Below are 144,179 nucleotides of genomic sequence, written 5' to 3'. Positions count from 1 at the left end.
CCCCTTACTGCACCCCCAGTCGTACCCCATAGATATAGCTCCTTCTTACTGTACCCCCCAGTCGTACGCCATAGAATCATAGAATGGTAGAGTTGGAAGGGACCTCCTGGGTCATCTGGTCCAACCCCCTGCTCAAAGCAGGATTCACTAAATCATCTCAGACAGATGTCTGTCCAGCCTCTGTTTGAAGACGTCCATTGAAGGGGAACTCACCACCTCTCGTGGCAGCCTGTTCCACTCATTAATCACCCTAACTGTCAAAAAGTTTTTTCTAATATCTAATCTGTGTCTCCTCCCATTTAGTTTCATCCCATTGCTTCTAGTCTTTCCTTGTGCAAATGAGAATAAAGATGATCCTTCTACAATGTGACAGCCCTTGACATATTTGTAGACAGCTATTAAGTCTCCTCTCAGTCTTCTTTTTTGCAAGCTAAACATTCCCAAATCCTGCAACCGTTCCTCATAGGACATGGTTTGCAGACCAGTCACCATTCTGGTCGCTCTTCTCTGAACTTGCTCCAGTTTGTCTATGTCTTTTTTAAAATGTGGTGCCCAAAACTGTACACAGTATTCCAGATGAGGTCTGACCAAAGAGGAGTAAAGACCGATAATGACTTCACGTGATCTAGACTGTATGCTTCTGTTAATACATCCCAGAATTGTATTTGCCTTTTTTGCTGCTGCATCACACTGTTGACTCATGTTCAGTCTATGATCTATTAGTATACCTAAGTCTTTTTCACATGTACTGTTGCTTAGCTCTATTCCTCCCATTCTGTATATGCTTTTTTCATTTTTATTGCCCAGATGTAGTACTTTGCATTTTTCCCTGTTAAAAAGCATTCTGTTGGTTGCTGCCCACTGCTCCAGTTTATTTAGGTCTTTTTGAATCCTCTCTCTCTCTTCTCTAGTATTAGCTATCCCTCCTAGCTTTGTGTCATCAGCAAATTTAATCAGTTTACCCTCAATTCCTTCATCTAAATCATTGATAAAGATGTTGAACAATACAGGTCCCAGGACGGAGCCCTGTGGTACCCCACTTGAGACATTCATCCAGCTGGATGTGAAGCCATTTACAACCACCCTTTGAGTCCGATCACTAAGCCAGTTATGAATCCACCTAACAGATATAGCTCCCCCTTACTGTACCCCCCAGTCGTACGCCATAGATATAGCTCCCCCTTACTGTACCCCCCAGTCGTACGCCATAGATATAGCTCCCCCTTACTGCACCCCCAGTCGTACACCAAAGATATAGCTCCCTCTTACTGTTCCCGCCGGTCCTAGGCCATAGATATAGCTCCCCCTTACCGCACCCCCAGTCGCACGCCATAGATATAGCTCCCCCTTACAGCACCCCCAGTCGTACCCCATAGATATAGCTCCTTCTTACTGTACCTCCCAGTCGTACGCCATAGATATAGCTCCCCCTTACTGTACCCCCCAGTGGTACGCCATAGATATAGCTCCCTCTTACTGTACCCCCCAGTCGTACGCCAAAGATATAGCTCCCCCTTACTGTACCCCCCAGTCGTACGCCATAGATATAGCTCCCCCTTACTGCACCCCCAGTCGTACGCCAAAGATATAGCTCCTTCTTACTGTACACCCCAGTCGTACGCCATAGATATAGCTCCCCCTTACTGTACCCCCCCAGTCGTACGCCATAGATATAGCTCCCCCTTACTGTACCCCCCAGTCGTAAGCCATAGATATAGCTCCCCCTTACCGCAACCCAAGTCGTACGCCATAGATATAGCTCCCTCTTAATGTACCCCGCCGGTCCTAGGCCATAGATAATAGCTCCCCTTACTGTACCCCCCAGTCGTACGCCATAGATATAGCTCCCATACTGTACCCCGCCGGTCCTAGGCCATAGATATAGCTCCCCCTTACTGTACCCCCCAGTCGTACGCCATAGATATAGCTCCCGCTTACTGTACCCCCCAGTCGTAAGCCATAGATATAGCTCCCCCTTACTGTATCCCCCAGTCGTACGCCATAGATATAGCTCCCCCTTACTGTATCCCCCAGTCGTACGCCATAGATATAGCTCCCCTTACTGTACCCCCCAGTCGTAAGCCATAGCTATAGCTCCCCTTACTGTACCCCCCAGTCGTAAGCCATAGCTATAGCTCCCCCTTACTGTACCCCCCCAGTCGTACGCCATAGATATAGCTCCCGCTTACTGTACCCCCCAGTCGTAAGCCATAGATATAGCTCCCCCTTACTGTATCCCCCAGTCGTACGCCATAGATATAGCTCCCCCTTACTGTATCCCCCAGTCGTACGCCATAGATATAGCTCCCCTTACTGTACCCCCCAGTCGTAAGCCATAGCTATAGCTCCCCTTACTGTACCCCCCAGTCGTAAGCCATAGCTATAGCTCCCCCTTACTGTACCCCCCCAGTCGTACGCCATAGATATAGCTCCCGCTTACTGTACCCCCCAGTCGTAAGCCATAGATATAGCTCCCCCTTACTGTATCCCCCAGTCGTACGCCATAGATATAGCTCCCCCTTACTGTATCCCCCAGTCGTACGCCATAGATATAGCTCCCCTTACTGTACCCCCCAGTCGTAAGCCATAGCTATAGCTCCCCTTACTGTACCCCCCAGTCGTAAGCCATAGCTATAGCTCCCCCTTACTGTACCCCCCAGTCGTAAGCCATAGATATAGCTCCCCCTTACTGTACCCCCAGTCGTACGCCATCGATATAGCTCCTGTTTACTGTACCCCCCAGTCGTAAGCCATAGATATAGCTCCCTCTTACTGTACCCCCCAGTCGTACGCCAAAGATATAGCTCCCCCTTACTGTACCCCCCAGTTGTACGCAATAGATATAGCTCCCTCTTACTGTACCCCCCAGTCGTACGCCATAGATATAGTTCCCCCTTACTGTACCCCACAGTTGTACGCAATAGATATAGCTCCCCCTTACTGTACCCCACAGTTGTACGCCATAGATATAGCTCCCTCTTACTGTACCCCCCAGTCGTACGCCATAGATATAGCTCCCTCTTACTGTACCCCCCAGTCGTACGCCATAGATATAGTTCCCCCTTACTGTACCCCACAGTTGTACGCAATAGATATAGCTCCCTCTTACTGTACCCCACAGTTGTACGCAATAGATATAGCTCCCTCTTACTGTACCCCCCAGTCGTACGCCATAGATATAGTTCCCCCTTACTGTACCCCACAGTCGTACGCCATAGATATAGTTCCCCCTTACTGTACCCCACAGTTGTACGCAATAGATATAGCTCCCTCTTACTGTACCCCACAGTTGTACGCAATAGATATAGCTCCCATACTGTACCCCACAGTTGTACGCAATAGATATAGCTCCCTCTTACTGTACCCCACAGTTGTACGCAATAGATATAGCTCCCATACTGTACCCCCCAGTCGTACGCCATAGATATAGTTCCCCCTTACTGTACCCCACAGTTGTACGCAATAGATATAGCTCCCTCTTACTGTACCCCACAGTTGTACGCAATAGATATAGCTCCCTCTTACTGTACCCCACAGTTGTACGCAATAGATATAGCTCCCTCTTACTGTACCCCCCAGTCGTACGCCATAGATATAGCTCCCCCTTACTGTACCCCACAGTTGTACGCAATAGATATAGCTCCCTCTTACTGTACCCCGCCGGTCCTAGGCTGCAGGAACAGCTTCCCCTTACTGCACCCCCAATCATAGCCCTGCATACACAATGGAGGGGATGGCTAACATGGCAGCACATCACTGACTGGAGCCTCTCCAGGACAGACACTACATGCAGCCCCATGTAAGAGGACACATGGTGAGATGGCACAAAGCAGCGGAGGCGTCATGTGCCCTCAGCACCGGCGACACAGACAGCAGCACTGTCCGCTCACAATGGCCACACGTCGGCCCCACAGCTCACAGCACAGCCGGCGGAGCAGCCGCCACATAAGCGGTATTACTCTACGTCAGCCTCTGCCTCCCGTGCGATACTGATCCGGAGCGCAGCCCGCCAGTAACAGGAGGCCCATGGCGCCGAAATACCAGGAGAGACCAGCCGCAAACAACGGGATGGAGGCGGATTAACAACCAAACTCTGCTTCTCACCATTATGGCGTCTGTAGCACCAGCGGCTTCTCGGGGAGGAAAGGAAGGAGGAGCGTAACTCGCGGAGGCTTATGGGAAATCACGGAGGAAGGAAGTTGTCAGACAGCAGAGCGGTCTTTCTCGCCCCTTCTCTCTATGGTCGGAGGACTACAGAAGTACGGAAAACGGAAGTAGTCTCTCTCTCTGTTTCCACTCTATGGTGAGAGTGGCTTACGGAGGCCGGAAGCAGTCAGACAGTAGAGGGGTCTACCGGACTCATACTCACCCTCTTCTCTTTTCCATAGATGAGGGTCATACATGTACGGGGTCCTCAGTGTTCTGCTCCTGCATGTACGGGGTTCTCAGTGTTCTGCTCCTGCATGTACGGGGTTCTCAGTGTTCTGCTCCTGCATGTACGGGGTCCTCAGTGTTCTGCTCCTGCATGTACGGGGTCCTCAGTGTTCTGCTCCTGCATGTACGGGGTCCTCAGTGTTCTGCTCCTGCATGTACGGGGTCCTCAGTATTCTGCTCCTGCATGTACGGGGTCCTCAGTATTCTGCTCCTGCATGTACGGGGTCCTCAGTATTCTGCTCCTGCATGTACGGGGTCCTCGGTGTTCTGCTCCTGCATGTACGGGGTCCTCGGTATTCTGCTCCTGCATGTACGGGGTCCTCAGTGTTCTGCTCCTGCATGTACGGGGTCCTCAGTGTTCTGCTCCTGCATGTGCGGGGTCCTCAGTGTTCTGCTCCTGCATGTACGGGGTCCTCAGTGTTCTGCTCCTGCATGTACGGGGTCCTCAGTGTTCTGCTCCTGCATGTACGGGGTCCTCAGTGTTCTGCTCCTGCATGTACGGGGTCCTCGGTGTTCTGCTCCTGCATGTACGGGGTCCTCAGTATTCTGCTCCTGCATGTACGGGGTCCTCAGTATTCTGCTCCTGCATGTACGGGGTCCTCAGTGTTCTGCTCCTGCATGTACGGGGTCCTCAGTGTTCTGCTCCTGCATGTACGGGGTCCTCAGTATTCTGCTCCTGCATGTACGGGGTCCTCAGTGTTCTGCTCCTGCATGTACGGGGTCCTCAGTGTTCTGCTCCTGCATGTACGGGGTCCTCAGTATTCTGCTCCTACATGTACGGGGTCCTCAGTGTTCTGCTCCTGCATGTACGGGGTCCTCAGTGTTCTGCTCCTGCATGTACGGGGTCCTCGGTGTTCTGCTCCTGCATGTACGGGGTCCTCAGTATTCTGCTCCTGCATGTACGGGGTCCTCAGTATTCTGCTCCTGCATGTACGGGGTCCTCGGTGTTCTGCTCCTGCATGTACGGGGTCCTCGGTATTCTGCTCCTGCATGTACGGGGTCCTCAGTGTTCTGCTCCTGCATGTACGGGGTCCTCAGTGTTCTGCTCCTGCATGTGCGGGGTCCTCAGTGTTCTGCTCCTGCATGTACGGGGTCCTCAGTGTTCTGCTCCTGCATGTACGGGGTCCTCAGTGTTCTGCTCCTGCATGTACGGGGTCCTCAGTGTTCTGCTCCTGCATGTACGGGGTCCTCGGTGTTCTGCTCCTGCATGTACGGGGTCCTCAGTATTCTGCTCCTGCATGTACGGGGTCCTCAGTGTTCTGCTCCTGCATGTACGGGGTCCTCGGTGTTCTGCTCCTGCATGTACGGGGTCCTCAGTATTCTGCTCCTGCATGTACGGGGTTCTCAGTATTCTGCTCCTGCATGTACGGGGTTCTCAGTATTCTGCTCCTGCATGTACTGGGTCCTCAGTGTTCTGCTCGTACATGTACCGGGTCCTCAGTGTTCTTGTCGCCCATAAATGATGTTATGTGTATCCTGCTGGCAGCATGAGGTGACACCAGGATTATGCAGGTTTTATAATATATTATTGCCTTTGTGAAATGTTAAAAAAAAAAAAAAAAACTTTTATTTCTGTGTTTCTATTTTCTTAGAGCTGATTAGAGCAGGGGTCCTCAAACCGGATTTTTATCCGGCCCGCCGGACTGTGGGCGGAGGAGAGCAGTGTCAGCGCCCGCCCCTCTCCCCCGCTTGCTCAGGGACCCGGCAGCCGGATACTTACCTCTCCGCAGATCCGCTGTCTTCCTGCTGTGCGCTCCCTGTGACGTCTCAGGTCAGAGGGTGCGGTGACGTCTTTACACCACGCCCTCCCCTGAGCCGTCACAGCGCAGAGCGGGATGAGGCCAGCGACGCTGGAGTCCGGAATTGAGCAGCGGCAGCAGGTGAGGAGGAGTGAGGTGAGTATTGGATTTTTTTTTTTAATGTATGGAGGCATGGTGCATTATATGGGGGGTGACCTCCTGCATGGGGCATTATATAGGGGAGTGACATGCTGCATGGGACATTATATGGGGGGGGGGGTAACAGCCTGCATGGGGCATTATATGGGGGAGTGACATGCTGCATGGGGCATTATATGGGGGGGTGACATCCTGCATGGGGCATTATATGGGGGGGGGGGTGACATACTGCATGGGGCATTATATGGGGGGGGGGTGACATCCTGAATGGGGCATTATAACGACAGGTAAGTGATATCCTGCATGGGGCATTATATGGGGGGGGTGACATGCTGCATGGGGCATTATATGGGGGGTGACTTCCAGCATGGGGCATTATATGGGGGGGGGGGTGACATCCTGAATGGGGCATTATAAAGACAGGTGTGAAACCTGCATGGGGCATTATATGGGGGGGGTGACATGCTGCATGGGGCATTATATGGGGGGTGACAACATGAATGGGGCATTATAAAGACAGGGGGAGTGATATCCTGCATGGGGCATTATATGGGGGGGTGACATCCTGCATGGGGCATTATAAAGACAGGGGAGTGATATCCTGCATGGGGCATTATATGGTGGGAGAAAGGGACATCCTGCATGGGGCATTATATGGGGGTGACATCCTGCATGGGGCATTATATGGGGGTGACATCCTGCATGGGGCATTACAAGGGGGGGGGACATCCTGCATGGGGCATTACAAGGGGGGGGGGGACAGCCTGCATAGGGCATTATAAGGGGGAAACAGCCTGCCTATTGAGACCTATGCTGCCTATTGGGGACATTTACCTCCCCATTGAGGACCTATGCTGCCTATTGGGGACATTTACCTGCCCATTGAGGACCTATGCTGCCTATTGGGGACATTTACCTGCCCATTGAGGACCTATGCTGTCTATTGGGGACATTTACCTGCCTATTGGGGATATTTACCTGCCTATTGGGGACATTTATCTGCCTATTGAAATACCGGTTGATTTAACTTTACCTGTTCTTCATTTTAAATATTGTATTTGTTCCTGTATTGTTTTTTTACTTCAAAATAAGATATGTGCAGTGTGCATAGGAATTTGTTCATAGTATTTTTTAAAAACTATATTCCGGCCCTCCAATGGTCTGAGGGACAGTGAACTGGCCCCCTGTTTAAAAAGTTTGAGGACCCCTCCCATCTGCTAAGGCCTTCAGGTCACAGTTTCAGCACAATCTGTCCTTCCTGGGGTTGTAGGTCTGTCTGTCCTGGCCGGATTTGTTGGCCAGACTTTGGGCACCATGAAAGCAGTCTGTACTGGCTCAGAATTCAGCAGTCTCTGGAGTTTCTCCGGATATGGGGGTCCAATCCGCAGTCTCTCTGTAAACACTGGTATATAATCAATTTTCATGTGATGATAATATTATTCCTAGTCACTAATATACCTATATTGGCCCTTGTCTATTAACTTGTGATATAAACGACTTGGAAGATTAGCGCCAGTATAATAAAACATGGAGTTTATTGAAATATACTTAAAATACAGCATAAAATACATAAAAAGTGGGAAGGAAACTAGAACTGAAAAAACAGTAGTTTTTTCTGTTCTAGTTTCCTTCCCACTTTTTATGTATTTTATGCTGTATTTTAAGTATATTTCAATAAACTCCATGTTTTATTATACTGGCGCTAATCTTCCAAGTCGTTTATAGGTTTATAATGCTCTATATGGAAGTGCTCTTGAAATTTTTGGGCTAAAACATTTTTTTGGAATTACTATGTAGGTGAGCCCAGAATGACAGCACTCTTCTGGACTGTTAGGTGTAGAGGGAATCTGCCCAACTCAGGCAGGCACTGTTGGTGGCGCTCCTATGTGCCTGGAAAAGGTGCTTGCAGAATTGTAGGTGGAATATTTTTGTTGGGCTGAAATCCCACCTTGACCAGTCTACGCATGTGTGGGGGCTCCAGACTTTACTGCCATATAAGATAAATGGGGTGATGAAAGAATCAAATATTTTTAGCACTGTGTACACAGAAAGCCGCCAGTCAGTGGTGTGGGCAGGGTTATGCATTTGTCACACAAGGTGTGGGAAAGACTAAGTGAAACACGAAGGGAAGAGGGGGAGTGGAGACCTCTAGGCAGACCTAATAACACCCTGCCTACCCTACTGTCCATATATTGGTTCCACGCCAATCGCCGAGCAGGACCCTAAACCCTGTATATCCCTAGAGCTTGGCCTTCGATAGGGAGAAGGAGGGGTGAGCACTGGTCAGGCCTCACTCCAAACTAAAGACAACAAAGTAGACAAACAAAGGGGATTAACTTAGCTTGAACAGACACAAGAGGAGTAAAGCCAACTGTCCTCCAAGGGCAACAGAGAAGAAGTCATCCGACAGCTGGTGCTCCAAGTATGCACAAAGGAACAAAGAAGTATCACTGGCAATTGTCTGGAGAAAACAGAGTTTTTAATTACCATGCAAGGGTGTGTCAATTAGCAGGAGGGAGGTCGATGCTGGGTCTTAAAGGAAGAAGGATTAAGAAGGTGTCTGCAATGCCAAGCGCAGTGACCTTCTACAGCCAGATCCAGAGCGACTGTCTATTACACCTGACACACCCGTAGCAGCATTGCTCATCCACCCTTATTTGGATTTTTTTATTCTGTTTTAGTACTTTTTATGGTAAAAAAAAGAATGTTCTTCAAAACTACTACTTGGCTGACAAAGATAAAGAACTTATATGTCTATGTCGATGGAAAAAAATAAAAGAAAGTTATTGCTTTTGTAAGAAAGTGGGGAAATAATAACAAAAAACAAAAATGCGGTAGTCCATGATGCAGCTGCAGACTTATACCGAGGGTGCTCAGTTCATTGTTACCATTTGTTAACAGGGGACTGGATGGCCTATTTGTTTTTTTTCTGTGTACGTCTCTTCCTGTAATCCCCCTTGTCCTGGTGATTAACCGCTTCCCGACCGCCCACTGTACATAAACGTCGGCGCTGCCTGGGCTCTGTGCAGCGCAGTCGTTTATGAACGGTCGGTGGTCCTGCAAGTGCTGTTTTTGCGGTTCAGAGCGACAGCTCTGACAGGGGTCATCATCGTGACCTGATTGGATCAGGTCCCAATGATGTTAACCCTTTGCTATCTTCTATATGCCGCGATCTATAGTGATCGCGGCATATAGAAGATAGTGAGAGGAGAGGGGGTCGTCCACTTACCTCCCCGACGGCCCCCTGATGTCTTCCAGGACCTGCCGTTGTTATAGCAGCTGGAGGTCACATGACCGCCTCCAGATCTGCCATATATGGTGTCCTGCTAGGCTCAGCCTGCAGCTGAGTCCAGCAGGAGACAAACAGTGTAAAACTGTCAGCAGAGCTCTCATGCAATGCAATACATGTCTATTGCATTGCATAAGAACAGTGATTAGAAAAATAAAAATTAATGTCCCATACAGGACTAAGTAAAAATGTAAAAAAAAGTCTAAAAAATGTTTTCAAATTGTTAAAAAAAACCCCAAAATAAATAAATAAAATATTAAACAAATAAATCCGTATATTTGTTAAAAAAGTACACATATTTGGTATTGCCGCGTCCGAAACAACCCGATCTATAAAACTGTCACACTAACTCCTTCTGTGCACACCGTAATAAAAATAAATAAAAAACGGATCAGAAAACTATGCTTTTTCATCATATCGCCAAACAAAAAGTGGAAAAAAGTGCGATCAAAAAGCAAAATGGAAATAAAAATAGTACCTCTGAAAACGTCATCTTGTTCTGCAAAAAAAAGCCGCCATACAGCTCCATCAGCCGAAAAATAAAAAAGTTATAACTCTCAGAATAAAGCGATGCAAAAAAAAAATTTTTCTATAAAATTGTTTTGTGTAAAAAGCGCCAAAACATAAAAAAAATATACAGTAAGTGTAGTATCGCTGTAAACGTACTGACCCGAAGAATAATGCTGCCTTATCACTTTTACCACAAGCAGAACGGCATAAAAAAAACCTCAAAAAACAATTCCTGAATTGTTGGTTTTTGTTAATTTTACCTCCCAAAAAACGGAATAGAAAGCAATCAAAAAATGTCACGTACCCAAAAATGGTACCAATAAAAATGTCAACTCGTCCCGCAAAAAACAAGCCGTCACATGACTGTCGGCCGAAATATGGAAAAATTATAGCTCTCAAAATATGGTGATGCAAAAACTAGATTTTGAAAAAAAGCGTCTTAGTGTGTGACAGCTGTCAGTCATAAAAACCCGATATAAATCTGGTATCTCTGTAATTGCACCGACCCGAAGAATAAAGTAATCTCATCACTTATACCGCACGAGGAACGGCGTAAAAAATAAATAAAACCAATTCTTCACCTGCTACTGATTTGTTTATTATGACTCCCAAAGATCGCAGTAAGGCTCTGCTCACATTTATACTGCGCTGAGCACTTACACCAGAGTTTCCTTGTAAATCTCTGAAATACGTGATTCAGACTGAACCCATGACGGAAGATTCCCTGTAATGAGGCAGATCTAGGCCACTGTGGATGCCATCTGGCCTGTGATCCCACGGTGTCCGTTTTTTTAGGCGTGCATAAAAGTGCGGTTGGCCACAGTTTTGTGCACTTCTGAAAAAAAGGACACCGCTAAACAGAGGCAAGACGGAGTCCAGAGTAACTCTGCTGCCTCATTATAGTGAATGGATCCTGCACGAGTTTCATCTGAATTACATCACTTGGAAATTTAGATGGAAACCCCGATGTAAGTGCTCAGCCTAGAGCGCCGGGTAAATGTTACGTAAAATGTTCCCAATAAAAGCTTCAACTCAGTCCTCAAAAAAAGCTAGTCCCCACTCAGGTCCGTCATCTGTTAAAAATATAAGAGACTTCCAAGTTACTGGTAGCAGAAAGGCTCTGGAAAAGCGAAATGGCCCTTGCCCCCCAAAAGAAATTCAGAAAGTTTTGTGCTCCCAAATCCAAATACCTATTCTACAATAATTTGTTCTCCAATTGTCAAGTAGCGCTCCGTCCCTCCCAGATCTCGCCGTATGGCTAAGCGGTACGATACAGCCACATATGGGGTATTGCCACTTTTAGAAGAAATTGTGTGACACATTTCGGCACCATTTTTACCCATTGCCCTGTGTGAAAATGTAAAATCTGAGGGTAAAACATTTTTTGTGGTAAAAATACAATTGTTTTTTCTTCACTGCCCAATGGTTTAAATTTAAAAATTAAAAAATACTCACTACTTCCCTAGATGAATTCCTTGAGAGGTGTAGTTTACAAAATGGGGTCACTTGTGGGGGTTTCTGCTGTTTCGGCATGTCAGCGGCTCTTCAAATGTGACATGGTGTCTGCAACCTATCCCAGCCAACATAGCGCTCCTTTCTCTTCCGAACCCTGCTGTACACCAAAGCAGTGGTTTTCCCCCACATAAGGGGTATCGGCGTACTCAGGAGAAATTGCACAACAAATTTCATGGTGCAATTTCTCCTGTTATCCTTATGATAATGCAAAATTAGGGGATGAAAAACATTTTTTGTGGGAAAAATGTGAAAATTTTATTTTTACGGCTCAATATTATAAACTTTTGTGAAGCACCTGGGGGTGCAAGGTGCTCACCACACATCTAGATAAGTTCCCTAAGAGGTCTAGTTTCCAAAATGGTGCCACTTGTGGGGGGGTTTCCACATGCGACATGGCGTCCTCTAATTATTCAAACAAATTTTACATTCAAAAAGTCAAATGGCGCTCCTTCCCTTCCGAACCTTGCAGTGCGCCCTAACAGTGGTTTTCCTCTACATATGGGGTATCGGCGTGTTCAGGACAAATTGCACAACAAATTTCATGGTCCAATTAATCCTATTACCCTTATGATAATGCAAAATTAAGGGATGAAAAAACGTTTTTGTGGGAAAAACGTGAACATTTTATTTTTACAGCTCAATATTATAAACTTCTCTGAAGCACATTGGGGTGCCAGGTGCTCACCACACATCTAGATAAGTTCCCTAAGGGGTCTAGTTTCCAAAATGGTGTCACTTGTGGGGGGTTTCCACTGTTTAGGCACATCAGGAGCTCTCCAAATGCAACATGGCGTCTGCTAATTATTCAAACAAATTTTACATTCAAAAAGTCTAATGGCGCTCCTTCCCTTCTGAACCCTGCAATGCGCCCAAACAGTGGTTTTCCCTCACATATAGGGTATCAGCGCGCTAATGAGAAATTGCACTACAAATTGTGTATTCCCTTTTTTCCTGTTACCCTTGTGAAAATAAAAAAATGTTAAATGCTCATTGTTTTCTTCCACATTCTAAAAATTCCCGTGAAACACCTGAAGGGTTAATAAACTTCTTGAATGTGGTTTTGAGCACCTTGAGGGGTGCAGTTTTTAGAATGGTGTCACTTTTGGGTATTTTCTGTCATAAAGGCCCCTCAAAGTCACTTCAAATAAGATGTGGTCCCTAAAAAAATGTGTTTGTAAATTTTGTTGGAAAAATGAGAAATCGCTGGTCAACTTTTAACCCTTATAGCTTCCTAACTAAAAAAAAAATTGTGCTGATGTAAAGTAGACGTGTGGGAAATGTTATTTATTAACTATTTTGTGTGACATATCTCTGATTTAAGGGCATGAAAATTCAAAGTTTGAAAATTGCAAAATTTTCGCCAAATTTCAGATTTTTTTCACGAATAAACGCAAGTGATATCGAAGAAATTTTACCACTATCATGAAGTACAATATGTCACGAAAAAACAATCTCAGAATCGGGAATCCGTTGAGGCGTTCCAAAGTAATTACTTCATAAAGTGACAGTGGTCAGAATTGAAAAAATTGGCCCGGTCACGAAGGCAAAAACAGGCTCTGGCGCGAAGTGGTTAATAAAATGTTTGCTTCATGTCCCAAGTAAAGTAGTTCATTCTCCCACAATGTCTGAGTGCTGAATAATTCTGCTGAAAGCTGACATCCACAACAGTCCAACTAAGAAGCATTATGAAGTATACTCACCTTAATGATCCTCCCAGGGCTACGAATAAGGGCACTAAGATGCCAGAAACGCGTCAGTGAATTTTCACACCTTGTCATGTGGATTTTATTTTTTTTTTTCTATTTCTTATGGATAATGAATATAAAAAAAATCACAGATTTTAATGAGATTTGCGGTGGTGTCATTTTCCTTCACTCCTCAAAAAGTCCACAACAGGAGTGGCACTCATGGATATGACGTGAAAATACAGACATGTAAGCTCATGACTTACTTTTGTATACATTTATACTATTCGTTATAATATTGCATGTCCCATATACAACCTATGTTAGAGGAAACCTCACCACACGTAGTTAGAGCTTCATCATTTCTCTTTCTCCTATAGGAGGCGGTGTACAGTGCCTACAAGTAGTATTCAACCCCCTGCAGATTTAGCTGGTTGAAACATGCGGAATTAACTTGGCATTGTGACATTTGTACTGTAGATCAGCCTGGAAGTGGGAAATGCACTGCAGCAATTTATTTATTTTTTTTTTTAAAACGTTAAAAGTTAATTCAGAGTGTCATTTATTATTCAACCCCTCAAACCACAAGAATTCTGTTTGGTCCCCCTAAAGTATTAAGAAGTAGTTCAGGCACCAAGAATAATGAGCTTCACATGTGTGGATTAAAGATCTCTTTTGCCAGCCTTTTCTGACTATTTAAGACCCTCCCCAAACTTGTGAACAGCACTCAGACATGGTCAACATGGGAAAGACAAAGGAGCATTCCAAGGCCACCAGAGACAAGATCGTGGAGGGTCACAAGGCTGGCAAGGGGTACAAAACCCTTTCCAAGGAGTTGGGCCTACCTGTCTCCACTGTTGGGAGCATCATCCGTAAGTGGAAGGCTTATGGAACTACTGTTAGCCTTTCACGGCCAGGACAGCCTTTGAAAGTGTCCTCCCGTGCCGAGGCCAGGCTTGTTCGAAGAGTCAAGGCTAACCCAAGGACAACAAGGAAGGAGCTCCGGGAAGATCTCATGGCAGTGGGGACATTGGTTTCAGTCAATACCATAAGTAACGTACTCCACCGCAATGGTCTCTGTTCCAGACAAGCCCGTAAGGTACCTTTACTTTCAAAGCGTCATGTCAAGGCTTGTCTACAGTTTGCTCATGATCACTTGGAGGACTCTGAGACAGACTGGTTCAAGGTTCTATGGTCTGATGAGACCAAGATCGAGATCTTTGGTGCCAACCACACACGTGACGTTTGGAGACTGGATGGCACTGCATACGACCCCAAGAATACCATCCCTACAGTCAAGCATGGTGGTGGCAGCATCATGCTGTGGGGCTGTTTCTCTGCCAAGGGGCCTGGCCATCTGGTCCGCATCCATGGGAAGATGGATAGCACGGCCTACCTGCAGATTTTGGCCAAGAACCTCCGCTCCTCCATCAAGGATCTTAAGATGGGTCGTAATTTCATCTTCCAACAAGACAACGACCCAAAGCACACAGCCAAGAAAACCAAGGCCTGGTTCAATAGGGAAAAAGTCAAGGTGTTGGAGTGGCCTAGTCAGTCTCCTGACCTTAACCCAATTGAAAACTTGTGGAAGGAGCTCAAGAATAAAGTCCACATGAGACACCCAAAGAACCTAGATAACTTGGAGAAGATCTGCATGGAGGAGTGGGCCAAGATAACTCCACAGACCTGTGCCGGCCTGATCAGGTCTTATAAAAGACGATTATTAGCTGTAATTGCAAACAAGGGTTATTCCACAAAATATTAAACATAGGGGTTGTATAATAATTGACCCACACTTTTATGTTTAAAATTTAATAAAATTCAACTGAGCAACATAACTTTTTGGTTTGTAAGATTTATGCTTCTGTTCATAAAACCTACTCTCGTTTGCAGTTTGAAGGCTCTAACTTATTTGCATCTTATCAAACCAGCTAAAGGGGGTTGAATACTACTTGTAGGCACTGTATGTGCATATCATTTCTAGGATGTGCAGCTGTCATATAGGTTTAGTCAATGTGCTGCTCTAGCTATGGACTCAAACTCCTCGTTCAGCCGACAGCGTTTTCCAGACACACTTATGTGACATAAAGTTTTCAGTATACAGTATGGATTTGTCTTTGTTGCAGCACCAGTGAGCCCAGCCAGCGCCTGCTTCCTTCTGGACATGACACATTATCTGTACTGGTGACACCTTACCTTGGACATCAAATGGGGTTGCAGTTCATAGAGAAAGCTGAGTGCAGCACTTTACCTTTCCATCTGCATGGCATTGTGTGAATAGGTTATAAATGTCATTTATGAGAAAACTCCCACAATGGATGTTGCATCTTTAATCTTTACTGGAGGGGTTTTGGGTCTGTGATGTTTTTATCAAAATGCAGCATGTTCTGGCTCTGGCTGTGACATTTTCCCATAGACTTCTCTATAGCAGTTAAAAAACGTAAGGAAATAATCTCTAAATTGAAAAAAGGCATGGAATTATTTAAACACCAAAAGAAAAAAATCTGTGTGTGAAGGAAGCCTACATGTTGTGTTGTCAGACTGTGAGCCCTCGCAGGCAGGGTCCTCTCCTCTCCTGTACCAGTCACTGACTCGTTTTTGCTCAAGATTACTGTAATTGTTTTTGCTATGTATACCCCTTTTCACATGGAAAGCGCCATGGGATAAATGGTGCTATAATAATAAATAGTGGACACATTATCATGACTTAGAAATAAGATGAGTAGAAGTAAAAAGTTATGATCATGTGGTTTTTTCCATTTTGGCGCAATAGATTTTCCTTTCTGTACAGTCTACAGTTTTGTTGGATTCATTTAACAGATGTGTAGTTATATCCACAGACTTCACTTATACTTACTCAAATTAAACTATTTCTAGCCAACCATAATTTGCTGTAAAGCCTCACATTTATGCTCATTTCTTATAAAAGCTGCTTGTTAGAATTATTTTGAAAGCAGAAGTTAAGTGGCCTTAAATGCTCACTGTCATTTCAACACACTTTACATAAGTCATTAGTATAAGTGTACATAAGAAAGCTTCTAACATATCAGAAAAATCTGCCTCTTCCTCCACTTATGGCAGGAGGGTATGCTTCCAGCAAACAGGTCCACTTGGATAAAGACTCATTTTTATTAAAAGTATTTAATATCGTCGATACAAATTAGGAATAAAAGCTACAGATATCTTTCGGACATCTATCCTTAACCCCTTAATAACATCTGACGTACTAATACGCGTCTGTGCCCTGGGACGTAAGAGCCAGACCCGTATTAGCACGTCATGGCGATCGCGCGTGCACACAGGCTGTGCGGGCGCAATCGCCGCCGGGTGTCAGCTGATTGTCACAGCTGACACCCGGTACTATGTGCAGGGAGCGGTCCTGCACCGCTCCCAGCACATTAACCCCCGTGATGCTGCGATCGAAGTCGATCGCGGCATTGCGGGGGCAAGGGGAGGTGATCGGCGATACTCACCTCCTCTTCCGGCTTCCAGCGCAGTCTGCAAAGGCTTCCCGGGTGTTGCTGTGGAACCCCAGGGGTCTGGTTACCACAGTAATAGCAATATTACGTCTGTGAGCAGGTGGGAGGTCTCCTGGTCAGGAATCCTAAGCATGCCACACCTCCTGCCCAGTCCTGGGAGGGGAAGAACTTCCCCTATATAAACTGAGGCTGAGGTGGGGTTAGAAAAGAACACAGACAGAGACAGAGACACAGTCTGGTCTGGTGTGGATCAGTTACAGGGAAAATAAGAACAGGAGCTCTGTGGGAGCAGTGATAAAAGGAGTCCGGGACTGGAAGCTGTAGAGCTCGTCCGGACTGGAGAGATCTCACCGGACACGGAGTCCGAGGCTGTGGGGACTGTTCCATACCCAGCAGCAGAAACCGACCGGCAGGGGATTTCAGGTCCTCTGGCCAAGAAACCCGAAGGCACGGTCACACGCAAGGGACCAGCACCGCCGTCGTGGAGCGGAGGCTACCAGAAGGCCCCGAGTCACCGGCCATACGGGTGAGCACCACACGGTACACTCAGGGACGTGGGCTACTTCTACCCGCTTCTAGCAAGGTAGCCAAGAAGAGTACAGTTAGTTGGGGAGGCCTACAACTCCGCCTGGCCAGGGGAGATCCTGTCTGCTCACGGACTGACCAGACCCCGACCGCTAGCCAGTACTCCCGGGAGGGTCTATCTTTGTCACCAGTAAAGACCCTGAACTACACCGCACCGTCTCTGAGTGGTTCCTGGTGCCTGCGTGCAATTCTACCATCCCCATCATCCACGTCCGCTGCCCTGAGGCCATACCCCTCCCGTTGGGGGTTATACTACCCACGCTGCACAACTGTACCACCGGCCTCAGCGGTCTGCCCTGCAGCGGCGGTTTCGTAACCGCATTCAACGGGTGGCGTAGTCGAACAATATCACATCTGCCACTAAAAACATCGCCACTTAGTTTGACACCCTGGGCACGGACCGGGTCACCGCCACGAGGACTACCACCCCCAACAGATCCGGCTCCGGGTATTCCCCGCGTGCGCAACGCTACAGAACATGGCCCAGGGGGCGCGTCATTGCCATGACGACCCGATGTCGTCATGACAACATCCGGGTCACCAGAGAGCAGGAAGATTGCTTGGGCATGCGCAGTGCATCTCCAAGCAATCTTCACACTGTGCACTTCTGACAGCCTTCATGGCATAGGGATGGTGCTTCATTCCTGTGCCATGCAGGCGATCAGAAAAAAAAAAAGTGAAAGTCCCAGAGTGGGACAAAGTAATAAAGTGTATAACATGTGTGAAAGTGGAAAAAAAAAAAAAAAAAATGTGCAAAAATATTATAAAAAAATAAAAAAAATAATACACCAAAAATAAAAATATAATGTACCCATCAATAAATATTATTAAAAAAAAAATAAATAAATAAAAGTACACATATTTGGTATCGCCGCGTCCGGAACAACCTGACCTATAAAACTGTCTCACTAGTTAACCCCTTCAGTGAACACAGTAAAAAAAAAAAAAAACGAAGCAAAAAACAATGCTTTATCACCATACCGCCAAACAAAAAGTGAAATAACACGCGATCAAAAAGACGCATATAAATAAAAATTATACCGCTGAAAACGTCATCTCGTCCCGCAAAAAACAAGCCACCATACAGCTCCATCAGCCGAAAAATAAAAAAGTTATAGCTCTCAGAATAAAGCGATGCTAAAAAATATTTTTTTCTATAAAATAGCTTTTATTGTGTATAAGCGCCAAAACATAGAAAAATGATACAAATGTGGTACCGCTGTAAACGTACTGACCCGAAGAATAAAGCTACCTCATCAATTTTACCACAAGCGGAACAGAATAAAAAAAAAAAAAAAACAATTCCTGAATTGTTGGTTTTTGTTTATTCTGCCTCCCAAAAATCGGAATAGAAAGCGATCAAAAAATGTCACGTGCCTGAAAATGGCACCAATAATAACGGCAAGTCATCCCGCAAAAAACGAGCCGTCACATGACTGTCTGACAAAATCTGGAAAAATTATAGCTCTCAAAATATGGCGATGCAAAAACTAGATTTTACAAAAAATGCGTCTTTTAGTGTGTGACAGCTGTCAGTCATAAAAACCCCATATGATTCTGGCATTGCTGTAATCACACCGACCCGAAGAATAAAGTCGTCTAATCACTTATACCGCACAAGGAACGGCGTCAAAAATAAACTCTTGGGTTAGGATTGGGCTAGGGTTAGGGCTGGGTTTGAGGCTAGGGTTGTGCTGGGGCTAGGGTTGTGCTGGGGCTAGGGTTGTGCTGGGGCTAGGGTTGTGCTAGGGCTAGGGTTGTGCTAGGGCTAGGGTTGTGCTAGGGCTAAGGTTGTGCTAGGGATAGGGTTGTGCTAGGGTTAGGGCTGGGGTTGGGATTTTTTTCAAAAGTAAGAAAAAAAGATGACGATATGGTGACTAGTGTTGAGAGCAAGTGCTCGCTACTTGAGTTTGCATCGGGTGCTCTGGTATGCATTGAGTATCGTGGGTATTTGAGTGACATGCTCGAGTCTCTGCCCCATATGCTTCGCGGCCAAAAAACTTTACGGGGATTGCCATGCACGAGCGATCCCCGCATGTTTTTTTTTGGGTGTCTAATAACCGTGAAACATGTGGAGCAGGGACTCGAGCATGTCACTCGAGCACACGCTGTACATGGTGCATACCTGAGTACCCGATGCAAACTCAAGTAGCGAGCACTTGCGCTCAAGAATAATGACAACTTATTCAATATGATGACCTAATGTAAACAAATTCTGTGCCGTACCTCTGGGTTCAAAATGTTCACTATACACCTTAATAAAATCCTTGAGGGGTATAGTTTCCAAAATGGGGACACTTGTGGGGGAGCTCCACTGTTTAGGCACATCACGGGCTCTCCAAACGCGACATGGTGTCCGCTAACAAATTGAATGGAAAATCGGCTCAAATTGTTAGCGGATACCATGTTGCGTTTGGAGAGCCCCTGTGTGCCCAAACATTGGAGCTCCCCCACAAGTGACCCCATTTTGGAAACTAGACCCCCCAAGGCACCTATCTAGATGCATAGTGAGCACTTGGAACCCCCAGGTGTTTCACAAATTGATTCATAAAAATGAAAAAGTGTTTTTTTTTTCACTTTTTCATTTTTACGAATCAATTTGTGAAGCACCTGGGGGTTCCAATTGCTCACTATGCATCTAGAAAGGTGCCTTGGGGGGTCTAGTTTCCAAAATGGGGTCACTTCTGGGGGAGCTCCAAAGTTTGGGCACAGAGGGGCTCTCCAAACGCAATGTGGTGTCCGCTAACAATTTGAGCCGATTTTCCATTCAATTTGTTAGCGGATACCATGTTGTATTTAGAGAGTCCCTGTGTGTCCAAACATTGGAGCTCCCCCACAAGTGACCCCAATTTGGAAACTAGACCCCCCAAGGCACCTATCTAGATGCATAGTGAGCACTTGGAACCCTCAGGTGCTTCACAAATTGATTCGTAAAAATGAAAAAGTGTTTTTTTTTTTCACTTTTTCATTTTTATGAATCAATTTGTGAAGCACCTGGGGGTTCCAAGTGCTCACTATGCATCTATAAAGGTGCCTTGGGGGGTCTAGTTTCCAAAATGGGGTCACTTGTGGGGGAGCTCCAAAGTTTGGGCACACAGGGGCTCTCCAAACACAACATGGCGTCCGCTAATTATTCAAGCAAATTTTACAATCAAAAAGTCAAATGGCGCTCCTTCCCTTCCGAGCCCTGCCGTGCGCCCAAACAGTGTTTTTCCCCAAATATTGGGTATCTGCGTGCCCAGGGGAAATTGCACAACAAATTTTGGGGTCCATTTTTTCTTGTTACCCCTGTGAAAATAAAAAAAATTGGGTCTAAAGTAACATTTTTGTGAAAAAAGTTAAATGTTCATTTTTTTCTTCCACATTCAAAAAATTCCTGTGAAGCACCTGAAGGGTTAATAAAGTTCTTGAATGTGGTTTTGAGCACCTTGAGGGGTGCAGTTTTTAGAATGGTGTCACTTTTGGGTATTTTCTGTCAAAAAGACCTCTCCAAGTGACTTCAAATGTGATGTGGTCCCTAAAAAAATGGTTTTGTAAATTTTGTTGGAAAAATGAGAAATCGCTGGTCAACTTTTAACCCTTATAGCTCCCTAACAAAAAAAAATTTTGGTTCCAAAATTGTGCTGATGTAAAGTAGACATGTGGGAAATGTTATTTATTAACTCTTTTGTGTGACATATCGCTCTGATTTCAGGGCTTAAAAATTCAAATTTTGAAAATTGCAAAATTTTCAAAATTTTCGCCAAATTTCCGTTTTTTTCACAAATAAACGCAAGTGATATCGAAGAAATTTTTCCACAATCATGAAGTACAATATGTCACGAAAAAACATTCTCAGAATCAGGGGGATCCGTTGAAGCGTTCCAGAGTAATTACCTCATAAAGTGACAGTGGTCAGAATTGTAAAAATTGGCCCGGTCATTAACGTGCAAACCACCCGCGGGGCTTAAGGGGTTAATCGTTGCATACTTGGAAAAATGATTTACACATTTATGTCATTTCCTTGGTGGTCACACCATTGTGGAATTTAATAATGATATATAATTTCATGTCTAGCATTAAACCTTGTGTTACTCTTTTTTAAGGTTATACAGTTAGGTCCAGAAATATTTGGATAGTGACTGAATCTTGGTGATATAGGCTGCGCGTGCCACAAGTTTGGATTTAAAATGAAACAACTGAGATGCACTTGAAGAGGAGACTTTCAGATTTAAACAAAAATATCCTGTGAAACAGCCTCATTTCATAGGACTCAAAAGCAACTGGAAAAATTAACTTTATCATAAATAAAATGTTCATTTTTAATACTTTGCGGAGAATCCTTTGCAGTCAATGACTGCTGAAGTCTGGAAGCCATGGACATCACCAAATGCTGTTTTCCTCCGTTGTATGCTTTGCCGTCTTTACTGCAGCTGACTTCAGTTGTTGCTTGTTTGTGGCTCTTTCTGCCTTAAGCCTGTGAAATGCTGGTCGATGGGGTTGAGATCTGGTGATGACTCGGCCATTGCAGAATATTCCACTTCTTTGGCTTATACTCCTGAGTTGCTTTCGCAGTATATTTTGGGTCATTGTCCATCTGTCCTGTGAAGCGCTGTCCAATCAACACTGCTGCCTTTGGTTGAATCTGAGCAGAAAGTTTTGCCCTGTACCCTCCAGAATTCATCCGGCTGCTTCTGTCTTCAGTCACATCATCAATAAACACTAGTGACCCAGCGCCATTGGAAGCCATGCATGCCCAAGCCATCACACTGCCTCCAGCATGTGTTACAGAGGATGTGGTGTGCTGTGGATCATGAGCCGTTCTAAGCCTTCTCCATACTTCCTTCTTCCCATCATACTCAATGTTCTTCCAGAACTGGACTGGTTTCTTTGTTTTTTTTGGCAAGGTCTAATCTGGCCTTTCTATTTTTAAGGCTGATTGATGATTTGCACCTTGTGGTGAACCCTCTGTATTTGCTCTCATGAAGTCTTCTCTTTATGGTAGAGTTAGATACTGAAACACCTACTTCCTAGAGAGTGTTGTTCATGGCCACAGTGTGAATGTGCACCTACACATTACACTTATATCAATTAACTTATATCATTATATCGTGTTGCTTTTATTCTTTGTACTTTGTACATACAGGGGCATGGTGCCCCTTTTTGGGGCTGTTCATTTAGTTTATATAGCTTTCAACGGGCACGAGTTTAACCCCTTTATGACGTGGTACGTAATAGTACGCACCACGTCATAACCACCCGGTTCAGCGCGGGCTCCGGCGCTGAGCCCGCCCTAAACCGGGCACATGTCGGCTGATTCTTACAGCTGACATGTGCCCGCAACAGCCTTGGGTAGAATCGTGATCCACCCGCAGCTGTTAACTAGTTAAATGCCGCTGTCAATCTCTGACAGTGGCATTTAACAGTGCCACGCCGGAAGCGCGTCACTTGCCCCGCCCATCTGTGACCCCGTCACATGATCGCGGGTCACCGATGGGTTGGCATGACAACCTGGGGTCTGCAGCAGACCCCTGTGGTTGTTATGGCCAGATTGCTATGAGCGCCGCCCAGTGGTCGGTGCTCATAGCAAGTGAGCAAATCTGCTACATACATACGATCTGATCATTGCTTGTGTGTAGCAGAGCCGATCAGGCACGGGCTGCTTCTAGTCTCCTATGGAGACTATAGAAGCAGCAGAAAGTGGAAAAAAAATGTTTTTAAAAATATTTAAAAATATATATAAAAGTTTAAATCACCCCCTTTTCGTCCCATTTAAAATCAAACAATAAAAAAAAAAAATACACATATTTGGTATCGCCGAGTTCAGAATCGCCCGATCTATCAATATAAAAAAAGAATTAATCCGATCGGTAAACGGCATAACGAGAAAAAAAGTTCTAATCGCCAGAATTACGTTTTTTTGGTTGCCACAACATTGTAATAGAATGCAATAACGGGCGATCAAAACATCGGATCTACCCCAAAATGGTATCAATAAAAATGTCAGCTTGGAGCGCAAAAAATAAGCCCTCACCCGTCCCAGATGACAAAAAATGGAGACGCTACGGGTCTTGGAAAATGACAATATTTTTTTTTTTTAGTAAAGTCTGGATTTTTTTTCACCATTTAAATAAAAAAGAACCTATACATGTTTGGTATCTACGAACTCGTAATGACCTGGAGAATAATAATGAGAGGTCAGTTTTAGCATTAAGTGAACGTGATAAAAAAAAAAAAGAAAACAACTGTGGAATTGCACTTTTTTTGCAATTTTACCAAACTTGGAATTTTTTCCCGTTTTCCAGTACACGATTAATCCAGTGATGTCTTTCAAAAGTACAACTCGTCCTGCAAAAAATAAGCCCTCACACGGCCATATTGACCAAAAAATAAAAAGGCTATAGCTCTGGGAAGAAGGGGAGCAAAAAATTAACACGCAAAAATGGAAAATGCTTCAGTCATGAAGGGGTTAAGCAGTCAGATCTGAGTCCTATTTGTCCCGCAGCTATTGAGGTCAGCCGGCACTTAGAGAGGTTTTACATTAGAGATAGGCCCATACTTAGTGGATTCACCTTTTGCGGTGGGATGGCTTATACGCTTTTTTATGTTCAATCTGATTTTATTAAAGCATTTTACAAACAAACATTGCATCTTGCTTTGACATTTGATATTAATATATATGAGTTAATCAACAGCTTCATTAAAATATATGAAATAACCATGAGGCCGTCTGAAAAATAGAATGATTTCTAAGTAGTGAGGGCTTCATTCGAAGGCTTCTAGACTTAGGCTGTGTGCCCACGTAGCATTTTTCAAGCGTATATGCTGCGGAATTTCCGCAGCGTAAACGCTTGAAAAACGCATGTATATCCGCACCCCATGGTCCCCAATGGGATTCCGCAACTTCTATGCACATGCTGCAGATTTTTCCGCAGCGTTTATGCCGCGTTCAAAAATCCGCAGCATGTCATTTAATTTTGCGTTTCCGCAAGCGGAATTGCCTTAGTCCAATGCATAAAAAATGCAAGGCAATTCCGCATGTGGAAAACGCGTGATAAACGCGCGAAAAATGCGCGATAAACGCGTGCGGAATTCCGCATGCGTTTTTCCGGGAGAGGACTTGCATTTATGCAGCAGAAATTTTCTGCTGCATAAATGCAACGTGGGCACATAGCCTCTAGAGCAAAAAGAAGAGAGAAAAGATAAGAAAGAAAGATCAAGATAAGAGATAGAAGCGAAAGAAAAGAGGGGTAGTAGGGAGGGGTTATGGGAAAGGGGGTCTCTAAAACCGTATGTGTATCGATACACAGTGTCCTATGTCCCGATATAGATTAACAGAATAACCTTTGGAAGTCAGATGAGTCTTGAAATAAAATCCATCCGCTCCAAATTCTACTGAGTTTGTCATTTGTGCCATTGTAGTCTGCTGATAGTTCCTCCATTCTACAAATTTCTTTATACCAGTCAATTATATTGGGGGGGATCAGTTAGCTTCCAAAAGCGCAGCATCACCATCCCTGCAGCAGTTAGACAGAAGCTAAGAATGTCTTTTTTTGAGTTCCTATTGAAGAAGGTAATATTGATAGAAGAGCTATTTGAGGGGATCTCTCTACTCTATCTCCTGTAATCCGTTGATAGTTATCAAACACTTTTTCCCAGAATGGTTTAATCTTGGAACACTAAATATGAATCAAAGAGCCTATCTCACACTCGCATCTCCAACAGATTTCGGAGGTAGCAGGGTATATTGCATGCAGTTTAGAGGGGTAAGGATACCACCTTGCAAAAATCTTATAGTTCTTCTCCTGTGCGATGCAAACACTAGAGAGTTTATGAGTAAAAAGAAAACTTCTTTCCCAATCTACAAGAGATACTTCTGCCCCCAGATCCCTTTCCCACGCCTGTTGAAATTTTAATTTTCCCTCTCCTCCCTCTTTGCTCAAACCCACATAAATCACTCATATAGTGCGTTCAGGTACAACTTTCTGTAAGTATAATTTTTCATAAAAGATGAAATTTGAAATCGAAAATTTATCAAATTTGTGCACTACTAAAAAGAATTGCAGTTGCAAATATTCAAACCACTTGAGTTTCTTGTTTGGAGACTGATCCTGCAAATAACCAGAAGAGGGCAACTTATCGTTCTCTAGAATCTGAAATAATCGAGTGTCCTCCACTGCCCCACGACCGAGAAAAGAGCTGCACATGTATCCATGTAGACAGGATGGAGTGAAGAAAAGTGATGAAAGTGGACTAATTAATCTTTCAGGAAACATCTTTCTCCTCAAGGCGAGCCACGTTCTAGGTGTGCTTTTAGCAAGGTTACAACTGACCAGGGCCGTCAAGTCTCCTGAACACCACAATAAATGTCTCAAGGGTATATCTGAGTCTTCTTGCTCTATACCTACCCATTGTTTATTCCCGAAATGAAAATGCCAGTCTAGGATCCTCGCCAGGGCGGTAGCTTGGAAATACATTTTAAAATTAGTTAGACCGGCGCCACCTAAAGATTTAGGTCAAGAGAGAGTCAGAGTGCTAATATGAGACTTTAATTTACCCCATATGAATCTTATCAGGGCCACTAGTAACTTACGAAAGAAGCTATGGGGAGAAGAAATCGGGAAGAAGCGTGGTAGAATGTCCATTTTGATGGCATTAATTCTTCCAAGCCAGGATAGCTTTAACTTACTATATGTCATTAGGTCTCTGCACATTCTTTGTAATAAAGTTTGGTAGTTAAGCTCAAATAGTTTATTGGGATCTGATGGGATAAGGACCCCCAAGTATTTTAGCATGCTTATACGCTTTTTTAATCAAAAGTGTGTCAACTAAGTACCTTATGTTATTTACATGTACTATTAATATTTACTTACTGCATGCTACTTATTCAATTAGTTTTATTCTAGGTAATCAATGGATTGAGCTTATGACTGCTATAGAGAAGAAGGGGGCTTTATTGGTCATTGGTATTTTTTTTTAAATGTCAGAAATGTATTTTGTATATTTTGATATGTTTGGTTATTATTCTCACTTTATCAGATGAAAATAAACAATTGAGATAGAAAATTTACGTTTTTCATTTAGTTATCTGCACACTAATAGTTGCCCAATAATTCTGCACATACAGTAAGTATATTCTGCTAAGAAAGACCCTCACTTTTACTTTCTTAAATATTTCAGGTTTATTCACCTTTTGGATTGGCCGACAGTACTGGAGTTGTTCAATAATAAAATGAATCATCAATAATACAAATTGCCAAATAAATGTGCTCACAATGTATCTTCAGCCTTCACTGGACAGGTCTCCATCCCCTCCATTATCCCATCAGTCATGCTCCCTATCAGCACATTTTAGGTCTTTACATTGGGAATTAGTCCTGGTGGATTTCTCCTTCTACTCTCATTTACAAAGCTCGTTCCGCAGGATCTTCACCCCTCAATCTGCCCTTCGTTTAGAATCGGCTCTTGTTCTTGGCGTGATTAGTAAACCATATTATAATTGATTCCCTCCTCACTATTTCTGACTCCTTCCGTATACAAGTTGCACTCCAATATTTTGATATAAACTCTTCCTAAGTCTCCTCACCTGTTACTCTCTGGGAGATCCAAAAGGCAAACCTTTCAGGTGAATATGGTCTCCCACTGCAAAAAAAAAACAAGACATGAAAAAATACACCATTTAACTATAAAATTAGCTGCCTTGACCTGGAAAAAAAAAATCGGTCAGATGGCAAAACATTCCAAGTAGTGTTGAGCGAGTATGTCTATTTCTTACACATTCCTCACATGTATTAAACCTGTCAAACAGTTGCAAATCATGCACACAGGAGCGATTCAACCATATCACCAAGCAGCTATAAATACTCGGAGCTCGGCCCGAGCGTACTCGGACAGAACATACTCGCTCAACACTAATTCTAAGTAATGGCAGGGCACACAAAATTAGAAGTACTATTGACAGACCAAGCAGAGAAACGAACACATAGATTTTTTCTTGTCTTTTGAATGCTTTGAAGATGAACCAACAGTGAAAAACAGGGAAAAACTATTCTGATCCTCAGAGATTTTATGCCCTGAACAACAAACCCAATACTCTCCTAGCGCTCATATTGAAAACTTATGCTTCCAACCCCCTTCAAATTAAATTATGACTCCCCAATTGTACAATTACTACAAATTTTCAAGATATCTCACAGCTCTGTACGCTAAACCTAATAATTTATCTCCCAATTTAAGCAACTCTCCCCTTGATAGTCTGCCCATCACAAAAAATGACAAACTCTCTTATCTGTTCAGTCAAGTAAAACGCTCGGTCATTCTATCGATCATCGCTCACCAGGCAGTTCTATTCCGCGTTGCTTCATTAACTTCGCCAATGGTCATTCTCATGTCACCCTTGATGGTGTCGATCCAGCGGGTTCTTGCCCGTCCTCTTCTTCTTCCACTGACCAATCCAAGCATTACATCTTTCTCCAGTGACTGATTCAGCATAATGTAGCCAAAATAGGCTTATTACAAACACAACTCTCTAATACAGAGGTCCCCAACCTTTCTGACCTTGAGCGACACATCCAGCTCCAGCCCCCCTCACAGTAACTCCATTAACTGTTGGTCAAGCCCGTCAACTAGTTTAATGTGTAAGGAGGCTTTGTCATGTTGACCTATTTAGACTAAAACAGTATAGATTTGTGCACTGTTTAGACCAGCAATCCCTTTACAGTGCAAAACTGTAATAAATTATATAATGCCACTATTATTATAATTCTAGGCTTCGTTATTACATCACTCTAGATTTCTATGTAGATTATATATTACAGATATTTAATCACCCAGACCCACCAGAGATGCTTGGTATTATCTGCTAACGGTCAATTTACATGGACTGACTGGCGTCATTAAAGACTGCCGATTGGTGTTTACCGATCAGTGGACTTTTAACAGCGTGTTCACACAGGTAGACCGAAGTAAACTATACGCACTGAGCGATCTGTAATAGATCTGCCATCCATCACTCAGTGCACATAGGCTGCCATTGTGCTCAGCAGCGAGTCCTGTTTATGTAGCATAAATATTTTGCTCGTTTATCAGGTTTTCGAGTATTTTCCTCATTGATCGGTGGCCGGTTCACATTGAGATTATCACAAAGCCTGCGCTCTCATTGTGCATGATAATATGGTAGTGTAACTACTGCAGGGATAAGACAGGAATACTAGTACTGAACTCTGACACCTCTATGCAAAAAAGTACAAAAGTTACCAGTGGTTCTAGGTCAGTTCTGCAGCGCTACATACAGTCCTGCCCATCGTTATTGGCAGCCATGAAGTGTAAGTACATAATGTGGAATATCTCCTGAAAACAATGAATAAAGTGAAAGTGTTTTTGTATAGAGACTCGAGTTAAATACAAAAGAGCAAATGCTAAACAATTTAAAACAAAAAACAATGGGAGGAAAAATAGAAAACCCCAAAGCTTCCTGTGTCACTGGTATTGGCACTCTTTACATTAATTTAGTATGGAAACACATTTTGACTCGCCTATGGTAAATCACAAAAGAGATTCACTTGTGATTAATTGTCGGTGCCCATGTGACATGAATTAGCCAATGAATGATGACTTCAGTGTTTTAAAGACATTAGAACTTCTGTTATTAGCAAACACAAGACTTCCAAAGGGTATAAGGCCATCTCCAAAGATCTTGATATCTTAGTTTCAACAGTGCGCAATGTTATTAAGACGTTTGTCAAGTATGGAACCATCAAGAACCTCCCTGGACATGGGAGAAATTGGAACATTGTCAAAAGGTGTCTTCGAAGGTTGGTGCAAATGGTGGTAAAAAGGTAACCACGTAGGATCCAGGGAACTCCAGGTTGCCCAGAATGATCCGAGGATACCGGCTGGGGACATTGTTTGGCAAGGCGCAGGGCAAGAAGGGTGAGGGCCGGCACAGAAAGACGGCTGAGAAGGTCATATAGAATGGGGTCCTGTCAGGCACTCTTGAAACACCTGGGAGTTTGCTGAACCCCTGCCTGGTGAACGCAGTGCGACGTGGGAGGCTGTAAGCTGGACAGTGCAACCTGTGGAACTTAACAACTGTGAGTAAACTCTGAAGACGGCACCCCACTGTCTCTGTGAAGTTACTGCTGCGCCATCACCCCCTGCACTACACTGCAACATCCATAACAACTCAGCACAGCCCTGGAGCTAAGCTCTACCTGTGGAGAGCTAAACCAACTCTGCTGCATTTACACCAGCTCCAGAGGACCTGCTCCACAGCGGCGGCTCCCTTTAGCCGCATACCACAGGTGGCGTCACGAACTGTATATAAAAACTATAAATCCCTTATAAATATTCCCCTTTTGATTGACCGCCCTGGGTCACGGACCGGGTCACCGCCACTGTGACATCTCCCCTAGCAACGACCGGCCCGGCACCGAGAACCCCGCGGCCCAGGGGGCTCGTCATCTTTGACGTCACGAACAGGATATGAACCCACCCGTTATCACCGGGTATTGTGCGCCTAGAGACTGTGTTCTATACTGAATGTGGTGCCCGCCCCAGAAGAACAGGCGCCATTATGTGTGTTATCAAGGACAACAAAGCGGAGCTCGCCCCAAGCAGCAGTAACCATGTATGTAGATGTGTCCATCAGGGTGGGGGGGACAGCAAGCAGCCATGGGACTGCCCCAGAAAGGGGAGAGGAAAAAAGTAGAAAACTGGGAGACGGGGTGTGGTCTCAGGCAGTCTAGACAGACCACACCCGGCAGGCAAGATGGAGAGAGGTCAGCCTGAAGCTCCGTCTTGTGGTCTGCAGCCCGCGGCAGAACCCCTCACGGTGGAAGGGATGCTAGAAAAGTTGTCCCTAGAGGACACCAGCTTCATCCGGGATGAAATGCAGGAACTGGGCAGGAGGATGGAAGAGGCCCAGCAAGCTGCGACTGCTGCCTGGAGAGCGGAGCTGATGGAGAAGTTGGTGACCTGGCAACAGTCAGCGCTGCAAGTGACCAGCAGTGCCCTAGCCCAGGTGGAGCCTGACCAGAGCCAGGAGGCAGCGTGCAGCACAGGAGCGGCCGTGGGAGCAGGTAAGAGAAGACTCCTTGTCCCGGGTGCTGAAAGCGCTGACCTGCTCCTGGGCCCCCTGGTGGAACTCCCTGTCCCGGGCGCTGAAAGTTGTGATCTGCTCCTGGGCCCCCTGCCAGAACCCCCGTACCCGGGCGCGCATGCGCCCGCCCAGCTCCTGGTTCCGGAGCCTTCTACCCCGGGCGCTAGTGAGGAAGACCTGCTCCTAGGCCCCCTTCAAGAGTCATCAGCCCCCGCACCCGAATGGGTGTACGGGTGTAAGGTCTGGGACTGGTCCGCGGAGGTGGAAGACCAGAGCCTTCCGTTGCTTTCCGCTCCTGAGGCCCCAGTAGCCCACCAGGAAGAAGATCAATTCCTGTGGAATAACCCGGGGTGGGGGACCTCATGGGATACCCCCCGGAGACCCGCAGGGAGGCTGCCCAGAGAGAGGAGTATTGCCGATGGGAGCTCCAGCAGTTGGAGAAAGAGCGGCGCATCCGGCAGGTGCGCTGGGAAAGGATGGAGGCCTGGAATATGGAGAAGGCCCGGGCCCGCAGAAAAAAGGAGGCCACACACGGTCCCGGTGCCGAGGGGACCGTGGTAAAATTTAACCTGGATGAAGGATGGGGTTTCATCCGTGATCCACACACCAAGACGGATCTCTTTGTCAACAGGAGGGACGTGGAGTCCCATCTAAAGGAAGGACATCCGGACCGGAATCTCTACCCTGGTGATCACGTCATCTACACCAGACATAGAGGTGAGAGGGGCTGGTATGCCCTGACCGTCCACAGGGTGGTGGAGGAGAGTGAACCCTCGCCATCTAGAGCTGATGACCTGGCTGGGCCAGCCTATTGTGGACAGGTGCTTCCCCGGAGGGAGCACCACTATTGAACTGTTCTTGGAAAAATACTGTATATAGTTACCCAGAAGGGTACAGCAGAAATGCTGCAAGTTTGACAAGTTAAAAAGTTGTTTATGTATGTGTTTATCCAGTTACCCAGTAAGGGTATATAGACATTTAGCTCGTGGACGGTGAGCAGCTAAAAACTTTCACATGCAAATAGTTACACTTCTTAAAGTGCCCCTGTCACAAATCGATCGGAGCCACGTGCCCCTGATCCTTCCTCACAACTTCCGTGAGTTCCGGGTTTAGGATAATGTGAAGCGACCTTATAAATTTTATATATTTATTTACTCAAAAGAGCGATGCTAGGTACAATATATACAAGCGGTCACAAGATATATATAAACAGTAGTCAGACAAATACAGTAAGGAAGCAGTAATACGATACAGTAAAATTAAAAGGAATAAAAGTGAATATACCACACTTTCATCAAAGGTCTCTGGACACGGCAGGAAGGGTGCTGTCATGGGTCCAGGGCGGTTCCTAGTGTCTTTCTGCCCATCTGTAGCGACAGGTGACCCTCAACAGAAGACCCCTCCTCTCTCACAGAGGGACACATTTATACATAACTTGGGCAGGGCAGAAAATAGGCGATTTACATGTAATCTCCTCTTCCCTTCTATCAGACATTTCATAATCCATTTCCCAGCAATATCCTCATTGTAAGGTGCGCATGGTAATTGATCTAACACAGGAGCTTTCCCCTGACTTCAGAAGTAGTTCAATTAGCTATTCCTCATTGCCATGATTCAATTAGCTCCCCCATACTCTTGTCAGGAATAGGCGTTTGCACTACAAAGGTATATATCCTAGCTGACCTGTATTCAATTCTCTCCTGGGGTCCTTTGAAGTCAGACAGACTAGCATTCCTGCTGAGACCTTCATAACTGGAAATATGAAGTTCCAGTCCCTGGCCTCACCACAGCCTCTTATTGGTTTTATACAACAAAAATGACCTCAGAACAAAAACCCGTTTGGCGTGGCTGAAGACATGGTCCAATGACCGGATCACATATGCCCTGCAGCCACGCCCAGGGCCTACGTTGAGGGTTTTCGGACGGGTCCCTCAAATTGCACTTTCTTCAGTGAGATGGACACCTGGTTAAAGATCTCGCTGAATTTGCTGAAGAATGTTTTATGTGAAAGATGTTTTATATACAGTACAGACCAAAAGTTTGGACACACCTTCTCATTTAAAGAGTTTTCTGTATTTTCATGACTATGAAAATTGTACATTCATACTGAAGGCATCAAAACTATGAATTAACACATGTGGAATTATATACTTAACAAAAAAGTGTGAAACAACTGAAAATGTCTCATATTCTAGGTTCTTCAAAGTAGCCACCTTTTGCTTTTGTAATGCACACGCCCGGGCTGAGCGGCGTGTGCGTGTGATTCCACTGGACCGTGCCGGAGAGTGAATGCCTGGAGGGGCGTAACTAGGTATTCACCCGATCCGACCGGGGTCGCACGACGGCATACGACGCCAGTGCACCAAGGAGGAACCGAGCAGAGGGACCAGGTGCTACTCCAGGACAGACCCCGGACACACCTGTTGACCCACACAGGAGAATACAGGAACAGACTGGTTAGGCTGGCACACAGACTGGTGGGTATAGGCAGGCACGACTGGTATGCAGGCAGGCGGGTATGCAGGCAGGGGGGTACAGGCAAGCACGGCTAGAGTGCAGACAGGGAGGCACTAGCAGGTAGGAACACAGGCGGGATAGGACCCAGTACACACTGGGACTAAGGAACAGAACCACAGATGTGGCGGACAAACACAGCAGAGTAAGGCCGCCCAGAGTGGTGAGCGAGAGCAGGGCAAGACGAGACCGTCTAGAGCGGTGAGCGAGAGTAGAGCAGGACGAGGCCGCCTGGAGCGGTGAGCAAGAGTAGAGCAGCACAAGGCCGCCTAGAGCGGTGAGCAAGAGTAGAGCAGGACGAGGCCGCCTGGAGCAGTGAGCAAGAGTAGTCAGAGCAGAGCGAGACTGCTGGAGCAGTGAGCAAAGGATCAGAGCAGAGCGAGACTGCCGGAGCAGTGAGAAAAGGGTCAGAGCGGAGCGAGACTGCCGGAGCAGGGAGCAAAGGGTCAGAGCGGAGCAAGACTGCCGGAGCAGTGAGCAAAGGGTCAGAGCGGAGCGAGACTGCCGGAGCAGTGAGCAAAGGGTCAGAGCGGAGCGAGACTGCCGGAGCAGTGAGAAAAGGGTCAGAGCGGAGCAAGACTGCCGGAGCAGTGAGCAAAGGATCAGAGCGGAGCAAGACTGCCGGAGCAGTGAGCAAAGGGTCAGAGCGGAGCAAGACTGCCGGAGCAGTGAGCAAAGGGTCAGAGCGGAGCAAGACTGCCGGAGCAGTGAGCAAAGGGTCAGAGCAGGCCAGAACCGCCAGAGCGGTGAGCAAAGGCAGAGCAGGCTAGAACCGCCGGAGCGGTGAGCAAGGCAGAGCAGGCTAGAACCGCCGGAGCGGTGAGCAAGGCAGAGCAGGCTAGAACCGCCGGAGCGGTGAGAAAGGCAGAGCAGGCTATAACCGCCGGAGCGGTGAGCAAGGCAGAGCAGGCTAGAACCGCCGGAGCGGTGAGCAAGGCAGAGCAGGGGGGACAGGGCTCTGTACACACGGAACAGGCAGGAAGGGAAAGGCAGAACCAGATACCCACAGGGTACTTACAGAGAAGTAGCGAGAGGACCACTAACTCACAAACGGAAGTACAGCGACAACGAGCAGGAGTTAGGTACGAGTTCAGACTCTGCAGAAAAAGGAAAGGTACAGACAAAGAGAAACACAGGAAACAGGCTAGAAGAGTATACAGACAAGAACAGACACAGTAGCAAGATACAGGAGCGGGTCTAGGTATGCAGCCCCTAGAAGGCGGGAGGAACAGGCTAGGAGCGTGTTCAGACAGGACAGACAAGATACAGGAGCGGGTCTAGGTATGCGGCCCATAGAAGGCGGAATGAACAGGCAAGGAGCGTATTCAGACAGGCCTGGAAATACAGCCTCCAGGAAGGGCAGGCAAACAAACACAGAAGGGGACCTGGCACATTCAGAGTGAAAGAGCACACTGAATCAAACACAATGCTCAGACCGGGATTCATTGGAGCAGCTGGTTTAAATACCAGGTGACAGACAGCAATAGGCTGAGGACGCACAAGGGGTGTGCCCGCAGCAGGTACAAGAAACAGGAAGTGATCGGGCGCCGCCCTTAAGCAGCAGACACAGAGGCAAGCAGACAGCATGGAGGGAAGCCAGAGAGACATTCTGGATTGGAGATCAAGTGCGCCCTCTTGCACAGTGGGAGATGGACCACTATGCAAGGACGCCGCCAGGTATGTTACAGCTTTGATGACTGCTTTGCACACTCTTGGCATTCTCTTGATGAGCTTCAAGAGGTAGTCACCGGAAATGGTCTTCCAACAATCTTAAAGGAGTTCCCAGAGATGCTTAGCACTTGTTGGCCCCTTTGCCTTCACTCTGCGGTCCAGCTCACCCCAAACCATCTCAATTGGGTTCAGGTCTGGTGACTGTGGAGGCCAGGTCATCTGGCGTAGCACCCCATCACTCTCTTACTTGGTCAAATAGCCCTTACACAGCCTGGAGGTGTGTTTGAGGTCATTGTCCTGTTGAAAAGTAAATGATGGTCCAACTAAATGCAAACCGGATGGAATAGCATGCCGCTGCAAGATGCTGTGGTAGCTATGCTGGTTCAGTATGCCTTTAATTTTGAATAAATCCCCAACAGTGTCACCAGCAAAGCACCCCAACACCATCAAACCTCCTCCTCCATGCTTCACGGTGGGAACCAGGCATGTAGAGTCCATCCGTTCACCTTTTCTGTGTCGCACAAAGACACAGTGGTTGGAACCAAAGATCTCAAATTTGGACTCATCAGACCAAAGCACAGATTTCCACTGGTCTAATGTCCATTCCTTGTGTTCTTTAGCCCAAACAAGTCTCTTCTGCTTGTTGCCTGTCCTTAGCAGTGGTTTCCTTGCAGCTATTTTACCATGAAGGCCTGCTGCACAAAGACTCCTCTTAACAGTTGTTGAAGAGATGTGTCTGCTGCTAGAACTCTGTGGGGCATTGACCTGGTCTCTAATCTGAGCTGCTGTTAACCTGCAATTTCTGAGGCTGGTGACTCGGATAAACTTATCCTCAGAAGCAGAGGTGACTTTTGGTCTTCGTTTTCTGGGGCGGTCCTCATGTGAGACAGTTTCTTTGTAGCGCTTGATGGTTTTTGCTACTGCACTTGGGGACATTTTCAAAGTTTGCCCAATTTTTCACACTGACTGACCTTCATTTCTTAAAGTAATGATGGCCACTCGTTTTTCTTTACTTAGCTGCTTTTTTCTTGCCATAATACAAATTCCTACAGTCTATTCAGTAGGACTATCTGCTGTGTATCCACCAGACTTCTGCACAACACAACTGATGGTCCCAACCCCATTTATAAGGCAAGAAATCCCACTTATTAAACCTGACAGGGCACACCTGTGAAGTGAAAACCATTTCCAGTGACTACCTCTTGAAGCTCATCAAGAGAATGCCAAGAGTGTGCAAAGCAGTCATCAAAGCAAAAGGTGGCTACTTTGAAGAACCTAGAATATAAGACATATTTTCAGTTGTTTCACACTTTTTTGTTAAGTATATAATTCCACATGTGTTAATTCATAGTTTTGATGCCTTCAGTGTGAATGTACAATTTTTATACATGAAAATACAGAAAACTCTTTAAATGAGTAGGTGTGTCCAAACTTTTGGTCTGTACTGTAAATGAAGGCAATGTTATTAAAAGTGCTTTGGTAATGTTTTGATAAAGAAACCAGTAACGTTCAAGTAATGTGCCTCCCATAAAGGGAAGAAAAAAGTTTGTTTAATATCTTCTCTGCGAATGCATTCTAAAAATTGCATGTCTTTAAAATATTTTGTGTTTTACTCTGTTCCAGCCCGCGGACGTGCTGTGTTTTACCAAGGGGGTATGTGGCACCCTTGCGGGTTCAGTCGCCACAGAGGTACTGCATCTCACTCAGAGGTGTGGTATCTCACTCTCAGGTAAGGATAGAGTGCTGCCCGGGACCCTAACACCTGCATCCAACACTACACCACTCCAAACCAGCTGGAGGGGCAAGATGTGTCACGTTTCCTGCTGAGCCCTGACCCTGGTTGGAGTGGGGGGGAACCAAAGTAGGGAGAACCATGTAGTGGGTGTGGGTGGAGGACGTAGATCAGGGGAGCACTTGTTAGAAGTGATAGAAAAGAGGGAACCATATTAGAACTACAAGGCAGTTTGAGAGGAGAAGTAGTGGGAGCAAGAGCTCTGCAGGAGCTCTGCTCAGGAGGAGGAGGGCCTAGCCAGAGAGGCCCAGGATAGACTGAGGAGGAGAGGAGCAGGAGAAAGGCTCCAGGAACGAAGAAGGGATCCCAGGGGTACGGGCAGTGCTGGAGGCCACCTGTACGCCCGAATCTGCCAGGCAGTGGAGGCATCAAGCCGCAGAGGGGACCGGCCCCTAACTAGTGAGAATTACCAAGTTCAACTAGAAACCGGAGGCTCCTGTACTTTCAGGGTGCAGTTGCCACATCCACACTAAAGTCAACAAAAAGATAACCACGTAGGATCCAGGGAACAGCAGGTTGCCCAGAAAGATCCGAGGATACCGGCTTGGGACACTGTTTGGCGAGGCGCAGGGCAAGAAGGGTGAGGGCCAGCGCAGGAAGATGGCTGAGATGGGCATATAGAACGGGGTCCTGTCAGGCACTCTTGAAACACCTGGGAGTTTGCTGAACCCCTGCCTGGTGAACGCAGAGCGACGTGGGAGGCTGTATGCTGGACAGTGCAATCTGAGGAACTGAAGTTATTGCTGTGCCGTCACCCCCTGCACTACACCGCAACAACTTACAAACTATAAATCCCCTGTAAATAGCCCCCTTTGGATTGACCGCCCTGGGTCACGGACCAGGTCACCGCCACTGTGACATCTCCCCTAGCAACGACCGGCCTGGCACCGAGTACCCCACGGCTCAGGGGGCGCGTCAGCAACATGGAGGCAGAAAAACAATGTTTTATTGTTGTATTACTTTGGACCACTAATTAATAATTCCTGAGGATATAACTTTGGTACATTTCCATTTATTTTTGAAGATACTGTACAGTCTATGGAAAAATAAGGGGTGCCAATAATGGTGAGCAGCACTGTGAGGTTTCCTGCGGCCCATGGTCATTATTGGGGGCTGCAGGCCTGTGCTGCGCGCTCCGTATACTCGGTCCTGGGAGGGGATGATCCATTCCACAATGGTTACAGCACAGCATTATCCAGGGGGGATCACCACACACAGGGGGTCACCACCAGGGAGGGGGGATTACTTCCAGGAGTTTTCTCAGATCTCAGTGCTTTTAGGAAAATCTCTTTACTGTACCGGAGGTCAGGAAATAATGATGTAAATGTATTTCCTCCAGAGCCCCCTGTACTAGTCCTCCTGTACTGATCCTCCAGTACTGCCTCATGCTTATCACTTCTACAGCACATTCACACGCTGCGGGTATTATGGACTACAAGCCGCACACGTCCTTGGTGATACAGTCCCATACAGTCAGCAGTGTGCCCCAGCTGCACTATAAGTCCCACAACAACCAGCTGACTGGTACAATACGGCTTATCACCGCAGACCAGCTGCCGGTACCGACCCCCGAACACACACCGCAAACGCATGTAGATACAGAGAGCGCCGCAAACCCTCCGGTCACATGACAGTGACGTCATCACTGGCTCCGCCCTCTCCGAAGAGTTCTGCTCCTCTTACCACTTCCTGTTTTAGTAGCAGCTGAGTCAAAGTAGTGGGAGCCAGAGGAGAAGGAGCCGGACACTGGGGGCATTGTGCTCAATCACACGCGTGTAATTCTCTGCGTGTCACGGACAGTTCTGTCTGTCCTGAAGTCCTGAGCCGTCTACAGTGCTGAGGGTGAGTACATTGTGGACGGGCGGCTGCAGGGGACGGGGACAGTGAGGACGGGCTGCTGCAGGGGACGGGGACAGTGAGGACGGGCTGCTGCAGGGGACGGGGACAGTCGGACGGGCTGCTGCAGGGGACGGGGACAGTGCGGACGGGCTGCTGCAGGGGACGGGGACAGTGAGGACGGGCGGCTGCAGGGGACGGGGACAGTGAGGACGGACGGCTGCAGGGGACGGGGACAGTGAGGACGGGCTGCTGCAGGGGACGGGGACAGTGCGGACGGGCTGCTGCAGGGGACGGGGACAGTGAGGACGGGCGGCTGCAGGGGACGGGGACAGTGCGGACGGGCGGCTGCAGGGGACGGGGACAGTGAGGACGGGCGGCTGCAGGGGACGGGGACAGTGAGGACGGGCAGCTGCAGGGGACGGGGACAGTGAGGACGGGCAGCTGCAGGGGACGGGGACAGTGAGGACGGGCGGCTGCAGGGGACGGGGACAGTGAGGACGGGCGGCTGCAGGGGACGGGGACAGTGAGGACGGGCAGCTGCAGGGGACGGGGACAGTGAGGACGGGCTGCTGCAGGGGACGGGGACAGTGAGGACGGGCTGCTGCAGGGGACGGGCACAGTGCGGAGGGGCTGCTGCAGGGGACGGGGACAGTCGGCTGCAGGGGACGGGGACAGTGCGGACGGGCTGCTGCAGGGGACGGGGACAGTGCGGACGGGCGGCTGCAGGGGACGGGGACAGTGAGGACGGGCTGCTGCAGGGGACGGGGACAGTGCGGACGGGCTGCTGCAGGGGACGGGGACAGTGAGGACGGGCTGCTGCAGGGGACGGGCACAGTGCGGACGGGCTGCTGCAGGGGACGGGGACAGTGCGGACGGGCTGCTGCAGGGGACGGGGACAGTCGGCTGCAGGGGACGGGGACAGTGCGGACGGGCTGCTGCAGGGGACGGGGACAGTGCGGACGGGCGGCTGCAGGGGACGGGGACAGTGAGGACGGGCGGCTGCAGGGGACGGGGACAGTGAGGACGGGCGGCTGCAGGGGACGGGGACAGTAAGGACGGGCGGCTGCAGGGGACGGGGACAGTGAGGACGGGCGGCTGCAGGGGACGGGGACAGTGAGGACGGGCGGCTGCAGGGGACGGGGACAGTGAGGACGGGCTGCTGCAGGGGACGGGGACAGTGAGGACGGGCGGCTGCAGGGGACGGGGACAGTGCGGACGGGCGGCTGCAGGGGACGGGGACAGTGCGGACGGGCGGCTGCAGGGGACGGGGACAGTGCGGACGGGCTGCTGCAGGGGACGGGGACAGTGAGGACGGGCGGCTGCAGGGGACGGGGACAGTCGGACGGGCTGCTGCAGGGGACGGGGACAGTGCGGACGGGCTGCTGCAGGGGACGGGGACAGTGCGGACGGGCGGCTGCAGGGGACGGGGACAGTGCGGACGGGCGGCTGCAGGGGACAGTCGGACGGGCGGCTGCAGGGGACGGGGACAGTGCGGACGGGCGGCTGCAGGGGACGGGGACAGTGCGGACGGGCGGCTGCAGGGGACGGGGACAGTGCGGACGGGCGGCTGCAGGGGACGGGGACAGTCGGCTGCAGGGGACGGGGACAGTCGGCTGCAGGGGACGGGGACAGTGCGGACGGGCTGCTGCAGGGGACGGGGACGGGCGGCTGCAGGGGACGGGGACAGTGCGGACGGGCGGCTGCAGGGGACGGTGCGGACGGGCTGCTGCAGGGGACGGGGACAGTGCGGACGGGGACAGTGCGGACGGGCTGCTGCAGGGGACGGGGACAGTGCGGACGGGCGGCTGCAGGGGACGGGGACAGTCGGACGGGCTGCTGCAGGGGACGGGGACAGTGCGGACGGGCGGCTGCAGGGGACGGGGACAGTGCGGACGGGCGGCTGCAGGGGACGGGGACAGTGCGGACGGGCGGCTGCAGGGGACGGGGACAGTCGGACGGGCGGCTGCAGGGGACAGTGCGGACGGGCGGCTGCAGGGGACGGGGACAGTGCGGACGGGCGGCTGCAGGGGACGGGGACAGTGCGGACGGGCGGCTGCAGGGGACGGGGACAGTCGGCTGCAGGGGACGGGGACAGTGCGGACGGGCTGCTGCAGGGGACGGGGACAGTGCGGACGGGCTGCTGCAGGGGACGGGGACAGTGCGGACGGGCTGCTGCAGGGGACGGGGACAGTGCGGACGGGCGGCTGCAGGGGACGGGGACAGTGCGGACGGGCGGCTGCAGGGGACGGGGACAGTGCGGACGGGCTGCTGCAGGGGACGGGGACAGTGCGGACGGGCTGCTGCAGGGGACGGGGACAGTGAGGACGGGCGGCTGCAGGGGACGGGGACAGTGCGGACGGGCGGCTGCAAGGGACGGGGACAGTGAGGACGGGCGGCTGCAGGGGACGGGGACAGTGAGGACGGGCGGCTGCAGGGGACGGGGACAGTGCGGACGGGCGGCTGCAGGGGACGGGGACAGTGCGGACGGGCTGCTGCAGGGGACGGGGACAGTGCGGACGGGCGGCTGCAGGGGACGGGGACAGTGCGGACGGGCGGCTGCAGGGGACGGGGACAGTGCGGACGGGCGGTTGCAGGGGACGGGGACAGTGAGGACGGGCGGTTGCAGGGGACGGGGACAGTGAGGACGGGCGGCTGCAGGGGACGGGGACAGTGCGGACGGGCGGCTGCAGGGGACGGGGACAGTGCGGACGGGCGGCTGCAGGGGACGGGGACAGTGCGGACGGGCTGCTGCAGGGGACGGGGACAGTGCGGACGGGCGGCTGCAGGGGACGGGGACAGTGCGGACGGGCGGCTGCAGGGGACGGGGACAGTGCGGACGGGCGGCTGCAGGGGACGGGGACAGTGAGGACGGGCGGCTGCAGGGGACGGGGACAGTGAGGACGGGCGGCTGCAGGGGACGGGGACAGTGCGGACGGGCTGCTGCAGGGGACGGGGACAGTGAGGACGGGCGGCTGCAGGGGACGGGGACAGTGCTGACGGACGGCTGCAGGGGACGGGGACAGTGAGGACGGGCGGCTGCAGGGGACGGGGACAGTGTGGACGGGCGGCTGCAGGGGACGGGGACAGTGAGGACGGGCGGCTGCAGGGGACGGGGACAGTGAGGACGGGCTGCTGCAGGGGACGGGGACAGTGAGGACGGGCGGCTGCAGGGGACGGGGACAGCGCGGACGGGCGGCTGCAGGGGACGGGGACAGTGTGGACGGGCGGCTGCAGGGGACGGGGACAGTGAGGACGGGCGGCTGCAGGGGACGGGGACAGTGAGGACGGGCTGCTGCAGGGGACGGGGACAGTGAGGACGGGCGGCTGCAGGGGACGGGGACAGCGCGGACGGGCGGCTGCAGGGGACGGGGACAGTGAGGACGGGCGGCTGCAGGGGACGGGGACAGTGAGGACGGGCGGCTGCAGGGGACGGGGACAGTGCGGACGGGCGGCTGCAGGGGACGGGGACAGTGCGGACGGGCGGCTGCAGGGGACGGGGACAGTGCGGACGGGCGGCTGCAGGGGACGGGGACAGTGCGGACGGGCGGCTGCAGGGGACGGGGACAGTGCGGACGGGCGGCTGCAGGGGACGGGGACAGTGCGGACGGGCGGCTGCAGGGGACGGGGACAGTGCGGACGGGCGGCTGCAGGGGACGGGGACAGTGCGGACGGGCGGCTGCAGGGGACGGGGACAGTGCGGACGGGCGGCTGCAGGGGACGGGGACAGTGCGGACGGGCGGCTGCAGGGGACGGGGACAGTGCGGACGGGCGGCTGCAGGGGACGGGGACAGTGCGGACGGGCGGCTGCAGGGGACGGGGACAGTGCGGACGGGCGGCTGCAGGGGACGGGGACAGTGCGGACGGGCGGCTGCAGGGGACGGGGACAGTGCGGACGGGCGGCTGCAGGGGACGGGGACAGTGCGGACGGGCGGCTGCAGGGGACGGGGACAGTGCGGACGGGCGGCTGCAGGGGACGGGGACAGTGCGGACGGGCGGCTGCAGGGGACGGGGACAGTGCGGACGGGCGGCTGCAGGGGACGGGGACAGTGCGGACGGGCGGCTGCAGGGGACGGGGACAGTGCGGACGGGCTGCTGCAGGGGACGGGGACAGTGAGGACGGGCGGCTGCAGGGGACGGGGACAGTGAGGACGGGCGGCTGCAGGGGACGGGGACAGTGCGGACGGGCGGCTGCAGGGGACGGGGACAGTGCGGACGGGCGGCTGCAGGGGACGGGGACAGTGCGGACGGGCGGCTGCAGGGGACGGGGACAGTGCGGACGGGCGGCTGCAGGGGACGGGGACAGTGCGGACGGGCGGCTGCAGGGGACGGGGACAGTGCGGACGGGCGGCTGCAGGGGACGGGGACAGTGCGGACGGGCGGCTGCAGGGGACGGGGACAGTGCGGACGGGCGGCTGCAGGGGACGGGGACAGTGCGGACGGGCGGCTGCAGGGGACGGGGACAGTGCGGACGGGCTGCTGCAGGGGACGGGGACAGTGAGGACGGGCGGCTGCAGGGGACGGGGACAGTGCGGACGGGCGGCTGCAGGGGACAGTGTGGACGGGCGGCTGCAGGGGACGGGGACAGTGTGGACGGGCGGCTGCAGGGGACGGGGACAGTGTGGACGGGCGGCTGCAGGGGACGGGGACAGTGAGGACGGGCGGCTGCAGGGGACGGGGACAGTGAGGACGGGCGGCTGCAGGGGACTGGGACAGTGGGGACGGGGACAGTGCGGACGGGCGGCTGCAGGGGACGGGGACAGTGCGGACGGGCTGCTGCAGGGGACGGGGACAGTGCGGACGGGCTGCTGCAAGGGACGGGGACAGTGCGGACGGGCTGCTGCAGGGGACGGGGACGGTGCGGACGGGCGGCTGCAGGGGACGGTGCGGACGGGCGGCTGCAGGGGACGGGGACGGTGCGGTACGGGCCGCTGCAGGGGACGGGGACAGTGTGGACTATATCCCATTGACTTTATGATGTGGCCATACAACAGCCATGCATAATCTTATTTATCTCTCTCTCATCTCACTAAATTAGAATATCATCAAACAGTTACGGTAATTTATTTCAGTTCTTCAATACAAATAGTGAAACTCCCATATTATATAGAGTCATTACACACAGTGATCTATTTCAAGTGTTTATTTCTGTTAATGTTGATGATTATGGTTGTTCTTTGTACACAGGTGATGACTTCACTGCTCCAGTACAGGATGGGGGGGGTGGTCCTGCTAATTTTTCAGGATTATTACATTTTGCCCCATGTAAAATCTGCTTGCTGTAACTTGCTCACATCTGGACTTCTCTGCTCTTTGGTCCCGTCTGGAGCGAGACCGCTGTAGTCTGAAGCAGACTGCCATGGACCTGCTGTCTGACCCCTAATCTGAGAGGTGGCAGCGGCTGACTGTAGCCCGGCTCCTCACCTGTCCTTAATGTTGCACTGCCTCTATATTGAGTTAGTGACAATATCTTGGTAGGAATATCTCCGTCTTCAGCAGACGTCACATTGTGGCTGGAGAACCTCTGGTATGTTGAGTGATTGATAAATGTGTTTTTCGAAAATCTGTTCAGGAATAAACTTTTGTGATATTGAGTCCCTGCTCCTAGTGCTGCACAGAGGTCTTGTGACTCGGTGCTTCCCTGTCTGGGTCTTGATGATTTCCGCAGGTTCCTCTTTGTAGTGTATTCGGGTCTACACCTTGTGCAACAATCACGTTCTTTGTTGGCGAATGCCATACGCTGACTATGCTTTTGCCCCGTCTTCATCCTGGTGTGACAGTAGGTTACTGTGATTTCAGCACTGAGTCATCATGAGAACATTAGTCACACGTCTGACCAGCTCCCTCTGTTGTGAGTGGCCTGGTATATACATTTAGGCTTGCAATCAGTTGTGTGAAAAGGCTTTTCTACACTGCACCGTGGTTTTCTATGTGTTTGCTTGATATTTCCTGGAGATGTTCCACTGGCCAGAGTCTCAGAATATAATCACCCTACAAAAGAGCGATGTCATTAGTAGACGTGGCCTGTCATAAGACAGGGAGTACCTATGTGCATTTCTTTCACTTTATGACTTAAAGTGAGAAGGGTGTTCTCACATTTAGAAGTTCTGAGCTGTCAGTGATGGGGGATAATTTCCTGATCGCTGGGACCTCCACCGATCCCGAGTGCTGGAGCTGTGAAGAGCCCCATGTACCCGATCAGGCGCACTGCTGCTTCATTCATCTTTCATAAGACCACTGGAGATGGCCGAGTGTTGCGTTATCTGGTCTTCAGCACCACCATAAGAATAAATTGTCCGGCCGTGCACATGGTCGACCATCGCTCCATTCACATGGAGCTCTTTACAGCCATGGTTCTCAGGATCGGTGGGAGTCCCAGTGGTGGAACCCCCAGTGATCGGGAAGTTGTCCTGTATTTTAGATAGGGGATAACGTCCAACCTTGAGAATACCCCTGTAATAGTCTGATCAGGTAGACATGTTACATTGTGTTTTGCCCTTTACATTCAGGCCTGAGCCACCTTTTCAGTACAGAATGTGCTGTTATTAGACTTTGATCTTAATGATCATTATCAATAATTCCTCTGTTATCTTGCAATTAACAGTTTATTCTGTGTCATGTTACCTGAGCGCCAACGCCATAAAATGAAGGCTGAAGGTTAATTACACAGTACGGACATGGGATTTTCAGGATTATTTCGCTAATAAATTGTCCACATTTGATCTTGGAAGAAATGTCCCCTGGGGCTGGAACCGCCACATCGGTTACTTACTGATTATATTAAAAGGTGTCCATTTACTCATTTTATTTATTTTTTTTAAATAAAAGCTTAGAAAAGGCAAACCAAAAGTGATGTTTTTGCATCGAAAATGCAGCATTTTACTGTCCCCAGAAAGTGAAGGAGATATCTGAAATCACATGCACTTGTTGCTTACTTTTTCCTTGCAGATTTGAAGCCGTTTCACTTCCACAGCATGTCGACTCTCTTAATGACTGAAAAAAAAAATGCATCAAAATCACATGCAAAAACATGTTTTTGATTCAGAAATGTCTGCATCCAATACTTACCTTGTTGCACACACCCATACTCCACCAACGCCGCTACTTTTTGCTAATTCCTTTTGGCACGCAACAAATGCTGCTTAATTGAACGGTGGCCAAAGTGATCACCCGCCTAAGCCAGTGATTGGCTGCAGCCTCACATGTCCCTGCGTCAGGACATCATTTCTGCAGCAGAAAGTATAGAGACTGTGGTTGATGAAGTGAGTATTTCACAGTCCATCCTAATGTAAAGGTGTGTAAGTGTATTAATACTTCCCAATCATGATCTTCTCCATCTTCTTGTGCTGCTCCAGTCCCATTGATCCTTGGGATAGGTCATCAATGTCTGATTGATCGGGGTCCGACACCCGGCACCTACGCCGATCAGCTGTTCTCAGTGTCGACGCCCGCCCGAAATGCTCACTTGCAGAGCTGCTCCGTCTTCAGCACACCCTACCTGCTATTGATTTGAATAGGAAGCGGATGTGTAGCACCCTGCCACAGCCACTATCAGAAGACAATTTTGGAAAGGCGCCAACAATTTTGTCCAGCCCATTTTTGCAGGGCTGTGGAGTCGGTGTCCATTTTGTTGGAGTCGATATAAAATGGACCGACTCCAATTCCTAAAATATATAATAAATTGGGTACAGTAGTTCAATGCCGTTTGTGGGGAATATTTTTTTCAGAAGAATTTGGGAAAGCTATGAAATTTCCTATTCCTGATCTAAGGGTCTAGACTTTTAGCTGAGATGAGTCTGTGCTACAGTAAATTGATCACTTAAGCATCAGCCATGTATGAGGGAGTCGGTGTCATGGTAATGTCGGAGTCGGAGGTTTGGCTTACTGACTCCACAGCCCTGCATTTTTGGTGTTTTCTGTAAAATTCTGTCCAAATTGCCTTTTTTTTCTCTATTTTTCTATTGTTCCAATACACACAAAGGAAATACTCATGTGTATAACACAACCTGTGTAATTGCAGTAATTTTCTGGGAGAAATACTTATTTTTCTGGAACAATTTCAAGGATGACAAAGCTTTTGTGCAAGACTGTATAAAGAGTCGTTTGCATGGAGGGAAGTATGTGAAAGTGGAAATGTAGTTTTAGATATTCAGCCTCCAATAAATATCTGGTGGATTACCTTTTAGTAAAGGCTTTCTCACTGAACCCATTTGTGGTCAGAATCTGATTCCCACCGTTCCCTTATTGCTTCCACTAAGTAAGCCTTATTACAGAGTACGATGTTGGGTATCCCCATTCCTCCGTCTTCCATCTTATGGTATAACTTTTTTTTTTTTAGCTATTCTTGGACTTTTATTGGCCCATATAAATTGTGAAAGCATAGATTGTAAATTACGGTAAGTAGACAAGTTTTGGCTATATATATAGGAGAATGCATCTAAGAACATATAGCATATTAGGTAAGAACAGCATCTTAGAAGTGTGGATTTTGGCTATCCATGATGGTTCTAGTTTGCCCATCCTATCCATCTCTGGTTTAAGTGAGGGGATCCGTTCCGTAATATTATATTTTGCTAACTCATCAGAAGGGGTAGTTGGGTTTGTACCTAGATACTTATTGCTTTTCTCCACCCATGTAAAGAAAAGTTTAGATTTTAACTGTTCTATTAATCGATCTGGACAACCTATTGGGAATATAACACATTTAGTAGCGTTGAGAGAATGGACAGAAGGGCAGGGAGCGATCTCCCCGGATCAGAACATGACATAATTACATCATCAGCATACAGACCTATAGGATGTGAACATTTACCAGCTTGAATACTTTCTATTTTATCACAGCAGCGGATATCACCGGTGATAATGGGCACCCCTGCTGAGTACTGTTAATTTTGAAAGGAGAAGACAAGAATCCAGATGCCAGGACTCTGGCCCTGGGATTAGTATACAAAGCCATAACTACTTGTTTAATAAAACTGGATAGGATAGCTCAAATTTGGAGAAAACTGCATCCAGGTATCCCCAATTCACCCTATCAGAAGCTTTTTCGTCATCCAGGGCAATGAGTACACTGGGGACCCCGGATTTCTCAGCTATGTATAGTAAGTCAGTCATGCTTCTTGTACTTCTCTAGCCTGTCTACCTGCAATGAATTCCACCTCATCTGGAGAGCTAAGTCTTTGAGCCAGTAATTTAGAATATATTTTGAAGTCACAATTGAGTAATGAAATTGGTCTAAAGTTTTCAGGCTTGGTGGGTGTTTTACCTGTTTTTGGTAGTGGTTATTGTGGCTTCTAGATTAGTTGAGGAAAAATGTCCCTTTATTTTGCCAGTAAGAGAAGAGTCTAAGGAGGTAGGGAGATATTTGCAGTAAGAAAGTTTCAGAATACTCATTTGGGAATCCGTCTGGACCTGAGGCTTCTTGGGATTAATGGTTATTAGTGGAGAAGGGACTATTCAACCATTGCAACTGATCCTCCTTGACCTTAGGAAGGTTAATTGTTTCTAGAAGCCTGTATATATCGTTTGGTTGGGGTGTAGTAGAGTCTGTGTTAATGTTACATAGTTTTGAATAATAATCAGCAAATGCATTAGCAATCTCTATGGGATTAGACGCTCCATCCCCCTGTTGATCACCCAGATATACTATTTTAGACTTTGCTTTAATTTTTTTGACTCTACAAGCCAATAAAGCTCCCACTCGGTCTCCTATAGCATGGAACTTTAGCTTTGCATTTTTTCATATTCTTTTCATATGTATAGAGTAAAGCAATAATAAAGAGCGTAATTTATTCAGAGCCAATGAGGAAGCTTGTTCTTAGGAGAAATGGGTTTTATGGATTTTTCCAACTAGAAAATCTGGGCTAGTATGGCTTAAATCTCACCTTCTATTTTCCTTTTAGCTGAAGCAGCCATCTACAGAAATACTCCTCTAATATATGCCTTATGTGCTGACCATAGTTTCATCTGACACCATTTCACTCTCATTAATTTAAAAAAAAAACCTTTAGATCCTCCTCAATGTTGTGTGTGTTTTGTGTGGTGTTCAATAAGTATGCATGCGCCAAGATGTTACTAGGGGAGATGAGTATTTTTCCCATACTTCGAGGAACACAGGCATGATCGGACCATGTGATGGAGCCCATCTCTGAATGCACGCACATTTAAAGCTGCATTGTCTACTAAAAATAAGAGTATGCCATGTGCCTTGTAGAAAAATAAGTATAATCTTTCATTTTCATGATTGTAACACCAAATATGTAAACATTCTTTAGCAATCCTCTCTTAATTCTACATAGAATTAGACATAATAGACATACACATAGACCTAGAATATAAAATAAGAACATAAGCAAATTAGTGCGACAAATCCCTAAGGACTCGCACAGCAGAAGGCTGGTCAACAGGCTAGAATTCTACCAGCAATTCGGTCCAAAAATATCTGGAAAATTTGACCGTGGAGAGTGAACCTCAGACTCCTACATAGAGCATAGCCAACCCGACCAAGAAGTCAAGTAGACCAGTCTGGGGATATTTTCTTTTGGGCGTCAGGACTTGTTTTGTTCAAATTAAGTGACTCCGTTCGCATGTCCCAATTTTTTAGCAGCTCCACTGCTTGAGCCGGAAAGTTGCAGACATGCGGCATGCCATCTTTATTCACCACCAGCTTAACTGGGAAACCCCACTTGTAAGGGATGTTGGCATCCCGAAGCACTATAGTGAGTGTGGCAAATTCATGACACCTGGCCAGAGTGGCCTCGGATCTAGATAAACAATTATCCTTTGATCTAGATCAGGAAACTCCAGCTTGTGCCTCACGTTACGCAAGAAGGATGCTTTTTTTATCTTAAAATATGGCAAGGGTATCTCTTGGGAATGCTGGATTTAGCCCTCTTGGTTTAGGTACTCTGTGACTACTACGATCCACCGTTACATCTAGGTTATCCATCTTAGGCATAATCGTTTGCAAAAGTTTATGAAAAAAGGGACCAAAGTCTTATTAATCTACAGTCTCTGGGATGCCCCTAATCTGGACATTGTTCCAACCAGATCTATGATCAAGTTCCCATAATTTGTTTTTTTAGCTTTTGCACACTAGGTAAAGGAAGGATCAAGTGTATGACCATAGGAAAAGGAGGGAAGCCCAACAACTAGGGAAAGGGAGAGTGGAGACCCCTAGGCAGATCTTACAACACCCTGACTCCCCTACCATCCCTAAATAGGTTCCGCACCTATTGCTGAGCAGGATACCTAATCCCTAACTGACCCTAGAGCTAGGCCCTAGGTAGGGAGGGTAAGGGGTGAGCACTAGTCACCCCCCACTGAAACTAAAGACAAACAAGGAAAACAGACAAGGGGATACACTTAGCTTTGAGAAGATACTAGAGAGAAGACGACAACAATCCACCAAGAAAAAACTAGCAGACTGCTAGCACTCCAGGCCTGAGCATAGGAAAATAGTTCTATCACCGGCAACTCTCTGGAGACACTGAGTGTTTTTAAATATCAAGCAAGGGTGTGTCATTTAGCAGCAGAAGGTGGAGATCACTGCTGAGTCCTAGCGAGACAAGGATACCGCTACACTACAGAGATGAAAGGATCAAGAAGGCATCTTCAAAGCCAAGCGCAGTGACCTTCTACAGCCGGATCCAGAACGGCTGTCTGTCAAACCTGATACACTCGTGACAGCATGTCTTTCTCAACTGCACAGACCACGTACTCAGACATCTTGGACTCTGTGATCCTTGCCATTCCCCCGGAGATTCTGTTCCCTGCCTTAACTCACCAATTGCTGCTTTAATGTCCGACTTCAACAAGGGTCGGAGCAAGTTGAGCATGTCTTACATAATCACTTTAATGACCAGAGCAACAGCTGACTCTGTCTGTGCCTTGTTCCCCACTGGACTGAACAGAGGAGTCGACTGTGAGCGAGCAGGAGAAAATGGTGCGCTTTACTGTGGCGGGGATGTGCGGTTAGTATTCTGAGGGAAAAATTCTGTCAGTTTGGCCAGGGAGCCCCTCTTTCTTGTTCTCCCTCTGGCCATCTTCATATCTGTGATCGTCTGGGTCGCTTGGGTTGGGTAAACACCGCTTCTAGCCAAGGTACAGGAGCTTATACACGGAGCTACTGACTTAAGCAGTCATCGGCGTTCAGGACATGCGCCCAACGGTCCAATTATTCTGATCAGGGTGGCATCACTTATTCATGGAAGTGGAGAGAAACAAAAAAAAAATAGTTTCTCCAGCTTCTCCTTTCTGTCCGTCCTTTAAAATTGGACCGTACTCTGTCATCCGAGTGCGGTCTGATTTCTTTCACGGACCCACAGACTTGCATTGGCGATTTTGATCAGACACTCGAATCAAAATCGGACATGCCTCCGTTTTTTTCAGTAGACCACTCAGTCCAAGGAAAAAATCAGACCAATGCACAGCGCCATAGAATCATAGGTACAAGTGCTCTCTTTAAACACCACGGAAAGCACTCTTACGAGAAAAACGGTCATGTGCCCGGCCCTTACTCTGAGACTCGGCACGAGGCTGCATAGACTTACAATGAGAAAGTGACTTAAACCCATGTGATCCTGCTAGTCTGTCTAGTGGACCGGAGCTGCGCTGTAGACTGGGGAAGACTGCAATTGGTAAGTCTTTTAATACATTTACACATCACTACATGGATAATTAGGACTGGTTATTAAATAACTTTTTTGATGAGACGACTTCTTTATTGAGGTGTTTAATTTTGCTTACTTTCTATGCCCCTTTTTTATTCATGTACTCTGTGGATAAGCTGATATTTTAGTCACTGTGTATTTACATGCTTTTTTTATGTTTTTTTTTTTTTTTTCCACAGAATTTCACCTGAATGGACTCTCCACACTTTAAAGCTCTGGATTACATTGAAGGCCTAGGGTGGTATTTTTCTAAGCTGCCTTAGTCCTTTTTTACATAGGCAGCATCACAGGCAAAATTTATAGTTAAAATATAATGGTTACCAGGATTTGTAGCACACGCTTGTGGCTGTGACGGTCGTCCTCTGCCTTTATGCAGTACCAGTCTGAGTTTTATGTACTTGTTCTGCTTTCCTTACATGACTGTATGATTGAATCCGCACTGTTGGACCACATACCGCCCACGTAAAATGTCGAAGGATTACAAGCAGTCATCTGAGACCCTTCTCCATGGAGAATTTGGGGTCTACCCATCCAAAGGTATTCGCTATGCACTTAGTCTGACACCTACAGGCCTCCACATCCAGAGACTGGTTCCTAAACCTGAGGATGACCAGCGTACAGTACTACCCATTCTTGACATGGTGGGATGTCATACCATGCGCAGTCGTGGCTCCGGTGATATTTATGCCTATTTTTCCATCTATTCATATCCATTGAAGAAGAAGAAAGTTGCAATGGGCTCAGCACGTACCCGCCAAAGGTTGGTGCGTACATTTAGAGTGGACGAGGATTCAAATTATGACGAGAACCAAGTAATTGCTGAAAAGTGGGCAACAGCAGTAAAGTGTCTTATTCAAGGAGTGCCAATCTCAAGTGATACAGGTAATGGCTGAAAATGGGTTCTATCAAGCTGGATCTCCTCTGTGGCTATAAAAGGGGTCTAATGAGCTTTTCACTGCGGTTGGACACCAGAATCTAGTTATTTAACACTTTGTTCATCAGCTGAAGCTCTAGATCTGATTTTCACTTAGATGCAAATGCAGTTTATAGCGGTTGCCTGATTTAGGAAGCCAAGTCTGCAGCCCTTCTGTGATTGAAGACTGCTGATTCGTACACTGTAACGACTCCCCTGTATGCCCCATAGAAGTGGGCGGTCACATGCCTACTAGTCTCATCCAGCTTCTTTCAATTCTTTTCTGTTGTGAGAAGCAGGATGAGACTAGTTGGCACATGACCACTCACTCGCACAGGGAATAGAGGGCCATGTGCACACTGTCATGATTCCAGTAGTCTGCTGTCACATAGAGGGACTGCAGACTCTGCATAGACCGGGCAAACCCTTAAATGCAAAGCATTGTTTTAATACTGGGCACTTGGGCTGCAACTACAGTATATATGGTAACGTGCCAAATAGAGCTCTGCTGTCATATCCACATTCAGTATCAGCAGAATGGCCTGCTTTTTGCTTTTGCCATGTTATAATACAGAACCAGGTAGTGGGTACATAACATATTCTGCTGTGTCATAGCCACATAGTTCTCACAGCTGTTAGAGTAATTAAGAGGTTAATGTCTTCAGACCTGCCAAATCTCATAGGATGTGCTAATTCTCTGAGCACCCTGTAATGAAACTAGTTCAGGGGTGTAACTAAGCAGGGTGGATACATGGAGTCTTTACTCCTTGTGCTGCTGTGTATTCTGCAGTTTGCTGTCATGTAACAATGGACTAAATATAAATACACACACATATATACGCACAGGTGCTTCTCACAAAATTAGAATATCATCAAAATGTTAATTTATTTCAGTTCTTCAATACAAAAAGTGAAACTCCTATATTATATACAGTCTTTACAAACAGAGTGATCTATTTCAAGTGTTTATTAATGTTGATGATTATGGCTTACAGCCAATGAAGACACAAAAGTCATTATCTCAGTAAATTAGAATACTTTATAACAACAGCTGGAAAAATGTTTTTAAAATCCGAAATGTTGGCCTACTGAAATGTATGTTCAGTAAATGCCCTCAATACTTGGTCGGGGCTCCTTTTGCATCAATTACTGCATCAATGTGGCGTGGCATGGAGGCGATCAGCCTGTGGCACTGCTGAGGTGTTATGGAAGCCCAGGTGGCTTTGATAGCAGCCTTCATCTCGTCTGCATTGTTGAGTCTGGTGTCTCTCATCTTCCTCTTGACAATACCCCATAGATTCTCTATAATAGATTCTCTATGGGGTTAAGGTCAGGCGAGTTTGCTGGCCAATCAAGCACAGTGATACTGTTGTTTTTATACCAGGTATTGGTACTTTTGGCAGTGTGGACAGGTGCCAAGTCCTGCTGGAGAATGAAATTTCCATCTCCAAAAAGCTTGTCGTCAGAGGGAAGCATGAAGTGCTCTAAAATTTCCTAGTAGACGGCTGCGCTGACTTTGGTCTTGATAAAACACAGTGGACCTACACCAGCAGATGTCATGGCTCCCCAAACCATCACTGATTGTGGAAACTTCACACTAGACCTCAAGCAGCTTGGATTGTGGCTTCTCCACTCTTTCTCCAGACACTGGGACCTTGATTTCCAAATGAAATGCAAAATTTACTGTCATCTGAAAACAACACCTTGGACCACTGAGCAACAGTCCAGGTCTTTTTGTTTGACCCAGGTAAGACGCTTCTGGCATTGTCTATTGGTCATGAGTGGCTTGGCACAAGGAATGCGACACTTGCAGACCATGTCCTGGATAGGTCTGTGTGGTGGTGGTTCTTGAAGCAATGACTCCAGCAGCAGTCCACTCCTTGTGAATCTCCCACATTTTTGAATGGCCTTTTCTTAACAATTCTTTCAAGGCTGCGGTTATCCCGGTTGCTTGTGCACCTTTTTCTACCACACTTTTTCCTTCCACTCAACTTTCCATTAATATGCTTGGATACAGCACTCTGTGAACAGCCAGCTTCATTAGCAATGACCTTATGTGGCTTACCCTCCTTGTGTAGTGTGTCAATAACTGCCTTCTGGACATCTGTCAAGTCGACAGTCTTCCCCATGATTGTGAATCCTACTGAAACAGAATAACGGACCTTTTTAAACGCTCAGGAAGCCTTTGCAAGTGTGTTTTGTTAATTATTCTAATTTACTGAGATAATGACTTTTGTGATTTCATTGGCTGTAAGCCATAATCATCAACATTAACAGAAATAAACACTTGAAATAGATCACTCTATTTGTAATGACTCTATATAATATGAATTTCACTTTTTGTATTGAAGAACTGAAATAAATGTAACTTTTTGATGATATTCTAATTTAGTGAGATGCACCTGTGTGTATGTGTGTGTATGTATGTATGTATGTATGTATACCATTTAGGGCACCTACAGACAGGCGTATGAAAAATCTCCCAAGTTTCATCCATAAAACTCTCTTTTTTTTTTTCTAATTTTTATTTGATTTGAATCCATGTGCCATCAGTGTGTCTGTTTCTTACGTCCGTGTGCCATCCGTGTGTCTGTTTCTTACGTCCGTGTGCCATCCGTGTGTCTGTTTCTTACGTCCGTGTGCCATCAGTGTGTCTGTTTCTTACGTCCGTGTGCCATCAGTGTGTCTGTTTCTTACGTCCGTGTGCCATCCTTGTGTCTGTTTCTTACGTCCGTGTGCCATCCTTGTGTCTGTTTCTTACGTCCGTGTGCCATCCTTGTGTCTGTTTCTTACGTCCGTGTGCCATCCTTGTGTCATCCGTGTGTCTGTTTCTTACGTCCGTGTGCCATCCTTGTGTCTGTTTCTTACGTCCGTGTGCCATCCGTGTGTCATCCGTGTGTCTGTTTCTTACGTTCGTGTGCCATCCGTGTGTCATCCGTGTGTCTGTTTCTTACGTCCGTGTGCCATCCTTGTGTCTGTTTCTTACGTCCGTGTGCCATCCGTGTGTCATCCGTGTGTCTGTTTCTTACGTCTGTGTGCCGTCCGTCTGTTTCTTACGTCCGTGTGTCATCCGTGTGTCTGTTTCTTACGTCCGTGTGCCATCAGTGTGTCTGTTTCTTACGTCCGTGTGCCATCAGTGTGTCTGTTTCTTACGTCCGTGTGCCATCAGTGTGTCTGTTTATGTCCGTGTGCCATCCGTGTGTCTGTTTCTTACGTCCGTGTGTCATCCGTGTGTCTGTTTCTTACGTTCGTGTGCCATCCGTGTGTCATCCGTGTGTTTCTTACGTCCGTGTGCCATCCTTGTGTCTGTTTCTTACGTCCGTTTGCCATCCGTGTGTCATCCGTGTGTCTGTTTCTTACGTCTGTGTGCCGTCCGTCTGTTTCTTACGTCCGTGTGTCATCCGTGTGTCTGTTTCTTACGTCCGTGTGCCATCCGTGTGTCTGTTTCTTACGTCCGTGTGCCATCAGTGTGTCTGTTTCTTTCGTCCGTGTGCCATCAGTGTGTCTGTTTCTTACGTCCGTGTGCCATCCGTGTGTCTGTTTCTTACGTCTGTGTGCCGTCCGTCTGTTTCTTACGTTCGTGTGCCATCCGTGTGTCTGTTTCTTACGTTCGTGTGCCATCCGTGTGTCTGTTTCTTACGTCCGTGTGCCATCCGTGTGTCTGTTTCTTACGTCCGTGTGCCATCCGTGTGTCTTTCTTACGTCCGTGTGCCATCCGTGTGTCTGTTTCTTACGTCCGTGTGCCATCCGTGTGTCTGTTTCTTACGTCAGTGTGCCATCCGTGTGTCTTTCTTACGTCTGTGTGCCGTCCGTCTGTTTCTTACGTCTGTGTGCCGTCCGTCTGTTTCTTACGTCTGTGTGCCGTCCGTCTGTTTCTTACGTCTGTGTGCTGTCCGTGTGTCTGTTTCTTACGTCTGTGTGCCGTCCGTCTGTTTCTTACGTCCGTGTGCCATCCGTGTGTCTGTTTCTTACGTCCGTGTGCCATCCGTGTGTCTGTTTCTTACGTCCGTGTGCCATCAGTGTGTCTGTTTCTTACGTCCGTGTGCCATCCGTGTGTCTGTTTCTTACGTCCGTGTGCCATCCGTGTGTCTGTTTCTTACGTCTGTGTGCCGTCCGTCTGTTTCTTACGTCTGTGTGCCGTCCGTCTGTTTCTTACGTCTGTGTGCCGTCCGTCTGTTTCTTACGTCTGTGTGCCGTCCGTCTGTTTCTTACGTCCGTGTGCCGTCCGTGTGTCTGTTTCTTACGTCCGTGTGCCGTCCGTGTGTCTGTTTCTTACGTCCATGTGCCGTCCGTGTGTCTGTTTCTTACGTCCTTGTGCCATCCATGTGTCATCCGTGTGTCTGTTTCTTACGTCCGTGTGCCATCATGTTTTACAACTACATTTCATTGCAGCCCCTTCAGACATTTCAAGCTTGATGTTTTGTATGTATGCACTCATGTATGTAGACCGTATTCTAAATCACTAGGCTGTTTAGATAAAGTAGTTATAAAGGATCTATTCAGACTTGATCTGCTGTCGCTCATGCTGACCCAGCTTTCTCCGCAGCAATCTTAGGGCCGTGGGAAGTTTAGAATCGGCCTCTGGGTGGAACATGGCTGCCATTGATTTGCTCTTGCTCCTGGATTGGAGCCCAGGACTCTTATTCTCATATTTGAGAAAAGCAGATTCTTTGAGGACTCAGACATGCAGGACTGATAGAACAGTGTGGTCTGTACAGGTCATCTCGTCTGGTGCCCGGCTATTGTTAGCCAATAATGCATTGCCTGGTGGTACAAAAATACTTCATATGCACGAACCTGTAGTGCCATGTAAAGAGAGCGGCGGTTACATCATTAATATAGAATTATGGCTTGTGATCCACTGTTACTAAAATTGTGGCTTCTACTGACACCTATAATTAATATGTAACGTAGGGTGGTGTAAGTATAAAGGAGTTGTCCACTAAAAAAATAAAATCTGTATATATTACTCAAATGCTTATGAAATTGTAAGTTGTCAGCTTCTTGATATATCAAAGTTTATGTAAGTTGTCCTGGCTCCTCTTAGGCCCACTTCCAGGGCAGTTTCCTTTGTTCTCATGTCATCAGTTCTATATAGGAGGGGGCTGGCTCGCTGCTTATTTCAGTAGTTAAGCCAGCCCCCTTCTGTCAAAACTAATGCCTAGGCAGAGAAAGCGGCTCAGTCAGCCCTCTTCACACAACTGATGACATGCCAACAAACAAGAAGGGGGCCAAGGATCGGAGTCGATATCTTCAGACTTGGGAACCTTGATAATTAAAATATATGCATACATTTGTATTTTCTACATATTAAGAATATGTTCCCCATGGGTAGTCCACATCCACAAATAGCTACTGAAGATTTTTTTTTAAGGAAATGCTGCAACCTTTCAACCTTTTCGTTGCAGGATTCCAAATCCGCAACGTCAGGAAACTTACACTCCGGTCTTCCTCTACAGCATCTGAAAGAGACTTGGGGAAATTTCATACATAATGTTGTTACTGTAATAGTATTTTTTCCTTCTTTAAAAAAATCTGCATCACATAACAGTGGAGAGATACAATGAAGGATAAGAGGTGTACCTTTTTTTTCTGGACAACCCATTAAACTTGCTTACACTTTTTCTCGGTGTCTTTGGCTATTATTCAAATTATGGATCATCATTTTATCTGCCCCTGTACAGGAGCTTTCTAGATCTGCAGTGATCAAAAAAGGGTTATAAAGTGATGGCACAGTGTTGGGATATGCCATCTCTTTCTGATCAGTGGGGTGCTGATGACGCGCCCCCTGGGCCTGTGCTGTGCAGGGGGATACCCGGAGCCGGATCGCTGGGGGTTGTAGTCTCCGTGTGGCGGTGACCCGGTCCGTGTCCAGGGTGGTCAAACCAGTGGCAGTCTATTGGTATTGTAATTGTCCGACTACGCCACCCGTGGATTGCGGTCAGTGGGGACCGCCGCTGCGCTGCCGACCGCTGAGGCTGATGTTGTTTGCGCAGCCGAGTATGGGATAACTCCCCACGGGAGAAGTATTGCCTCAGGGCAGCTAGAGTAGATGATGGGAGTGATGGTGTGAGCGTCCCAGTACTGATGGTGCTGGTGCTGCGATGAAACACAGAGACTTGTAATTGCAGTTTCCAAAGCTTTACTCACGGTTGTGATTCTGGTCCCTTGTGCACATGAGGGACCACCTGAGCCGTGCTGCGTCCACCAGGTGAGGGACTCGGTCAACTCCCAGGCAATTCCAGAGTGTGGTTCAGAGCTCCCCTCTCTTCCTTTCTACTGGCCGTCCCCACTAGTGACCCACCTTTGTCCAGCTTCCTCGGGCCTTCTGTTGGCGAAACCTCTCCCGGTTTCCCTGACCCTATGCGGTATGCCTTTCTGGTGGATGTAGTGAGGGGTCGCACCAAGATGTGGTCACAACCTCCGGTTTTGGCTGAGGATTAGTCGCCTCCACCAATTCGGGTTCCGGTACCCTGCTCTGCCAACCCTTCACCCTGTATCTCCTGGGCATATGGGGTTCCTTCTGCCTTCGTGTCTCTGGGCCTTTCTCTGTGTTCCTTGCTTCCTTTCTCCTCTGTTCCAGTTCCTTTCCTACTTTCCTTTCTCTTCCTTCTCTCTCTCTCTCTCTCAGGCTCCAGCCTCCTGACAAGGCCTGCCTGCAGAGCAGAGCCCATGCAGGGGCTCTGCTTCCCGTCTTCTCCTCAGACTGTCTCCACTGAACTGAACTGGACTGCACTGAACTGTGTTCTAAGATGGTGCCCACCTTATATACCTCCTTCTGACACCCGAGCCCAGGTGACTAGCAACCAATGGGCTCCTACCTATGCCCAGAGACCCACCCCTATCTGCTCCTACACCACTGGGTTTTCCTCCCCCTCCCCACTCCAGCCAGGGACAGATGCTGTCGTGCCTGCACTTCTGTCTAGTGGGAGCACCGTTGAGCTGTCCCTCGGAAATGGGGTGTGTGTGGTGCATGCAGCTTACTGAGCCCTAGTCCACACTCCATCCTTACCCGGGAGTGGAATATCACACCTCTGGACTGAGGTGCAATACCCCTGTAGCAGCCGAGCCCTCGGGGTGCTACACTGACTTGGCGTAAATGAAGCCTTTAGAGCCGTTCTCTGCGCAGCTCCCTGCCCTCTCGCTGGCGTGGAGTGTTGCTCTCTAGTGCATTTTTGAGCTGGCTGAAAGCATTGCTGTGACCTAATTCTCAGGGTCATTGGGGTGATAAATGTGTCCTCATTGAAGTGAGAACTGCTGGGTCCTCAATCGATAAGAAGAATGGGGTCTCAAAGTCTTCTGTGACTTATTCACTTTATGGGGGGATTAACGGAGATAGCCAAGCACTGTCTGCAAGTCCTAAACACTGAATGTAGCGGTGACTACGCATGTGCACTCCTCTGTAGACTCAGGATCATAGCTTGAGGGTGTTTACCTTGTCTGCCGGGTGTGTGTCTGTCAGATGGGTTATCAGGAGACTCTAACAAGCCGTTTTGGTTGTCATAAGGTCAGGGCACTATATTGAACATTTTTGGCCTGTGTGAATGAAAGACTTGCTACAGCTCATCTCATGAGACTGAACTTTCTCAACATGGCTCAATGCAATATTGAGGGTACGTTGTCACCAGAACTGCGGGATTCCCTGAATCTCAGTGGTTCCCTGGGGAAATTGGCGGTTGTATTTGCAATAATCTTTGTCTTATAACCCATAGTAGTCTATCTGCTCTAGAACTAGTGATGAGCGCTCATGTTCATTACTCAAGATTTACAAGCATGTTCGGGTGCTCGCTGAGTACCTTCAGCGTGCTCGGGTGTTATGCTTCAGTCACTCTGTGCGCATGATTTGTGACCATTTGACAGCTTTAATACATGTGAAGAATGCCTGTTTCTTAGGCATTCCTTACATGTATTAAAGCTGTCAAATAGTCACAAATCATGTGCCTGGAGTGACTGAAGCATAACACCCGAGCACGCTGAAGATACTCTGCAAGCACCCGAGCATGCTCGCCGAAAGGGTTAACAAAACATACTCGCTCATCACTATCTCTAACCTGAAAGAAGGCTTTCTCCTTTATGTAAATGTTCAGTATTCAGATAGTTTACTACAGTTTGATGGCTTTTTATCTAATCTAAAAACCAGGGTAAAGTGCAAGGCTGCAGGTCTGTGACTGTCCGTTCCCCAGATATAAATGATATTTGCAAAGATAATGAGCTTTAGGAATTTTTTTCTGCTAAAGTTTATTAATACTTGTATGCAAGTACAGTGTGAGCACAACTATTAGGCAAGTTTGTAGTTTGATGACTAACTTTATTATTTAACAGCTCCAGTTCTGTCGGTCAATCCAAAAGGATAATAAACCTGAATATTAAAGTAAAGTGAGGTTTTGTATGTCTTAGTAGAATATCTGTGTGCAGAATTATTGGGCAACTAAATAAATGTAAATGTTCCATCTCAATTGTTTGTTTTCATCTGTTAAAGTGAGAATAATGAGAACTACTCATAATGTACAAAAATATCTTTTTTAAATGTCAGAAATCTATCAGGGGCTGCACTAAAAAGAATGAAGAAAATGAATGAATAAATAGAAAGAATGAACAAAATAATTTGTTACTCCAAAAATACGGAGAGGTGTAATAGGTTTTTGGGGCATTTTAGACATGGAATTAACATGGAATATATTTGGATTACAGGGAAATCAAAACACATCCCATATAAACATCCACAGGGAATATAATATACACCTGTTCTTATGGAATGTGTTCATTCCCCTATTATCTACATATATTTCATGTTCATTCCATGTTTAAGATGCCCAAAAAACTAGAACACCTCTCCATATTTTTGGACTAATAATGACGCGCCCTGGGCCTATGTGATGTAGCGTTGCGCACGCAGGGACTACCCGGAGCCGGATCTGATAGGGGTAGTAGTCTCGTGGCGGTGACCCGGTCCGTGCCCAGGGAGTCAGACTAAGTGGCGGTATATTAGCAGTAGATGTAGGACGACTACGCCACCCGTTGAATGCAGCTATGGAGCTGCCGCTGCAGGGCAAACCGCTGAGGCCGGTGGGAGGATGGTGCAGCGTGGATGGTATAACCCCCAACGGGAGGGGTATGGCCTCAGGGCAGCCGACGTGGATGATGGGGGTAGCAGGAATCACTCAGAGACGATGCGGTGTAGTTCAGGGTCTTTACTGGTGACAAAGATAGACCCTCCCGGAGTACTGGCTAGCGGTCGGGGCCTGGTCAGTCCTTGAGCAGATGGGATCCCCCTTGGCCAGGCGGAGTTGTAGGCCTCCCCAACTAATTGTACTCTTCTGGCTACCTTGCTAGAGGCGGGTAAAGGTAGCCCACGTCCCTGAGTGTACCGTGTGGTGCTCACCCGTATGGCCGGTGACTCGGGGCCTTCTAGTAGCTTCCGCTCCACGACGGCGGTGCTGGTCCCACACGTGTGACCGAGCCTTCGGGTTTCTGGGCCAGAGGACCTGAAATCCCCTGCCGGTCGGTTTCTGCTGCTGGGTAGGAGTTAGTCCCCACAGCCTCGGACTCCGGGTCCGGTAAGAAATCTTCAATCAGGGCGAGCTCTACAGCTTCCAGCCCTGACCTCCTCTTAGCACGACTTCCACAGAGCTCCTGATCTTTCTTTCCTATTACTGCTTCTCTTCTTCTCTCTACTCTTCTCTCTAACCCTGCCTCAGCCCCAGGTTTATATAGGGGAAGTCCTTCCCCTCCCAGGACTGGGCAGGAGGTGTGGCATGCATAGGATTCCTGACCAAGAGACCTCCCACCTGCTCTCAGACATAACACTGCTGTTACTGTGGAAACCAGACCCCTGGGGTGCCACAATAACATATGTTCATTCTTTTTCTTCATTCTTTTTAGTATGTCCAAAATATCAGTGGCCAATATAGCGGCCCTTATTTTCAGTAACTGTCATAAACTAGTATATGGGTACAGGAGGCGATGTGGGCTCGTCACTACTAGTGGCAGCAAATTTGTGGACAGGGAACCAGGGTTGTCCAAATAAGTGTTGATTATAGCCGAGAAGAAGTAAATTTGCGCTAGTGGTAGTGAACAGAAGGACGGCACGAGAGATTTTGAGTGCAAGGGATAATTTTATTTAATCGAACATGTGCTTAAAAATAGCTAGTTAAAATGATTCAGACTCAGTGAGGTCACTGGGTCGGATATAAGAATAGGTATTAAAAGTTATAAAATCGATAAATAGATCGGTGTCCACTGATACAAGGTGATCAATGATTGATAAAAATAGGCCTTTTTCCCTCGTAGTCTGAGGATGTTCGGTTGCAGTAGATGTATAAGGAGGCAAAGGCTTGTAGACCTGGTGGGATAGAATAGGAATGTATAAATATGGTATACTAATGAGCGATGGGGGAAGGGGTAGGTATCTGTTTGTCTGTGGTTACCTGATACTGGTGCCTCGTATGGGGTATGGAGGTTCACTGGTGGCACGTGTTTGTGCCTGGGAGGGAGGACGAGGGGTACCTAGAGTGGGGTACACAAAAAAATGTATGGATCAGTGGGAGTGGAACTCGACGGAGATGTCTCTGCTGGACTCTGAGTTGGGTCGTGAGTTACCAGTTCTTGGTATGGTACTCAATAGACTGTGGTGGTAGTTGGCTGTTCCACAGTAGCACTGCTACTGGTGTGACAGTCAGCAGGCTGTGTAGATAATATTGGATTCACCGGAGCAGTACTATAGGGAGTGAGAGGAGACAAGTATTAAGAATAGGGTGCAGGGCTCAAGGGTTAAGGTACAGGGTTCGAAGAGGGTAGTATTTGGATTAGTTACCTTCTAGAGGGTAGCGGGGGGTGTCCTGTTTATTTTGGATGACTAGTAGGTATCGGTCCTGGTCCTTCTTGGAGAGAGGTAGAGGATATGTCACACAAGGCTGTGGGTTGATGATCTGAGTTAGATCTGCAGGGGGAAGGAATACGGATAGATCATAAATTAACTGATGTAGCTGTGGTACAAGCCTTGGAGACAAGAGGTTTGGGGTTACCTGTTGGTAGGTACAAGGGGCATCCAGGGACGTCTTAGAATGAGCTGGAGGTAGTAGTCCTGGTCCCTTGTTGAGTGGAGGTAGCACGAGGAGGTCAGAAGTAGGATGCAGCAAGAGGCTTGTACTAGCATGTAATGCCTCTGTTCGCTGTATAGATATCTGTAGGGAGGGGGAGGGGGTGTATCTGTTAGGGTATCACTGGGTTGTGGCTGTAGCCTCCAGTTTTTACCCAGAGATCGTGGTTTACCTGCTTCGTAGGGATTAGGGTGTCAATAGTAGATGCTGGTTCAGGTCTCCGTAATGTAGATACAGCTGGGTGCTGTAGTAGGAGGCTATAGTTATGTCAGAGGTAACCAGAGATAGGATACAGCAGGAGGCTTATGTTTTCCTATGTTAGGTGCACCAGGAGACTCTGGCTGGAAAAAGTGGGTGCCAGATTCAGCAATAGGGAGGGTGGCTGGTGCAGAGCCCAACTGAAGGGGTTGATAGCAAGTACTGAGGGAAACAGGGAAAAAAACGTTAAAGGGTCAGCTGGGTACAGTATGGACTTGGTGGGGCAGGGGCCTGTTGTTACTTACGGTCTGTAGAGGGCTTCACCGTCTGGGGGTGGTCGAGGTCCGGAGCGAGAGCGGAGTCCCGGCCGGTGACTGCCGCGTGCTCGCTACTTCCGGGTAGGAGGAGGAGAGAGAGAGAGTATGTGGAGAGCGCGCGTGAAGGTGCGTGTCTCCAGGAAAGCGCGCGAGAGGGGGGCAGCGTGACGTAGGGTCACGTGGTGTGCAGCGTGCACAAGGTACGGAGGCCTGTGGGCGCCTCTTTAGCTGGGTTAAGGGTCAGTCCGACGCGTTTCAACAGCTGCGGCGGTCTTCCTCAGGGATGGCTTAACCCAGTCAAGTGGTGTCCTTATATATGCAGGGCTGGTGACGTCATAGGTCAATTTGTTAGTCATTAAATGCAAAGTGCTCTATTTCGCTGTTCAATCCTCTTGGTCTTAAGGTGTTCAGTTTAAAAATCCACTCACTTTCTTTCCTGGACATGCTCTTAATAAAATCTTGTCTCCAGTTCTTGTGGACGATTTGTATACCTACTATTTTAATTCCTTTTATTGACCCATTGTGTTTTTTTATAAAGTGTTTTGAGAGCGGGTGGCCCATGTATTTATTTTTGATGTTCCTTAAATGTTCGTTGATCCTGATGTTCATAGGTCTTTTTGTTCTGCCTATATATAATTTGCCACATGGGCAATATAGCCCGTATATGACCCCTGTGGTGTTGCATGTTATAAAATCTGTGATGGGGTATATTTCTTTTTGGTGGCTGACGGTGTGTTTTGGTGTGTTTGGGTTTTGCATGTCTTACATTTTTTGCATGGAAAGAAGCCTTTTAGTTTTTGATGGAATGGGGTTTGAGGTTTTTGAGAACTGGTGTGTATCCTTACTGTGGGGGCTATAATTGATCCTAGGTTACGTGCCTTTTTGAAGATGAATTTGGGTCGGTTTGGGATTTTGTCCCCGATTATTTTGTCATCTTTTAGTGTGTGCCAGTGTTTTTCTACTATTTTCCTGAAGATGTGAGTATTGGCAGAGTAGGGTGTGATAATAGGGACAATAGTATTGAGCCTAGAGTCGTTTTTTGGTTCGATTGTGTTTGTTTCAGTTAGGAGGTGGTGGCGCGGTATTGTAGCTATTTGTTCTTTTGTGTTGGTGAGGAATTGGGAGTTGTATCCCTTCTCTAGGAATTTATTAGTGAGGAGTTCTGCTTCCATATTGAAATCCTGCGGTTTGGAGCAGTTCCTATGTAGTCGTAGATATTGACTCCGGGGGACGTTAAGTAGCCAGGTGGGAAGGTGGCAACTGTCTATTGGGATATAACCGTTAGCATCAGTAGGTTTGTGATATGTACGTGTACGGATGCAGTTATCCTCAATGTAAATATTGAGGTCTAAAAAGTTGACTGTAGTGGTACTGGTAGTTGATGAGAATTCTAGGAAGAATTTGTTTTTATTAATTTCTTCTATGAATGAGTTTAGTGAGGATTGGTAACCTGACCAAATAAATAGAATATCATCTATAAATCTTCGCCATAGGACCAGGTTCTTATGCAGGAGGCCTCCAGTGTATATGGCTATTGTTTCCCAGCAGCCTACATAAAGGTTTGCATAACTGGGTGCGAACCTGGTTCCCATGGCGGTCCCCCACTGCTGGGAGTAGTAGTCCCCCTCGTACATGAAATAGTTATGAGTTAATATAAATAGCATACAGTCTGTGATAAATTGGCTTTGTTCTGGGGGCATTTTTTGGTTGAGAAAATGGGAGGCAGCTTCACAGCCTTTAGTGTGTTGTATATTGGTGTAAAGGGATGTGATATCCATGGTTCCCATGATGTAATGATTTTCCCATGGGGTGTTATTCAGTATCTGGATAGTATGTTTGCTATCCTTCAGGTGGGAAGGAAGGTTAGGGACTAGGTCCTGCAGATGGTGGTCAACTAGTCTGGATAAATTGGCTGTCAGGCATTGTATGCCAGAGATGATTGGTCTCCCCTGTGGGTTTTCATGATCCTTGTGTATTTTGGGCAAATGATAGAAGGCGGCTATCCTGGGGTGTTTAACGTTAACGTAATCCTACTCGTTCTTATTAAGGAAGCCCTCTTGGAGTCCTTTTTTGGTTAATAGTCGTAGTTCTTCTTGATAGGTGTTTGTTGGATCAGAGGGGATGATTAGGTATGTTCTAGGGTCACCCAAGAGTCTTAGTGATTCTTTGTGGTAATAGTCCAGATCTAGGATGACTATGCCCCCCCCTTTATCGGCTGGCCTAATCACTATGTTTTTATTCACTTGTAATTGTTTCATGGCAATCATTTCTGATTTTGTAAGGTTGTTCCTAAATTTTTTGCATGTTTTGTTATTGAGTCTACGGATGTCGTCTGTTACATTTTTCTCAAAGGTGTTTAGGGCTTCTGAGTATTCTTGAAGGGGATTAAAGGTGGATTTGTTTTTGAGGGCAGTGTGGGTACTTTTAGGTGATTCTGCTAGGTCTGTTGTTTCGATTCCGCCTTCTTTTTTGATGTAGTACTTTTTAAGAGCCAATTGGCGCATGAATTTTTTGATGCCGATGTAGGTTTGGAACTTGTCTAGTTGGGTGGAGGGGGCGTATTTAAGTCCTTTATTTAGTAGAATAGTTTCATTGATGGTTAGGGGGTGTCTGCTAAGATTAAAGATGGATTTTTGACTAATTACTTTTTTTGTGTTCTTTTTCTTTTGGGCGAGTTTCCCTCCTCTAGTGCCTCTTTTGCGTTTTTTCTTTTAGCCAATTGAAAAATCAGTGATTACTTTGTACCAGTGGACACCGATTTATTTATCGATTTTATAACTTTTAATACCTATTCTTATATCCGACCCAGTGACCTCACTGAGTCTGAATCATTTTAACTAGCTATTTTTAAGCACATGTTCGATTAAATAAAATTATCCCTTGCACTCAAAATCTCTCGTGCCGTCCTTCTGTTCACTACCACTAGCGCAAATTTACTTCTTCTCAACTGTCATAAACTCCATCCATGGAGTCTAAGAAACTGACAATCTGGCAATCTACTTTTTGGGCCACACAAACCACAGCCTTCCAAACACTGATCAGAGTGGTGGACTTCTTTCCTTCACCTTAAGGGTACGTTCCCACGATCCGTAGCTGCTGTGGTCCCGATGTTGCAGAGCTGCCACACGGCTTTTGCCCTCATTATGCAAATGCGGACCCGCCAGAGACATGGACATATTGCTGGTCTGAAAGACGCGCCGCATGTCAGTTTCCGCGGGTGATCCGCAGGTACACAGAGACGTATAGTGGACATGGGATTTCTAGAAATCCCATCCACTATTCTAGAACATTTGGATGCTGCGGGTTTGACGCTGCACAAACGCAGCATTTCCTGATTGTGGGAGCAGACCCTAAGTGTCCTGTTTAAGAAGGGCCTACAAGTTCTCAATAGGGTTTAGGTCAGGTGTGTCTTGTTCAGTTGCGGTCGGTTTTCAGTCTCCGTTACTTCGGCCGTGTCTTGAGCACTGAACACCTCGTACTCCAGGGAGGTTGCAGATCTGAAATATGACAACACTGGAGGGATAATGGCTTTCTGGTCTCTTGAGGTTTAATTATTCTCAAATCTTCGGCAGTTAATGTGCGTCTTTTTTCTCTCAACATGTTATTTGCAAAAATATACATATACATGATATGGTCAAAATACTCACTTGCCTAATTGTGCACACAGTGTATATCTGTGTCCTGGGATACTTATATTGAGAGAATACAGAAACAGCTGAAGAGGTGGGGATTGTCTGGAGTACATAGATGAGAGGGGGGGGGGGGTCTGCAGCACTGAGGAGAAGCAGGGTGCTGCAGGGAAATATAGTTTTATCCTAAGAATAGAGCTGCCCTTTTCGATTATGTGAATCTGGATACACAGAGCGGCAGAAGCAGATTAAAAAAGTCAGTTGCTTTTTAACTTCAAGTGGATCTTGTCTTTTCACAAACCTATACATTGGAGGATGGGCCCTATATATCTCACTTGGATGCATGCTTTGGAAAGGTTCCTTTTCACCTTTAACTCTCAGGCCTAATTTAATCTTAATGACCAAACCTCATTGGGCCGTTGAGTAAAGAGAAGCGACATACCAACTTTAATGAGTGTCAATTTATTACCATTTCCTGACGAGATGTCAGATGGAAGGGCGTTTATGAGAAGGTGTCCGGTACACCCATACATGCTGAAATAACAGCGTGTGAGTCACCGGGTGTTGGATTCGGTTTTCCCTTCATTACTGTATCTAGGTCTTGCTGAGTGGCAGCGTAACCTGACTGATGCTCTGCTCCATCCCTCAGTTCCTTTTTATTTAATACTTTTTTTTTAGTTCATGTCTTGTCTTATGTCGGATGCACATTGAATGAAAAGCTGTTGGCTTCAAAGAAAGTAAGCAATTAAACCTTCGTTATTGAGATGTGTGCATATGATGTTTCTATTACAGAAGCTTGAGAAAAGTTTCAGAAAGGCTCTAAGGGTGAGAAATTCTCCTTGCACAGTGTTTGGCCAAACCCGTAGAGCAGTGCTCCTAGGCCAGAAGGCTCTGTACACAGGACTTTAGTGAATGTGTGAACCCTAAGACCCCATATTTTCAGTCCGTGTCCTATCCTAAGCAATGAGAACAGATCTGGAGTGCCTGGGAATGGCCACTAAACAGTGTGACGGGACTATGGCGGTCCTTTCTGATTACATCTGGCTCCTGGTGGAGCTGACAACAGCTAATTGGTCGGGGTTCCAGGTGCCAGATTCCCATCGATCTGATATCCATGACCCATCCCAGTATCATTGTAGTAGAAGACATATTTAAAGAGGTTGTCCACCACTTTTACATTGATGACCTATCCTTCGATTCACCTATCCTTCAGATCAGACATTGATGGCCTAAAGATAGGCTATCAATGTAAAAGTAGTGGACAAGCTATTTAACCTGATCCTGCCTTTTGGTAACTGTGCGCTCTGGTTGCATTTCTGCCACTTTTCTCTCTACATTTTTATAATTTTTTTTAATGTTTTCTTCCAGAGATTTCTCTAACTCTACAGCCCAAACCCAGGCGTTTAATGCTTTTACTGAATCCATGTGGAGGACGGGGCAATGCCTTGCAGCAGTGTCACACACACATCCTGCCCATCATTACGGAAGCGGACATCAGCTATAACCTTATCCAAACAGGTTACGATATTTTACGATATTACTAGTGTGCGGTCGTCCTAGTTGCCTCTGTAGCATTTAACTTTTGATGTTTGTTTCTTTTTAGAAAGACAAAATCATGCCCGAGAGCTGGTGCAGAGCATTAATTTGGAAGAGTGGGATGGTATTGTGGTCATATCTGGAGATGGACTTCTCTTTGAGGTGAGCTGCCAGATGGTTTTCATCAACAATAATGATCTTTAATAGATGAGGAGCCTTATTGTCTTATTGGGCTTTGATGTTTGGGATTTTTATATAGATTTTTATAAGAATTCAAAGTGATACGGCTGCAGATGGAGCTGCTATTTTAGGACTCATTCAGAAAGTGAGTTTGTTGTTTTGTTTTTTTGTGCACAATATCTGATCTTCGTAGTTAGGCAGTGTGCCTGTCTGTACCATCAGAGTTGCATGACCTAGTAGATTGTTAAAAAAGGATTGACTTTTTATGACCAGTCGCTATATGGTTTTGCTGGTAAAACTGCAAATCTCAATCAATGTTCATATATATACAGTTACAGACCAAAAGTTTGGACACACCTTCTCATTTTAAGATTTTTCTGTATTTTCATGACTATGAAAATTGTACATTCACACTGAAGGCATCAAAACTATGAATTAACACATGTGGAATTATATACTTAACAAAAAAGTGTGAAACAACTGAAAATATGTCTTATATTCTAGGTTCTTCAAAGTAGCCACCTTTTGCTTTGATGACTGCTTTGCACACTCTTGGCATTCTCTTGATTAGCTTCAAGAGGTAGTCACCGGAAATGGTCTTCCAACAATCTTCAAGGAGTTCCCAGAGATGCTTAGCACTTGTTGGCCCTTTTGCCTTCACTCTGCGGTCCAGCTCACCGCAATCCATCTCGCTTGGGTTCAGGTCTGGTGACTGTGGAGACCAGGTCATCTGGCGTAGCACCCCATCACTCTCCTTCTTGGTCAAATAGCCCTTCCACACCCTTGAGGTGTGTTTGGGGTCATTGTCCTGTTGAAAAATAAATGATGGTCCAACTAAACGCAAACCGGATGGAATAGCATGCCGCTGCAAGATGCTGTGGTAGCCATGCTGATTCAGTATGCCTTCAATTTTGAATAAATCCCCAACAGTGTCACAAGCAAAGCACCCCCACACCATCACACCTCCTCCTCCATGCTTCACGGTGGGAACCAGGCATGTAGAGTCCATCCGTTCACCTTTTCTGCATCGCACAAAGACACAGTGGTTGGAACCAAAGATCTCAAATTTGGACTCATCAGACCAAAGCACAGATTTCCACTGGTCTAATGTCCATTCCTTGTGTTCTTCAGCCCAAACAAGTCTCTTCTGCTTATTGCCTGTCCTTAGCAGTGGTTTCCTAGCAGCTATTTTACCATGAAGGCCTGCTGCACAAAGTCTCCTCTTAACAACAGTTGTTGTAGAGATGTGTCTGCTGCTAGAACTCTGTGTGGCATTGACCTGGTCTCTAATCTGAGCTGCTGTTAACCTGCAATTTCTGAAGCTGGTGACTCGGATAAACTTATCCTCAGAAGCAGAGGTGACTCTTGGTCTTCCTTTCCTGGGGCGGTCCTCATGTGAGCCAGTTTCTTTGTAGCGCTTGATGGGTTTTGCAACTGCACTTGGGGACACTTTCAAAGTTTGCCCAATTTTTCGGACTGACTGACCTTCATTTCTTAAAGTAATGATGGCCACTCGTTTTTTCTTTACTTAGCTGCTTTTTTTCTTGCCATAATACAAATTCTAACAGTCTATTCAATAGGACTATCAGCTGTGTATCCAACTGATGGTCCCAACCCCATTTATAAGGCAAGAAATCCCACTTATTAAACCTGACAGGGCACACCTGTGAAGTGAAAACCATTACCGGTGACTACCTCTTGAAGCTCATCAAGAGAATGCCAAGAGTGTGCAAAGCAGTCATCAAAGCAAAAGGTGGCTACTTTGAAGAACCTAGAATATAAGACATATTTTCAGTTGTTTCACACTTTTTTGTTAAGTATATAATTCCACATGTGTTAATTCATAGTTTTGATGCCTTCATTGTGAATGTACAATTTTCAAAGTCATGAAAATACAGAAAAATCTTTAGATGAGAAGGTGTTTCCAAACTTTGGTCTGTACTGTGTGTACTTTGTCAAACAATTTAATGTGGTTTTCTGGTAACACTACTTACAGTATTGCGAAGCCTATCAGAAATGATGAAATTTCATAATTTACTTGCTGTTAAAATTCTGCCGTTTCCTGAGCTGTTGCATGTGGTGATGTGTCCTCCAGCTCCTTTAAGTCCATGCAAAGCACAGAGGACAGAGATTTCCTTCTGTGCTTCGAGTGGCTCAGCCAACAGCTCTGCAATGTGCTGCAGATGGTAGTAATGTCATGGGGGCATGACTGGGGGGGGGGGGGGGGGCAACTGCCACTCATCAAATTCATGACAATCAGTGGTGTCCGCTACACCACAAATCTTAATCTAGCAGGTAATGGAGTAGGATTTGTGGCAGGGTACACACAGAGCCGCATGCCACTCGTCAGAGACCGGGAGCCTTGCACTCGCCCTGCCCCCTCATTAAGACCGGTCTTGATGAATCAGGGCCATAGTGTATACCTCTGAGTAAGGAGGTCATTTGGGCCTGTTTATGCTCCAGAGCCTAACAGCTGCTCCCTTTATATCCCCTTTATGCCTCTGAGGTGTATTATTTGGTAGCCCAATTTCTGGTGTACATGTACAATGGTGATTAATGTTGTAACGAAGAGTCATGTGTCTAATGCTGAGAATTGCTCCATCGTGTGTGTACATTTTCTCAGTGGGAGTATTGCATAGATCCATTTTTAACTGTTTTTTGTTATCTGATGTGTTCAGCTCTGTAGAATTTAGGTGATTTATCTGATTTTTTTAACTTTCATACTTCCATGATCTTTTCATCACTAACAAACTTTCCTTCCTTGGCATCACAGACACTCAACAGGCAACCAAATATCACACCAAATATCAACAGTCAACCCTGGCACACCAGCCTGACTAAAGAACTGAGGCGGGCTTCAAGGGTTGCTGAGAGGAAATGGAAGACAACCCATTCCAATGAGCAGTTCATCACATACAAACAGTCACTCACCAATTTCAAGTCCACGCTCACTACTGCAAAACAAACCTACATCTCATCTCCCATATCCTCCCTGTCTAACAAACCTAACCAACTATTCAACACTTTCAATACTCTCCTCCGTCCCCCAGCACCTCCTCCCTCTCTTCTCATGTCAGCTGAAGACTTTGCCTCATTCTTCAAGCAGAAGATTTATAACATCAGAGAATGCTTTGTCCTACAGTCCCAACAGCCCATCCTCATAACTACTCAGCCCTCCTCCAAAACCAGCTTATCCACCATTACAGAAGATCAATCTTCCACTCTACTCTCAAGATCACATCTCACCACTTATGCACTTGACTCGATCCTATCTCACCTCATCGCAAGCCTCACCAGTCTCCATCCCAACCCTAATCCATTTCTTCAACCTATCACTAACAATTGGTGTCTTCTGCTCATCCTCAAAAAGCCCTCCCTTGACCCATCCTCAGTGCCAAGCGATCACCCCATATCACTTCTCCCCTATGTCTCAAAACTACTGGAGCAGCACGTCCATCTTGAACTGTCCTCCCACCTCTCCTCCTGCTCCCTTTTTGACCTGTTACAATCTGGCTTTCTACCTAATCATTCAACCGAAACTGCCTTAACTAAAGTGACCAATGACCTACTAACCACCAAAGCCAAGCGACACTACTTTGTCCTCCTCCTCATGGACCTGTCCACTGCCTTTGGCATAGTGGACCATTCCCTCTTACTGAAGATTCTCTCATCTCTTGGCATCACAGACTTGGCCCTCCCACTCACACACCGCCTCCTCATCTCGCCCCCTATCAGTTGGTGTCCCCCAAGGCTCAGTTCTAGGACCCCTGCTGATCTATACCTAGACCTTCGGCCTGGGACAGCTCATAGTCTCACTGCTTTTAGTATCGGCTCTATGCTGATGACACACAGATCTACTTCTCTGGACCTGATATCACCTCCTTACTAACCAGAATCCCACAATGTCCGTAGGCTATTTCATCTTTCTTCTCTGCTAGATTTCTAAAAAGTTAACATGGATAAAACAGAATTCATCATCTTTTCACCACCTCCTCCCTTTCCACCAACAGACCCATCCATCAAACTCAATAGCTTCTCACTCACCCCAGTTCCGGAAGCTCGCTGCCTCGGGGTAATCCTTGACTTTGCTTTCTTTTTCAAACCACATATCCAAGCCAAATTCTACCTCCTGTCGATTACAACACAAATTTTTTTTCCCGGATCCGTACATTCCTATACCAAGAATTTGCAAAAACACCAGTACATGCCCTCTTCATCTCTCAACTACTGCAACCTCCTGATCTGTAGCCTCCCATGTAATTCCACGTTCAGTATTTGTCCAGTATTTTACATCCGTATTTGAGTGGGTGAAAAATGCAGAAGTGGTGCATGTGTCTCTATTATACTTTTCGTCTGAATGTTCAACTCCTGATTTTAACTTACAAATATCGATGTAAAATACTGACCAAATATTGATGTGTGAACATGGCCTAACACTCTCACACTCTTTCAATTCATTTCTCCAGTGCATCTCACATACTCTGGAACTCTCTACCCCAACATATCAGACTCTTGCCTACCATGGAAACCTTCAAAAGGAACCTGAAGACCTACCTCTTCCGACAAGCGTACAACCTGCATTAACCATCGCTCCACTATACCGCTGCACGATCAGCCCTACCCACACCTACTATATCCTCACCCATCATGTAGATTGTGAGGCCTCGCGGGCAGGGTCCTCTCGCCTCCTGTACCAGTCGGTGACTGATATTGTTGTTGTTATTATTTATTATTATAGCGCCATTTATTCCATGGCGCTTTACATGTGATAAAGGGGTATACATAGCAAAAACAATTACAATAATCTTGAACACCATGTGACAGTGACTGGTATAGGAGGAGAGAGGACCCTGCCCGCGAGCGCTCACAATCTACAAGGGATCGGTAAGGATTTAGTAGGTGAGGGTAGAGCTGGTTGTGCAGCAGTATGGTGGAGCGGTGGTTACTGCAGGTTGTAGGCTCGTCAGAAGAGGTGGGTCTTCAGGCTCTTCATGATTATTGTACATGTTTTTAATATGTGTACCCCTTTTCACATGTAAAGCTATAATAATAATTCATCTGTTTTTTATCGTAAGCCTTTATCATACAGTAAATAATTCATCTTCATGGTCTGCAGATGATTTTACTACCACTATGAAATGGAGATGTAACCACAGTGCCATCACTTTCTGTACCATTTTGGAAATAATTGCTTCCTTCTGCGAGGAAAAGGTCAATCCAGGTCTTCTTGGCTCTTTCTGTCACTGTCATAGCAACACTGGAGCATCGGTGCCCATGCATGACTATCGCGCCATTCCAGTTTCTCCATGCTGTGGTTGTACAGAGGACCAGGATCGCTAGTTTTAGCCATCGGTAGGGTTCCAATCAGAGAGATTTTGTGAATCGAACTCCACCCTAAGTCTATGTTCACCCATAGAATTGCAGCGTTTTGTTCCTGCAGCCATGCCTCACTCTTGGTAGTAAAAATGCTGTGTATAGAACACGGTAAATGTCTGCGTTTTTATATGTCAGTTGTTCAACAAAAATGCAGCACAAGTGTTATGCTGTTTTTTTTCAGCGTATTTGTACTTTCTCATTGCTTTTGTATAGGTGGAAAAAATGCTGCAAAAAACACTGAAAGAACTGACATGCTGCAGTTCTTGAAATCAGTCGGGAGAAAAAAGCTGTGTGTGCATGAGATTTCTGAAATCTCATTTTTGCTGGTACTGTAAAACACAGCTTTTTCTGCAGGAAACATAGTCAACATTTTTTTTGCAAATTAAGGCTGTGTGCCCACTATGCTTTTTTTAAGCGTTTCCACAGCGGCAATTCCACTGCAGAAACGCTTAAACGCTTGGTAGAAGGTCTGCAATGTTCCCCAATGATAATCATAATGTGCTGTGCACATGATGCGGAAATTTCCGCTGCGGATAATCATTGCGGAAAAATCCACAGCACTACCAAGTATTCTGCGTAATCGCTGCATTTTTGCCACCATTGACTTGCATTGAATCGCTTAATATCCGCATGAATACATATGCACATTCGGATCTTAAGCGATTCAATGTGCGGATGTACCAGGGTCTGGAGAAGAGGAGACTCTCCTCCTGACCCGAGTACAATAGTACCTGTAAAAAAATAAATACATTATACTCACCTTCTGATGACCCCCTGTCTCCATAGCGATGCGTCCTGGCTCCCCGGCAGCTCGCGGTGGTCTAAAAGGACCTTCCATGACGTCATTTAGTCATGTGACAGGTCACGCGACAGCCAACGTCAGCGGTCGCGTGACCTGTCGCATGACTAAATGACGTCATGGAAGGTCCTTTTAGACCACCGCGAGCCGCCCAACACACCGGAGGAGACCAGGGGCCATCGGAAGGTGAAGACCAGGGGCCATCGGAAGGTGAGTATAATGTTTATTTTTTTTATTTTTTACCATTCTTTTACTATAACTTGGTTACAGTATATAAATCCATGCTGGTTGCATGGATTTATATAGTGTGACCAAGTTGTCAAGCACTTTCCAAGTGATGTTAAAATCGCTTGGAAAAGCGCTTGACAACCCGCATGCGAAATCGCATGTGAAAAACGCTTCACTTACACTTGTCCCTGGCAGGAAAAACGCATGTACAATCCACATGCGTTTTTTTCTGCCAGGGAGATGCAGAAACACTCGGGAAAAATCTGGAGCATTTCTGCATCGTGGGCACATAGCCATAGGCTATGTTCACACTTTGCATATTTGCTGTGTTTTTTTCTAAAGGCAAAACCTGCTCTCTTGGCAGTAAAGAAGCTGCTTACAAAAAACAGGTTTTGCTGTGTTTTTCAGGATCCCAAAGTTCAGCTTTGCTTCCACCACAGAGGCATGAACACAAGTCACCAATGCAAGACCTATGTGAAACCATAAAACCATTTTTGTAAGAAGGGCAATTTGATCAAATTATATAGTGGAAAAAGATTTTTATGTCTGAAAAATAGTGACTATTCTGAACAGAAAAGTTCATATGGGTTCATGAAAAAATACACAATTATAAATGTAACAGCTGGGGAAGTGGAATTGGTTTACCTAAGACATTGGTAGAGCATTTGTAGGACACTGTTTACTTTCTCACTTTGGTCAGCCCTTGAGTTGATCAGGTATTATTCAATCTCATACCTTGGTCGGCCAATGTTTACTTTTTATACATCACTAATTTAATAGAACTTTACTAATCCTAACTGCCATTCTCAGGTGAGGACACCAAGACATTATGGTTTAAACTTGGGAAAATAAAAACAAATGGGTTTCACATACTGCTGTATTTGTTTTTTTTCATTAAAAACGCAGCAAAACCTGATACCTGTGTTTTTTGCTGCATTTTTTTGCTTGCTCATTGCTTTCTATTGGGTGAAAAAATCCTGAAAGAAGTGACATGCCGCAGTTTTCCAATTCAGTCAGAAAAAAAAAACCAATGTGTGTGCACGAGACAGCGTTTTACAATACCAGCAAAAGCTATGAGATTTCAGAAACCTCATGCACACACTTGTTTTGGTTTTTTTTTCTTGACTGAATTGGAAAACTGCAGTGTTTTTAAATCTGCAGCATGTCAATACTTTCAGCGTTTTTCACCCATAAAAAAGCAATGAGAAAGTGAAAAAACGCTGCAAACACAACTGCATTTTTCTCTGCTTTTGATGAATAAAACTTTTTTTAAACATGTACTGTAGACAAATCACACAAGTAATCTGCACCCAAAGAACGCAGCAAAAACTATAAAAAAAAAATGGGCGTTTTGAACTGATCGTTTTTACTGCCAAGAAAGCAAGTTTTGGCTCCAGAAAAACACTGCATGTAACAGTTGTTGAAACGTAAAAATAACTTTGTTTTGTTCAGAGGGGCAGTCCCACAATCACAGCTTGTAACCTATCCACGTGATCAGTGATGGGATACTGATTGGCATCTCACCTCTTGCTCTCGGTTCTTTGGGTGTAACAGCCAATTGTTGTACTCTCCTACCTCCATCAGTCTCCTAGCCTTTGACTCTGACTTATGACGCCCTTTCTTGTGCTCTATGGCTAGCAGTAATACCCCAGAGATCAGCAGCTTATCACCTCTCCTGTGGATATGTGATCAAGTTATTGTGTGCAATCCCTTTAAGCAATATTGATAAATCTTCCTCATTGTAGTGAAATTGCCATTAAAGAGGTTGTCTGACACTGACAAACACAAGCTTTTTCTCCGTCACTGATTGGCTGCAGCGCTGACTTCACTTCAGCGCAGCAGCCAATCAGCCATTGCCAGATACCGGGAATGGCGGTGGAGACTCGGCGGTGGACCCAGGGAAGGTGAGTACAGCTCTGTTTTGTTTTTGTTTTGTTTTTTTCTTTTTTGGGTTTTTGTTTTTTTACAGCAAGCTGGAGCCAGGAGAGAAATGTTGAAACAGAACAACCCTTGTAAGTGCTTTGTTTGGGCCAGAGATCTTAACACCTCATTTGCATATTAATTAAAACGCTAATTTATTGGGAATGCAATAACAGTAGATATAAAGTTGTTGAAGGACTTATATTTCATTCTGATATATGCGGTTTGGGTGGGGGTGATCTTAGGCCGGCCATACACATTAGATGGCTGTGGGCCGATTGTTCAGCTGTCGGCCATCTCGGCTGACTCTCTCATGTACATGAGCGATTGTTTGGCTCTGTGTTCTGGAGAAAGCCGGCGACTGTCTTGTGGGCCAGCTCTCATCTAAAGGAGAACAGTGTGATCGTCAGTCTGAAATGGGTCATGGCTGATGGACATCACTCCTGATTATCAGTCGGCCAAAGCTGTTGATGTTGGCGCATGTGTATGGGGGCCATATTGACAGGTTCCCATTAATGTGCCTCTTGAGGCTGGTGAATGGCCGCGCTGCCTGTGACCGGATACGCCGTATGGCTTACTGTATGCTGTCCTTGTAATCCTGTGCAGGTTGTGAACGGTCTGATGGAGCGCCCAGACTGGGAGGATGCAATAAAGATGCCGATTGGAATTCTTCCCTGTGGCTCAGGAAATGCCTTAGCTGGAGCAATTAACTATAACGCAGGGTAAGGCGCAGGGTCAGTCCCAACAACAAGAGGGATCTGTTGGCACTTTTAGGAAAGTCTTTCTGTGCTTAGAAGCCATTGTGATTTGCATCACTTGTCGTCTGCTGCATTTCTTCTTTCCACTTCTCCGCACGCAGCGTGGAACGTCACCAAGACAACATATCCCTAATGGGAGTCCATTGGTTGCCGTGGTAACGATCCCACCCAGCGAGCAACCAACTCTACCAACACCTGATGCAGGAATGAGCGGCCGAGCAAAACCCTTTATTCTGAACACGGGGTTCAAGGCCTGGAACTTTTATTTCTGTAGTTGTAATATATTTTCTAGCACATTACATCTAATACATGATCTGCTCCTCTACCCACCAAGAGCTTGAAAGCAAGAATAAAAATCCTAGGAAATTCTGATATCTGGAAGGCAGGACCTTGTCAGGTCACATACTGTAGGAGGTAAGGGGGGTGCCAGTCACGAACCTCCCCATGCAGCAGGGGCTTTCTGGTGACTGCACATAAAAATCAAGTTTGTGCTTTTTAATATAGGAAACAAAGACAAAGGACAGCGAGAGCTGATAGAAGGGTGTGGACAAAAACAGCTTTAGTTTCTTTGTGGGATCAATAATAGATTTGGTGGGAATAAGGCGTTGAAATTACTATGGTCCTGCCGACTCTACGTTAGAGCGCTTTTAGACGTCCGTGCAAATGGTTCCGAGATTGTCCCGCAATGCATGGACTGGCAGTGGGTCTCTCGAGCGTGACAACTTTATATATTTCTATGAGGCTGTCACTCTGAGGACGGGATTCCCACGGCCAGTCCATGCATTGCGGGCCAGTCTCTGAACCATTTGCACGGACGTCTGAAAGTACTGTGCAGGGGCCTTTAGTGTTGGGCTGCATTCACACAGTCCAACTGCTTCCGCTGATTAGCGGCATTTCACGGCCCATTTAGACATGCCAAACACACCTCCATGCACACAGAAAGATTTGTAATACGACTGCTCTGTGCACATAGAGCATTTTATTCTCGATAGGACAATGTGCTCCTGAGATCAATGATTTTTAAGCTTAAAAATAATTTCATCAGATGAAAATAGCATTTTGCTTGTTCACTGGGTGATTGACGGCTTGTTTATAAATTATTATTGTGATACTTGCTTACATAGCGCCATTAATTTCTACAGCACTTTACAGACATCACTGTCCCTATTGGGGCTCACAATCTACATTCCTACCAGTCTTTGTAGTGTGGGAGGAACTGGAGAACCCGGAGGAAACCCACACAAACACGGGGAGAACATACAAACTCCTTGCAGATGTTGTCCTTGGTGGGATTTGAACCCAGGAACACAGCGCTGCAAAGCAACAGTGCTAACCACTGAGCCACCGTGCTGCCCATACACATTAGATGGCTGTTGGACAAACAATGCTTTAGCCATCGCAGTCAGATGGCTGAGGAGCTCTTCTTCTGCCGAGCACATATGTCTGCCAGTGACTTCTCACCGGGAGAATAAAGAGATTAGCAGTCTGAAATCATAAATATAGCTGAGCGACATCTACCCCAACTATCAGTTGTCTGGGGCGCCCACACACATTAGACTGTTGGCCAAACCCATTGATATGGGTAGTATTGTCAGACATTAGTCTGTATATGGGGCTTTTAATAGGAACACTCCTTTTTTATTGGTCCCTCTAAATGTCCCTTTAGATCTAACTTCAGAAGTAACTAATCTGTACTCCTACAAACACTTGTTACTGGGTCTGGCCCCTTATAAATTCTATTTATAAATGCTGAAGTGTTGTAGTCATTCTACAATTGGGTGTTTCGGGGGGCTTTTAGTGGGCACGGTTATAGCCCTGGTCATTTGGAATGAGCATCGATCAGATGTGAAAACATTCTGTGCACATTGATATCATTGTTATCGGCAGCACATTGCCCTGTGGGTGACTATTCTTTTCTCACAAAACTATAGTATTAATGGTCATTCTGTGCAGGGTTCTGGTCAGCCTGTGTAAGCCGGCCATCGAATGACTACCGATCTGCTGTTGGCTCTTCCACATGGGTCGTTGGTGCTGATAAGTTCTTTCTGTGCTAACTGTTCAGAAACTGCCATGCTTTCCATCTGCTCTTGCCTCTTATATATGGCATTGTGCTTCTTATATATGAGTGCATAACAAGCTGTAAAGTTCCTTATACTCTTGTACTTTTCTCTTCTACAGGTTTGACCAGGCAATGGGGTCTGAGCTGCTACTTAACTGTATCTTGCTGCTGTGCCGTGGTACTGTTATGCCTATGGACCTCGTGTCTGTGACGACCTGCTCAGGAGCTCGTTTTTTCTCATTTTTGAGTGTTGCCTGGGGTTTTATTTCAGATGTAGACATTGAAAGTGAAAAGTATAGACACATGGGATCTGCACGTTTCACTGTAGGCACAATGGTTAGGGTGGCTTCCCTGCGCACTTACAGAGGCCGGCTCTCTTATCTACCAGTACTTGATGCTCATCGTCCCATCTGCAGAAGTATCACCTTGTCTCCTAATGGGAACCTTTCTCCACTGAAGAGGTCTCAGCTGCACAGAACCATTTCTGACATCGGTCTCTGTGAGGAGCGCAATGTCATGTGTAAGCGAAGCTCTGCTGCATTCGACACGGGTGAGCTACCAAGCTTTGAAACGTCCCCTTCGCCAGGTTCTCCAACTGCACTGAACACTTCTAGGTTCACCTTCGATTCTGTTCTTGATGACCAAATACAACAAGATGTTTTATTGCCAAATGACAAAGAGGAGCCTACACATAATCATGTGAATGGACCCGAGGATGACCTCTTACCGCCCCTTCATCAGCCCGTGCCCATGTCCTGGATCACTGTAGAAGAGGACTTTGTTCTGGTATTGGCTATGTATCAGACTCACCTTGGGGCTGATCTCTTTACAGCACCATTTTCCTGCTTGGACGATGGTTTAATACATTTATTTTTTGTGAAAGCTGGAATCTCTCGGACAGCCCTTGTGCGGCTATTTTTGGCGATGGAAAAGGGAACGCACATTGAGAGTGAGTGTCCTTACCTTGTACACGTCCCTGTTCGAGCTTTTCGCCTAGAGCCTCTTACAAGAAAAGGGATTCTGACTGTGGATGGCGAGCGGGTGGAGTACGGCCCCGTTCAGGCACAAATTCACTGTGGACTTTCTAACGTTATAAGTGGCTCTGACAGAATCCGTATGAGCGCTTTCTAAACTTTGCTTTTTTCCCACATTGTTTTGTGCAATGCAGAAATCATTCCTTCCTTGCTTTTCGTTGATTCTGAGATACAAGTGTAAGTACAGGGCTAGAAACTTTTTAGCATAATGTAATTTGTGGCATGTGCCTACTACTGCTATACCTGGTGCTAGTCACCGGCTGGAGCGTGTCTTTGGATATGTTCCTTATCTGTCTGTTTTATACAAGAATCTGCTAGAATAACACTTAGGCAAGCTATATTTTTAAGCTGCACTTATAGATCTGCTTGCTGAAAGAGTCTTATCAGTCGTAGTATTCCGTTTATGAGCTTCCTAAGAATTAATGGTTCAGCTGATGCATGGTCTATATGATTGATAACAAACATACTCCTGTTTGTGAGTATTTTCTGGCTAGATGGCATTGGCGTGTCTTTAGCAGGTATTTTTATTTCATTCTCTGAGCCTTTCCTTATGTATTTAATAGCAATAGTGGTTAGATTGTAGTCAGGCGGGGTCAGGCTGATCAGTCACAGTAATGGCTAGCTCAGCTAGATTGCCCCTACCACAAATGGCACTCCTCATCTCCTGTGAATGTAATCCTCAGCAATAACCTGCAAGTGAAGCACAGAACCGCAGATCACTACATGAAGATTTGGCAATGAACGAGAAACACAATTGTCATGACATTAATATGTCATCCCCCTGCTTGAGACCCTTCTCGTCACCTCGTAGAACACTCTAGATGAGGGACCTTTTTGCTGCTATGAGGTTTAATCGTCATATCTACAGGCATGATCAGTGAATTCCCTTAAAGAAGAGCTCCATCTAAATGCTAAGAGGAGTTTCTTGATTCGGGGCTTCACTAGTTTTCTGTTATCCATTGCTCCAGATCTGAGTGTGCTCCCAGGTTATTTGGGAGGTTGCAGATGCCAAATGCTGAAGTTTTAGCTCTTGAGGGTAAATCTCTGGGTGGAGATTATTTGGAGAAAGATCTAAACGTTCCACTCCTGCCTGTATGTAGGAGATTTCCCTGGCCTTATGGTCTTTCATGCCTTAGTTAAGGGAAGCCATTGACCATACATTCATGGGTTGAGCATAAAGTAAGGAATCTGGATCCTTTTATTCTTTGGAAATATTGTATTCTGGGCTGCAAGCCACCACAACCCCTGCCTTTACGAACTGCTGCTACAGAGCGCACCAGTCATCAGTCTAAGGTCACTTTTCACAATGACAGAATTAATGTTTGCAGTTCGTTATGACTTTACAAGAACGGCCAACAGTTTAAAGGGAATCTGTCACCTGCACCATTCCATATTTATCTTGCCTTCTCACAGAGAGCGCTGCCCAAGCTCAAATCCCTGGTCCTACGGCTGTGCACTGACACTGGCAGAGCCTATCAGTGCAACCACGGGGTCCGTGGTGGAATGGGCACACTCGCCTCACTTCCGGGTGTAACAAGTGGTGGCCACAGACTGGCAGGAGCCGGAGATCAGTGTGCCTGCATTGACTGTGTCAGTGTGCTGCTGGGCTCGTCCTGTGCCTGTGCAAAGGAACAGGGATTTGTGTTTAGGCAGTGCTCGCTATGAGAAAGCTAGAGATATCAGTCAAGCTCAGGGACAGTGGTAGTTATGCAAAGTGGAGGGCATAATAGTGCACTGAGACATTGCCGGGCCACACCAAGGGTGCATTGAAGCACCCTCATTGGCATGTGGATTAAAGGTGAATTTTTAGGTAACTACACCACTAAATTGTATGTTGTTGATATGCTTTTTATAGGGGCAAAGTCCCCTATATAAATGTTAAAGTAGCTGAATTTTCATTTTGGGACTGACAGACTTACATTAATGTGTATGTAGACAACCTGACTGTCCCTCCACATTGACATTTGACCTTATCCTCCACTATCTCCACTGCGCTAATAATGCAACACATGTTATTCTTCCATTGTTGTTTCACTGATGTACATTTTTTAATGGCAAAGATTGAATAGGTGTTGCATGGGGACCCTGACACTCATTGCAATGAACAGACCGGTAAGTGAAGGTTTGGATGAGACTCCAACCACTGTATTAACAATGTGATGTCCCCTATTTCACATGCAGTTCCATGTTACCTGCTGAACAAGCCCTTTAATAACGAACTGTTTGGAGAAAACCTCTAACATGAAGTTTGGATCTTTACACTTCCTGTTGCAGTTTTGTTTTCCCCCTAGGGTACGGATGGACATCAGATTACTTGTGCGATTACCCTGAAAGACCTGATGTAAAAGCTTAAATAGCCCCAGAATCTTGACTGTCATGAGGTGACTGCTTCTCTTCTGGAGGATGACGTTATTAACCGACATGTTCACTCCTTGTTTATCGTAGCGGCACATGTTGAACGTCCGTCCAGGTTTCCTCCTTGCACATTTGTCTGATGTGGATGGCCAAGTAGAGGGTCTGACAGCATTGTCTAGGCACACGTCTTCTCTTCTGTCATCCAGAGTGGCGCCATAAAATATTGGGCTGTTTGATAATAGCATCAATGAAAGAACGCAGTGGGTTATTCCTCCCCCGTCGGTGGGTTGTCCCCCCCACCCCTCCCCACCCATCAGTGGGTTGTTCCTCCCCCGTCGGTAGAGGTTGACAGGCTGCTGTGTCTCTGCATTCCTAATCACAGCCCGTCAATCACTGCTCGGGGTGTGGAGGGGGCGTTCACCGATGATGAGGAGACTCCCAGCTACACAGAGCAGAGTATAATGCTGAAGATCCACATGAGTGATATCCTTTTAAATTCATGTAGGTTTTTTGACCTGTAATTCTGTTTTAATTTCCTAATATATCTTTTATAACAATATGCTCATTTTCTCTGATTTACAGATCGGGATTCCCTGCATAGACCTATGTTTAGTAGATGACTTGCTGCCACTACAGCTGTCACTATATGGAGCCTGGCAGCTGATTGCATACTGATTTATTGAGTTTAAACCTGTTGTCTGAATGAAGCCTAAATCAGATATCAGTTTTTCTCATATGGGGGGAAAAAAAAGTTCTCCGCATTCTCCTACAGTGGTGGCCAAAAGTATTGGCACCCCTGCAATTCTGTCAGATAATACTCAGTTTCTTCCTGAAAATGATTGCAATCACAAATTCTTTGGTATTATTATCTTCATTTAATTTGTCTTCAATGAAAAAACACAAAAAGAATTGTCCTAAAGCCAAATTGGATATAATTCCACACCAAACCTAAAAAAGGGGGTGGACAAAAGTATTGGCACTGTTTGAAAAATCATGTGATGCTTCTCTAATTTGTGTAATTAACAGCACCTGTAACTTACCTGTGGCACCTAACAGGTGTTGGCAATAACTAAATCACACTTGCAGCCTGTTAACATGGATTAAAGTTGACTCAACCTCTGTCCTGTGTCCTTGTGTGTACCACATTGAGCATGGAGAAAAGAAAGAAGACGAAGGAACTGTCTGAGGACTTGAGAAACCAAATTGTGAGGAAGCATGAGCAATCTCAAGGCTACAATTCCATCTCCAAAGACCTGAATGTTCCTGTGTCTTCCGTGCGCAGTTTCATCAAGAAGTTTAAAGCCCATGGCATTGTGGCTAACCTCCCTAGATGTGGATGGAAAAGAAAAATTGACGAGAGATTTCAACGCAAGATTGTGCGGATGGTGGATAAAGAACCTCGACTAACATCCAAACAAGTTCAAGCTGCCCTGCAGTCTGAGGGTACAACAGTGTCAACCCGTACTATCCGTCGGCGTCTGAATGAAAAGGGACTGTATGGTAGGATACCCAGGAAGACCCCACTTCTTACCCCGAGACATAAAAAAGCCAGGCTGGAGTTTGCCAAAACTTACCTGAGAAAGCCTAAAACATTTTTGAAGAATGTTCTCTGGTCAGATGAGACAAAAGTAGAGCTTTTTGGGAAAAAGCATCAACAATGAGTGTACAGGAAAAAAAAAAAAGGCATTCAAAGAAAAGAACACTGTCCCTACAGTCAAACATGGCGAAGGTTCCCTGATGTTTTGGGGTTGCTTTGCTGCCTCTGGCACTGGACTGCTTGACCGTGTGCATGGCATTATGAAGTCTGAAGACTACCAACAAATTTTGCAGCATAATGTAGGGCCCAGTGTGAGAAAGCTAGGTCTCCCTCAGAGGTCATGGGTCTTCCAGCAGGACAATGACCCAAAACACACTTCCAAAAGCACTATAAAATGGTTTGAGAGAAAGCACTGGAGACTTCTAAGGTGGCCAGCAATGAGTCCAGACCTGAATCCCATAGAACACCTGTGGAGAGATCTCAAAATGGCAATTTGGAGAAGGCACCCTTCAAATATCAGGGACCTGGAGCAGTTTGCCAAAGAAGAATGGTCTACAATTCCAGCAGAGCATTGTAAGAAACTCATTGATGGTTACCGGAAGCTGTTGTTCGCAGTTATTTTGGCTAACGGTTGTGCAACCAAGTATTAGGCTGAGGGTGCCAATACTTTTGTCTTGCCCATTTTTGGAGTTTTGTGTGAAATGATCAATGATTTGATTTTTGCTTCATTCTCTTTTGTGTTTTTTTTTCCTTGCAAGCAAATTAAATGAAGATAATAATACCAAAGAATTTGTGATTGCAATCATTTTCAGGAAGAAACTGAGTATTATCTGACAGAATTGCAGGGGTGCCAATACTTTTGGCCACCACTGTATGTGACATTCCATGAAAATCAGACCACACTTTGGAAGCCATCCAAGTTTTTTATTTTTTTTTCCACTGACCCATAGACTTGTATTGCAGATGCTGATCCATCATTCGGATCAAAATCTGACTTCTCAATGATTGTGCTCTGACCATTCAGTCTGCAGAAATTCATGGACATGTGAATGGCCCAATAGACTATCACGAGTACAAGTGCTATCCATGCGAAACACTGAATAACTCGTATGCGGAACGCAGATGTCCGGATAGGGCCTTATTCTGTCAGAACCACAGGCAGCATTAATCCTGGTCTTGCCGTGTAGTTGCAGCCCTGAAAGTTGAGAAAACCTACTTTGAAAAGTTGTCTAGGGACTTTGCGGCATAGCTGACATATCTGAGGCATGTCCCTGCCCCGATTCCTTTGATTGACAGGCAGACACCTGGCAGTAGTAGGTAAATGGGCGGGGAAAAAGTTGCCGCAGACCTGCTTCGGACTTGTCATCTAAGCCGCATAGTCCCCGGCTATTTTTTTCTCTGAAATATAGCAGTGTTCTTAAGGCATTCAGGGCTGTAAGAGCACAGCGAGACTGATGCTGCCGTGTTTCTGGCAGCATGAATTAGATGACCGCCTCTTTAATTTAACAATGCATTTATTTCCTTACCCCCCCCCCCTCCCTCCTCACTGCCAAAATAAATGGTGCTCTGATCAGTGCCTATTTCCATATAATGGTAATTAAGGGTTCATATTCTCTTCAGGTCCGATGTGAATTGTCCTAATTAGCCTGCTTTTCTACAGACCAACATTATGTTGGGTTTCATGTGTGTTTGCTTTGCCTTCTACGAGGGTGGACCACTAAAAATATAAACAGGACCTTTGTTTCTTGCTGCAAGAAGCATCTTCTATAGGACTGTGTTCACATTTTCATCATATTCAGTCGTCCACTGTAGTAACTCTCCCTCCTTCACCTCTTATATAGCTGCCACCTCGTGTGGCTTCAGTACACGTTGGCATGTTGTTCTTCTGCCGTGCACTTGCTGGGCTCATTTTTTCTTTGGGCTTCTGAGAAGCTTCTGTTATTCTTGTAGATGTTCTATGTGTTTTTTCAAGATAGAACATTTTCTCCTTATAATCTATGGAGCCGTTCACAACCAATTTTATTTTTTGCGGACTGTGTGTCTAGAAAAAAAAAGTCACGGAGACGTGTCCGTTTGAGCCAAGTCATGGCTCAAAATCATCCTTACAAGTCTAGGGGTCTGAAAATCACGAACAGCACATGGTTGACATCAGTGTGCTGTCTTTTTAAAATTACAGTGTTTAGGGGGCTGGAGGGGGTTTCATGTGTGAAAAAAAAATCACTGATGGTAAAAAGCTGAAACATTGACCAAATTCTGATGAAAATGGGACAATTTTTTTGCGTATGTCTGAATGAGGCTTCCTCCTCTCCTGGATGTCTGCACCAACGATGGTGTCTACACATGTGCTTGTTCTTGGCTCTGGATCCTGTGTTATGTCACTGCACCCAGCTATACTGCTTTGTTCTGGAAATTGACAGTTCTGTGTTAGTATGAACACGTCTGAGCGTGCATGGGCCTCCACTATCACCATTCTTTGCTGAACCAAACACAACATTACTGTCCTCCACAGCCAAACATTTACGAGCCTTATTCAATGTTCTTGGAAAATGAAAGCTAAGATCGGGCTGCCGTGGGCAAAAAAGGACGTTTTACTGATGAACAAGATCGACAAGCATTTTCTTGCACAAACCACCCATGGGAAGCGGAGTTTTTTTTGTTGTCCACTATACAACCCTGAATGTATTTTTTCTCATTAACTGCAATTAAGTTTTTGCTAACATGAAATCAAGACTAGCATTTTGCACTACATTTAACAAACTCTAGTGACCAAAAACTCAGGATGCATCTGATTAATTTGAGAATCTGATATGAAGTCTGTCCGGGCGAATTGTTAATTTTGGTAATTTATTGCTGCAATGTTATTAATGCAATGGTAGGCAATTATTGCTATTAAAATATGGTTAATGCAATGTACAAGATATGCAAACTCTTGCTTCCTTGTGTTTGAGTATTTGTAAGATGTCCCCTACCACAGACTTCATTTCTGCACATTCTGTAGATGGTACATTGCAAAACATGACTGAATAAAGAATTAAGATAAAGTGTACTAGATACCTCTGTGTGAAAGCAATGCTAATGTACAGGTTTAGTTTAAGTGTTGCTTAAAACTTTGCAATAAACTCCTAACCACAACTGTAAGGTATAAAGATCTGCACTGTCTTCATGATGTTTTATGGAGCATCGAGTCCTATCAGAAGAGCATTGAAGTGACGCGTTTCAATGGACATGACCACTGTGTTGCAGTTCATATTTTTTTGTGGGTGGTCACTTTGTTATAAAGGAAACACTATGTATATAGACTGCACAAAACAAATGACTGTAAAGCTGAAATTGCACACCGGACCTTGATGACTGAAACATTCAAGTGGAAAATTTTTACTTACAATTGTGTAATTTGTCGAGAACAAAATGATCAGTGGTCAACGGAAAGTAAAATTATCAAACAATTGAGGACTGGAATCAAAATTGCCCTGAATATAAAAGTAAAAAAATTGGCATCGCCATGAATTTCATCATGGCAACTAATGATGTGATGTTGCACAGTGTATATCCCACACCTGTTTGTATCTACACCTGGAAAGGTCAGGCCATACTCCTGATGAGATGGCAGGTGATGTTTTGACAGATCTCCTTTCAGAACTGGACTTTGTTGTCAGTTTCCGTACAGTCTTGTTGTGCTACTTTGCGGTGTCGGATGCACTGATATATAAAGTCCAAGAGGTTTTCACTTAGATTTAGGCCTAGGGAATGTGAGGACCAGACAATTGCATCAAAGCCTTCATCATTCAGGAACTGCCTGCACATTCTATTTGACAGTTTGGTCAAAAACATGCACACCAGTCGCCCACTGCAGGTAATTTTTTAAGACCCTCACCATGTTCCTCCTCCCACAGAAGAACAGATGCCAGTCTTGTTATTGGGTTGTGATGCCCTTCTTTGGCCTTAGCTGGCTCACCTCCTGTAATAGCCCATATCCTGATATCTGCTCCATGCTCTTGAGACTTCTTCCACTGTCACATATGGATGTTGTTATGGAGACCCTCTTTGTTATTAGGGAGAACTTTGGAATAGACAGCAAAGGGTCTTAACATTGCCAGTGAGATTCAAATTAAAATACTTCATCGGTGAAGGGAGAGAGATAAAATACATGCAACATGCATTGTCAGCAGGTAGAGTCTTCTGTGTGGCAACTAAGACTCACCACATTTATTAGCTAGACAAAAACGGAACTACAATTCTTACGTACAACTGAACAATAAGCCGAAATAGACAATCAGTGATAACACACTTCCCTTGGCCCAATGTAAAACCTTCTTGTCAGGGAATTCACAGGAAACCAGTATCTTAGACATTCCATAATACAACCCTGCCATGAATAAAGAATGGTATCTACTCATCTTCCAAGATCAACTTCTTCCAACTATCCAGGAACAATTTGGCTATGATCAATGCTTTTCCAACATAAGGGAGACCATGTTACAAGGCAAAATTGATAATCAAGTGGATTGATGAACGAAACCTGGAAATTTTGGGTCCAAAGGTAGTGGTAGGCTGGTCACCAGGTAACTGTTTAGGACCGCCAGGGGTTATACCAGAATTGTACCTTTAAATCACTGGTGGCCATATCAGAATGTACGACAGGCGCTGTGCATCTTACAGATTGTGATGCTTCTATAGATGATTTTAAGCTAATTACAGTGCCGCTACACTACCTGTTATCCTGCAGCCCTAAACATTTATTAGATTGCAATTGTTTGGAGTCGCCTGGGTGCTATACCGGTGTTGTATTTTTAAGACTACAGCCACATCAGATGCTGTAATACGCACAACGTGCTGACGCAAATGAAGACATACCTTCTGCTACTTGCCAGAGAGACACATGGGATAGAAAAGAACAATGGAGTTGTATCTACAGGGACTAAGGAGCAATGCACTGCAGGGTTGGGTTGGGAAAGCAATGTACTACAGGAGGGGGGCTGTATACAGAGTGCTGAGAGGAGATATTTACTTCAAGAGGAGTCTGATTAGAGGGGCTGATGAAGTGATATTCTGCAGCATTGGGCTATGTAGACAGGGACTAAGAGAAGTGATGTACTGCAGGATGGATCTAAGGGGTGTGGCGTGCTGCAGGATAGGGCCCTATATACAGGTGTTTCTCACTAAATTAGAATATCATCAAAAAGTTAATTTATTTCAGTTCTTCAATACAAAAAGGGAAACTCATATAGAGTCCTTACAAACTGATCTATTTCAAGTGTTTATTTCTGTTAATGTTGATGATTATGGCTTACAGCCAATGAAAACACAAAAGTCATTATCTCAGTAAATTGGAATAATTAACAATAAACATCTGCAAAGGCTTCCTAAGCGTTTAAAAAGGTCCCTTAGTCTATTTCAGTAGGCTCCAAAATCATAAGACTGCTGACTTTACAGATGTCCAGAAGGCAGTCATTGACATACTCCACAAGGAGGGTAAGCCAAAAAAGGTCATTGCTAATGAAGCTGGCTGTTCACAGAGTGCTGTATCCAAGCATATTAATGGAAAGTTGAGTGGAAGGAAAAAGTGTGGTAGAAAAAGGTGCACAAGCAACCGGGATAACCGCAGCCTTGAAAGGATTAAGAAAAGGTCATTCAAAAATTTGGGGGAGATTCACAAGGAGTGGACTACTGCTGGAGTCAATTGCTTCAACAGCCATCACACACGGACATATCCAGGACATGGGCTACAAGTATCGCATGCCTTGTGTCAAGCCACTCATGACCAATAGACAACGCCAGAAGCATCTTACCTGGGCCAAGGAGAAAAAGACCTGGACTATTGCTCCGTGGTCCAAGGTGTTGTTTTCAGATGAATGTAAATTTTGCATTTCATTTGGAAATCAAGGTCCCAGAGTCTGGAGGAAGAGTGGAGAAGCCACAATCCAAGCTGCTTGAGGTCTAGTGTGAAGTTTCCACAATCAGTGATGGTTTGGGGAGCCATGTCATCTGCTGGTGTTGGTCCACTGTGTTTTATCAAGACCAAAGTCAGCGCAGCCGTCTACCAGGAAATTTTGGAGTACTTCATGTTTCCTTCTGCCGACAAGCTTTCTGGAGATGGAAATTTCATTCTCCTGCAGGACTTGACACCTGTCCACACTGTCAAAAGTACCAACACCTGGTTTAAAAACAACAGTATCACTGTGCTTGATTGGCCAGCAAACTTGCCTAACCTTAACCCCATAGAGAATCTATGGGGTATTGTCAAGAGGAAGAAGAGACACCAGACCCAACAATGCAGACGAGATGAAGGCTGCTATGAAAGCAACCTGGGCTCCATAACACCCCAGCAGTGCCACAGGCTGATCGCCTCCATGCCACGCCGCTTTGATGCAGGAATTAATGCAAAAGGAGCCCCGACCAAGTTATTGAGTGCATTTACTGAACATACATTTCAGTAGGCCAACATTTCGGATTTTAAAAAACATTTTTCAAGCTGTTGCTATAAAATATTCTAATTTACTGAGATAATGACTTTTGTGTTTTCATTGGCTGTAAGCCATAAGCATCAACATTAACAGAAATTAACACTTGAAATAGATCACTCTGCTTGTAATGACTATATATAATGAGTTTCACTTTTTGTATTGAAGAACTGAAATAAATTAACTTTTTGATGATATTCTAATTTAGTGAGAAGCACCTTTAGATGGGGTTAAGAGGAGTGATTTATTGCAAAATGGGGCTGCATATAGAGAGCCTAAGAGGAGTGATATACTACTGCAGAATGGGGCTGTGCACAGAGAGCCTAAGAGGCGTAATATACTGCAGAATGGGGCAGCATATAGAGAGCCTAAGAGGAGTGATATACTGCAGAATTGGGCTGCATATAGAGAGGCTAAGAGGAGTGATATACTGCAGAATTGGGCTGCATATAGAGAGGCTAAGAGGAGTGATATACTGCAGAATGGGGCTGCATATAGAGAGCCTAAGAGGAGTTCTATACTGCAGGATAGTATTGTATTTAAAAGGGCTGTGGAGTTATATGCTGCAGGATAGGTTTGTATATAGTGGGTTTGGAGAGGAATAAACCACCTGTGGCACCGTTATAATCTATAACAAGTACACATGCAGCCGTACACCTCATGTTACCCACCAGAGAGAAACCCTTTTGAGCTAGTGGATGTCATTGTCCTTGGCTGGCTGTGACAACAGGTGAGATCCATCATTCATACAGCAGTACTTAGCTGGCTGAGCGCTGCTGTCAGTCGACCACTAGAGTGTGTGTATCTGGTTGTGTCGTACTGGTGGCAGTGCTCAGCTGGTTGTGTATCCAGTGCTCCTGAACCTTTTGGAATAGAGGGGCATGTTAATTGATTTTAGTAATATGTATATATACAACAGGCGAGCACTGTGTGGGGTATGTTGTTATATTTTGGGGCGAGAGTGATTACTGCAGAGAAATATAACCTGGACAGATGAATTATTACATTATGGTGAATCAATAGCATACTTGAATCAGGGAGAAATAATTTATTCGTATACTATCCGGAATTATTGCTGCAAGAGTGTTAGTGATTGTAATCGGGCGGGATGGGTGGGATTCATATTGCCGCATTTTCTTACTGTATAATGAAAAATGAAGCGCATACTGCTCACTAGTGGTTCATTTCTACATTTGTCATTAATTTCTAATGATACAACAGAAAGAGGCTGTAAGTTTTATGAAGTGAGTTAGGAATCGCTCGTGGATAGGCACCAAGTGCTACGTGAGATCCAAGGCTAAGTATGTGCCACTCGTGGGCCAAGGACTCCTGCAATACATAGTAAAAATCACCGTGTCCTATGGATGCCAGCCTTAAGCTGGTCTGTATAGGAGCACTGTCACTTAGTAAGGCAGGGCGCCTTCTGAAATACTGCCATTGTGAAGTGTCATCAGTAAGAAGTAATGCCTGGGCATGGCCAGCAGGACAGCAGCATGGGGGCAGTTAATGGCTGATCGAAGGTGCTCTGTCACTTTTCATTGTTCAGTAACACAGACACAGCCCCATTGCAGGCATATGAAGGGCTGTGCTGCCGCAGCCGCATGTTCTTCATTTCTCCTGTGTTTGCTGACTTCAGTCTGTTATATTGTAATTAACATGTCTTCACTCTGTGCTTCATTTAAGAAAACACCCTCTTCCTGTGGAAATTGGAAAATCTGGAAAGTATTTGATGTAGAACTACAAGTGTGAAGAAATTCAGCATGCAATACACATGACACAGTGCTGGTGTCAGGGCACCTAATTGGCTTCTAGCATTTACACATTCTCCACAAGCCGAAAAATAATGGAACTGATCAATGGGATTCAATAGGTGGATGAAATCGTCAGCTCGGCACTGCTCCGTTCAGAATTTTTGGGTTTTCCACAAAAACAATAGTGCAGCTTGTGGTGATTTTGTTTCTGTTTAATGAAAAGAACAGGGCCGTGTTTTTTTCTCTTTACATTGACATCTAACACAAATCTAAATAGAAACCTTTCCCTTTAAATCGATTTACACCAGTTTTTGCTTCCATTTTTTCTGATAAGTTTTAAATTTTAAATAAACTCGTTACTGAGCCTATCCTAACTTTACGGAACAGAAGAATATAAAGCCCACATATTTTATCATTTAAAGGAGCTGTCCACTACTTAGAAAACCCCTTCTCCATCCATATGGTTTCCCTAAGTAAAATATTAACACATACTTCCCATGTGGGCGCCGTTTCAGTGGTGTCGTCACTGATTTTCACCAGTCTCACTTGACTCCTCAGGATGTCTGATTTGTACAACGGAGGAGACTGTGAATTTGCCGCTAATTGGCTGAACGGGGTTCGTGTGAAATAACAATGACACGTGATCCCCAGAAGAGCTGGTGTCAACATCGCTGGAACGGTGCTAGTACCGGAGGTGAGTATAAGTGTTATTATTTTACTTGGGAGAAGGGAAAGATACTGGATGAAACAGTAAGCTTAAATATTGTAGGTTGGGAGTAAGGTAGAGATTTTGAAGGAGATGATAGGGAATAGGGTCACCAGTGCAGGTTGTAGGGCAAGAAGAAACAAGAAGCTTGGTATGTTCTTCTGTGACCAGTTCAAAGATGGAATGTGAACTTAGTCAAGTGCGGGAGGGAAGAGAATCCATGCTTTTGTAGTACGGGGAGAAAATTTCCTGTCGTATATGGTCATTTTTTTTCTTTGAAACAAGTGGCCAGATTGTTAGTTCTGAGGTTAGTGATCAGGGCGTGAAAAGTGTCAGCCATTTTGGATAGTGAGGTGATAAGGATGGTGAAGTAGACGTGCTGGGCAAAATGAAGGGCAGAATTATATGTTTTGAGCATAAAGTTATTATGGATGAAGTCTTCAGCTGAAAAAGATTTTCTCCACAGACGTTCGATACGCAAAGCACTGCAGGAGAAAACTTGTTTGCAGCGTGTGCCATTGTAGTCATCGTCAATGTGTGGGGTTGGTCTGCGTTTAGAGGGTGCAGCTTCATCCAGGGCCCTTTCTAAAATCTTACTGTAATATTTAAGTCGGGACATGAGATGAAGGAGATTTAGGTTGACGGTGATTGCAAATCAAAAACTGAAGAACATAGAAGCTCATCCACTTGTAAGTATAAAATCACTTCTTTATTCCAGTAACATTAAAAGATTTCTCATACTGTCCAAGCTCTCATATCTGACGCGTTTCCTGCACAAATAGTCATCGAGATCACGTAGCTGTCCTGAACAAACTATATAAAATCATGACCGCCAATCACATACATTGTGCGTTAATAATATGCAAATTTCAAACAGAAGTTAAATTGCAATGTTACTCATACAACACTATTATTAGATAATACCTGGAAACAGTATTTCAATATAAATATATCATTTCGATAATATTATTAATTATGCTGTTTTGTGTTCATTAGTGATGGGCGAGCACTAAAATGCTCGGGTACTCGTTGCTCGGGTCGAGCAAATTGGAATACTCGGGTGCTCGACCCGAGCAACGAGTCCAATGTAAGTCTATGGGAAATGCGAGCATTTTTCAGGCGGCTCCCCCCGGCGGTCTGCAGAGGGCCTAAAAATTGCCCAAATCGATGGGAACAGTGCTCAAATGACATGGAGACAGCATGGGGAAGACCCCTGGAAGCATTTCTGACTCCCAGGTCACTGCTGTCAACAACGTTGTCAGCGGTATTACGCCACTTTTATGGACTCACAATAAAACATACAAAAACTAAGCTAAAATGGATTTTCCTGGGAAATATGTTAAGGAACATCCTTTCCAGGGTAATGACTTGTATATAAAGCAAAATAAATAACCAAAAACAAAAATGCTCCTCCACACCTTGGGCTATGTTCACACGTAGCGTTTTTGATGCGTTTTTTCACTGTTGCATTGCTCTCAACCGTGACAAATGCATTCACCAGGAAATGTCATTTTAACATTTTACAACCTTATCTGGCCATGTGGTGTGTGAGATATCATCAGACACATCGTGTTTCATTTATGAAGGAGGGACTCTGAGCGTCACAAAGCCTATTTTTATAGGGCCATCAGACGGCCTTTACTATTCTTAAAGGGCCAGCAGTCGGCCCTCACTATTCTTAGAGAGCCATCAGCCGGCTATGTTTTATTGTTCCCATTACTAAAGAGTGGGTCTCCTATACTGTTATTGGGTATGCAGTGAGTGCCAGGGCTGCCCAAAATTTGGACGCACCCCATTACCACTTTGAAAATTTGGATGCACCCCAATACCCCTTTGAAGAGACTTAGAGGAGGTCCTCCTGAAAACAATATTCCCATTATTAGGAAGTAGGTCTCCTATTGTGTTTGACTATGCAGTGAATGCAAGGGTTGCCAAAAATTTGGAGGCACTCCAATGCCCCTTGGAAAAGACGTGGAGGTCAGAGGGCCTCCTGAAAACAATGGTCCCATTATTAGGAAGTGGGTCTCCCATTGTGTTTGCCTATGCAGTGAATGCAAGAGTTGCCAAAAATTTGGAGGCACTCCAATGCCCCTTGGAAGAGACGTAAAGGGCCTCATAAAAAAATATTCCCATTATTAGGAAGTGGGTCTCCCATAGTGTTGGCCTATGCAGTTAATGCAAGGGCTGCCAAAAATTGGGAGGCACTCCAATGCCCCTTGGAAGAGACGTGGAGGAGGGCCTCATAAAAAAATGTTCCCATTAGAAAGGAGCGGGCCTCCTATACTTGTAATGCCCATGCACTAAGTGTATGGGCTGACAAACATTTACCCCTGAGGGGTATACATGAACATAATGTATAAAAAAAATTTTAAGGGCATCATAAACACCCTTTAAAAAAATTGTGTGGGTGTTGCATCACGGACCACGGTCACCCTGGTGATATGGTGGTGGAGGATGAGGAGAAGGAGGAGAACAAGAGCAAATAGCCAAAATCAGGAAGCGTATATCCATGCCTGGGTGTGAAAAGGTGCATGGGAATACACCTCCCAAGAAAAGACACTGGATTTGAGTTTATGTTATCATTCGGTGGTGATGAATTGAATTCACACGGCCTTGTTGATGCTGGTACTCAACTGCCCCCTTCTGCTCACAAATCCTTCCCAACATCTGCAGTGTAGAGTGGGGACATCACACACCAGTCTGTGAGCTGGAAGCTGCAAACGCTGCTGAAACACGGCAAGGGCGGTGTAAGCTGTAGGTGACTTTCTAAAATGGTCACACAGGCGGCGTACTTTAACAAGCAGATCCGTCAGCTCTGGGTAGGATTTGAGAAACTGCTGAACCACGAGGTTAAGCACATGGGCCAGGCAAGGTACGTGTGTGAGCTCGCCTCCCCTCAGAGCCGCCACCAGGATCCAGCCATTGTCACACATGACCATGCCTGGCTGTAGGTTCAGCGATGTGAGCCACAGATCAGCCTGCTTTTTCAGAGCTGTCCATAACTCTTCAGCATTATGCGGTTTGTCACCTGAGCATATTATCTTCAGCACAGCCTATTGCCGCTTGGCCAAGGCAGTGCTTCCAGCTTGTGACTGATGTGGTAATTTCGGAGATGGAGGCTGAAGAGGAGGAGGGGGCTGAGGAGGATGAGGTGAAGGAGCTGTAGACTGTGGGGGCTACCCTGATTGACCTAGGGCCCGCAATCCTTGGCGTCGGGAGGACGTGTTCCGTCCCAAGGTCTAACTGGGTCCCGACTTCCACTATGTTAACCCAGTGTGCCGTCAGCGAGATGTACCATCCCTGCCCACAAGCACTTGTCCATGTGTCCGTGGTTAGGTGGACTTTCCCAGTAACTGCGTTGTTGAGGGCACGGCTAATGTTTTGGGACATGTGCTTGTGTAATGCGGGGACGGCACACCAGGAGAAATAGTGGCGGCTGGGGACCGAGTACCAAGGGTCAGCCGCCGCCATCAGGTTGCGGAATGCTTCCGTCTCCACAAGCCTAAAAGGCAACATTTCGAGCGCAAGCAGTCGTGAAATGTGAGAATTTAGTAGTGTAGCCTGTGGGGCGTTGGCTGCATATTTGCGCTTGAGTTCCAAGGACTGGGGTATGGACAACTTAACGCTGTGCTGGGGCAAAGACATGGACGTGCTTCCTGATGCTTCTACTTGAGAGTGTGCAACGACAGGTGCAGGGCAGGAGGCATCTTCGCATGCACCATGGACAGGGAATTGGCTTGCATGCACAACAGCGGAAGAAGCAATGGTGCCACCCGCAGACACTGTTCCTGTACCCTGGGGTTCGGCTCACAAAGTCGGGTGCTTTGCTGCCATGTGCCTGATCATGCTGGTGGTGGTCAGGCTGGTAGTTTTGCCACCCCTGCTTATGCTGGCCTGGCAGGTGGTGCAAATGGCCTTTTTGGGGTTATCAGCAGAGTCCTTAAAAAACAACCAGACTCGGGAAGACCTAACAGTTGTACTGGCAACTTCCTTAGTGTTGGTGTTACGGGTAACGGTTGCCTGCCTTCTGTCTGCGGCCACCACAATGCTTCTTCTTGCCTGTTGGGGTGCTCTGCCTCCCTCCCCTATGTGCTGCTGTCCTCGCTCTGCATGTCCTCCTGCCAGGTAGGGTCAGTTACTATATTGTCCACCATCTCGTCTTCCACTTCCGCACCCTGGTCCTCCTCGTGACTTTCCGGCAATTGTGTCTCATCATCGTCCACCTCTTGTGACACTTTCCCACCGTCGCTTTCATGTGACCGTGGCTGCTCAGATATTTTGGCATCGCTACATGCGATCTCCTCTTGCCCTGCTTCAAGTGGACCGGGCGAGAGGCCCGAATCTATAAATGGAAAAGTCAACAGCTCTTCATTGTGTTCAAGTGTGGGATCCGTTGTCTCCGGGCACTGGGCATGGTGAGAGGAAGGAGGATCAGGGTGAGGAATATGCGGTCCAGACTCACAGCTACTGAGACTTGACCATGTGGAAGACTGGGTGGTGGTGGTGGCTAAGTGACTGGAAGCATTATCCGCTATCCAACCAACAACCTTTTGACACTGCTCTGGGTTCAAGGGTGGTGTGCTTCGGTCCCCTAGGAATTGGGACAGGAAGGTCGGGCGAGAAGATGTGGGTGTTTGTTGTGGCACAATTTCAGCTTGTCCTCGGCCTCTGCATGCACCATTACCATCACGTCCAGTTCCCCGTCCCTTGCCACGTGCCTTGCCCATTTTAAATGGAGGACAGTATCTTCCACGCTCACTACAAATGACTGAGTTTGGAGCGAACTTATATGTGATCCGTGTGACGGAGAAAACACAGTTTTAAATACCTGGCCTGTAGGTAGCTAGTTTGAACAGCAAACTGGTGTGAATTGCTTCACTGGCACACTGAAAGAAATTTTTAATGGAGGCCAGAAATGGCAGTATTTTCTGACAACGTATATGTGATCTGTGTGACGGAGAAAACATAGTATTAAATACCTGGCCTGTAGGTAACTATTTGGAACAGCAAACCGGTGTCAAAAAGTTCGCTGACACAGTGAAAAAAAAATTGGAATGGAGGCCAAAAATGGCAGTATTTTCTGAAAACGTATATGGGATCCGTGTGACGGAGAAAACACAGTTTTCAATAGCTGGATTTCTAGTGCCGTAATATGGAAAGGACCTGGCTGCATTCTGCTGTGCCAACAAGCAAATGGCACAGAAAAACGGTGTTCTCTGGATTGCTTTTTAAGCATATAATGAGGATTAAGATCCAAAAAAAAATATTCCTGGCCCCTGAGACATAGGCCTTTGTCTAGAAATATCTAACAGCAGCAGAAGGCAGAACTGGAATGGAGCCTCTTGTGCTATTTGCACTGCAGTCTGCTATATACACTGCCTGCCTATATACCCTGCCTGCCTGATATCTCTGCAGATGGATTAGTCCTCAGAAGGACTGTTTGTTAAGATGGATATGTGTAATGTACGTTTTTTCTCCCTACACTACCTAATAGACAGCAGCACCTCTCCCTATTGTTAGAACCCTCCTGTTTGGTTTTTCCATCTTGTGTTTTGCGGTCACGTGACCATCTGCCTTTATATTCAAGCTCCGCCCTTTTGGCTGTGCTGGACTTCAGTGTTGTTTGACTGTTTTGCTAGCCAGGTGCTTCGGTGCCTTTCTCTGTCAGTTCGCTTGGTCCTTCTGGGACCTCTAGTACCTTTTTGTCAGTTTATCTTTTTGTGTTCTGCAACAACTTCTCTGTTTAGGAGGTGTCCCATTTTTGTTCCAGTCCTTAGTTCTTTTAGGGACCCCTCCCCTTATGCTATAGGTCTTCGTTCAGACTAGCCGAGGACTGGCGGGTCTGTTCGCTAGGAACTGGCAGCCCGCTACATCATAGGTATTCAGCTTAGTCTTGGATAGGGATAGCTTTCCCCTCTCTTTCCTTAGTACTTGTTGCAGATCATAACAGTAAGTCCAGCCCAACAAAAAACTAAAGGAAAGAAATTCGGGGATCAGTATGGCTTCCGTTCAAGTTTTGGCTCAACGCTTGCAGGGATTGTCTCTGGAGGTGGCCGAGCTCCAGCAACACGTGAGTAGCTGTTCTGGAGCGCATTTTGTGGAACCCAAGGTATGACTGCCTGATGTTTTTTATGGTAAACAGCAAGATTTTTTTTCCTTTAAAAATGCTTGTTTGTTATATTTTCGTTTGAGACTAAGGTCCTCTGGGAATGAATCACAGCACATTGGTTTTATTATGTCACTTTTGCGCAATGAACCACAGGGGTGGGACTTTTCTCTCCAACCTAATGATCTATGCTTAAGGTCTGTAGAAGAATTTTTTTCTGCTATGGGTCTATTATATGACGATCCTGATCAAATCTCATCTGCTGAGGCAGAACTCAGGCGTTTGAATCAGGGGTAAGGTGATGTTGAAAATGATTGCACACACTTTAGAAGATGGGCTTCAGAAGTCAAATGGAATGATCCTGCTCTTAAATGTCTATTTCTTGCTGGTCTGAGTGAAAGGGTTAAGGATTTGCTAATTGCATTCCCTGCACCTGAGACTCTGCAGGATCCCATGCAATTAGCTGTTCATGTGGATAGGAGGCTGAGATTTAGGCAGAATGAGGTAAAGACTCCAGTAATGCCAGGTCCTAGTTCCCAGAAAATCTGCTCAGACGGCGGAGGACGATTGGAGGTTGGGACGAAGTTGCTCCCCTCTCAGGAAAGAGACCGGAGGTTCGCCGAGGGATTGTGTCTTTATTGTGGTAAAGCTGACCATTTGATTAAGTATTGTGAGCTTCTTTTAAGTAAAGAAAAAAAAGAGGTCAGGTACGCCCGTATAGCTTGTTTACGCTCTGCAGGAGTATTTCTTTCTGGGAGTACTACTTTGTAGGAAAATTTGATTGAATTTCAGGTATTTGTGGATTGTGGTTCAACACTTAATGTGATTGATAAAGGGTTTTTGGAAAAACTTAAATTGAAATCCAAACCTTTGTCATCACCTATTTCTGTGATTGCAATTGATAACACTGCCTTGAAATGTATTACTCACAAGGTTGCTGCATTTCCCCTCACTATCAATGGAATTCACTAAGAAATTTTGGACTTGGTTGTATTAGATAATTTACCCTCTCCGGTTGTTCTAGGATTGCCTTGGTTAAAACTGCACAATCCTTTGCTGGACTGGTCTACTAATGTGATTAAGTCTTGGAGTCCGAAGTGCTATGATAAATGTTGTAATGGTCGCATTGCGGCTGTGGAAAAAGGGGAATTACCTGTACCTATTCAAGATTTTTGGAGGTTTTTTTCAGAGGAGGAGTCGCAAGTTTTACCTCCTCATAGGGATTATGATTGCACCATTGAGTTTGTTCCGGGAGCTACTCTTCCCAGAGTCGCTTGTTTAATCTGACTATCCCTGAAAGAAAGGCCTTGGAGGAATACATACAGACTAGCCTGGCTGCTGGTCACATTAGACCCTCTAAGTCGCCTGTGGCAGTTGGATTTTTCTTTTTTTTAAAAAAATGGACGGGGGTTTACGTCCATGTCTGGATTTTCTTGAAATTAATAAGATTACCGTAGGCAATTCCTACCCATTGCCGTTAATTCCTGACTTGTTTAACCAGTTAGTGGGGGCCAAGTGGTTCTCTAAGATTGATCTCCGGGGGTCATACAATTTGTTACGAGTGAAGGAGGGTGATGAATGGAAAACTGCTATTAACACTCCGGTAGGTCATTTTGAGAATCTGGTGATGCCTTTTGGTCTTACCTATGCACCTGCATTTTTTCAGAACCTTATTAATGACATCCTGAGACCTTTGATTGGTAAGAATGTGGTGGTGTATTTGGATGACATTTTGATTTATTCGCCAGATCTGGAGTCCCATTGGCAGAGTGTACGTGAAGTTTTGCAGTTATTGAGTGATAATTCACTCTTTGCTAAGCTGGAGAAATGTGACTTCGCTGTGCAGAAAATTAGTTTTTTGGGCTACATTGTCTCCAGCGAGGGCTTTGAGATGGATCCGGTGAAGGTTCAGGCTGTTCAGGAATGGCCTAGGCCTATTGGTTTGAAATCTATACAGAGATTTTTGGGTTTTGCCAATTATTACAGGAAATTCATTAAGAACTTTCTGTAATTGTTAAGCCTCTAACCGATCTCACCAGGAAAGGTGCGAATATGGTCCGGTGGACTACTGAGACCATTGAAGCGTTTAAGTATCTCCAAGAGAGGTTCAATTCTTCCCCTATCCTTATGCAGCCTGATGAGACCAAGCCTTTTTTGGTCGAGGTTGGTGCTTCATTGGTGGGGGTCGGAGCAGTTTTGTCTCAGGAGAACAGAGATGGAGTACATCCTTGTGCCTTTTTTTCGAAAAAATTTTCGGAAACCGAACTGAATTATGATGTTGGAAATCAGGAGTTGCTGGCTATTAAACTTGCGTTTGAACATTGGCGTCATTTTTTGGAAGGCGCTAGATTTCCTATTCAGGTTTTCACAGATCATAAGAATTTGATCTATCGGGATGCTGCCAAGCGCTTGAATGCCCGTCAAGCTAGGTGGGCACTTTTTTTTCTCGGTTTCATTTTTCTGTTCCCTATATCCCTGGTACTAAGAATGTTAAAGCCAATGCTTTATCTTGCAGCTTCTCTCCTGCGGTCGGTGCCGAGGAGGAGGAGAACATTTTACAGAAAGGAGTTGTGGTGGCGGCATTGGACTCCGTTTTGGAGAATGGGATTCTGAAAGCTCAAGATGATGCTCCATCTAACACTCCCAATGGGAGGTTGTTCATGCCTAGAACCTTTAGGAGAGATTTGTTTGTGGAGTGTCATGAGTCTCGGTTGGCAGGTCATCCTGGAATTTCTGAGACTAAGAGACTTATCAGTCGCAGTTTTTGGTGGCCTAGATGGCAGAAAGAAGTCATCAAGTGGGTGCGTCAATGTACTGTGTGTGCTAGGTCAAAGGCTTCACATACTCCTGTGGGGTTGCTTTGCCCTCTGGAGGTTCCTAGTGCGCCTTGGACGCATCTCTCAATGGATTTTATTACTGATCTGCCTGTGTCCGAGGGTTTTACTGTCATCTGGGTGGTCGTGGACCGTTTTAGTAAGATGTGTCATTTGGTTCCATTCATTAAGTTGCCCTGCGCCAAGACTCTCGCTAAGGCGTTTGTTAAGGAGATTGTCAAGCTTCATGGCAATCCCACCGACATTGTTTCTGATAGGGGGCCTCAGTTTGTGGCTCGCTTTTGGCGTGCTTTTTGTGACAGGTTGGGAGTCCATTTCTCATTTTCGTCTGGGTATCATCCTGAGTCTAATGGACGGACTGAAAGAAAGAACCAGGATGTAGAACAGTTTTTACGTTGTTTTGTGGCTTTCAATCAAGAGGTGTGGTCTGAGTTTCTGCCTCTCGCAGAATTTGCTCTTAACAATCATACATCCTCCTCAGCTGGGTGTTCTCCTTTTTTTTGTTGTACTGTGAGACATCCGTCTTTTGGTTCGTTCTTCAAATTGGGGTCGGCTGTGCCGGAGGAGGAGAATTTTTCCGGTGATTTGGAGAGAGTTTGGACTAATGTACGTTGCAACCTTCAAGAGGCTAACAAGAAGTCCAAGAAGTATTTTGACAGGAAATGTAAGGAGGTTTTGTTTACTGTGGGTGACATGGTTTGGTTGTCCTCAAGGAACTTTCGGTTGAGGATTCCCTCTAAAAAACTGGGTCCTAAGTTTGTGGGTCCATTTAAAGTGCTTCAGGTTATTAACCCGTCTGCTGTTAGGTTGGATGTCCCTACTTCCTGGAAAATTAATCCTGTGTTTCATGTTTCCTTGTTGAAAAAATCTGATGCCACTGTCACAGTTCCTCCTGTGGTGGAAGATGGCGAATATGAAATTTCTCGTATCTTGAATTCTAGTTGGCATAGAGGGAGATTACAGTATCTCATCTCCTGGAAGGGTTTCGGTCCCGAAGAGCACTCCTGGGCTTGTTAGAGCTTTCCACAAGAGGTTTCCGGATATGCCTGGGCCTGGAGGATCCGGAGGATCCTCATAAGAGAGGGGGTACTGTTAGAACCATCCTGTTTGTTTTTTCCATCTTGTGTTTTGCGGTCACGTGACCATCTGCCTTTATATTTCAGCTCCGCCCTTTTGGCTGTGCTGGACTTCAGTGTTGTTTGACTGTTTTGCTAGCTTGGTGCTTCTGTGCCTTTCTCTGTCAGTTCGCTTGGTCCTTCTGGGACCTCTAGTACCTTTCTGTCAGTTTATCTTTTTGTGTTCTGCAACAACTTCTCTGTTTAGGTGTCCCATCTTTGTTCCAGTCCTTAATTCTTTTAGGGACCCCTCCCCTTATGCTATAGGTCTTCGTTCAGACTAGCCGAGGACTAAGGCGGGTCTGTTTGCTAGGAACTGGCAGCCCACTACATCGTAGGGATTCAGCTTAGTCTTACTGTAGGGATAGATTTCCCTTCTCTTTCCTTAGTACTTGTTGCAGATCATAACACCCACACTGTCTGATTACGGAGTAGACTGACGAGCACAGTGGTGCCAGGTCTGATATAGACCTGATGATGCTGTGCGGCCAGCAAATCACTCTAATGCCACAACCAACATGGCTGTGGCATTACAATGAGTGGCAGGCAATCCCTGCATGATGATTGGTGCACTAAAGAGCGCCAAAGATGCAGGAAGGGGACCCGAGCATCCGCCCGAGCATCTCGCAAGTACTCAGTGAGCTCAGAGCATCTCGAGTACTGAGAAGCTCGGGCGAGTACCGAGTACTTGCGAGTATGCTCGCTCATCACTAGTGTTCATCAATAAAATCCAGTACATTCCTCTTTAAAGCTGTTTTTTTCACCAATTGTCTCCATGTTCGGGACAAGTAACCCTTGCAATCCCATAGCATACAAAATTAGCTAAATTATTTTTATGTACCTCTACAAAGTGTTTAGTTGCTCCCGAATATGTGTTGTATCCTATATTAACATTGTAAATATATTCCGATATGCGTTTTTTGAATTTTCTTGTGCATCCAATAGTTTATATTACATGTTGTACATGTTATACAGTACATTACATGATAAGTATTACAGTTTATGAATGTATTAATTTTGCGGTAAAATGATTGTTTTTTTTTTGTATATTGGCATATGTTACATTTATTTTCTCCACAGTTGAAAAAACCTTTCTGTGATAACCACATTGTTTTATCTTTATTTGGTTCAGTATATAAACTAGGTGATAACAGATTTCCTAAAGATAAACCTCTTTTTGCTACCTTTCTATGTCCATTTTTCAAAATGTTATTGTGTCATATTGATACGAAATCGGTAGATCTCTTAAAACTATTTATTTTATTTTATTGAATGGTGAACTATATGAAGTGCTGAATGTAAGCAAATGGGTTTTACCTTTCAACTTATAGTTCACTACTCAATAAAATATAACAAATAAGAAGTTTATCTTTAGGAAATTACCATTAGGGTATTACAAAATTTAGAACCACCAAATTTATTATGTTGGAACAGCTTTTCCGAATGCCGCTTGTGCTTTAGTTTTAATTTGAAAAAGAAGATGTTACTTATGTCATGATCTAACTACTAATTGTGGTGGCAGGATTGTAATTACCAATATGAAGAGTCTATGACAGGAGCACGATTCTGTATCCACCCTGCTGTGTAGGACATATGGCTATGAGTAAGCGCCATATCAGTCTGAAACGTGTGCGCTACATCATGTTTCTACAAAAAAAGAGCATGGACCGCACCTCCAAAAAAATCATACGTTGGTCTAATGCCTCTTTGCAAAAATATATATAACTGAACATGAGGTTCTTAGTTTAACATTCTGATCAGACTGTATGAAGCTCTTTTTTTGCATTACATCATGTTTCTCCATACCTTATGAATGTTCTTTTGCTTCTTAATTCATTTTTGCTGTTCTTAATGAGAATATGGATCTAAGAAAGAAGATTGTATCTGAAAGAATGTCTGGAGGAAAATGGGAATCTTGGGCGCTATTGGTTGAGGAAGTCCGGATGGAATGAAAAGTGGATCCAACCGAATGTACAATAAGTGTGTATTTTATTGTTAAAAAGTTACTCAAAGGTAAAAAAAAAAAACAGTCATGAAATGGGAGGTAAGGAGTCCACGCAATGCGTTTCAATGCTGAACTGGCACCTTCATCAGGCACGACTCATGCAGACTTTATGCCTGATGAAGACGCCGATCCGGCGTTGAAACGGGACACTGTTTGGAGCAGCACCAATGTGTGCATGTCAGAATTGGATATTGCTCTTTACTCAACTACATGACAAGCCAACACTTTGAATTCTGCGAAATTTGTCAAATCAATCTGGAGCTATATTTTAGTGTGGCAGAGGCTGTTAGCATCCTGATAGGCTAGTGCCGTTTGGGTATATCGTTTGCAATGAAGGGAAGTACTTAGATGCCACAATGTTTAAATAGGTATTATGTGTCAAACCATTTACTCTCTACTACCTACTGTAACCTAGATAATACTGCAGATTTCAGTACAGATACATGCATTGGTATAACGGGTGGGCTGACTCTCCATATCTGCACTAATTTCTGGTTTAGCAACATTACTGACTTCTTTTGTGTTTTTTTAACAGGGTCGTGCAACTTTTAGTTGTTTAGTTGTATTTGTTCTAAAATAATAAAAGAAGCTATACTCACCACCCTTTCTTTGGTCACCTTACCGCTGATGCCTATGATTGGCAGCAACAGTCAGGTGCCAATAACAGGGTGCCATAAGAGACATATCCAAGAAAACAGGACATCACTGCTTAAGACCAAAATCAAGGCCATAAACCAGAGCAGCCTAAAAAAAATGTGATTTGAACAACTCTTATGATCTTCGATATCAGGAGAAAAAAAATTTGACACTACTTTTATATTGATTGCCTATGTAGCAGCCGCTGCTGGATACTGCAGATTTACTCCTACTCGTTCCAATATGGTCTGATCGGCAGTATCAGGCAGCAGCCACTACACACTTGATGAAGCTGTGCTGTTCAGCTCTGCAACTGCTAACATGCAGCCACTGCCAGCACCCAAAACAGCTGATCAGTGGGGGTGATGGGTGCCGGGCCCTCACAGATCAGATACTGATGACTTATCCTATGAATAGGTCAACAATATAAAAGTAGTGGAGAAACCCATTAGGGTAAACTTTTGGCATAGGCTACAAACATAGTAAGAATAAGGCATAATTATGGTTTGACTTATGAGGCTCAAGCAGAAAACAGATTTATACAATGCTCCACAACAGTGTAAGATCAGAGGAAGCATTACATAGACACAGTGACTAATAATGAAAATCAACAACTCTTACAATCAAAAGCTGATGTGGTAAGAGGGGGAGAGATGTTGCTTAGCTTTGAAATGTCATAGTTTTTAATGTTTAAAGTACACATAAGTACACAATATTCCCCTCCTGTACATGAATTACCCCCACCTGCCCCTAGATTAAACACTCCTCCATCCTTCTAACCATTTTTCCCCAGCACAGCTGCACCCTACTCATTTAGGTGCAGCCCATCCCTAGCATACATCCAGAAGCCAACAGAGAAATTGGCCCAATTCTCCAGGAACCCAAAACCCTCCTTCCTACACCAATTCCCGAGCCACTTATTCACCACCCTAATCTCCAGCTGCCTCTTTGGCTTGGCACATGGTACAGCCAGTATTTTTTAAAATATAACCTTTGAGGTCCTTGCATTAACCTTTCAGCCTAATTTCCTGAAATCATTTTTAAGGACCTTCCACCTATCTCTAACTTTGTCATTGGTGCCGATGTGCAGCACGACCGCTGGGTCCTCACCAGCCCCTACAAGTAATCTGTCAACCCGACCAGTGATGTGCCAAACTCTCAGGAAGACAACACACCATTCGGCGATCCCTGTCTTTTGACAAGATTGCCCTATCTGTTCCCCTAATAATGGAGTCTCCCACTACCAGCCTGTGTCTGGCCTGCCCTGCACTCCTATCCCCTCCTTACTGGAGCAGACCCTCCATTGGCTTACAGATGACGTGTCTTGCTGCAGCAATGCTACTCTTGTGCTGACACCCCCTAATTTGCTAACTTGTTGGGGTGTGCCAGATCAGGACTAGCCTCCCTGTCACTCTTTCCTCTACCCCACCTGCTGTCACTCAGCTACCTGCCTCATTGTCTTGCAGATCTATGCTACCATCCTCCCCCACCTCTACCCCATTCAGCACTTACTCAGTGAGCAGCAGACTCCTTTCCATATGGTCTATGGATCTCCGTGTTGCCAGCAGTTCACTTAGATCCAGTATCCGTGATCCAAATATACAACGTGCACACATCTTGCACAGCAGTATGCACCCTTAAATGGCTTGTAAAGTGATGCACACATGTCATAAAATGTACACTGGATGGCATCGTCAATCATGGAGCACATATCACTAATGGGGATGACGCAAACACAGCGATATAAACAAATCATTAAAGATACAAAAAAACATCAATGTGAACATACTTTTATAGTAACTGAGACTGCACTGAATATCTATGATACAAAACCACAAATGTGGCGAGGCAGGAGGACCCACAGCCATATATTTGGACTATGCCTAGATACTACTGATGTTTCCACATGAATTATCCATTTGGTTTATAATGTTTAATGTATACATATAGCTAATTGTAACGCCGGCGTCCCTGCATGGTTCCTCTCCCTCCCGCGCAGGTCTCCCAGCTATGCGCTTAGGGCACTCACTCCCCACTTCTTAAAGGGGCATCGCACACTCTGTAAGTGTCCCCAGCCTGTAGCTGGGAAGCACTAGGTATTTAAGGCACCCTCCCCTGCCTGATAAGTTGCCTGAGCAACTTTGATGTCTAGTTAAGTCTTGCACTTGATACCTAGTTGTTAGGTCCCTGTTCCTATGCTCGTCCAGGTTGTACCTGTACCTGAACCCACAGTGTCCGAACCAGAACCTGTAACCGTTCCTGTGCTGTCTGAACCACTACCAGTGCCTTTTCCCGTCCAGTCCGTATCTGACCTTGTCCGGCTATTCTGAACCAGAACCTGTTCAGTATCCCTTCTCCCAGTGATCCTAATTCAGTCCGGTCTGCTACTCTGAGTCCATACCTGCGTCACTGTCAGGGGTGGATTAAGAGTAGCAAGGGCCCTGGGCAGTTTAGAAGGCGTGGGCCCCCCCTACACACACACACCTGATGTATCACGTGACTTGTCACATGATCCCCCTTTGATAGATCATATGATAGTTCATGTGAAATTAATTCTGCACAATATTAATATATTAATATTTTTTTTTATAATTAATTGTATGACTTAATATTGAGCACAATTAAGTATGCTGACATCCCCCTATGTATGTAGGGTCTCATACTGTATAATATGAGCTTCCACATAATCCTCCTATACACAGCCGAAGGCCGCACGACACCCCCCCCAGATACAGCCGGGGGCCGCACGGCGCCCCCCCCCCCCGGGATACAGCCGGATGCTGTACGGCGCCCCACCCCTCCCACAGATACAGCAGGAGGCCACACACACACACACAAACATATACAGACATATACAAAGACAAATACATACATGCATAAACACAATTGAAACACAAAAATACATATAAACAGACATATTACACAATGATATCTGCACACACAGACACGCACTGTGACACACACACACACCACTCACCATCCCCCTGCTCGGCTCCCGTCGTCCAGCTCCTCTCTGGTGGTAAGAAGCAGTGCAGGGCACACACTGCATGACGTCACGCTAGGAGACACTGCCGCGCACAGGGCCGTGTCTTCTAGCTGTGATGCGGCCGGGCCAGCACACGCACGGTATGCAGACATGCGCGCAAGCACGGTACGCAGACACACGCACAAGCACGGTACGCAGACAAGCGCGCAAGCACGGTACGCAGATATGCACACACATGTATATTGCACACAGATATGCACACAGATACATGCATACAGGCATACGTAGATATCTTATAAACACATAAAACTGTCCTGTCCAGCAGCTCCTCAGGCATGTCTCAGTGCAGGGCCGCCGGCTGTCACAGACATGGCCCTGGACCATCAGAGGGGCCCACTCGCCGTTGGGGCCTGGGCTGCTTCTATGGCATCTGTGTAGGACCTCCGGCGCTGCTTGATTGCCGGCACTTCACCGGACATGGCCGTGATCTGTGCGGTTGTGTCATGTAGTAATGATGTGGCAGGGGCAATATACAAGCACAATTATAGGTGCAGTGTCGCCCCTGCCGTGTCATTAATACCAGACACACAGTTCACGGCCATGTCAGGTGAAGTGCTGGCGGTCCTGCACAGGTGCCGGGGAAGCGGCCCAGGCCACGACAGCGAGTGAGCCCCTCTGATGGTTCACAAATACATAGACACACGTATATATATATATATATAAATATAGTATAGACCAAAAGTTTGGACACACCTTCTCAATTAAAGATTTTTCTGTATTTTCTTGACTATGAAAATTGTACATTCACACTGAAGGCATCAAAACTATGAATTAACACATGTGGAATTATATACTTAACAAAAAAGTGTGAAACAACTGAAAATATGTCTTATGTTCTAGGTTCTTCAAAGTAGCCACCTTTTGCTTTGATGACTGATTTGCACACGCTTGGAATCCTCTTGATGAGCCTCAAGAGGTAGTCACCGGAAATGGTCTTCCAACAATCTTGAAGGAGCTCCCAGAGATGCTTAGCACTTGTTGGCCCTTTTGCCTTCACTCTGCGGTCCAGCTCACCCCAAACCATCTCGATTGGGTTCAGGTCTGGTGACTGTGGAGGCCAGGTCATCTGGCGTAGCACCCCATCACTCTCTCCCTTGGTCAAATAGCCCTTACACAGCCTGGAGGTGTGTTTGGGGTCATTGTCCTGTTGAAAAATAAATGTCCAACTAAACGCAAACTGGATGGAACAGCATGCCGCTGCAAGATGCTGTGGTAGCCATGCTGGTTCAGTATGCCTTCAATTTTTAATAAATCCCCAACAGTGTCACCAGCAAAGCACCCCAACACCATCAAACCTCCTCCTCCATACTTCACAGTGGGAACCAGGCATGCAGAGTCCATCCGTTCACCTTTTCTGCGTCGCACAAAGACACGGTGGTTGGAACCAAAGATCTCAAATTTGGACTCATCAGACCAAAGCACAGATTTCCACTGGTCTAATGTCCATTCCTTGTGTTCCTTGGCCCAAACAAGTCTCTTCTGCTTGTTGCCTGTCTTTAGCAGTGGTTTCCTAGCAGCTACAGTATTTTACCATGAAGGCCTGCTGCAAAAAGTCTCCACTTAACAACAGTTGTTGTAGAGATGTGTCTGCTGCTAGAACTCTGTGTGGCATTGACCAGGTCTCTAATCTGAGCTGCTGTTAACCGGCGATTTCTGAGGCTGGTGACTCGGATAAACCTATCCTCAGAAGCAGAGGTGACTCTTGGTCTTCCTTTCTTGGGGCGGTCCTCATGTGAGCCAGTTTCTTTGTAGAGCTTGATGGTTTTTGCAACTGCACTTGGGGACATTTTCAAAGTTTTCCCAATTTTTCGGACTGACTGACCTTCATTTCTTAAAGTAATGATGGCCACTCGTTTTTCTTTACTTAGTTGCTTTTTTCTTGCCATAATACAAATTCTAACAGTCTATTCAGTAGGACTATCAGCTGTGTATCCACCTGACTTCTGCACAACACAACTGATGGTCCCAACCCCATTTATAAGGCAAGAAATCACACTTATTAAACCTGACAAGGCACACCTGTGAAGTGAAAAACATTTCCGATGACTACCTCTTGAAGCTCATCAAGAGAATGCCAAGAGTGTGCAAAGCAGTCATCAAAGCAAAAGGTGGATACTTTGAAGAATCAAGAATATAAGACATATTTTCAGTTGTTTCACACTTTTTGTTAAGTATATAATTCCACATGTGTTAATTCATAGTTTTGATGCCTTCAGTGTGAATGTACAATTTTCAAAGTCATGAAAATACAGAAAAATCTTTAAATGAGAAGGTGTGTCCAAACTTTTGGTCTGTACTGTGTATATGTGTGTATATATATATATAAATATATATATATATATATATATATATATATACACACACACACACACACATATACATACATACACACATATATATACACACATATACACACACCCACACATTGCACATGGACTTACCTTTTCTGTACATGATGCAGGTTCTTCCATCTTCTCTGTGGGGGGGCAACCTCCCCTCCTCTTGGGGCCAGACTACAGAGCTCTCGGAGGGGGAGAGCGGAGCAGTAACATTCAGAGCAGGGGAGGGTGCAGGGAGAGCAGTGGCCATGCTGTAAGGTGGCTCTGTGCTCTGCTGGAGGCCGGAGCAGGTGGGCAGAGCTTTCTCTCCTGCACTTACACAGTCAGCAGCTGGTGAGTCATCCTCGGCAGCGCCGCTGGACGCACCAGTTTTACAGAGCAGATTCCATCTTCCGACCCCCGGCCCTCCTGTCACACATTATAATGAGGGCAATCTGGCCATGGGCCACCTGGGAGGCACGGGCCCCAGGCGGTAGCCCAGATTGACCTCATTATAATCCGCCTATGGTCACTGTACCAGAACCTGACCTGTGACTCAGATCTTGTCCTGCCTGTCACTCTGGGTCCGTACCTGCATTCCTGAGCCTTGGGGTCAGCTGCTGCAGTACAGAGAACTGCCCTGGAGTGGTACCTGGTGGCTACCGGCAGCACCAGCCTCGCCACACCATCAGAGGCTGTAGTGAAGACTAGGCAGCAGCTTAGTTACGTCCCTCCAGGGTAAGTCTGGCCCATGGCGCAGTGGGTTCACACCCGTCAGCGTGACACTAACACACTTTTTGGCCATGGAGTATCCCCATTTTCTATGAGTTACCTTGGCATTTTAATAATTATTTTTATGAATAATAAATATATATGATTTTATGTAGGACATCGCTTTCATTGTAATTATTTGCACAGTTCAGCACATTTGTGGTTTTGGAATAAAAACAAGTAAATGTTACCAGTGAATTCAAGGGAATCTGTCAGTAGGATCAACCCTACTAAGCCGTCTATTTGGACATGTAGATTATAGGAAGCTGAATAAAATCATACCTTGATATCTTCGATCTGATGTCTTATTCCAGAGAAATCCATGTTTTTCTTATATGTAAATGAGCTGTTAAGAACTCTGGGCTGGATGTAGTACCTAGGGGTTAAACACCATTGGGGATTTTTTTTTATAATTTAAATGCATGTATTTGGGGCTAAAAATATTTATGCAAAAAAAATTTCACTAAAAATGTTGCCAATTTGCCTTGTATATCTTCTGTGTTGCACGGTCTATTGCTGGCTGCAGAATAAGTTATCTAAGAATCCGTCAGTGAGCTTGTGCTAACAAAATGACAGGAGAGTTTGTAACTCTTTTATCTGTCTTTTTCTTAGCTCCTCTCAGCTGATTTATGACCACAGATCACATGAACGTTTAATGTATAGGGAAAAAGCCTGCAAAAGCCAAGCAGTGCAAATACTTTTTATGAAACCCAATTGCAAAAATTATTTTTATCCCCAAACTCCTGCACTTAAAGGGAATAACGTAGCAGGTTTTTACTATGTGATCTGAGGTCAACAAGACATAGTGGCTGAGACACAGATTTCAGGAATGTGTCACTTATTAAGCTGTGTGCCGTTGTTTCATACAATGAAGGTTTTATCACCAGCAGATTATCATTGCCCTGACTAACTTCCTACCAATCGTCCTGCCATGCCTCTTTAATAAGCAGCTCACTGTCACTATACAAAGGACATAGAGAGCCTTGTGTGGGGGGAAGCTTTCTCAGCTCTGCTACATTCTACATCTAAAAACTCTGATTGTATCACAACTGTTGCACCCAGTAAATAGTCTATTTTCCTACATTATGCTGCTCTCAGATTAGGTAGCAAAGACATACTTACATATTCCTTTTAAGTAAAAAAAAATTATCTAAAAAAATGCCTGGGGCCCTAGACAATATGAGTACAGAATATAGCTCTGATTTCACAAAATGCATGCACTGAACATTCTGTTGGGAGATACTTTATCTACAGGTGCATCTCACTAAATTAGAATATCATCAAAATGTTAATTTATTTCAGTTCTTCAATACAAAAAGTGAAACTCATATATTATGTAGAGTCATTACAAACAGAGTGATCTATTTCAAGTGTTTATTTCTGTTAATGTTGATGATTATGGCTTATAGCCAATGAAAACACAAAAGTCATTATCTCAGTAAATTAGAATACTTTATAACAACAGCTTGAAAAATGTTTTTAAAATCCGAAATGTTGGCCTACTGAAATGTATGTTCAGTAAATGCACTCAATACTTGGTCGGGCTCCTTTTGCATCAATTACTGCATCAATGCGGCGTGGCATGGAGGCGATCAGCCTGTGGTACTGCTGAGGTGTTATGGAAGCCCAGGTTGCTTTGATAGCAGCCTTCATCTCATCTGCATTGTTGGGTCTGGTGTCTCTCATCTTCCTCTTGACAATGCCCCATAGATTCTCTATAATAGATTCTCTATGGGGTTATGGTCAGGCGAGTTTGCTGGCCAATCAAGCACAGTGATACTGTTGTTTGTAAACCAGGTATTGGTACTTTTGGCAGTGTGGACAGGTGCCAAGTCCTGCTGGAGAATGACATTTCCATCTCCAAAAAGCTTGTCGGCAGAGGGAAGCATGGAGTGCTCTAAAATTTCCTGGTAGACGGCTGCGCTGACTTTGATAAAACACAGTAGACTTACACCAGCAGGTGACATGGCTCCCCAAACCATCACTGATTGTGGAAATTTCACACTAGACCTCAAGCAGCTTGAATTGTGTGCATCTCCACTCTTCTTCCAGACTCTGGGACCTTGATTTCCAAATCTAACGCAAAATTTACTTTGCATTTACTTAGTGTCAATGACTGCCTTCTGGACATCTGTCAAGTCAGCAGTCTTCCCCATGATTGTGGATCCTACTGAAACAGACAAATGGACCTTTTTAAACGCTTAGGAAGCTTTTACAGGTGTTTTTTGTTAATTATTCTAATTCACCGAGATAATGACTTTTGTGTTTTCATTGGCTGTAAGCCATAATCATCAACATTAACAGAAATAAACACTTGAAATAGATCACTCTGTTTGTAATGACTCTACTCTATATAATATATGAGTTTCACTTTTTGTATTGAAGAACTGAAATTAGAATATCATCAAAAAGTAAATTTATTTTAGTGAGATGCACCTGTATGTATCTTGTATAGACAGTAAATCAAGCCCCATATATTTGGGGAAATGTATCTCCAAGAAACCTGGAATGTAATAGTCTGCGTGCTATCCGTCCAGTCTGACTCCATTATTCGTGACTCCGGCTTCATTGTTCAGATGTGACCTCTTTCCTGATCACCCTGGAATAACCCTTTCCTAAACTCATTGTGAGCGATGTTCACCCGAGGTTATTGCCAGCTGCTCTTTATCCAGATTTACTTGGCATTAGGTTTAATACAAACTCACACATGGAAATCTGATTCTCAGGCTAAACACAATAGCAGCCTGACAATATTTCTTCATTTTGCACGGGATTAAAACCCTGATCCATTGCATCTCTTTACACCAAGGGAAACCCCTTCTCAAAGTGGATTTATCTTTCGTCTTTGCTGGAAACACCTGTTTCCTCTGAAAAGAGGGAAATCAAAGAATTCTCTGGATCAAATCTAGAAATATTAAAGGAGTCAGATCAGCTTCTGTCTCATTTTACAGGTCAGAGGAATGTACTGTGCATAATCCTATTCACATGGAGGCAATTAATGACATTGCACCGTGGTGGGGAGATTAGCTGTGTGTTACAAGCTAATTTCTGAAAAAAATAAAAAAATAGAACAAATTAAATCTTACAGATTAGATACCGAGATGTTAATGTTTCAAACCACATTCCTAAAAATGGCTTTAAAATCACATGGCTCATGTCCGCCAGCACGTGCAGCCGATGAGACGGGAATGCATTGTCCGTGTGTCACAATGAACCCAAAGCATGATCCCAAACAATCGGCACTAGATGGCCCGGGGCTCTGAAATTGTTTAAAGGAAATGTTTTTAGCTTTGGCTGCATTCCTCAAGTCTGAATCACTGTAGAAATATGTGCATGAAGGTGCCCTACAAAAGCCAGCCCTGCCATATACAGTATGGCCCTACTGTCTGCAATTACACGGCAGTTGTTTGTGTATTATAACGTATGTGGCCTCCCTATATACACACAGTCATGACCAAAAGTGTTGGCACCCCTGGAATTGTTCCAGAGAATAAAGTATTTATCCCAAAAAAATTATTGCAATTATATATGTTTTGTTATACACGATTATTTCCTTTGTGTGTATTGGAACAGCACAAAAAAAAACAGAGGAACAAAACCCAAATTGGACATCATGTGACACAAAACCCAAAAAATGGGCGGGACAAAATTGTCGGCACCTTTCCAAAAATGTGGGTACACAACTTTGTTTCAAGCATGTGATGCTTGTTCAGACTCACCGGTGGCAAGTAACTGGTGTATATAATATGAAAATCACACCTGAGACCAGAAGAAGTTGACTCAATCGTTGTATCGTGAATCTGTGTGCGCCACACTAAGCATGGAGAACAGAAAGAGGAGAAGAGAACTGTCTGAGGACTGGTGAACCAAAATTGTTCAACAATATCAACAATGTCAAGGTTAAAAGTCAATCTCCAGAGAATTAATGTTCCTTTATCCACTGTGTACAACATAATCAAGAAGTTTAACTCATGGCACCGTAGCTAATCTCCCTGCATGTTGACAGCCGAGAAAAATTGAAAGGTTGCAACGCAGGATAGTTTGAATGGTGGATAAGTAGCCTCAATCCAGAGAAATTCAAGCTGTGCTGCAGGCTTAGGGTGCATCAGCGTCAGTGCGAACTATCCGTCCACATTTGAATGAAAATGGAATGAAGCCTACAAAGAAACCAATACCTACAGTCAAATATGGTGGAGATTGAAAGATGTTTTGGAGTTTTTTGCTGCCTCTGGCAGTTGGTGCCTTGGCTGTGTGCAAGGCATTATAAAATCTGAAGATTACTAAAGGGTTTTGGGTGGCAATGTTCTGCCCAGTGTCAGAAAGCTGGGTTTGCATCCTAGGTCATGGGTCTTCCAGCAGGACAATGACCCCAAACATACTTCAAGGATCACCCAGAAATGGATGGAAACAAAGCGCTGGAGAGTTCTGAAGTGGCAACAATGAGTCCGGATCTAAATCCCATTGAACACCTGTGGAAAGATCTTAAAATTGCTGTTGGGAGAAGGCACCTTCAAATATGAGTGACCTGGAGAAGTTTGCAAAATAAGGGTGGTCCAAAATTCCAGTTGAAAGTTGTAAGAAGCTTGTTGATGGTTATCGGAAGCAAATGATTGCAGTTATTTATTCCAAAGGGTATGCAACCAAATAATAAGTTGAGGGTGCAAACCATTTTGTACGGCCCATTTTTGTGGTTTTGTGTGAAATTATGTCCAATTTGCCTTTTTTTCATCTGTTTTTTTGTGTTGTTCCAATACACACAAAGGAAATAATCATGGGTATAACAAAACGTGTAATTGCAATAATTTTCTGGGAGAAAGACTTAATTTTCTGGAACAATTTCAAGGGTGTCAACACTTTTGAACATGACTGTACATGCCGCCAAAGTTCACTTTTCTAAAGTGAGATTTTAGAGACAGTGGTTATATGAACGTACACCTAAGAGTGCAGTCAGATGGCTGTAGAACTTGGATTACGGTCGCATTGCAATGCTTGGACTGGCCGGAGACTCTCATGACTTGAATGTGACAGCCTGTATTTTTTTTTGCAGCTGTCATGCTCAAGTCAGGAGAGTCTCCGGCCAGTCCGAGCATTGCGATGCGATCGTGATATGTGTTACATGGCAGTCTGACTGCTTCCTTAGGGGTAACATTTTTCCTTGTGGAGAGTGACATGCCTGACATGCCAATTTAAGGAGACTTATAGGCCATGAAATGCTTCTCTGGGAAATTAAATATTGAAATTGCCTCTTCATAGAGGAAGACAACTTAAACTTTAGTGCCACCTATTGAAAGTAGCAATCCTAAAAGTTAATATCGACCCTGTAACGAGCCTTTAAAGGGTCAATATTGACTTTTAGGATTGCTACTTCCAATAGATGACACTAGAGTTCAAGTCGTCTTCGTCTATTAAGATGCAATTTGCATATATGGACTTAGATATTCATACAGTAAGGCCCATGTTTCATCCATTAGTTGGCCTTTCTTAGTAAAACTTCTCACTTATGGCTGAAACATCCCGTCTACTGACTGCATTCATTTGAGTCTGTAATGGAGTAAATTATGGCATTTTTTAATCCTATCATCTTGCAGTGGTATTCTTCATTAAAGAGAACCTGTCATCAGGATTTTATACCTCAAACTAATGGCACGTACTGAATATGGAGGTATGGAGGAGGCACAGGCCTCAGAGATGTGAGTTATGTTCCTGGTCAGTGAGGACTTTAAGGATGTTCATAGGGACTTCTATAATTATGCCATGCTGAGAAATCAACCTTCTGGCTTCATTGTACTGCCACTTGCTGATCCCAGCACTCACCGCACGGCCACTCGTCCATCTGATTCTGGAGCCTTGCCTGGAGAGTGTTTGTTGCCTCCAATTGTCTGCTTCTGTAATGAAGGGCTGATACAACATAACATATGAACAAGACGAAAGAAGTTGATGTACAGTACATTAGGGAGCTCCACAAGTATTGGATAATAAAAAAGGCAATACTCAGGACTGTGTGCACACCTGTATGACGATAAATATTTATTATAACTATACATGGACAAAATACTGGGCAACCATTAAACCCCAGAAACAAAAATCTATCCACCACAGCAAAAGATAACTATCCACATGCTCAGACGCAAAATGTATGAAATACACCTATAGGCCAGATTCAGATAGACACATTGTACAGAAAATATATCTGTGTAGACATTAATAAGATGTCTGAAAAATAAAGTTCATACAATGAGGTCAGGATATAACATAATAGAATAGAAACCATGGGTGAGCTATAATGTACAGAACCAATAACAAGTATAATCAAGTATCATATACAGGGTGAATATAACAAAACATAGTAATGTCATGTTGGTGACCTGAACCTAAAATAGATACTCATAGAAAAAAAATAAATGAACTGTCAAGTATCAATAGAAAAATCTAGATAAAAAATGTAGACAAAACCGATAATGAAATGTCCAGAACATCAGGGAGAAAATAAAATAAGCATCAAGTGAGATTATAATCTCATGGGTGTGGACCCCACGCGTATCACTATTATCAGCAGCTTCATCAGGGGTAGGTAGACCGTGAGGGAGTCCAGGACCATACATATAACACATGCAATCAATACCAGTTTGGTAGCCGTGCATCTAGTAGGCTGGGGTCACACGAGCATAGAAAATATCAGTCCAATTTTCATCAAAAAAAGTCGGATGATTTTTCTCATTAGTCATCCGCGTGTTGTCCGTATACAATCTGTTTTTTACTCAGCAGTTATTAATCAGTTACAGGACCAGTTACAGTTTCCTATGTTACAGGATTGCAATGTATCCATAGAAATCAGTAGCCACTCTGATGGTCCGCATAGCATCTGATTTTTTTCTTGGACCCATCCGATTTTGGAGTGAAACCGCAACAGGCTGTGATTTTTTTTCTCACGCCGAATACATGTGAGAAAACAAACGCTGATCAGCACTGCCTCATTGAATAACATTGGTCCAAGTGCAACACCTATTATTATCAGATTGCACTTGTCCGACTTATCCGGTGGTGTCAGTGAGCCCTCACCTGTTGAATGTGATTTGGCTCCATGTCAGCAGATCATGAGGCAGAGTGCATGATATTGGGCAAACACAGGAAAGACTCATACATGTTAAATTAAAAAAAAACAACTTACCTTTTAATTACATGACCATTATCCTTTGATCACCATTTCTACATAGGATATACCACTTGTTTTGTATTCTCCGCTCATGGATATGCCATACTTGTCTCTATGGATATGCCATACTTGTCTCTGTGGATATGACATACTTGTCTCTATGGATATGCTATACTTGTCTCTATGGATATGCTATACATGTCTCTATGGATATGACTAGTGCTGAGCGAGCACTAAAATGCTAGGGTGCTCGAAGCTCGGGCCGAGCTCGCCGTGATACTCGGGTGCTCGACCGGAGCAACGAGCCCAATGTTAGTCTATGGGAGACCCGAGCATTTTTGCGGCGGCACCCCCAGCAGTCTGTAGAAAGCCTAAAAAGTGCCCAAAACGATAGTGACAGTGCTCAAAAGACATGGGGACAGCATGGGGATCACCCCAGGAAGCATTTCTGACCCCCAGGTCACTGCTATCAACAACGTGGTCAGAGGTATTAAGCCACTTTTAAGGGCTCACAATAAAACGTACAAAAACGAAACTGAAACGGTTTTCCTGTGAAATATGTTAAGGAACTTCCTTTCCAGGGTAAAGACTTGCGTATAAGGTAAAATAAATAACCAAAAACAAAAATACTCCTCCACACCTTGGGCTATGTTCACAAGTAGCATTTTTTTTGCGTTTTTGCACTTTTGTATTGCTTTCAACTGTGACAAATGCATTCACCGGGAAATGTCATTTTAACATTTTACAACCTTATCTGGCCATGTGCTGTGTGACACATGCATACAGTGCTGAAAGACATGGGGACAGCATGGGGAAGATCCCTTGAAGCATCTCTGACACCCAGGTCACTGCTTAAAAGTGTGCTCATCAGAAGTCATCCTTGCCGCATCAGAAGATGCAGACCGTGCAAGTCCTTGTCCCAGGGCAGTGTTCAATTGAACCTCCCCCATTCCTTGCAATGCAAGTGCAAGTATGCAGCCTGCCACCCACCCACCCCCAGGCTGCAATACCATACTGCTTGCTTGCACTTGAAATTGGGCCTCTTAGGCATGTGGAGGCGTAATCTGGTCACCACGTCATGGCTGCGTTGGCGGCCTGGTATCCATACTCAGTCCCCAGCTGCCCGGCGGCCGGGTGTCCACACTCGGTCCCCAGCTGCCCGGGGGCGGCCGGGTGTCCATACTCGGTCCCCAGCCACCCCGCGGCCGGGTGTCCACACACGGTCCCCAGCCGCCTGGGGGCAGCCGGGTGTCCATAAACGGTCCCCAGCCGCCCCTATTTCTCCTTGGAACATCCCCCCACACATTTTTCTTAGCCCGGCCTGCTTTAGGGCAGCATTGGACGAGCCCACCAGAGAACCAGACTCCTCCGGTGGGCCCTGGCTTCTCCATCAGGTGAGTTGAGAGTGCCAAGGTGAGGACCATGATGATGATGATACAAGTTAGCATCTGCTTTGTTTTCTTGGAATGCAAGCGTAAGTGTGCAGCCTGCCACCCACCCACCCCCAGGCTGCAATACCATACTGTTTGCTTGCTTGCACTTGAAATTGGGCCTTTTAGGCATGTGGAGGCGGAATCTGGCCACCACATCATGGCTGCGTTGGCGGCCTGGAATCCATACTCAGTCCCCAGCCGCCCGGCGACCGGGTGTCCACACACGGTCCCCAGCCGCCTGGGGTCAGCCAGGTGTCCATAAACGGTCCCCAGCCGCCACTATTTCTCCTTGGAACATGCCCCCACACACTTTTCTTAGCCCGGCCTGCTTTAGGGCAGCATTGGATGAGCCCACCAGAGAACCAGACTCCTCCGGTGGGCCCTGGCTTCTCCATCAGGGGAGTTGAGAGTGCCAAGGTGAGGACCATGATGATGATGATACAAGTTAGCATCTGCTTTGTTTTCTTGGAATGCAAGCGTAAGTGTGCAGCCTGCCACCCACCCACCCCCAGGCTGCAATACCATACTGTTTGCTTGCTTGCACTTGAAATTGGGCCTTTTAGGCATGTGGAGGCGGAATCTGGCCACCACGTCATGGCTGCGTTGGCGACCTGGAATCCATACTCAGTCCCCAGCCGCCCGGCGGCCGGGTGTCCACACTCGGTCCCCAGCCGCCAGGGGGCAGCCGGGTGTCCACACTCGGTCCCCACCCGCCCCACGGCTGGGTGTCCACACACGGTCCCCAGCCGCCTGGGGTCAGCCAGGTGTCCATAAACGGTCCCCTGCCACCCCTATTTCTCCTTGGAACATGCCCCCTCACACTTTTCTTAGCCCGGCCTGCTTTAGGGCAGCATTGGATGAGCCCACCAGAGAACCAGACTCCTCCGGTGGGCCCTGGATTCTCCATCAGGGGAGTTGAGAGTGCCAAGGTGAGGACCATGATGATGATGATACAAGTTAGCATCTGCTTTGTTTTCTTGGAATGCAAGCGTAAGTGTGCAGCCTGCCAGCCACCCACCCCCAGGCTGCAATACCATACTGCTTGCTTGCTTGCACTTGAAATTGGGCCTTTTAGGCATGTGGAGGCGGAATCTGGCCACCACGTCATGGCTGCGTTGGCGGCCTGGAATCCATACTCAGTCCCCAGCCACCCAGCAGCCGGGTGTCCACACTCGGTCCCCAGCCGCCAGGGGGCGGCCGGGTGTCCATACTCGGTCCCCAGCCACCCCGCGGCCGGGTGTCCACACACGGTCCCCAGCCGCCTGGGGGCAGCCGGGTGTCCATAAACGGTCCCCAGCTGCCCCTATTTCTCCTTGGAACATCCCCCCACACACTTTTCTTAGCCCGGCCTGCTTTAGGGCAGCATTGGACGAGCCCACCAGAGAACCAGACTCCTCCGGTGGGCCCTGGCTTCTCCATCAAGGGAGTTGAGAGTGCCAAGGTGAGGACCATGATGATGATGATACAAGTTAGCATCTGCTTTGTTTTCTTGGAATGCAAGCGTAAGTGTGCAGCCTGCCACCCACCCACCCCCAGGCTGCAATACCATACTGCTTGCTTGCTTGCACTTGAAATTGGGCCTTTTAGGCATGTGGAGGCGGAATCTAGCCACCACGTCATGGCTGCATTGGCGGCCTGGAATCCATACTCAGTCCCCAGCCGTCCGGCGGCCGGGTGTCCACACTCGGTCCCCACCCGCCCCGCGGCTGGGTGTCCACACACGGTCCCCAGCCGCCTGGGGTCAGCCGGGTGTCCATAAACGGTCCCCAGCCGCCCCTATTTCTCCTTGGAACATCCCCCCACACACTTTTCTTAGCCCGGCCTGCTTTAGGGCAGCATTGGACAAGCCCACCAGAGAACCAGACTCCTCCGGGGTGCCCTGGCTTCTCCATCAGGGGAGTTGAGAGTGCGAAGGTGAGGAGCATGATGATGATGATACAAGTTAGCATCTGGTTTGTTTTCTTGGAATGCAAGCGTAAGTGTGCAGCCTGCCACCCACCCACCCCCAGGCTGCAATGCCATACTGCTAGCTTGCACTTGAAATGGGGCCTTTTAGGCATGTGGAGGCGGTATCTGGCCACCACGTCATGGCTGCGTTGGCGGCCTGGAATCCATACTCAGTCCCCAGTCGCCCCGCGGCCGGGTGTCCACACACGGTTCCCAGCCGCCTGGGGGCAGCCGGGTGTCCATAAACGGTCCTCAGCCGCCCCTATTTCTCCTTGGAACATCCCCCCACACACTTTTCTTAGCCCGGCCTGCTTTAGGGCAGCATTGGGGCAGACTCCTCCGGTGGGCCCTGGCTTCTCCATCAGGTGAGTTGAGAGTGCCAAGGTGAGGACCATGATGATGATGATACAAGTTAGCATCTGCTTTGTTTTCTTGGAATGCAAGCGCATGTATGTAGTAGCGGCTAGGCCTGAGGTGTTCAGCGTTTTGGCGCATATCCTACCTCCTCCGAGGATTGCTGGATGTTTTCCTGCTACTATCCCAGTTCTATGACTCTTTTTAAAACAAAGCTTCAAGTGATAAATGATGGATGAGGCAGTGGCAAAGGAGAAAGAGCAGGAGGAACAGGGACCATTCACATCTATATCTGACCAGTCAACAACATACAGTACAGACCAAAAGTTTGGACACACCTTCTCATTTAAAGGTTTTTCTGTATTTTCATGACTATAAAAATTGTACATTCACACTCAAGGCATCAAAACTATGAATTAACACATGTGGAATTATATACTTAACAAAAAGTGTGAAACAACTGAAAATATGTCTTATATTCTAGGTTCTTCAAAGTATCCACTATTGCTTTGATAACTGCTTTGCACACTCTTGGCATTCTCTTGATGAGCTTCAAGAGGTAGTCACCGGAAATGGTCTTCCAACAATCTTGAAGGAGTTCCCAGAGATGCTTAGCACTTGTTGGCCCTTTTGCCATCACTCTGCGGTCCAGCTCACCCCAAACCATCTCGATTGGGTTCAGGTCTGGTGACTGTGGAGGCCAGGTCATCTGGCGTAGCACCCCATCACTCTCCCTCTTGGTCAAATAGCCCTTACACAGCCTGGAGGTGTGTTTGGGGTCATTGTCCTGTTGAAAAATAAATGATGGTCCAACTAAACGCAAACTGGATGGAATAGCATGCCGCTGCAAGATGCTGTGGTAGCCATGCTGGTTCAGTATGCCTTCAATTTTTAATAAATACCCAACAGTGTCACCAGCAAAGCACCCCCACACCATCACACCTCCTCCTCCATGCTTCACAGTGGGAACCAGGCACGTAGAGTCCATCTGTTCACCTTTTCTGCATCGCACAAAGACACGGTGGTTGGAACCAAAGATCTCAAATTTGGACTCATCAGACCCAAGCACAAATTTCCACTGGTCTAATGTCCATTCCTTGTGTTCTTTAGCCCAAACAAGTCTATTCTGCTTGTTGCCTGTCCTTAGCAGTGGTTTCCTAGCAGCTATTTTACCATGAAGGCCTGCTGCACAAAGTCTCCTCTTAACAGTTGTTGTAGAGATGAGTCTGCTGCTAGAACTCTGTGTGGCATTGACCTGGTCTCTAATCTGAGCTGCTGCGATTTCTGAGGCTGGTGACTCGGATAAACTTATCCTCAGAAGCAGAGGTGACTCTTGGTCTTCCTTTCCTGGGGCGGTCCTCATGTGAGCCAGTTTCTTTGCAGCGCTTGATGGTTTTTGCAACTGCACTTGGGGACACTTTCAAAGTTTTCCCAATTTTTCGGACTGACTGACCTTCATTTCTTAAAGTAATGATGGCCACTCGTTTTTCTTTACTTAGCTGCTTTTTTCTTGCCATAATACAAATTCTAACAGTCTATTCAGTAGGACTATCAGCTGTGTATCCACCTGACTTCTGCACAACACAAATGATGGTCCCAACCCCATTTATAAGGCAAGAAATCCCACTTATTAAACCTAACAGGGCACACCTGTGAAGTGAAAACCATTTCTGGTGACTACCTCTTGAAGCTCATCAAGAGAAAGCCAAGGGTGTGCAAAGCAGTCATCAAAGCAAAAGGTGGCTACTTTGAAGAACTTAGAATATAAGACATATTTTCAGTTGTTTCACACTTTTTTGTTAAGTATATAATTCCACATGTGTTAATTCATAGTTTTGATGCCTTCAGTGTGATGAAAATACAGAAAAATCTTTAAATGAGAAGATGTGTCCAAACTTTTGGTCTGTACTGTATGTCTTGTAGGATATGTTTCTGTAACAAAAGGAGCAGTTCGGCTACACAGTTATAGGGCATACAGTGAGTGCAATGCCTACCAAAAATTTTGAGGCACTCCAATGCCCCTTGGAAATGACATGGAGGTCAGAGGGCCTTAACTAAACCGTTTTTTCCATTTATAGCAACTGGGTCTCCTGTACACTGTAGGCCTAAGCAGTGAATGGAAGGCTTTCCAAAAATTATGAGGAACTGCAATGCCCCTTACAGCGTACTAAAAACCTTCTACCCATTATTGGGGAGTGGGTCTCCCTTAGTTTTCGCCTTTCCATTGAAAAGCAAATGCTGACTAAAATTAGGAGGAAATGCAATGCCCGTTGGAAGAGTCGTGGAGGTTAGAGGTAATTAAAAAGAACATTTCAATTCCCCTTGGAAGAGCTGTGAAGTTCAGAGTGGCTTATGAAGACGCTTTTAATGCCCCTTTGAAGAGACGTGGAGGTCCCAGTAGCTTAACAAGACGGTTTGAATGCCCCTTGGAAGAGACGTGGAGTTCACAGTAGCTTAACAAGACGGTTTGAATGCCCCTCGGAAAAGTCGTGGAGGTCGCAGTAGCTTAGCAAGACGCTTTTAATGCCCCTTCCAAGAGCCATACAGTACAGCATATTACAAACATTATTCCCATTATTGGGGAGTGGATCTCCCATAGTATTTGCTTATGCCTTCCAAGCAAAAGCTGCCAAAAATTAGGACGGAGGAACTTGCAATGCCCCTTACAAGAGCCATGCAGTACAGCATATTACAAATATTATTCCCATTATTGGGGAGTGGTTCTCCTATAGTATTTGCTTATGTCTTCCAAGCAAAAGCTGCCAAAAATTAGGATGGAGGAACTTGCAATGCCCCTTACAAGAGCCATGCAGTACAGCATATTGCAAACATTATTCCCATTATTGGGGAGTGGGTCTCCCATAGTCTTTGCTTATGCCTTCCAAGCAAAAGTTGCCAAAAATTAGGACGGAGGAACTTGCAATGCCCCTTACAAGAGCCATGCAGTACAGCATATTACAAACATTATTCCCATTATTGGAGAGTGGGTCTCCCATAGTATTTGCTTATGCCTTCCAAGCAAAAGCTGCCAAAAATTAGGAGGAAATGCAATGCCCGTTCGAAGAGTCATGGAGGTTAAAGTTAATTAAAAAGAACATTTCAATGCCCCTTGGAAGAGCTGCGGAGTTCAGAGTGGTTTAACAAGACGCTTTTAATGCCCCTCAGAAGAGACATGGAGGTCACAGTAGCTTAACAAGATGGTTTTAATGCCCCTCGGAAAAGTGGTGGAGGTCCCAGTAGCTTAACAAGACGCTTTTAATGCCCCTCGGAAAAGTGGTGGAGGTCACAGTAGCTTAACAAGACGCTTTTAATGCCCCTCGGAAAAGTGGTGGAGGTCGCAGTAGCTTAACAAGACGCTTTTAATGCCCCTTACAAGAGCCATACAGTACAGCATCTTAAAAATATTATTCCCATTATTGGCGAGTGGGTCTCCCACAGTCTTTGCTTATGCCTTCCAGGCAAAAGCTGACAAAAATAAGGACGGAGGAACTTTCAATAATAGCAACACGGACCACGGTCACACTGGTGGTATAGTGGTGGTGAAGGCTGAGGATAAGGAGAAGAACATAAAACAGCCGAAATAGTGCATGTGAATACACCTTCCGAAATAACACAGTTGATTTGACTTTGTTACTCTACTGTCATTTGGTGGTGATGAGAAGTCTGGCCCAATCCAGCCCTTGTTCATTTTGATAAGGGTCAGCTTGTCAGCATTGTCAGTTGACAGGCGAGTGCGCTTATCTGTTATAATTCCCCCAGCGGCACTAAAGGCACGCTCCGATAACACGCTAGCGGCAGGGCAGGCCAGGACCTCCAAGGCGTACAGAGCGAGTTCATTCCAAGTGTCCAGCTTGGATACCCAATAATTAAAAGGCACAGAGGAATCACGAAGGACGCTGGTATGGTCGGCAAGGTACTCCCTCACCATCTTTTGAAACTTTCCACTCCTTGTGATAGTACCCCGCGCCTCAGGGCCTGTAAGCTGGGCGGGTCTCAGAAAACTGTCCCAGAACGTTGACAGTGTTCCCCTGCCTCTGCTGGATTGGAGTTGCCTCTCTCTCACTTGTACGCCTTGGTTTGTCAATGAACTGTGACCTCTGCCGCTAGCGTGTTAAGATGGGATTCTTTTTAACAGTTCTGCAGCAAGGGCCTTCTGGTACTGCCCCATTTTTGTAGACCTCTCCACTTCAGGAATAAGAGAGTGAAAGTTCTCCTTGTAGCGGGGGTCTAAAAGTGTCACCAACCAGTAATGACTGTCACCCAACATTTTGACAACGCGAGGGTCACAGTTAAGGCAGCGTAACATAATGTCAGCCATGCGTGCCAGACTGGTAACGGGCAAGACTTCCGTGTCCTCACCAAGATGACGACTGACCATGCTCTCCTCCTCCTCCTCCTCCCCCCTGTCCTCAGGCCACCCACGCTGAACCGACGGTATGACAGTTGTACAGGTACTACCGTCTACAGTTCATGATACAAGCTCCTGTTCTTCCTCCTCCTCCTCCTCTTCCTCCTCTCCCTCATTGTCCCCCAATGCAGGTTGGGATGAGATGAGGCTGGGCTGTGTGTAATCGACCGCTACGGCATCTTCATCCATCTCATTATACTCTGGCTGCAATGCCTCCTCTTTAATTCTCTGCAGAGATCGTTGCAAAAGACAGACAAGTGGTATGTTGACGCTAATGATGGTGTCATCGCCCCTCACCATCTTGGTGGACTCCTCAAAGTTGGTCAAGATGGTACATATGTCAGACATCCAGGTCCACTCCTGAGGTCTTATGTGTGGAGTCTGACCTGAATATCGACGGCCTTGTTGCAGCTGGTACTCCACAACTGCTCTCTTCTGCTCACAAATCCTTTGCAACATGTGGAGGGTAGAGTTCCAACGTGTGGGGACATCACGCACCAGTCGGTGTGACGGAAGCTGCAAACGCTGCTGCAACACAGCAAGGGCGGCGGAAGCTGTAGCCGACTTGCGAAAATGAGCTGACAGGCGGCGTACTTTGACGAGCAGATCTGGCAACTCGGGGTACGATTTAAGAAACCATTGAACCACGAGGTTAAGCACATGAGCCAGGCATGGTACGTGTGTGATCTCGCCTCGCCTCAGAGCCGCCGCCAGGTTACGGCCATTCTCACACACGACCATGCCTGGATGTAGGTTCAGCGGTCTCAGCCATAGATCTGCCTGCTCTTTCACAGCTGTCCACAACTCACAAGCAGTGTGAGGTTTCTTTCCTAAGCTTATGAGTTTCAGCACAGCCTGTTGCCGCTTGGCGGAGGCAGTACTGCAGTGCTTCCAGCTTGGAACTAATGTGGTGATATCTGAGATGGAGGCTGAACATGAGGAGGAGGAGGAGGATGATGCGCAAGAGCTGTACACTGTGGGGGCAACTCTGACTGACATAGGGCCCGCAATCCTCGGTGTGGGGAGGATGTGTTCCGTCCCAAGGTCCGACTGGGTCCCGGCTTCCACTATGTTTACCCAGTGTGTCGTCAGGGAAATATACCGTTCCTGGCCACAAGCACTTGTCCACGTGTCCGTTGTCAGGTGGACTCTCCCAGTAACTGCATGGTTGAGGGCACGGCAGATGTTTTGGGACACGTGCTTGTGTGGTGCGGGGATGGCACACCGGGCAAAATAGTGTCGGCTGGGGACCGAGTACCGGGGGACGGCCACCGCCATAAGGTTACGGAAGGATTCCTTCTCCACCAGCCTAAAAGGCAGCATTTCCAACGCAAGCAGAGGTGAAATGTGCGAATTTAGGACTGTGGCCTGTGGGGCGTTAGCTGCGAATTTCCACTTTCGTTCAAAGGTCTGGGATATGAACAATTGAACGCTGCGGTGGGACGTGGACGTTGATGCTGTTTCTTGAGAAACTGCCATAACAAATGAAGACTGAGAGGAGGGGGCATCTTTGCATGCAGTATGGACAGGGGATTGCCTTGCACACACAACAGGGGGTTCTATTGCATGCACAACAGCGGAAGAAGCAGTGGTGACACCCGCTGACACTGGTCGTGGACCCTGGGGTTCGCCCCACAAAGTCGGGTGCTTTGCTGCCATGTGCCTGATCATGCTGGTGGTGGTCAGGCTGGTAGTTTTGTCACCCCTGCTGATGCTGGCATGGCAGGTGGTATAAATGGCCTTTTTGGGGTTATCAGAGTCTTTAAAAAAATTCCAGACTCTGGAAGACCTACAGGTTGTACTGGCAAAGTCCCTCGTGTTGGTGTTACGGGGAACTGTTGCCCGCCTTCTGTGTGCGGCCACCACACTGCTTCTTCCTGCCTGTTGGTGTACTCTGCCTCCCTCACCCTGTGTGCTGCTGGCCTCGCTCTGCATGTCCTCCTGCCACGTTGGGTCAGTTACTAGATCAACCACCACCTCCTCCTCTTCCACTTGCGCACCACAATCCTCCTCCTCATTTCCTGGCAATTGTGTCTCGTCATCGTCCACCTCTTGTGACAAATTGCCAGCGTCGACTTCCTGTGGCCGTGGCTGTTCAAATATTTGGGCATCGCTACATGGGATCTCCTCTTCCACCACTTCAAGCGGAGCAGGCATGGGGCACTAATCTGGAAATGGACCAGTGAACAGCTCTTCAGAGTATCCAAGTGTGGGATCAGTTGCTGTCTGACGACACTCGGCATGGTGGGAGGAAGGAGCATCAGGGTGAGGAGGAGTATGCGGTCGAGACTCACGGCTACTAAGAGTTGACCATGTGGAAGACAGACCGGAGGTGGTGGTGCCCAGGTAACTGGAAGTATTATCTGCTATCCAATTAATAACCTGTTCACACTGATCAGTTCGCAAAACTGGTGTTGTTCTGTGCTTCTCTAGTAATTTGGTCAAGAAGTGTGAGCGAGAAGATGTGACTGTTGGTTGTGGCACATTTTCACCTTGGCCACGGCCCCGTCCTCTGCACGCACCATCACCAGAACGTCCAGTTCCACGTCCCTTGCCACGCGCCTTGCCCATTGTAAATGAAGTAAAATAGCTTACACTCGCACTATCAATGGAAAAAGGGTAATAAAAAGGAGATTAGAACCGTGGAAGAGGAAAATCACAGTTCTATTTCTCTGGCCTACACCCGACTCTTTTAAACAATCTGAACAATCAGGGAGAAACTATTACTGTTTTTATTTACGGAAAAAATACCAAAAGCTGAATAATAGAGATTTTTTACCGTGGAATGGCAAAACCACAGTTATTGTTTACTGGGGTATACCAGAAAATTTTAAATAGATATATTTGCGGCTGAACAGTGAGCGACACACTCAAACTGTTTTTTTTTAGGTAAAAATGGCCCAAAAGTGGATAATACAGAGATTTGACCCATGGAACTGCAAAATCACACTTGTATTTCTCGGGCCTACACCAGACTATTTTCAACAGATATATTTGTGTCTGAACAATCAGGAGACACTACTACTGGTTTTCTTTACGGCAAAAAATGGCAAAAGCAGGATAATACAGAGATTTGACCTGTGGAACTGCAAAACTACACTTGTATTTCTCGGGCCTACACCAGACTATTTTCAACAGATATATTTGTGTCTGAACAATCAGGAGACACTATTATTTTTTTTTTACGGCAAAAAATGCCAAAAGCAGGATAATAGAGATTTTTTACCATGAAACAGCAAAACCACAGTTATAATTTACTGGTGTATACCAGACTATTTTCAACAGATATATTTGTGTCTGAACAATCAGGAGACACTACTACTGTTTTTCTTTACGGCAAAAATGCCAAAAGCAGGATAATAGAGATTTTTTACCGTGGAACAGCAAAACCACAGTTATAATTTACTGGTGTATACCAGACTTTTTTAAATATATATATTTGCGGCTGAACAGTGAGCGACACACTCAAACAGTTTTTTTAGATACAAATGGCCCAAAACTGGATAATACAGAGGTTTGAACCGTGGAACTGCAAACCCACACTTCTATTTCTCTAGCCTACACCAGACTATTTTCAACAGATATATTTGTTTCTGAAAAATCAGAGACACACTTTTTTGTTTTTGAGGGGGGGGGACACCAAAAGGTTAATAAGACGGGTATTTGTACAGTGTAAAGGAGGGGAAAAAAAAGAGGATTTAGATGAAAAAAAAAGGATTTTTCCTGGCCCCTGAGACCTGGGGATAAGTCTATCAATTTGACCAGCAGGAGCACACAGGACTGTAATGCAGCGTTTGCTGGTATAACCACTGCATCTCCTATACAGCCTGCCTGCCTGATATCTGGGATGGATATTAGTCCTGAGAAGGACTGTTTGTTTGATCTGGCAGCCTTTAAAGACCCTACACTAACTATTTCGCAGGATATATCTCTCCCGAAATCAGCAGCGCTGTCCCTACACTGTCCGATCCGGAGCGACTGTGTCCAAGATGGCGGCGCTCGGTTTTAAATACTCGAGATGACGCTGTGCGGCCAGCCAATCACTGTAATGCCCACAAACAACATGGCTGCGGCATTACAGTGACTGGCTGGCAATCCCTACATGTTCATTGGCTCTGTAAAGAGCACCAAACATGCAGGGCAGAGACCCGAGCTCCCGCCCGAGTAACCCGGAAATGCTCGGTGCTTGCCGAACATCCCGAGTAGGGTGATGCTCGGGCGAGTACCGAGCAGTGTCGAGCATGCTCGCTCAACACTAGATATGACATACTTGTTTCTATGGATATTAATTGCAAAAATAACTTCGGCACTCCATACATGAATATATAAGAAATATTGTATCTAGACTGATGTCACTTTGAAAAATGAAGGTTTTTTGCGCATAATTTGGCCAATTTATGTGTGCCCATCAACCACGACAAGGTCACCTTCGTATGATGGGTAACTACGCTACGCTACCACTGGATATGCCACTCTTGGGCTGTAAGCCTGTATGGACAATATGTCTCTGCTTGGGCTTTCACCTACAATGTATGGGCTGGTAGAGCTAGTTAAAACCACCTGTGAATGAATAGAAGGAATTAGTGGGAGGGGCGCATGGTCAGAAAAAGGCTGTCAAACTTCTAATAGTGTGAACACGTACCTGCAGCAATGTCCCAGTAGCGGGATCCCAAAAATGATTAATAGAAAAAAGAGAGGGGTCGCTCACTGGTCTATTCGGGTGCTCTGAAGAAAAAAGTAATGTAAATTGCAAAAAGAACTTAGGCACTCCATACATGAATATATAAGAGCACCCGAATAGACCAGTGAGCCTGTGCACTGTTTTTTATTTTCTCATTTCAACATAACCCGGCCTCTCACTCATTACCTGAGCTCCAATGATTCGGTTCCTATCTACTGTATTATCTGTTAGCTTCTCCCTAGCTCCTGTGCCATGCTTCATGCTCCTTTCCTGGCTCATGGCTGCTGCATCCAGCGATAACTGGGGACTATTCTGGGGTCCCTGGTCTGGGAAAGAGGAGAGGAAAAGAGAGATACCAGAAGCCGAAGTTCCATGGGTCCGCTCATCCCTAATGAAGACCAAGGAATCTCTTAGACTCCACAATTCATTCTAGCCATCAACATCAGTTATAGATCAGTTATAGCTTAAAGGGGTTGTCCACTACTTAATATGATCCTGCAATGTATTCCCCAAGGGCCCACAAGTGTTTCTCTAAATACCTTGTGGTGCCTTTTCTGCCTGTGAGTGGCGCTATCCTTGGCCGCTCACAGGCATCACGTGACCCACGGCTGCAGCCGGCTCTGCCATCCACTGATGTCAAGACAAGTCCAGGCTGCAGCCGAGGGTCCCTCTTCTGCGTCCCACGGTGGACGCTGGGTTGTGGGCGGGGTTACTCTGCGCATCATACCCAGCATTCACCACTCTCCTTCTCCTCATTCACTGGGAAAACGTGCGGTGGATGCTGAGTGTGATGCATGGGGTAACCCGCCCACAGCCCAGCGTCCACCGCAGGGACCACGTCACTGATGTCACGCCTCATTTGACGTGACATCAGTGACAGGTCACGTGATGCCTGTGAGCGGCCAGCGATAGCGCCACTCAGAGGCAGAAAAGGCACTGCAAGGTATTTACAAAAACACTTCTGGGCCCCGGGGGGGATACATTGGGGCGGTTCATATAAAGTAGTGGACAACTTCTTTAAGGTTCGATATTATCAAGGATGACTTATTAACACGTGACTTCTGTAATTCATCCATAGTGCAAAAGAGATCAGCTCAGCCAAAGTTGCAGGAATTGGCGAGCATGGATCACTGGGACCACACTTGTTATGATACTGAAGAGAGCTTTGTCGAGTATACTGTTATAACAGTATGAGCCATAGTTAAGACCCAAACAGTAACAGACAGTTGCAGCTCAGTCTTTCCAGTTACCACCATTTGGACAATGGCAGCTAGCCGTATAGATGATACCCATTGATTTATGGTTAATAAAGTCACAATTGTATATAACTGTACTTAAAGCTGTCATCCGAGCAGAAATTATTGATGTACAGTCATCAATATGTGATTGTTGGGGGTACAACATCCAGCAACCCATTGATCAGCTGAAAAACGCTCCAATGGACACCAGGTGTAAACACGTTGGACGGAGCTGTGCAGAATATGAGCTGTTCTGCAGTACCCAGCAGCAGCTGGTACCCATTGAATCAAGCTGCTCTGAGTGGCTCGGTTCAACATGTTTACATCCACCGGCCACTTTGGAAGCCGCTGATGTGGGGATGTGGTTGTATCTTATAGAAAGGTCATCAATACTTTCCTTGGCACCCCATTTACCTGCACTGGTGAAGGTTTTACAAGTGTCAGTGGACTTCTTGTTCCAATCTAGTGACATCTAGTTTTGTATTGTCACAATGTTTTACAGATTAACAATATATGTTTCCAAAAATACTTGTTCACCGTGCATGAAATTGTTTAAGTGAGCGAAAAAAATTCTCATTCATCTTTTGAAAAGTATATAATGTAAAAGGAAATTATTCGCTCATTCAACAATTAGACGGCAAAAAGGAGGAGTGTAGATTCACATCCTATGTAGGTACGGCTGTCAGTGATCGGCTGATCGTGTCCCGGGGGAATTGTTCAGTAGCAGTTGAAGCATTGGACATGTCATATTGTTCTTTGTAATTATTGAAAATACTGCTGTTCATATAAAACTATGATATTGATTATCGAACATTTTATCACTACTTCAATTTAATTATCTTTGTACAGTATCAACGGAAATGTTTAATGAGTTCTTGTTTCACTTATGGGATATGAAAGGTGAACACTTTGACTTCAGATAGTCTTTGTGACCATACTGCGCAGTGTTCGATGTTAGGATGTTGGATCCAATCCCCGTAATCCCATTTCCATAATGCCTTCCATACGGCCTCAATGAAATGACTCAAGCAGTTCTTTTCTTTGACAAGCGACATCTACTGGACAAAAGAAGACGCACAATGGATTGGATGCAAATATTACATAGGGAGAAAACATCGCTACAATGATGAAATCCCCAGAAGAGACTTATAATATATAGAATAGCATTTAATCACACTAATTTTACCTCTTTTTCCCCCCTTTTTATAATGAATTTTTACCTTTTTATTATCTTTGAATATAATATTTTTTTCATATATATATATATATTGGATTAATACAATTTATGTATTTAATTATTTATTTCTTAAATTACTATTTTACTATTTCTTATATACCATTATGAATATGTACTGACTTAAACATAATATAGTATAATATAGTAACATACAAGCACTAACACCAGCACATGGTAAGTGTGACGATCACAAAGTTCCAATTTTGCCATCAAAACAGCAATTTAACCCGCGCTCAATGTTTGTATTGTAGACCCAACTGACGAAGGCTCCAGCCCACAGCCGAAAACCAGTTTGTGTCTTAAAGAATTTGCCAATAAAGGAATTACTTTTTTAAAGTAACCCTTTTGAGTTTTCCTTCAAACAGCCGACAAGTGCACAACAGCATCCAGAATTCCCTATTCTTTAATTGACACTGTATGATGGCCCCCCTAATAGCCCCCACTCTGTATGATGGTCCCTTTAATATCTCTCATTCTGTATGATGGGCCTCTTAGTATCCCAATCTGTATGACGGCCCCCCCTATTATCCCCCACTCAGTATGATGGTCATCTTAGTATCCCACTCTGTATGATTACCCTCTTAGTAAACCCCACTCTGTATGATGGCTCCCTTAGCCTTAGTAGCCCCCACTCTGTGTGATGGCCCATTACTAGACCTCATTCTGTATGGTGGTCTCCTTAGTAGCTCCTACTCTGTATGCTGGCCCCCTTAGTATCCACCACTCTGTATAATGGCCCCCTTAGGAGCCCCTACTCTGTATGATGGCACCCACACGGTATGCTGGCCCCCTTAGTATCCACCACTCTATATAGTGGCCCCCTTAGGTGCCTCTACTCTGTATGATGGCACCCACACTGTATCATGGCCCCCTTAGTATCCACCACTCTGTATAATGACCCCCTTAGGAGCCCCTACTCTGTATGATAGCACCCACACTGTATGATGGCCCCCTTAGTATCCACCACTCTGTATAATGGCCCCCTTAGGAGCCCCTACTCTGTATGATGGCACCCACACTGTGTGATGGCCCCCTTAGTATCCACCAATCTGTATAATGGCCCCCTTAGGAACCCCTACTCTGTATGATGGCACCCACACTGTATGATGGCCCCCTTAGTATCCACCACTCAGTATAATGGCCCCCTTAGGAGCCTCTACTCTGTATGATGGCACCCACACTGTATGATGGCCCCCTTAGTATCCACCACTCTGTATAATGGCCCCCTTAGGAGCCCCTACTCTGTATGATGGCACCCACACTGTATGATGGCCCCCTTAGTATCCACCACTCTGTATAATGGCCCCCTTTGGAACCCCTACTCTGTATGATGGCACCCACACTGTATGATGGCCCCTTTAGTATCCACCACTCAGTATAATGGCCCCCTTAGGAGCCCCTACTCTGTATGATGGCCCCCTTAGTATCCACCACTCTGTATAATGTCCCCATATTCCTCCACCTACACAGTATACTCATCTAATCCAGGCTCCCCATCCATCTCAGCCTCCGTCTCTTCTTCTATCTGATCTCAGAGTGGGCCCGTTTGTACTATGCATGGTGCTCGCCCCCAGCAGAATGCCGGCCAGAAGTAACCTGTGTCCTACTGGAGTAAGTGACAGAGATGGGAGCCATTAGCTCTGTACTACGCCACACCTATTAGCAGTACCGGCATCCTGAAGTTGCCGATACTGTTAACAGTTTTGCAATCAATGTGGCCCACGGCCGAATCGGCCCATCTGGCATTTTCCATATTTGCCCGATGGCCAGTCTGGCCCCGGTCCCAGATTTCAGATCCTTGTACATCAAAGTTGCCAAGTTGAATTTTTATTTTTTCTTGACAGTTTATCAAAAAATCAGGGACAAACAATATTTTTTACGGACACATTGGAAAACCAAAATAACTCATTATGATTATAAGTGATGCATATCTACATCCCATAATTCTGATATGAAGACATCAGCTGCGTTGTCTGTGAACTGTAAAATGATGATAATTACAGTCAGAATTATCTGTATAAGTTTATTCAGCTTCAAAAATAATCACAGACGTCTTAAAAAAATTTTTTACGGACAGGACAAAAAAGTGGCCTATTTTTACGTACTATCCTGGAATTTCTGGACGGTTGGCAACCCGGCTGTATATCAAACATCAAAGATTTATGTCATACACCATGTTAATTCAGTGTATAAATCTTTTATGTGGATAGTAATATGGCGCATATAGATAGACACATTGCCTGTACCCATCTAAAAGGCACCAGCCGACAGCAGCATCACTCTCATATTACCGCTTATGTCCTGGTCCATATCTTGAATCATATCCACTTCACCATAACATAAGTAAGTACGCATAAGACCACTATGACTGTGCAGGGCACACATGATAACACATTTCCTCATGAACTACTTATACTTAATGTGTGGTTCACTATTACCACCTGTTCGGCACAGTTATTTTTAGGGGCGCTATCTATCTGGCACTATCAGTGTAGCTCTCTTTTGGTTGGTAATTATAGTAATGACAATTTTTGCTGCACTGACAGTGCAGTAGTGGGGCAGCAGCAAAGAATTAGGGGTATAAGGAATAAGTGGAGAAGATGGTGGTCATGTGAGAAGTCAAACGTGTCGGTGTTGCAATTTCTACAGGTGAATTGGTGCTAGAAGAAGTCGTTATGGTGGTCTGGGCCAGAGGGAAAAGACAGGAAAAGTGAATGGCTCCAATCAAAAAGGTGAACAGTGAGTTACTAATAACTGCATGAGTATATTTTGATAAATAAGCTGGCACAAAGGGAATGCAGATGGGTACACATCTTGAGGACCATGAAACCTCAGTCTTAATGAACAATAGCAGTTTGTCCGGTAACTTTAACCTTTTCACCCAATACCCCTTGATTCTGATACATTTTCACTTTTATTCTTGGTAATACGGCACTGCACTTTAGGAGGCCACATTATTTAGAAAGTGGACATGGCAGTTAAGTAGTCAGCAACTCTTTAACCCCTTCACGACCTACGAGGTATAGGTATATCATAGGTCACCTCCCTTGTTTTGTTGCGGGTTCCGGCGCTGAGCCCGCATCTTTTCCGGCACATGACAGCTGATTTGATTTGATCAGCTGTCATGTGCCCCTAACAGCCGCGGGTGGAATTGCGATCCATCCACGGCTGTTAACATGCTACATGCCGCTGTCAATCACTGACAGCGGCATTTAACTCGCACTAATCGGAAGGCTAATCGGATCTGCAGAAGACCCCCGTGCTTGTCATTACAGATCTATGTACGCTGGCCCGTGGCCAGCGTTCATAGGAGATGATGATTTCTGCTACACATAGCTGGACTGAAGCCCTGCTGTGTGTAGCACAAGCAATCGGAAGATTGCAGCTTCTATTCTCCTAAGGAACCTATTGAAGCAAGTAAAAAGTAGAAAAAAATGTTTTAAAAAATATTAAAAAAATTAGAATAATATAAAAGTTAAAATCACCCCCCTTTTGCCCCATTCAAAATAAAACAATAATAAAAAATACACATATTTTGTATCATCGCATTCAGAAATGCCCGATCTATCAAAATATAAAAATAATTTATCCGATCGGTAAACAGCATAACAAGAAAAAAAATCTAATTACCAGAATTAAGTTTTTTTGGCCACCGCAACACTGGAATAAAATGTAATAACAGGTGATCAAAACATTGTATCTACCCCATAATGGTATCAATAAAAACGTCAGTTCAGCGCGCAAAACATAAGCTCTCACCAGCCCCAGATCACAAAAAATGGGGATGGGTGATTTATTTTTCAGAACTTAAATAAAAAAGAACCTATACATGTTTGGTACCTGCGAACACATAATGACCTGGATAATCATAATGGCAGGTCAGTTTTAGCATTTATTGAACATGGTAAATAAAAAAAAACAAAAAACAATTGTAGAATTTCCCTTTTTTTTTGCAATTTCATCACACTTGGATTTTTTCCCCTTTTCCACTACACTATATGGTAAAATTAATGGTGTCATTCAAAAGTACTTGTCTTGCCAAAAACAAGCCTCACACGGCCATATTGACTTAAAAATAAAAAAGTTATGGCTTTGGGAAAAAGGGTAGCATAAAACGAAAACACATAAATGGAAAATCGCAAGGTCGTGAGGGGGTTAAACCTCTATAAGAGTTAACTTTTTACATTTGTATATTTGTTCTTAGTAACCAGCATGATATTAATTGTAACTGGGAGAGAAGCATTAATTATTGTGATCTCATCCTTTTCTAGGCGGCCCTTTTACCTTTCCTTGATGCCTATATCTTCGGCTTGTCAATTGATGAACTGTGTTGACGTGGACACTCCAGAGTTATCTTCCTACTATAATGGATCATTTACAAGTGCTTCTCACTAAATTAGAATATCAACAAAAAGTTAATTTATTTCAGTTCTTCAATACAAAAAGTGAAACTCATATATTATATAGAGTAGAGTCATTACAAACAGAGTGATCTATTTCAAGTGTTTATTTCTGTTAATGTTGATGATTATGGCTTGCAGCAAATGAAAACACAAAAGTCATTATCTCAGTAAACTAGAATAATTGACAAAAAACACCTGTAAAGGTTTCCTAAGTGTTTAAAAAGGTCACTTAGTCTGTTTCAGTAGGCTCCACAATTATGGGGAAGACTGCTGACTTGAGAGATGTCCAGAAGGCAGTCATTGACACACTCCACGAGGAGGGTAAGTCACAAAAGGTCATTGCTAAAGAAGTTGGCTGTTCACAGAGTGCTGTATCCAAGCATATTAGAGAGAAAAACTGGCCAAATACCTAATATAAAACGAACCCCGGAGCTGAAAACAATGAATCAGACACCAGGTTCGTATTGCCTACTCATTGGTCAAATACAAAGAAAAAGGAGGACAAAAGAGCAATATGGCAAAAAAGACAGAATCTTTATTCATAATACATTACCAAAGTGTTAAGAATTATGCAGAGATAACAAGGCAAGGAGGTAAAAAGAGGTGCCAGAGACAAGGCATATCCTGGAAGTCGTATAGTGGGCCATCCGACTCTGAAAGGTACATGTAAATGTAGGACGAGGAATCCAGAAATGGGTACATAAATAGGTCAATCAAGGACCATCCATTAGCAGGGGAACAACCCCATTATAGGGCAGGAAATCCAAACAGTCAATGTAAGAGTATATCAAATATAATACAATAATCAATGACCGAGAAGGACTTTAAGCCAGCAAGTAAAAAATGCACCCATATCAGGCACCAACATGTAGTGAGTTGCAGTGTCCAAAATGTACCCAGAGTCTTATATATGGTACTCACCCAAGCAAAAAGAAGGGGAGAAACCTAGGTAAAAGACAGCCGACCAGATCCCAGGAGAGCCGCAGAAGGTGCTAACAGTAAAGGACGCGCCCCGACGCGCGTTTCGCTTCTTCTTTCTCAAGAGGTGCAAGAGCACTTCATTCTTTTCTTCTGCCGACAAGCTTTTTGGAGATGGAAATTTCATTCTCCAGCAGGACTTGGCACCTGTCCACACGGCCAAAAGTACCAATACCTAGTTTAAAAACAACAGTATCACTGTGCTTGATTGGCCAGCAAACTCGCCTGACCTTAGCCCCATAGAGAATCTATGGGGTATTGTCAAGAGGAAAATGAGAGACACCAGACCCAACAATGCCGACAATCTGAAGGCTGCTATCAAAGCAACCTGGGCTTCCATAACACCTCAGCAGTGCCACAGGCTGATCGCCTCAATGCCACGCCGCATTGATGCAGTAATTGATGCAAAAGTAGCCCCGACCAAGTATTGAGTGCATTTACTGAACATACATTTCAGTAGGCCAACATTTCGGATTTAAAAAACATTTTTCAAGCTGTTGTTATAAAATATTCTAATTTACTGAGACAATGACTTTTGTGTTTTCATTGGCTGTAAGCCATAATCATCAACATTAACAGAAATAAACACTTGAAATAGATCATTCTGTTTGTAATGACTATATAATATAGGAGTTTCACTTTTTGTATAGAAGAACTGAAATAAATTAACTTTTTGATATTCTAATTTAGTGAGAAGCACTTGTAGCTTTACGCTTTGGGCACATTTGGGACCACTGCTCTGCTCTCATGGACCACTTGCCTCTCTATTATGTATTTCTTACCATTAATGCTCTATTTGTTGAATTGTGAATCCCCATCATAAATTCTTTTCGGGATTGGGTCTTCACTTTGATGCATATCATCGTACTCCTATGGACAATGGATGGGGGATTATTTGTCTCCATTGGGAGGGCTCCGTTGTAGCAATTTATATATCCATCCATAGGTGACACCTCCAATGTCATCATATAGGCACATTATATAATATACAATGACCATTGGGTCCTCACAGATACAGGGGGGCACATCCTCTCCATGCTTATCATTTCCAGCATTTTCCTCCCATCCAGTGTATTCCACACAGTTTAGTATTTTATTTCACGTCACATTTCAGTTTCACTCATTACTTCTTGGTCTTCTATATTCTTATGATTTACTTACTCGCCGGGCTTCACATTGTGACACTTTTGCTCTATTTTGTCCATTTGTCCATTATTAGTGTACTCCTGGTAGAAGAATACATGCAGTTTAGTAGAAAACCCATTGTACTAAGCCCAATATTCCCACCATATACTGTAGTGACCACACGATGGAGGATATCAGGTCTGCACCATGGCTCTGCGGACTATATGGTTATAGGAAGTTTCGCCTCCAGCAGTTCGCCCCCATCAGGTCGCCCCCAGGTACATTTCGCCCCTATCATTTCACCCCCAGGAAGATTCGCCCCCGCACATTTCGCCCCCTCACGTTTCGCCCACGGACCGGGGAGAACTGGGGGCGATATGTGCGGGGGTGAAATGTGCAGGGGCAAAACATCCTGGAGGCCAAATGCTGGGGATGAAATGTGCGGGGGCGAAATGTACCCGGGGGCGAATTACTGGGGGTGAACTGCTGGGGGCGAAACATCCAATCCCCGGACTATATACTGTATGGTATGCTGTACAGAGAAATCCAGTGACTTGCGGGTGACGTCTCTGTGATAGCAATCATTCATTTTCCCTTTTCTTCTATATTCAGACCAGACTGCCATAATGGCTTTTTCCATCCGGCTTTGGCCTCTGCAGTGTGTAACACACAACACAAACATCATACTGATATAATATCCATAGTGCCGTAGACGGTAATAATGTCCGACTGCTGCCTAATTAAGGAATAGCTCTGCCCTTTTGTGTGACACACAGTAACAGTACTCGTCTCTGTGCCTACATATAGTAATATGGCCCTTTTGTGCTTTCACATACTGACAGTGCCCCCTCTTTAGCTGTTTTTTAATAGTGACCACTCTGATCCTTTATGTAATAGCGCCCCCTGTGTTTTTCTGTGGTAACAGTGCTCTTCTCTCTGCCTTCACTAGTCAGTCCTCTGAGCTTCTGTAAAGTAATATGCCCCCCCTGAGGTTTCTCGCCATATTACTGACATCTGTGCCCCCGTATAGTACCAGTCCTGGCTCCATGCCCTCAAACAATAATACTGTTCTCTCTGTGCATCTGTATAGTAATAATACTCTATTGTTTTTCTACATAGTAAATAATTCCCTACTCTGTGCTTCAACATAAGAATACCCACTGTGCCTGTGTGTATAGCAATATGGCCCCCTTGTACCTCCATATAAGAATAGTGCCCTCTTTCTGCATCCATGTAGTAATAGTGCATTCTCTCAACATCCACATAGTAGCAGTCCCCCTATTGTACAGTGCCCTAGCAGCACCTCCATAAAGTCAGAATTCCCCTCTATCTTCCACATATACTAATGATGGCTGTTAACGGATCCGGGTGGTGGAACCTCTGTGCTGCGGTGCAAGGAGGGACCAGAGGGGCGTAACTAGGTATCAACTCGGACTGACCAAGGTCGTACGGCGGCTCAATTGACTCCGTGACCAGGGAAGGACCGAGCAGAGGGACCAGGTGCTACTCTGGGCCAGACCTTGTATGAGAGCAGGTGACTCCCACAGGTCAGAAGGCAGGGACTGACAGGTACAGCAGATAAGCACGGCATATAGGCTGATGGGTGTTCCGGGTAGACGGACTGGCAGACACGGCAGGTAACAAGCAGGAGCCTCCAGGTAGGCTGGCTGGTAGGCACGGCAGGTAACAAGCAGGAGCCTTCGGGTAGGCTGACAGGTAGGCACGGCAGGTAATAAGCAGGAGCCTCCAGGTAGGCTGGCTGGTAAGCACGGCAGGTAACAGGCAGGTGCTTTCAGATAAGCAGGTGGGCAGGGCCCATAGACAGACTGGCGGACTGGACTGTAGACAGACTGTCGGGCTGGAGAGTAGACAAGCTGGCGGACAGGACTGGTAGTCAGGCTGGCGGACAGGACTGGTAGTCAGGCTGGCGGACAGGACTGGTAGTCAGGCTGGCGGACAGGACTGGTAAGACAGGCTGGCGGACTGGACTGGTAAGTCAGACTGGCGGACTGGACTGGTAGTCAGGCTGGCGGACTGGACTGGTAGTCAGGCTGGCGGACTGGACTGGTAGTCAGGCTGCCGGACTGGTAGTCAGGCTAGCAGCGGGACCAGAGGGCTGAAGCAGAGTTTTACACACAAAGCTACAACCTTGCACGGGCACCTCCATTTTGGAGGAGGTCCCTTTTATATGAGAGGTCCTCCGGCGATTGGTCGGGGACTCCTTAGGATGGCGCACGCGGCCCCTTTAAGAGGGAGAGAGAGAGCGCGCTCCCTAAGCACAGTGCCCGGGAAGCTGCGCGCGCCGGCAGCAGCAGAAGCAGGAGCGCCGGAGGACGCCGGGCGGGGAGCGCGTCAGTAAGAGGGACGGTGTCTCTGCCTGTTCAGGGGGCAGAGATGCCGATACTACAGTACCCCCCCCCCTTTTTTTTAGTCCTGAAATTTTTTTTTTAAGGAGAAGCGGGGCGTGGATGTTCTCCCTGGGTTCCCAAGTTCTCTCCATCAGAAAAAAGGTTTTTCCTCTTACCCTCTTGGTGACCAGAATGTTCTCTACCTCATAGACGTACTCAGCAGAGACTGG

The 144,179-nt window shown here is 45.9% G+C and overlaps 2 protein-coding genes across 2 annotated transcripts in view; one reads left to right on the top strand and one right to left on the bottom strand.

Annotated features, from left to right (window-relative positions):
* The window catches only part of RPL18 (ribosomal protein L18), a 14,988-nt gene extending 10,756 nt beyond the window's left edge, over window positions 1–4,232 (bottom strand). The window contains exon 1 of the mRNA XM_073656251.1: window positions 4,105–4,232. Coding sequence (XP_073512352.1) covers window positions 4,105–4,107 — 3 coding nt within the window. The 5' untranslated portion in view covers window positions 4,108–4,232. The remainder of the gene's footprint in view (window positions 1–4,104) is intronic.
* A 33,887-nt stretch (window positions 4,233–38,119) lies between these two features.
* Window positions 38,120–84,183, top strand: SPHK2 (sphingosine kinase 2). Its single transcript, XM_073656250.1, has 6 exons — window positions 38,120–38,292; window positions 51,137–51,839; window positions 68,482–68,631; window positions 68,717–68,811; window positions 77,759–77,874; window positions 80,089–84,183. Exons 2-6 carry the CDS (start codon window positions 51,425–51,427, stop codon window positions 81,098–81,100), a joined length of 1,788 nt encoding a protein of 595 aa, XP_073512351.1. The 5' UTR covers window positions 38,120–38,292; window positions 51,137–51,424; the 3' UTR covers window positions 81,101–84,183.
* The last annotated feature ends 59,996 nt before the right edge of the window (window positions 84,184–144,179 follow it).

The sequence above is a fragment of the Phyllobates terribilis genome, unplaced genomic scaffold (assembly GCF_046119375.1).
Source record: "Phyllobates terribilis strain yellow unplaced genomic scaffold, ASM4611937v1 Scaffold_12__6_contigs__length_324123572, whole genome shotgun sequence".
In the NCBI taxonomy this organism is placed as follows: Eukaryota; Metazoa; Chordata; class Amphibia; order Anura; family Dendrobatidae; genus Phyllobates; species Phyllobates terribilis.
Note: the sequence above shows the minus strand (reverse complement) of the source record. Positions and strands in the feature narration are given on the sequence as shown.

What these genes read in the sequence shown, in the direction of transcription:
- SPHK2 (XM_073656250.1), top strand. Translation starts at nt 51,425, where the DNA reads ATGTCGAAGGATTACAAGCAGTCATCTGAGACCCTTCTCCATGGAGAA. An exon ending in CTATAACCTTATCCAAACAG is followed by an intron (nt 68,632 to 68,716) that starts GTTACGATATTT and finishes GTTTCTTTTTAG; the next exon opens with AAAGACAAAATCATGCCCGA. An exon ending in GCAATTAACTATAACGCAGG is followed by an intron (nt 77,875 to 80,088) that starts GTAAGGCGCAGG and finishes TCTCTTCTACAG; the next exon opens with GTTTGACCAGGCAATGGGGT.